At 37.7% G+C, this 138,508-nt stretch overlaps 18 protein-coding genes and 1 long non-coding RNA gene across 48 annotated transcripts; 9 read left to right on the forward strand and 10 right to left on the reverse strand.

Moving 5' to 3' along the window:
- Positions 1–9,671: 9,671 nt before the first annotated feature.
- LOC108170731 (uncharacterized) lies at positions 9,672–12,531 on the forward strand. Its single transcript, XM_029098868.2, has 5 exons — positions 9,672–9,858; positions 10,861–10,966; positions 11,577–11,695; positions 11,808–11,929; positions 12,068–12,531. The coding sequence occupies exons 2-5, from the start codon at positions 10,861–10,863 to the stop codon at positions 12,369–12,371; spliced, it is 651 nt and encodes a 216-aa protein (XP_028954701.2). The 5' UTR covers positions 9,672–9,858; the 3' UTR covers positions 12,372–12,531.
- Positions 12,532–12,751: 220 nt separating this feature from the next.
- On the reverse strand, positions 12,752–15,886 carry LOC103412444 (uncharacterized). Its single transcript, XM_029098867.2, has 2 exons — positions 13,162–15,886; positions 12,752–13,053 (listed from the first exon to the last, which is right to left on the reverse strand). The coding sequence occupies exon 1, from the start codon at positions 15,575–15,577 to the stop codon at positions 13,163–13,165; it is 2,415 nt and encodes an 804-aa protein (XP_028954700.2). The 5' UTR covers positions 15,578–15,886; the 3' UTR covers positions 12,752–13,053; position 13,162.
- A 2,761-nt stretch (positions 15,887–18,647) lies between these two features.
- LOC103446482 (origin of replication complex subunit 3) lies at positions 18,648–26,195 on the forward strand. Of its 6 annotated transcripts, none has more exons than XR_011582562.1 (18): positions 18,648–18,808; positions 19,521–19,619; positions 19,712–20,045; positions 20,135–20,304; positions 20,394–20,524; positions 20,690–20,963; positions 21,050–21,127; positions 21,631–21,686; positions 21,792–21,882; positions 22,163–22,383; positions 22,784–22,853; positions 23,505–23,587; positions 23,678–23,731; positions 24,315–24,390; positions 24,646–24,773; positions 25,110–25,268; positions 25,357–25,533; positions 25,981–26,195. XR_011582562.1 is itself a non-coding variant. In XM_008385609.4 (17 exons), the coding sequence occupies exons 2-17, from the start codon at positions 19,545–19,547 to the stop codon at positions 26,084–26,086; spliced, it is 2,124 nt and encodes a 707-aa protein (XP_008383831.2). In that variant the 5' UTR covers positions 18,648–18,808; positions 19,521–19,544; the 3' UTR covers positions 26,087–26,195. The 6 variants fall into 6 exon arrangements, 4 of the variants coding, with proteins under 4 accessions (XP_008383831.2, XP_070680506.1, XP_017190761.2 ...); XR_011582561.1 differs by having other exon boundaries at positions 25,155–25,268; XM_008385609.4 differs by lacking the exon at positions 25,110–25,268.
- A 1,452-nt stretch (positions 26,196–27,647) lies between these two features.
- On the forward strand, positions 27,648–32,251 carry LOC103446483 (uncharacterized). Of its 20 annotated transcripts, none has more exons than XM_070824410.1 (6): positions 28,339–28,702; positions 28,850–28,941; positions 29,514–29,586; positions 30,409–30,668; positions 30,747–30,854; positions 31,332–32,251. In XM_070824410.1, the coding sequence occupies exons 4-6, from the start codon at positions 30,494–30,496 to the stop codon at positions 32,072–32,074; spliced, it is 1,026 nt and encodes a 341-aa protein (XP_070680511.1). In that variant the 5' UTR covers positions 28,339–28,702; positions 28,850–28,941; positions 29,514–29,586; positions 30,409–30,493; the 3' UTR covers positions 32,075–32,251. The 20 variants fall into 20 exon arrangements, with proteins under 20 accessions (XP_070680515.1, XP_070680510.1, XP_070680517.1 ...); XM_070824413.1 differs by having other exon boundaries at positions 28,344–28,702; positions 29,514–29,581; XM_070824415.1 differs by having other exon boundaries at positions 28,477–28,702; positions 29,514–29,581; positions 30,413–30,668.
- A 432-nt stretch (positions 32,252–32,683) lies between these two features.
- On the forward strand, positions 32,684–35,738 carry LOC103446484 (transcription termination factor MTERF15, mitochondrial-like). 2 transcript variants are annotated; one of them, XM_008385619.4, is made up of 2 exons: positions 32,684–34,122; positions 35,603–35,738. In XM_008385619.4, the coding sequence occupies exon 1, from the start codon at positions 32,916–32,918 to the stop codon at positions 34,101–34,103; it is 1,188 nt and encodes a 395-aa protein (XP_008383841.2). In that variant the 5' UTR covers positions 32,684–32,915; the 3' UTR covers positions 34,104–34,122; positions 35,603–35,738. The 2 variants fall into 2 exon arrangements, with proteins under 2 accessions (XP_008383841.2, XP_070680507.1); XM_070824406.1 differs by lacking the exon at positions 35,603–35,738 and adding an exon at positions 35,198–35,402.
- A 766-nt stretch (positions 35,739–36,504) lies between these two features.
- On the forward strand, positions 36,505–38,260 carry LOC103446485 (transcription termination factor MTEF1, chloroplastic-like). The gene is made up of 2 exons (XM_008385620.4): positions 36,505–37,556; positions 37,847–38,260. The coding sequence occupies exons 1-2, from the start codon at positions 36,932–36,934 to the stop codon at positions 37,894–37,896; spliced, it is 675 nt and encodes a 224-aa protein (XP_008383842.1). The 5' UTR covers positions 36,505–36,931; the 3' UTR covers positions 37,897–38,260.
- Positions 38,261–39,109: 849 nt separating this feature from the next.
- On the reverse strand, positions 39,110–41,223 carry LOC103446486 ((+)-borneol dehydrogenase 2). The gene is made up of 2 exons (XM_008385621.4): positions 40,847–41,223; positions 39,110–40,064 (listed from the first exon to the last, which is right to left on the reverse strand). The coding sequence occupies exons 1-2, from the start codon at positions 40,882–40,884 to the stop codon at positions 39,266–39,268; spliced, it is 837 nt and encodes a 278-aa protein (XP_008383843.3). The 5' UTR covers positions 40,885–41,223; the 3' UTR covers positions 39,110–39,265.
- Positions 41,224–42,386: 1,163 nt separating this feature from the next.
- Positions 42,387–44,297, reverse strand: LOC114819149 ((+)-borneol dehydrogenase 2-like). The gene is made up of 2 exons (XM_008385622.4): positions 44,145–44,297; positions 42,387–43,341 (listed from the first exon to the last, which is right to left on the reverse strand). Exons 1-2 carry the CDS (start codon positions 44,180–44,182, stop codon positions 42,543–42,545), a joined length of 837 nt encoding a protein of 278 aa, XP_008383844.2. The 5' UTR covers positions 44,183–44,297; the 3' UTR covers positions 42,387–42,542.
- A 6,048-nt stretch (positions 44,298–50,345) lies between these two features.
- Positions 50,346–59,962, forward strand: LOC103446490 (uncharacterized). The gene is made up of 14 exons (XM_008385630.4): positions 50,346–50,931; positions 51,218–51,307; positions 52,461–52,523; positions 53,150–53,236; positions 53,339–53,491; positions 53,595–53,746; positions 53,961–54,195; positions 54,318–54,428; positions 54,748–55,806; positions 55,922–56,173; positions 56,535–56,720; positions 56,815–57,969; positions 58,415–58,753; positions 59,254–59,962. The coding sequence occupies exons 1-14, from the start codon at positions 50,530–50,532 to the stop codon at positions 59,539–59,541; spliced, it is 4,572 nt and encodes a 1,523-aa protein (XP_008383852.3). The 5' UTR covers positions 50,346–50,529; the 3' UTR covers positions 59,542–59,962.
- A 958-nt stretch (positions 59,963–60,920) lies between these two features.
- On the reverse strand, positions 60,921–68,362 carry LOC103446489 (putative disease resistance RPP13-like protein 1). 4 transcript variants are annotated; one of them, XM_070824401.1, is made up of 8 exons: positions 68,141–68,276; positions 67,462–67,542; positions 64,848–66,376; positions 62,424–64,606; positions 62,262–62,323; positions 61,897–62,045; positions 61,642–61,721; positions 60,921–61,557 (listed from the first exon to the last, which is right to left on the reverse strand). In XM_070824401.1, exons 3-4 carry the CDS (start codon positions 66,270–66,272, stop codon positions 64,592–64,594), a joined length of 1,440 nt encoding a protein of 479 aa, XP_070680502.1. In that variant the 5' UTR covers positions 66,273–66,376; positions 67,462–67,542; positions 68,141–68,276; the 3' UTR covers positions 60,921–61,557; positions 61,642–61,721; positions 61,897–62,045; positions 62,262–62,323; positions 62,424–64,591. The 4 variants fall into 4 exon arrangements, with proteins under 4 accessions (XP_070680502.1, XP_008383851.1, XP_070680501.1 ...); XM_008385629.4 differs by lacking the exon at positions 67,462–67,542 and having other exon boundaries at positions 68,141–68,362; XM_070824400.1 differs by lacking the exons at positions 60,921–61,557; positions 61,642–61,721; positions 61,897–62,045; positions 62,262–62,323 and having other exon boundaries at positions 64,527–66,376.
- On the reverse strand, positions 62,449–64,445 carry LOC103446566 (putative disease resistance protein RGA1). The gene is made up of 4 exons (XM_008385697.1): positions 64,361–64,445; positions 63,542–64,291; positions 63,235–63,479; positions 62,449–62,901 (listed from the first exon to the last, which is right to left on the reverse strand). The coding sequence occupies exons 1-4, from the start codon at positions 64,443–64,445 to the stop codon at positions 62,449–62,451; spliced, it is 1,533 nt and encodes a 510-aa protein (XP_008383919.1).
- A 1,995-nt stretch (positions 68,363–70,357) lies between the features above and the next one.
- Positions 70,358–73,401, reverse strand: LOC103446487 (eukaryotic peptide chain release factor subunit 1-3-like). 2 transcript variants are annotated; one of them, XM_029105121.2, is made up of 4 exons: positions 73,262–73,401; positions 71,046–72,576; positions 70,820–70,963; positions 70,358–70,733 (listed from the first exon to the last, which is right to left on the reverse strand). In XM_029105121.2, the coding sequence occupies exon 2, from the start codon at positions 72,525–72,527 to the stop codon at positions 71,178–71,180; it is 1,350 nt and encodes a 449-aa protein (XP_028960954.1). In that variant the 5' UTR covers positions 72,528–72,576; positions 73,262–73,401; the 3' UTR covers positions 70,358–70,733; positions 70,820–70,963; positions 71,046–71,177. The 2 variants fall into 2 exon arrangements, with proteins under 2 accessions (XP_028960954.1, XP_028960953.1); XM_029105120.2 differs by having other exon boundaries at positions 71,046–72,581; positions 73,262–73,379.
- A 6,070-nt stretch (positions 73,402–79,471) lies between these two features.
- On the reverse strand, positions 79,472–80,859 carry LOC114825759 (putative disease resistance RPP13-like protein 1). Its single transcript, XM_070825077.1, has 3 exons — positions 80,657–80,859; positions 80,177–80,372; positions 79,472–80,119 (listed from the first exon to the last, which is right to left on the reverse strand). The coding sequence occupies exons 1-3, from the start codon at positions 80,857–80,859 to the stop codon at positions 79,472–79,474; spliced, it is 1,047 nt and encodes a 348-aa protein (XP_070681178.1).
- Positions 80,860–83,397: 2,538 nt separating this feature from the next.
- Positions 83,398–86,412, forward strand: LOC103409553 (uncharacterized). The gene is made up of 7 exons (XR_003774695.2): positions 83,398–83,516; positions 84,684–84,763; positions 84,906–84,959; positions 85,360–85,506; positions 85,574–85,794; positions 85,888–85,983; positions 86,095–86,412. It is a non-coding gene; the product is annotated as an uncharacterized lncRNA (long non-coding RNA).
- A 9,608-nt stretch (positions 86,413–96,020) lies between these two features.
- On the reverse strand, positions 96,021–99,653 carry LOC103428226 (U-box domain-containing protein 43-like). Its single transcript, XM_029105122.2, has 3 exons — positions 98,615–99,653; positions 98,220–98,520; positions 96,021–97,726 (listed from the first exon to the last, which is right to left on the reverse strand). Exons 1-3 carry the CDS (start codon positions 99,356–99,358, stop codon positions 96,273–96,275), a joined length of 2,499 nt encoding a protein of 832 aa, XP_028960955.1. The 5' UTR covers positions 99,359–99,653; the 3' UTR covers positions 96,021–96,272.
- A 14,843-nt stretch (positions 99,654–114,496) lies between these two features.
- LOC114825957 (CSC1-like protein At3g54510) lies at positions 114,497–120,881 on the forward strand. Its single transcript, XM_029105123.2, has 10 exons — positions 114,497–114,953; positions 115,791–115,928; positions 116,005–116,068; positions 116,219–116,431; positions 116,828–117,022; positions 117,541–117,839; positions 118,282–118,561; positions 118,767–119,045; positions 119,784–120,017; positions 120,247–120,881. Exons 1-10 carry the CDS (start codon positions 114,637–114,639, stop codon positions 120,406–120,408), a joined length of 2,181 nt encoding a protein of 726 aa, XP_028960956.1. The 5' UTR covers positions 114,497–114,636; the 3' UTR covers positions 120,409–120,881.
- A 769-nt stretch (positions 120,882–121,650) lies between these two features.
- On the forward strand, positions 121,651–122,484 carry LOC139197506 (uncharacterized). Its single transcript, XM_070825078.1, has one exon. It carries the CDS (start codon positions 121,651–121,653, stop codon positions 122,482–122,484), a length of 834 nt encoding a protein of 277 aa, XP_070681179.1.
- Positions 122,485–127,237: 4,753 nt separating this feature from the next.
- On the reverse strand, positions 127,238–128,599 carry LOC114825958 (proline-rich protein 4-like). The gene is made up of 2 exons (XM_029105124.2): positions 128,368–128,599; positions 127,238–127,944 (listed from the first exon to the last, which is right to left on the reverse strand). The coding sequence occupies exons 1-2, from the start codon at positions 128,498–128,500 to the stop codon at positions 127,466–127,468; spliced, it is 612 nt and encodes a 203-aa protein (XP_028960957.1). The 5' UTR covers positions 128,501–128,599; the 3' UTR covers positions 127,238–127,465.
- Positions 128,600–131,876: 3,277 nt separating this feature from the next.
- LOC114825959 (shewanella-like protein phosphatase 2) lies at positions 131,877–133,486 on the reverse strand. Its single transcript, XM_029105125.2, has one exon. It carries the CDS (start codon positions 133,292–133,294, stop codon positions 132,023–132,025), a length of 1,272 nt encoding a protein of 423 aa, XP_028960958.1. The 5' UTR covers positions 133,295–133,486; the 3' UTR covers positions 131,877–132,022.
- Positions 133,487–138,508: the final 5,022 nt, after the last annotated feature.

Below are 138,508 nucleotides of genomic sequence, written 5' to 3' on the forward strand. Positions count from 1 at the left end.
AGCGGATAACACCGATTATTTATCCATAACCGTTTATACTCATACATGCATAATCGTTTACACGTTGGGTAATTGCATAAAAGATTATACCCATACCCATAACCGTTTATAAATGGTTAACCATACTCATAACCGTGTACCCATTTACTTATAACCGTGTACCCATTTACCCATAACCGTTTACCTATTTAACCATAATCATTTACCCGTTTACCCGTTTTGAACCCGTTTATCATTTTTTTTATCCTTTTTTCACCTATCTACATGTTTTTTTTAACAACTTGAAAATTACAAAAAAAAATAATTTTAGTTTTCTGACAATTAAACACCGTTATAGGTACATTTTAGTATGCATTTCTCTATTTTAATCATTTAGGTCATCATACAATTCTAATAATTGAAATAATAGTTTACGAATTATATTTTTCTACTACACCCAAGCAAGTCTTTAATTATAATCCATATGATTACAAAGTAAAGCTTCTAAAAACAAACATTTTTCTACACTAATACCAATACTTTCTGTTAATCGCAAGATAGATCATAAGCTTCAAGTCAGCTCTTTGATCTTTCCCCTTGTTGGCTTCTTGTGCTTCAAACTTTTTGTATACGAAAAGTTTAGCAACAAATACAAAAACGCGTTATAACCGTTAAAAATATTATAAATTTTACATATATTAAATTAAATGGGTAAATGGATACCCGTTATAACTGCGGGTAATACCCATAACCAATGGATACCCGTTATAACCGCGGGTCAGGGCCGGTCCAGAGATTTTTGAGGTCCGGGGCGAAGCCAAAAAATGTACCCTCACTTTATATAAGAAAATTATTTGTTTTCACATGTAAGACAACAATAAAATTATACTTAGAAAAACACTTCAAACTTAATAATTTATAAACACGGAAAAACTAATTTATTTTGTATCGTGAGAAGGAAAAAAAAATCTGGGTTTGCAAGTAGATAGATATGAGTTTTGTTTTCTATCTGAACTTTTAAAGTGTTTTTGTATAAATCGTGAGGTGTTTTTTCTTATTTACTAACCTTGTCAATATGGGACTAAAAAAATAATTATGTTTTTTAGTCTTTAATTGATATGTATAAGTAATAAATGGGTATTAAATTAAACTTTTTTATGACGCGTCATATGATTTGCAAATTTGGTCTAAAAATTTGGTCAACGCATGACTCTTTGTTGAATATTAGACTTGAATTTGAACAAATGTTTAAAAATAACAACCCCGCATAGCTACTAGCTACTAATTAAAATTAAATTAACGAAACAAAATTCATAAAAATTGAAAATAATAAACATGCACTTAGCATTTCGAACTTAGGAGCTCTCGTTAATTTTAAACAACAAAAACCATTGATTCTAATTAAACTTCTTGATCATTTAGTCAAATTTTATATATTTATACTCTTATGATGAAAATAAATTTGTAAAAATTAAAAAAATAAATAAGCACACATGGTGTTTTGAACCTAAGACCTCCTCATTATTTTCAAACAACAAAACCACCAATGCTAGTTCAATTTCTTTGCTATTGAACCAAATTTTATAAATTTATATTCTTATGAAAACATATATAAATATGTCGCCCTAATAATTTTGGTGCCCCCAATTATTTTGGGCCCTGGACGGTCGCCCTGCCAGCACTGGGACTGGGCCGGCCCTGCCGCGGGTAATACCCATAACCGCCTATTTAAATTTCACGGATAAATAGTTATACTCATAACCGTTTGTTCATCTAAACGATTATCCATAATCGTAACCATGAACTTTAAATAGGTGGGTAACCGCGGTTACCCAAATCCATGGGTATTTTTCCCATCCCTAATGGTTGATCTGCTTGGTCGAGCTGGCTGCCTTATTGATGCCAAAAATTTGATAGAGGTCATGCCAATGCAACCTGATCTGTTATATGGGGGTCTTTGCTTGCTGCTTGTAAAGTTCATCGTAACATTACCTTAGGGTAGTATGTGGCCGAGAAGCTCTTAGATATTGAACCTAGGAACTCTGGACCATATGTTCTTCTCTCAAACATGTATGACGAGCTTGGGAGATGGGCTGATGTTATACGAGTAAGGAAGCTGGTGAGGCAACGGGGAGTTGTCAAGCTGCCAGGTTGCAGTTGGATTGAAATACAAGGTCATGTGCATGTTTTCCTGGTGAAAGATAAAAGGCATCCTCAAAGGAAAGAAATACATTATGTTTTGAAGTTGCTTCTTGAACAGATGAGTCGATGTGGATATGTCGAAGATGCTTGTGATCTCGAGTCAGATGAAGAACATGGTGAATCCCAACTAACCTCATTGTACCACATCGATATGTTGGAAGATGCAGCAGTCGGGTGATTTTCCTCGATAAAATTAGGTAAATACTCATCTTCATTCTTGGAAACGAAAAAGAAAAGAAAAGAAAGCTCACAGAGTAATGTCATACTTTTTTGTTATCACGCCTATGTTTCTTCTTTTCGATTTATGGTGGACGATCATGCATTGGGTGCAAAAGAGAGAATCTCTTAGTTTTGGGGCAGATTATAGTGAGCTTCTTTAGTAATGGACCCATTAAATGATGATTCAGATTTCTCCTTGGATGTAAGTAGTGATTTTGATTCACCTGAAATGTCGTCGTTCATATCACGGTTTATATGCAGAGGGCAAGATGCAACTGAGGTAAAGTCTAAATCTCCTACACAGGCATACAGCCTTCCCTGGTTTTGCATTTTCAGATTTCAGAAGGCATACAAGTTATCTGTCGCCTGACTTATGGGATAAATTGCCATTCTAAGTTTCATACCAACCGAAGGCTGTCCATAAGAATGGAAGGCGATCCCCATCCCTTTACCGAACTAAGGCCTAGTTTGGTACTAAGGTGATTCTGAAAAAAATGGGTATCAAAAAAAGTTGAGAGCATTTTTGTGTTTGGTAAACATTCAACTTCAACTTTTTTTCACAGTTTTGGGTGAAAAAAAAGCCAAAAACACATAGCTGCAAAACCCAGCTTTGAAAAACCGGCTTTTTTTTATATATGTTTTACATAAAAGTTTACCAAATACTATAACATTGTTTTTTTTTTCAAAAACATTTTTACAAAAAAATTTACCAAACACTCTGCTGCTTTATTTCACAGCTATTTATTTTTATATTATTGGATAAGTAAATAATATGCCAGGTCATCATTGTACATGTGCAGAACATGTGCACATATAGAGTAGTATAAATAGTTACTTTCCTCTTGTATTTGGTAAGGTCGGTGTATAACAAAAACAGTTACAAAAATATATTGAGAGATTCTTCAGTTTCTTCTTCTTCTTCAAGCTTTCTTAGTCTGCATATTTCTTGATTTCTATGAAGTACTTCCTTGTAGTTAAGATGGTATCGAGAGCCGGTCTTGCTTGCGCAATGGGTCTGGTTTCTGGGTTTCGCTGCTTCGGTTGGTGATAAGGTGATATTGTTTCACAAATTCTCAAGAATTTTTCTTAGATCTGGAATTTTTTTTTAATTGAAGGCCGATGCCAATTTGTTGTGAATTTTGGGTTTTCTTGCTATAAGTGAATTGATTGAAGGCCGATGCCGAGTGATGAAGTTTGTTTGTGATTCTTGAAATTGTATTGTGATTGGTTGCTCTTGATTCTGTGTTCGAAGTTAATTTTGTACATCTTTCATCTGGGTTCTTTCCACCGACTCAAATTTGATCTGGGTTTTTCTGGGTTCTTCCATTATCTTGGTGTTTGTTACATTTGTTGATATTACAGTGAATTTGTTCTTCCAATCATGGTGAATCAAGTGAAAATTGAAGGTTTGCTGGGTATGCTTACGATCAAACTGAATGATGATAATTTTCTTAAATGGAGTTTTCAGTTTGGCTCTGTTTTGCGTGGATATGATCTTCTTGATCATTTCACAGGTGATTCTGTATGTCCTCCCAAGTTTGTTCTCACTCCTGAATTAGGAGTTACTACTGAGGTTAATGATGCGTATAAGGACTGGGTTAAGATGGATATGGCGTTGTTAAGCTTGTTGATTGCTACCCTTAGTGATGATGCAATTGAGCATGTGGTCGGCTGTAAGACGTCTCATGAGGCCTGGATTGCCTTACATGATCGATATATGTCTATTTCTAAAGCTAGTGTCAATCATCTAAAAGCTGAACTACATATTATGCAAAAAGGGGGGGATACTATTGATAAGTATCTGCTAAGGTTGAAAGCACTAAAAGATCAATTACAGGCTGCTGGAGAGAAAGTGTCTGATAATGATCTTATTATTACTGCACTCACAGGTCTACCTTCTGATTATGATACCATTAGAACTGTTATTTTTGCCCGAGAGTCACCCATTACTCTTAAGGAATTTCGCGCTCAATTAATTGGTGTAGAGAAGAGTATTGAAGCCAGAATGAATTCTTTGGTTCAGGGGATGTCTGCTATGTTTGTGAATGCTAATTCTTCTAATAATCATACTGGGGGATCTTCAGGTTCTTCGACTAATCCTTCACCACCTCAATTTTCTCCAAATATTGGCTATAGCTCAACTGGTAATTCTTCTTCTCAGCCAAGTTATCCTTCTGGTAATCAATTTCAGTCGAATAGTTTTTCAGGCTTGAATCAGAATGGCAGCATGTTTGGTATGAATACCTATAGACCTCGAGGTAATGGAGGTTATAAACCAAGGTTCAATAATTCCAGATCTGGTCCAAATTGGCAATCATGGTCGGGCAATACTTCTAACAGGTTTGATCTTGTCCCTGAGTGTCAAATATGCTCTCGCAAAGGTCATGTTGCTGTTACCTGTCGATTTAGAAATGATGGTGGACAGTCTGTACAAGAGTGTCAAATTTGTGGCAAGAGGGGTCATATTGCATTAAACTGTCGGCATAGAGGCAATTATGCGTATCAAGGCGCTCAACCTCCTCCTTCCTTATCTGCTAACTATGCATATCAAGGTTTTCCTGTGTCTTCTCAAGCTAATATGGGAGTGGTTTCTTCTCAGTCTCAGTTTTTGAATAACAATCAACCTCCTCAATATGTGCATAACAGTCAGTCTCCTTCGTTTGTGCACTACAATCAGTCTACACAGTTTACCTCTCCCTCTATGTCATCTCCACCTGGTTTTCCAACTATGAATGCACAATCTTCTGCTGCCACTGCAAATGGAGATTCCTGGATTCTTGATACTGGTGCTTCTCACCACATGACACCCGATTTGACAGTACTTGCTCAATCTACCCCTTATGCAGGATCCGAGAAGATAATAGTGGGGAATGGTGAAGGTTTGAAAGTTCAAAATATTGGTCATGGCACTGTGCAAACTCCTTTTCATGTTTTACATCTTAAGAACATTTTACATGTGCCAATGTTGACTGTGAATCTGTTGTCTGTTAAAAAGTTGTGCAAAGACAATCATAGTTGGTTTATCTGTGATGATATTCAGTTTTTTGTGCAGGACAAGGCAACTGGGGCGATCCTCCACCACGGAAAGAGTAGCAATCATGAGCTGTTTCGAGTCCCTGTGCATATTTTTCCCAATTTACTGGATCAAGGTGCGGGTTCTGCTTATTTGGGACAGTGTGTGACATCTTCCTTGTGGCATCAACGTTGTGGTCATCCTTCTAATGACATATTGAAAACTATGCTCAGAGAATCAAATATAGTTGTTACTTCTGATGAAAATGTCAAACTTTGTTCTCATTGTCTTGATGGGAAAATGAGTAGACTTCCTTTTTCTGATAGGATTGATAGAGTAGATATTCCCTTTTACAAAGTCCACAGTGATGTATGGGGCCCTTCTCCAGTTGTTTCAGTTGAAGGGTTTCGATATTATGTGTCTTTTATAGATGAAGCTACTCGATTTGTATGGATTTTTCCTATCATGAATAAATCAGAAGTTTTTGGTTCCTTTGTCAAATTATGTGCATATATTGAGAATCAATTTCATACTAGAGTTAAAGTGTTACAATCTGATGGTGGTGGAGAATTTCTTAGTCATGCTTTCAAAGAATTTTTGGCAACACATGGTATATTACATTTTATCTCTTGTCCTTACACACCTCAGCAAAATGGATTAGCTGAGCGGAAGCATCGACATCTTATTGAAACAGCTATTACATTGCTATTTGTGGCCAAGTTACCTCACAAGTTTTGGTCTTATGCAGTCAATCATGCTGCCTTTTTTATTAATAGGATGCCATGTAAGGGTCTTAATATGCTCTCACCTTTTGGGAAGTTGTTTGGCAAGAAACCAGACATAGCTAATCTCAAAGTTTTTGGTTCTGCCATCTATCCTTATCTTCGGCCCTACAATACTCATAAGTTGCAGCCTCGATCAACCCAATGTGTGTTTTTGGGATATTCACCAGGTTATAAGGGTGCTATCTGCTACAGTATATCCAATGGGAAAGTTCTTATTTCTCGTCATGTCATTCATGATGAAACTATATTTCCTTATAGACATGTTGCTTCAACTGCTACAGATGCTACTTCTTCCCTGTCTTCTGGTCACAGTAGTAATACAAGTCCTATTATTGTAAAGTTACCTTCTTTCATGGATCATTCTTCTAGTCTTGATTCCAGCAATGCTTCTCCACGGGTTTCAGTCACTCCATCACTTGGTTCTACATCCCAGCATCATGTTTCTTCGAGCTCTTTGGAAAATGTACAGGACTCTACTACGCATGCTACTTTTTCCAGCCTTATGTTGCCTGTCCAAGTTGAGTTACCTCCTCTCCATTCTTCTAGTTCTCCTCGCACAGGTAATACATCTATTTCACAAGGAATTCAAACACGGTTACGAACTGGTACCATAACCAGAAAAGACTACTCCGCCTTAACAGCTATATTCCCAGAAGTGCAGTCTTTGACTCTTGAGGATGATGATCACTTCTCAGGGGGTTTCACCTTTGTTGCTGATATTCTGGATGTTTCAGAACCGTCTACTTTCAAACACGCATCTCAAATCCCACAGTGGCAAGTGGCGATGCAAGAAGAGTTTGATGCTCTTCAAACTCAAGGTACCTGGGTTCTTGTTCCTGCTCCTTGTGATAAAAATGTTATAGGCAGTAAATGGGTATACAAAGTTAAAAGGAATAGTGATGGTTCCATATCTCGATATAAGGCTAGGCTTGTTGCTCAAGGTTTTAGCCAAGAAAAGGGTCTCGATTATACCGAGACTTTCAGTCCTGTTGTTCGCCATACTACTGTCCGGTTGATTTTATCTTTAGCAGCTATACATCAGTGGGATCTTCGTCAATTAGACATCAAGAATGCTTTTCTTCATGGTGAGTTACAAGAGGAGGTTTATATGAAACAACCTCAAGGTTTTGTTAATTCTCAGTTTCCCACACATGTTTGTAAACTGGTCAAATCTTTATATGGCTTGAAACAAGCTCCTCGAGCCTGGAATGAGAAGTTTACTAGTTTTCTGCAAGCCATTGGTTTTGAAGCTTCTCTATCCGATTCAAGTTTGTTTGTGAAGACCGATGGGGTTCATGTGGTTATTTTACTCCTTTATGTCGATGACATCATACTCACAGGTTCTAGTACTTCATTGATTCAGTCTGTGATTACTACTCTCAGTGAGGTTTTTGATCTTAAGGACATGGGCAGATTAGCTTATTTTCTTGGTCTTCAGGTCATATATAAGCCGAATGGAGATTTGTTCGTTAGTCAAGCCAAGTATGTCAAAGATCTTCTCCATAAAGCTGGGATGGATGATTGTAAGTCGTGTTCAACTCCTTGCAAACCACATAATCAAATCTTGACTACTGCAGGTAACTTGCTTCCTGATCCTACCTTATATCGGAGTTTAGTTGGAGCCTTACAGTACTTGACCTTTACTCGTCCCGATATCGCCTTTGCTGTCAATACTGTTTGTCAATATATGAATGCCCCTACTGATGTACATTTTGGAATGGTGAAAAGAATTCTGAGATTTCTCCAGGGCATAATTCATTGTGGTTTGACATACACTTCTGGAAGTTCTATGCAGTTAAAAGCCTACAGTGACTCTGATTGGGCTGCCGATTTGAATACTAGGCGTTCCATCACTGGTTATGTTGTTTATTTAGGAGATAATCCGATTTCGTGGCAGTCCAAGAAACAATCTTCTGTTTCTCGGAGTTCCACCGAGGCTGAATATCGTGCTTTGGCTCATACTACTGCTGACATTGCTTGGATCAGATTAATCCTTAAGGATTTACATGAATATTTGTTTTCTCCTCCAGTGATCTATTGTGATAACCAATCTGCAATTGCTTTGAGTTTAAATCCAGTTCAACACTCTCGAATCAAGCACTTGGAAACGGATTTTCACTTTGTCCGTGAACGAGTTCACAAAGGTGACTTATCTGTTGAATATGTGTGTACTAAAGCTCAGATTGCCGATGTGCTCACCAAAGGTCTTCATGGTCTCGATTTTCTTCGTCACTGTTTCAATCTTAAGCTTGGTTATCCAAGCTAAGATTGAGGGGGGGGTATTGGATAAGTAAATAATATGCCAGGTCATCATTGTACATGTGCAGAACATGTGCACATATAGAGTAGTATAAATAGTTACTTTCCTCTTGTATTTGGTAAGGTCGGTGTATAACAAAAACAGTTACAAAAATATATTGAGAGATTCTTCAGTTTCTTCTTCTTCTTCAAGCTTTCTTAGTCTGCATATTTCTTGATTTCTATGAAGTACTTCCTTGTAGTTAAGATATATCACAACAAAAACAATTTTTTTTAAAGCACATCAATACCAAACCAACCTCAAGAAACATGGCTTCCATGTCAGTATCGACCCATGGAGACTGATAAAGTTGAGCAAAGAGAGAGCATTGACAGCAGCAGAGAAAGGATTTGAACCACTACCGTTACAGACCAAATGTGGACCACCGATGATGAGCACACATAATAAAAGCGCGGCCACTGCAGGATCAGGCTTAACACCTCTGATATCCAAAGGGTGGATGCCATGGTCACCCGGCGGAAAGTTTTGAAGCCCAAGAAGGCGGCTTTCTGGCTCACCAACCATGTTCTTTGGCTTTGTGCCCTCACCAAAGAACAAGTAGAGAGAAAAAAAAAAGTACAAGTGGAGATAATTTTGACTTGAAATTGACAGAGGCGTAATTTTACATTCATGGAAATGCATGTTAATGTTATTCATGTTGTTCTACATCCAACTAATACTGCATAATAGATGTGGGTGAGGCCAATCGACCAGGGCCGTTCCATAAAGTAGTATAAAATATTGCTTTGTCAAAAACATAATTACTGAGATTGCCTAACATTTGGCATCATCGCCGAGCTCCTCTGTGTGAACAATTATATTTGGCTTCAATGGAATATATAGAAAACTAACTCTAATCAAGAGTGTTCTTTCATAATTAATTGTAATAACGTAACGTGAATATTAAGAACAAAAGTAACATTTTCATACCAAATTATGCAAGAGATTTTTCAGTGTGCCAGAAATACGGCTTGATACACAAGCTGTCATATTACAAGTGGTTTGATACTTGAAAAAAAAAAATTTAATGAATTATACTATGACACTTGTTTATCAGATCATGTTTCCGGCACATTGAAACATTTCTCCTTGGTTTGGAAGCAAACTTGGATGCACCAATAACAGCTGGCAGCCTGGCACCAATAAATAGCCCATCATAAGCCCATAAAAGGCCGAATTACACCATTACAGAAATGAGAAATCTTCTCCAACTCGTCAGAGTCGGAACTCAGAAACTCAGAAGAGGGTGAGCGAGAGAGGAAGAGGAAAGATAACAAAGAGAGTTGAACGGTGCTGTTTCGCAAGCCATCTTCTTCCACGAGCCGAAAAAGCTTCGTCCCAAAACCTGCAACTTTCTCCGGGTGAGTTTCATCCTCCTTTTCCCATCTCCTTGGTTTTTTTCATTTTTTTTTCGTTTGGATTTTTCTGTTGCATTTGCATATTCTAATTTTTGGGGGTTTTCGGATACTATGCACGTAGTAATTCAATTCTCATGTGATGTAAATGCCCGTTTGAACCCTTTGAGTTGTTTCAAGATTAATCTTAATTTTAATAATTAATCAAGTTTAGAATTGAAGTTGTCATTGAGTTGTTATTTTAGTTGCTTGGATTAGGAAATATTTCTACAAGCCTTTGGAAAATTAAAGTTTTATCTCAATGGAATTTTGAATGGAATGTTGAATTTCTGTTACTTTGTGTGCTAGCTTGGTATGTGGATTGATCATATGAATTTTGACGAAGTTGTATGGGAGTATGGCAATGAGAGTGCACCGTGTTTCACTCCAACAGAGTGGCGTTTGTTCCTTTGTGGTTGAGTATACGGAATTTATCCCTTCGGAATGATGGATTTAAGTATCTGTGACGGCGGATACATTTGGAGGGAAAGGAGGGTCCGATTGTAGTTGAGGATATGAAAATGGATATTTGAAGTGTTTCACCAAGTTTTGTAAATTTAGGAATCAAAGGAAAAACTAAAATTACAGGACACACTAAAAGTGTTAATAGAGGCCATATTCCCATAACATAATCCACCGCCTAAGTCATGTCCTAGGTTTCGGGCGGGACATAAATGTATTGCTTGAACCGGTAGTTTTCTGGAGCTTTTGGTGAATATACTATGTTCTTATTAGCTTTGTGCTAGAGGCTATGCAATTTGCCCTGGTTTTTTCTGGAGGTCTCAGGAAGATAGTCATGGTCGTTACTTCTTGTGGATTTTATGGTCTTGCATCTTATCATTAAAACACATTCCTTTTCTAATTTTTCTTTACTTTTTCCGTTAAAGTTAGTGTTCAAAAGCTCGACGTTACATCAGTCTTTGCTCTAATTGTAATTCTAATTTTGGTGTTTGCTTTATGCTGTAACAGATGGAGGGAAGTTTTGCTCATGAGCTCTACGCAGAAAGTTTAAGCCTATCAAAAATACAATTGGATGGTGAACCCAGTGCAAACAGTTTAGAAAGTGATCGACAAGGTATTTTAATCGTTTGAAGCACTCTTTTTTCCGTATAACATGGTCCACCTATGATATTCGTTGATGTCATCATATAGTCAGCCGTAGATAAGTAAATGCATAGGTTTTAACTGGTGAATGCATTTAATTTCAGAAAAATCAAATTGTGTAATAAAATTGTGTAATTGGACCCGTAAGTTCCTTCATTCTTTGTTGATTCCTAGGTTGTCAAGGATACCTAATGAGCTGCATTAAATCTTTGTTTTCCTTGGAGCTTATCATACAATGGAGTGTTTTCGTATTAATGCACGTAAAATTTGAATTCAACGTGTGATGTAGTAAATGTGAAACAAAATACTCCAATTAATCAAAACACAGTCATCCATATGCACTCCGATGAGTGAGTATGCTGTCCGATATCACTGGAGTGAGAAAGGTAATCTTTAAAGGATAAATGGTCTAAATTGTCACACTTGTAGTATGTAAATGAAGCTCTTATTTGCCTTTGAGTATTGCTTTTTCAAGGTTTCTGCTTTTGTATTAGTTTTATATCTTCTTGCCCACCACGTAATTCTTCTAGCATATGGCTGTTCTCTGTAGTAAGATTCCTGGGTTTAATGTTTTCTTGCAGACCATGATAGGGTTGAATCGTGTGATGAAGATGGATCTTGGTATGCTTCTGACGATGAATTGCATGAACAATCTGCTTTGGGCCGGGAATGGCAGCGGAGACATAACCAATACCATACGGTTGTTGACAGTTCGGACATACTTTTGTCATGATCTGGGTTTAGTTAGTTGTTTTACATGCATAACTTAGGTAGTTCTCTAATATTTGCCTTATTTATTGATAAATATGTAGACTGGTTACCGTGATGGGGTAATAGCGGGAAAAGAAGCTTCTTCACAAGAGGGATTTAATATTGGCTTTAAGAAATCGGTCCTTGTTGGGTACAACTGGGGTCTTGTCAGAGGTGTTACTAGGTAATATAAAGAAGCAAATATTTTTTTGTTGTAGTAATTTCTCACTTTCGTAAATTTTTGTACTGTTCGGAGTTTCTATATATCTTACTTTAGTTTTGTTTTCTTCTCTATCCATTCTGGCGTATCTTCCATCCACAGTGCGCTGGCTTGCCTTCCAGATGGTTTAAAGGAGAAGTTGATTGAAACAGAAGAACAACGAAATGGATTTCAAAGATTGTTTGAATCAGTGCATTCTATGTCAACGAAAGATGCCCTCGGGTATTTGTACGATGATATGATAGCCAAAAAAGATAGAGAACATAGTGAAATTTCTGATACTACCGGTTCTCTTGAAGTTGGCTCGCCAGAGAAAATAGCACATGTTAGTGGCCTAGGCAATCACTTTGCAGAACTCCAGTCACTTCTTGTCAAGTGTCCTGCAGTTAACGTACATATACCGTAGACGAGATTATTGTTTTAATTTTGTGAGTATTTATTTGACATTTGTGAATTTAAGTTCCGAGAGTTATTTGCTAGAGTTCCATATCATAGGAATCTTAAATTTTGAGAAGTGTTTCCAATTGGATTCATTCTGTTTATATATGATCTTGCGGGAAATCTAATTATACTTGTTTTCTTTTGCTACGATGCGATAGTAAGACCTTCTGGATATAAGCAAATTATGAACAACTGAAAGTTATTGTAGCATGCATGAGCAATTTTTCTTTTCCGCGATACAAGTGATACTGGGAGAATCGGGAATTGAATACCGGAACTCGAGAGTGGAGCTAAACGCTCCTAACTGCTTGAGCGACAAGTCAGTTGACACTGGACATGCATATAAAGCAAACAACCATATATATTGTTGTGGAGGCCAGTGCCTCGTGCAACAGTAGAGGATGAAATGGTAGCAAATCACACCATAAAACATTGAACTGTCATTACATATATTGTTAATCAAAGTACACTAGCATGGAGCTGTAGGAGAACCACTCTCGAATCGTCACTGCATGAAGCTGTCTCCTTCCTCTCCAGAAATTCTGAAAGGATCCGAGAAACGGTGAGTTGTGTTCTGCTGGAACTGTAGTTCTCCTATATTCTTGTGCCTTTGCTTCAGTAGCTTATAGATGTTGCAGTCTTTTCACCTGCACAACAATATGAGAATGGTTCCCTTTGTTATTTGATGTACGCGCTCATGAACAGATATTAGAATTAATTATCTGAAGGCTTGGAGATAGTGATTATATATTCACCTCAGTAACTATCATCAGCTACAAGCTTGCATAGGTCTTGCGTGACTGAAGCCTGTTGATGTTTTCCCACTTTGGGCGCTGGCTTGACCGTTTCGAAGGCTGCAACAAGCAGTGCCACCTTCTTCTTCCTTGCAGGAGCAAGTTTTGTGACAGCTTGCTGGAGTGCGTAGTCAAGCATCCATTCATCTGTATTTTTCTTGTTGTCGACAATCTGATGCCTGAGGTCAACCTTTTCTGGTTCGGGGTCAGGAACCAAAGGCAGGTAATTCGGTTCTCTTGGATTGAACTTCCTTTGCTCCTCCCCATCCATGTTGAGTTTCTTGCATTTGATTCTTTTCCAGTAGTTGTAGGTGTTGGGAAGTTCTTGGTCGAAGTTGCTTGCTGCATCAGAAAATTTTCTCTTCATCCCAGGGCTAATGCTATTATTGGCCGTGTTGAAATTTTTTGTGGCTTCTGGCTCTGAATTGTTTTCCACTTCCATGTTATCAGGTTCTCCTGTGTTGTTACCGAAGATATCTGATTTTTTCAGCCTTAAATCGCTTTGATCCTCAGATTCATTGGAACTTGAAATCTTCATGTACTTCCCTTTGGACAGGTTACCATCTTCAGCAATGTCATTTTGCTGGTAAGGCTCAGTCTTCTTGCCATTATCATAATTGTCAACCTTGACAGCATCTTCATCTGTCTCCACACTGGTGTAGTTGCTTTCAACATCTCCAAGGTGAGAGCCGATCTCATGATCCTCTGCTTCAAAACATTCATTTTGTTGTTGAATTTCCTCATCAGTTCCTGTTAGTTTCTCAGTTGGCTCCTCTGCTGAAGATATTTCTATGCAATCTGTATCCGATAGTTCACTGCCTCCTTTGAATGCATCGTCAGTGTAAGAAAGTTGGTCGTAACTCCATCTTTCATACTCATTCCCAGACTCTTGAATCTCAAAATTCTGTTTAATGACATCCTGTTCACTTACGTCACCATCATTCTTCAATAATACATAATAATCCGGAATCATATTATCGCTGTTACCTTTCATTGCGTCGGAGTTGAACAGCGATTCTTCTTGCTTATCAGTGTCTTGAATTTTTGTTGAACACCCGGCATTTGGAACAGATTCATAATCACCAAGCACTGTAGTGGCAAATTGCCCTTCCTCCCACTCCATGTCAATACTTTCAGAACTGGAATAATCCATTTCAGTGCTTGAAAGGTCTTCAGAGTCGCTCTCTTTCAAGCAGCTTCCAGTGGAATTGTCTTCTTGATCTGACAGTGCTCCGTAGTCTTCATCTGCATCTTCTTTTTGGTCTTCTTCAGGAAATTCTTCGAAGCTTTCTGCCTCAGATTCACTCTCCGAATGCGGTGATCTATCCGACGGGTTCTCCACAACTAGGTTGTTGGCATAATTTTCTGTTTCTGCTTCATCACTTGCATCATTTGGAAACGCAGGACCCTCGTAAACTTCTTGTTCTCCTACAAAATCAACTCCTGCTTTCCTTCCAATTGCCTCGGTGCCATCTTCCTCGTTTGTAGCATAGAATTCAACAAAGAAATCCAAAGCAGCTTCTTTCTCTGCAATTTTTTCATCCTCATCAAACAACATTTTCTGCAAATGAATTTCTTTTATTCCATCATTACATCGCTTTGCTCCGCGTGGACTCAGAGCTTGCAATTTCATCATCTTCTGGGTCTTCAACGAACGTCTTCTTGCAGACAAGAAACTCTTCAATGGGGGCACAGGCGAACGATGATGGCCATTAAGAGAACAGTACGTATACGGGCAAACCTTCATGATTGAAGTTCCCTCAGCTTCGGTTCCCCCAGGACTAATCGTCAGATAGTCAGGAAACTTTGCATCCTTCAGTGTTGAAGAACAAGTTGCTCTCTGAACATTCGCATCTGCACAAAGAGCAACCCTGGAAGTTTTTTTCGCCGAAGCTCTTACCGGCTTAAAACTAGGGGACTTCATTAAAGTTCTCACAAGCTGCAAACCAGATGTCCTTGCTAAACTTCTTTCAGGTTTACTAGAAGCAGAGCCAAGCTTTGAACTGCCTGAATTTTTTCGGTTCTGGTCCTTCCTTGCATGAGAACAGCTGGTGGGCTTCATGTAGTTTGGCGAGCCATAAGTTGTCTTGGTCAGAGGCTGCTTCTGAGGGGAAGCCGCAGTGTTTGGAACATTGAGAGGCTGCGGTGGCGGCCTTCCTGGCTGAGATAAGTTCTTCCTCAAAGGTGATGATCTCAAGCTCTCAACATCTGAAAGCTTGATTGATCTAGCTTTCTTCATCTTCTTCTTCTTCAAATCAGCTCCTCTGTGTTTCCCATCTTGGAACTGAGAAGACGTCTTCAGGCTCGAAAACCGCTTCTCGAATTTATCATGATCAGCTTGGATTCCAAGCTTGTTTGGCACCTTTCTTTGGACCATATTGAAAGGAAAACCAGAAGCAAAGACAATTCAAAGGTCATAGAGGAAAGCGATTCCCTCTTGTCCCATGCTTTGTTTTTGCATGGGGAGATTGCATTGGGAAGGCAGGAAAGGGATTCTTGGAAGCCAAAGAAGCAGAGATTCCATGGGAGTTCTTAGCTTTGGTTTCCTGCTTGTTCGGCAGATGATAGGTGTTTCGAATAAGCCTGAGACAAGAGTCTGATGCTGACATGCACTGACAGTTGCGTTTTGGGTCCCCTTTTTTTCTGGCTTTTTAATTTTTATGAATTATCTTCTTCTTTAAAAAAAATAAATAAATAAAAATAAATAAATTGAATTATGAAGTTTGTGACATGAGAAGTCTACATATGGCACTCACTTGTTTGTTATTTCTTAATAAGGTATTATAGGAGTATAGGTTAGACAAGAATCATATCTTTTGCTTTTCTGACCTAAATACCCTCCATTCTTGTTTGTTATTTCTTAATAAGGTATCAACAGTCGAGATTAAGGCATAAAAAACACATCTATTTATTTATTTTCAACTCTTGATATTAGATTCAGGACTGAGGACCATATATTCATGGGAACTTTAACGAAAAGCTTCCGATACTGTTTACTTTAACGAAAAATCACATTTTTACACTAAAAATCAATCATGGTACTATTCACTTTACCATTTATTTTGTCATTATCGTTAAAATTCAAAGTTTTCAAATCATTTTCATTAGTTTTCCTTATATTCATTGATCACCCGTGATTAGGAGAACATTTATAATACTAGACATGCTATATACGTACTACTATATGTTCAATAAAATTGGAGATAGGCCATTTACTACTACGGTCTAGTAGTATTCATCTTCATTTGTAAGTGAGAAGTTTTAAGTTCGATTCTCGTCAAAAACGTATTTAAACTACATTATTGCTAACTATTGTGAAGCTTAACCTATTCCTCAACCTCTTAGTGCAGATAATGTTGTTTATTAAAAAAATATTAAATTGAAGAGAGGATTAGTTGAACTAATTAGTAGGCTCGAATATTTGTTGTACCTTTCCAATTATATAATGAGGTAGAAAAGCCACCTACCAATTAAACAAATCAATGTTTCTCTTAAATGGTATGTGAAGCGTAATAGTGTCGATGTTGTGATACAAGAAAAATATTTGTTAACTTGAAAGTGATGGATTATCCTGATGGTTAAAATTATTTTGTTTTAACGCACTCGTTCTCGGTTCAAACCCTTTCTTCTTCTCCTTAGACCAAATTAAAATAGTTACATCGCTTGCTTGTATTAACGAAGAGAAAGACATTTGAGAAAATAATGGGAAAAATAAAAAATGAAAGGTGGAAAAGGGTATCATGGTAATTTCACAAGGAGCACAATTTTCTCGTATTTTGTTTTAACACACTCGTTCTCGGTTCAAACGCTTTCTTCTTGTCCTTAGACCAAATTAAAATAGTTACATCGCTTGCTTGTATTAACGAAGAGAAAGACATTCGAGTGAATAATGGGAAAAATAAAAATGAAAAGTGGAAAAGGGTATCGTGGTAATTTCACAAAGAGCACAATTTTCTTGATTTTGTTTTAACGCACTTGTTATCGGTTCAAACCCTTTCTTCTTCTCCTTAGACCAAATTAAAATAGTTACATCGCTTGCTTGTATTAACGAAGACAAAGACATTCTAGAAAATAATGGGAAAAATAAAAAATGAAAGGTGGAACAGGGTATCATGGTAATTTCACAAGGAGCACAATTTTCTCGTATTTTGTTTTGGATGGTCAGTTTGCGAAAAGATAATGGACACTGCCAAGTGCCAACTGGTCGGTGTTAATGGACTGCTCGTGGGCTCTACTAGGAGCCTAAAATTGCCCATTTACAAACAGACGCTCCTCCGTCTGAATTCCCAATGAGAAAAGCATTCTGACATCAAGAATGTGAAATGGGCGCACTTTAGTGGGCATTTAATATTTTTTGTTGATTTTTCTTTTTTTTTTAACAATTTTTTTTTGTCAAATAATATATCTTATTAGATTAATGGATTAGAACATACGTCGTCATAGAAGGGTTCAACAACTTTTCACTCATGTTTCATAAAAAGTTTAGGGGAGGGTAGACTACTTCTCTTTCGTCTCTCGTCTCAGTGTGTAAATTCTAAATTGGAATCAATATTTTTGGTTTATGTTAGTGGATTTCATTTCCGTTTTCAATTGTAGTTATAGGTTTGCGTCCTAGCTTCCATTGATAGTTTTTGGGCATTATTTTAACTTGACGTCTTAAACAAATGAGGTTTAGTTATATTATCAGACCCAAACTACAAAATTCCTTCTGCATTCTTATTCAAAGGAAAAGATTTTTATTCTCTTCCGAGCTGAAATTTAGGCGGCCAATTTGTAATTGCACTTTACTTGATTTGGTATTTTGTAATCGTATGAATGTAACGTATAATTTTCAGTTTTCATTGTATAACTGACAATCCAAAAAGACGTTATATGTATTTCTTGCAAAATTCAAGTTAACTACATATGATATGACATCGCTACTTTCTGTTAATAGCTGTTGCTTTTTTCTAAGGCATTCCTCTCAATCCCACATTCCTACCTACCATGTTACCTTCTATATTTGTGTGTTTCCAATTTTCAAACAGATTAATCATAGTGCGGAGGAAAAAAAAAAGGAAAATTCTTGGGGCCATCTTTTGCTTTCGAAACCATTGAAGGCTTAAACCGTAGGTTTTAATGCCCAAATTCCTAGATAACTTAAATCCGTAACTCTAAGCTTTACAGTCTAGGAGTGGGCAAATGGGTAAAGGAACCGCGGGTCGGGATCAGCATTTTAGGTTCGGAGCATGTACGGACCGGTTCTAAATATTTTAAAGAATAAACAAAACAGGACGGGATGAGCCGAATCCATATACTTAGAAAAACGAAACTCCAGACCAACTCGTTTCTAATTATAATGAACAACCGAGATTAAATGATAACCTATCATCCAATCTCAACTAGGGGTGGAATAAAATACCGAAAATTACCCTTACATGAATTATTAGGGTTTTGGTCTCCTAATTGGTATCACAAGAGTTTGAGAAACATTACGACGACGCCGTTTTGTCCTTTGATGCAAAATAGTGTTCTGACGAGTTTTAGTAAAAGCAAACACAGAGTTTAAGGCCTTCACAAGCTCTGCTCTCTCTCCCTTCCTCAACCGCCAGCCTCTCTGATTCTCCAGGTGAGCTTCCTCCTTCTCTTCTCTTTTCTTCTTTCCCCTTTTCTGTTGGAATTTTCTGTTTGCTGTCCCTGATTTCATTTGGGGTATTTTGGATTTTAACCGCGATGAATGATGTAAAAGCAAAAATGCTAAATTTTGAGCACTCAATCTCCTTCATTTATTAGTAGAAAACCAGCATTAACTCAAATTACGTAATCAATTTATCAACTTGCTGCTTCTCATTTTTCTGTGAATTGGGTAATCAGTTTAGACTGCGTTTTGACTTTCATTGAAGTGGCAATCCTTGTGCATTTGGACCATCGCGTCCTCCAGTCTCCAGGCAAAGAATCAGAATGTTATCATGTATAGGGTGGTTGGGGGATGTACCTTGGGTGGAACTCACGAGCAGTGAAATTAACCACTTATTTGTTGATTTCTACATCCCGTCGTTTTAGTAATCCTAAGTCGTTCATGTGAAAATCTGTGGGCTTACTGTCAGTTCTCCGTTTCATTTGTCTTGGTTAGTTTTCATGCATCAGTGATTGCAATTTTCATGTCAAGATTGATTAACTTCTCTTTCCTGATTCAATTTACCAAAGATGATGTCTTTCATATAGATAGCATGGAAATTTGGTATTTTCTTGACATGGGTCATTCTTGAATGATTCAGAATTTTTTTCCTCCGACACCACTAGCTTTTAAAATGAAACCCTAAATTTGGCTAATCGTGTAGACAGTAGAAGAGAAAAGAGCATCAATGGCGGCTTCATCTGCAAGTGCGGGTGATTCACCGCCTCCATCAAGTCCCAATGCCGCCCAAAACAACCTCCAGGTCCCTTGCGTTCCTTTGCCATTGCGTTTATTTATGCTTTTTTTTTAATTTCTTTTTTCTTACGAATTTTGTCTAATTTTCTAATCGAGCAGCATTTCTTCATCCTTCACAAAGCATCTGAAAAATCAACTTCGATTGGGAAACCCCGAAAGAGGCTTGACCTGTGCCCAACAAAGCTTAAGGAAGGCGACGAGGGCTGCTTGAGAATGGAAGCTTTTCAGTTAGTTTGGTCAGGAATCGAATCCTCCATCAAGGATGTTCTGAGGAATATGAATGCTCATGTTTTCAACCAGATACACAGCTGGGTATGCGATTCCTTCGGTGCTATCAAGCCAATTGCTCCCTTCTCTTCTCCTCTCGGCCCGTTTCCGATTGTTACCCACGCTACTTGTAGCGCACAGCTCTTCACTGCACTCCTTCTCACCAGTATGTTTTTGTTCTGCATCTCTTCCCTTTTATTTATCCTAATTCCAGTTTGAGTTGACTGAGTTGATCGATTGAGTCATTACTGGCAGAGAATATGGAGTCTGTTGACGATTTCTCGACATTTCAAGAGCTTGGCCTCTGCCTGAAATCTCATGGATGCCATGTCGCTAGCCTTTCCTCCCTCGACTTTTCACCAAAAAATGGGATTGCTGGTTCTATTTCAAGTTTATTGAGACAGTTTTTGATACGGTCTTTCGATGTAAGTATTTACCTTTCTTTGTGCCTTCAATTTATTCAATTATACAACAAGTAGATCCTTATTCAATTTATTTTATTTTATTTACTCAGGCAGCTGATATGTCCATATTGGCATCATGGTACAGCCAGCATGGAAATTATGGTTCTCCGGTGGTTGTCATTATAGACGACATGGAAAGATGTTCTATTCCTGTCTTGTCTGATTTCATTCTTATGTTGAGGTATTCTAGTCCTGTCTGATTTCATTCTTATGTTGAGGTATTCTAGCCCCAACCCCTGCTTTTTGCATATACAATAAATAACACAGAGACTCTCCCTCCATCTCTCTCTGTGAGGACAAGATTTTGCTTACCTGGCCTTGTAACTTGCTCCACTGTTTGTATCAGTGAATGGGTTGTCAAGATCCCAGTCATTTTAATAATGGGAGTTGCAACAACATTGGATGCCCCAAGCAACATACTTCCTTCAAATGTGCTGAAGAAGTTGTGCCCTTGCAAGTTCACGCTGGGATCACCGGCTGAGAGGATGGATGCAGTTGTTGAGGCTGCTCTTGTGAGGCAGTGTTCTAGTTTCGCTGTTGGTCACAAGGTGGCTGTCTTTCTGCGAAACTACTTCTTAAATCAGGACGGTACATTGACATCTTTTCTTAGGGCTTTGAAGGTCGGTAATTAAGTTGTTACATTTCCTCTCATGTTCTTTTGTCATCATGACTAAGGCCGCTGCTGATGTCAAAAAGTATTTTTCAGATAGCCTGTGTCCAACATTTCTCCTCGGAGCCTTTAAGACTCATACTTGGTGGGTTGCTTGTTAAAGAAGACACCAAGGTTAGCATCTATGGAGTATCACTTTCCTCTGTGTCTACCATTAACAATGTTATACATTGATAGATAGCATTCAAGCAAGGTGCATAACTGATACCCATTTTTTATTTATATTCCTTTTCTGCCATCTCTTATTTAGATTTCTCATTTAATAGACAAAAGAGAAGGATTTTGCTTTTTGTACTCTACTGAACTGTAACAAAGTGGTCAATCGGTAATAGATCCCGTCATAATCCTGTTTTGGATTTGGATTCTGGAAGGAGACACAGAACATTTGGTTTATGTGTAGATGTAGTTATATGCAATCAGATATGCACATGTTGGAATATTCATGAAAGCAACAATAACCAACTTGGTGATTATTGCTCCCTGCTTGCATTCTTTATGATTTTTTTTTATATTTATTTTAATACTATGCATTCATGATAAGTTTCTCCTACCTCCCCCAACCCAATGCCAAACAATGTTTTGCATATTTTTACTAAGATGTAATTTGGCCATTGAAGGGATCTCAGAATGAGAAAGTGATCAAGTGTGCTTCCCAAGTTTTATGTCATGGAAGGTAATCATAAGACTCAAAAATATTTATACATTTTTAGTAAGGATGAGTTCAAAATCTGAATAAAAACGAGAATATGCTGACAGCTGTTGCAAATTCTGTCACCAGGGATCAAATGGCTGAACAAACTGATATCAATATAGCTCATGGTTTAACAGAGTTGAAGAGATTGCAGATGCTCTGGAGCACTGTTGTTCTGGTGACTCCTTTTTCGTATTATATTTCTTACAGATATTAATTATTAGTGCTTCAACATTCCTAAGCTTAACATTTTCCGACTTGTGAGCTTAAATGCATATTTTGATATGTTTTCACGGGTTTTGATACCTGAACCTGAATTTTTGTAGCTAATGTCTGATGAGTGAAAGAACACAGTTTAGTGTTTATTTCTTCTTTTTATTTTCTTAGGGCCTTGTACATTTCTTGTTTCATATCATCAAATTGGCTTTTCTGTATTTTGACACACAAGTGTTTTGCAGTGCTTATATGAAGCTGGGAAGTGCGACAAAGTTCAATTGCTAGATTTATTTTGCGAGGCGCTTGATCCAGATGTTTACAACTCATTCGCTTCTGATAATGATAATCGCACTGGATTGGGAAAAAAATTTGTTACATCTTTGTCAAATGATCACTGTATGCTTGAACAACATTTGAGCTCCCGAAAGGGACGCCTTATTTGTCAGGTAGTTCGCAAAGTGAGGTTAGTAATGTGGGCTAAAAAATTCAAATTTACTGAAGTAGGTCTCACATTGCACGCATGGTTTAGTTCTTATGTTTACTTTGCCTGAAATTGCTGAGAAGCATAGGTTTTTTAATTATTTTATTTATTAATTAATATTTATGCTTTTCTGTTTTATTCTTATTTAAGCACCATGCTAATTAGACTCAAATTAGATGAGTATCACTTTATCTGTTCCATGTTTTGCTAGATGTCATTCCAATTTTTAATTTTTTTATATTTTTTTATATATTACATATATATGTCATTTATGTTCATCATTATACTGAAATTGGAAGTTTTTTCATATCAGTTAAGTTTCATTTTTTTCTTCGTCGGTAGTCTCTATTTTCTGAACTGTCTAAACTTTGGAATTGACCAGGGATCTTCCTGCAGCATTGCTCTGTCAGTTGCTCAAAAGTTGGGAAGTTCTCACTGTCAATGTTCTTGAGGTATGACATGAGTTTCTTTGTCTTCTTAGTAGCTTTTAATAGATTTGTGTATTGTGATGCTGTGCCTTTTGGAGAAAAGAAGACTAGTTTTCTGAACTGAAATTGTCACATAACTCAGCACTTGTGTTTTGTGATCTCATTCTGCATGCTTTGTTATGGCCTTTCCTTCTTCCTCTTCTTCTTTTAACTCTTGAATATCATAGTAGTGAATATATGCACAGAAGATAATGTGGAATTCATCTCTTTGTTTGCACATAACTCAAGGCAATCTCGATCTACTTTTGTTTATTAGTCAAATACTAATCAAACAATTGAATGTCCACAAAAAATAATTTGGAATTTTGACACACATCTTCTTATTTATCTTTTCCTTAACTTTATGTTGTGCCTGAACAATTATGAAATCTGTTAATGGGAAAATATATTCCTTAACAGCTTTAAAAGTACTCAATGGTCTATGTGTGCCTTAGAGATGCTAAACATGTAAAGTACTCTGAGTTTCTTACAAATGCTATGCTTTGTTGTAATTTTATCATCATAGTCTCCTTACCTCACGAGTCTCACCTAGCTATTACTATTACATGCTTCAAGCAGTGACGGTAGTAGATTACTAAGTTAATTGAGTGACCATCAGTTATGTGCTTGAAATAGATTCATGACATGATAAAGGAACTGCAGTCCTTATTGAAATTTGAGGAAGAAAGTTGCAAACCAGATTTGACTGACATATCCAAGTATTATCTCTCTCCCACTTCCGTTCCTTTTAAACTAGCATGTGAACTGCCCTATCTTATTTTTATTTTAAACCTCTATTCACGTGACAGGAGGCATATATCTCACAGTGGAAAAGCTGCTATATTAATTGATTGCATGGTTAGGTAATTCTTATTACTTTGCAATTGTCTTTTTCTAAAACTTATTACCCTAAGCCCTAATGAACTGACCTAATTAATTTTGAATCGGAATTGGAGTAGGAATGGGCAAATGGTACTGAATTACTAATACTCCAGAATCAGAATGAAAACCAGTTTGATTACTAGAATGCGGTGAGAGCTGTTGGGTTAATGTGAATGGGTAAACTTGAAATTTTAGAAAGAATGTGTAAAAATAATAAATTTTGATTCCTTGTGTTTCCAGGAATAAAAATATTTCACCCCAAAGAGTCCGATTCTTCAAAATCACGAGTTATTCCTTATTCTGTGTGGGCCTCACTTATATTTTGATTCCAGATGCGAATTATTAAACATGAAGTATTGAGCCTATTGACTTCTCTCTTCGCAGTGATAAGGTTTAGGCAAACACATATGACTCCTTTGTGTAACATCATAATAAATCAACTGAAATGTGCTTTCTTAATACCTGTTATCTGGATTGGTTTTATACCTTACTATCTGGTTATTGAAAAGCATTCTGGGCTAATATCGTCCCTTTTATTTTATTTTTTTAATGTCTTCATGACAGGTATTTCATGATGCCAATTGAGTGCATGCATCTTCATGAGATTTTCTGCTTTAGAAATGTTGAAAAACTTCAATCGGTAAGCATCGCAATGGCTGCTCTGATTAATATACCTATAGCTGCAACTTGTTACTTGTGATGAAATTCGTATAGGATTTGCATAGTATCATATTTTCAGATATTGTTATGATTTAAGCTTTGAAATTCTTGGAAGTTTGATATGTAATGTTTTGACAGGTTATTTAGCTGATTAGCATGCCTGCCACTTATGAAACTTTTTAAACCTAATTTTGGAACTCTGTAAATTCATTTCTTAACTTCTTACTTATTTCAGGCTTTAATTGGCGACTCGAGGAAGAGGATTCAAGTGGATCTTTTGGAGTTCCATAAAATCCTAAGATGCAGTTGCTGCAGTAAGATTGGCAACATTCCATTGTCTCCCATGCCTGATACCTCAATTGTGTGAGTATAACCGTAGCCTGTCATGTTAAAATTGTTTGAAAAACTATGAGAAACATTGATGCAAGCTATGGAAGCCATAGCTCAAGTTTGCACTGTACTTATTGAAAGTGATGCTAATTTTCAGATTCGTTATATTTATATCCAACTACTTTGTAGTCTAGACATGTAGGGTCACTTTGTGATCATTATCAGAGGCAAAATAAAATTTTCTACTGGTTTCATATTATTATGCATATTTGGTAAATCTTGATTTTTTTTTCTCTCTTTTGTCTGGGACTGAAATTTTTTTTTTTAGGGAATTTTCTTTTCTGACAATGAATAACTTATTATCTCTAGGTAATAATTTTTTTGCATTGCCCTTTGGTGTTGGATGACCAATAGGTCAAATCGTACATTACGAGTAAGGGAATACAAGACAAATGTTTGAATCATAAGATCTGTGGCTGATAAGTGTACATGTGTGGCGTTTTTAAATCATGGTGACTCAATTCGAGAGTAAGCGGGAATATACCGATATGACTTAAAACACTGGACATGTGTTTCTTTAACTTGGTTGTTATTAGATGTTCATTTTATCTTGTAGGTATACCCTGGCTCAGGAGCATGGGGATCTTATCAACCTTCATGACTGGTTCCAGTCTTTCAAGACAATTGCTATTCCGCCCAAGAGGAAAGCGAAATGCAAGTTAAAGCAGTCCCCACTACCCAAAAAAAGAAAGGAAAGCAATGACTCTGAAAACAAGAGTGAAGCATCTATTCAGTATCCTTTTAGATTTTCATTCTTCCGAGTGCAGATTATCTTCATTTGTAGTGAGTTGATGCAGTCTCGTTTGGCTTATATATAGATGAATTATGCATTCAACGGCCTGACTTTAGACTAAGAAGCGACCTAATCAAAGATGTTTATGGTGCTAGACATAATCTTACTGTTTATGTTGACCCTTTTTTACAGCTATGGAAGGATAAAAATACTAGTCACGAAACCAAATCCCAACTTCTCTCGATTATCGTTTTCTGACCTTGTCAAGTGTTGCGAGATGCAACAGTTCCCAGTGGTTGTCGATCATATATCTGCTTTGTTTTTATAGCTGCATAGCATAGCATGCATTACTTCTTCCTGCATCAAGGATTACGTTCTGTTGTGTTTTTTCCCCATATTGAATGACTGCCAAAAATTGAGTTGGATCCTTAACCTTGCATTTCACAGAGCACGATTTTGCAGGGCAATTACAGAACTACAGATTACAGGCCTCATTCGGATGCCCAGCAAAAAACGTCGTGACTGTGTGCAGAGAGTGGCCTTTGGTCTCTGACAAGTTGTACAAGTTCAGTTGGCTCTTAATTTCCCCCTTCACTTGCATCGCCTTGGAAGTACTGTGTTTTAAACTAGTTATAAATAAATAAGATTCAGTGAGTTTAACATTTGACCCAGAAAAAAAAAAACTAACGAAAAGTTCAATTTTTTTTTTAGTTTTAATGAAAAATGACAAGTGCATGTGTAAGTGAATGGTACCGGAAAATATAAAAATGTGGTTTTTGGTTAAAAAGTGAACAGTACGGGAGTGTTTTGTTAAAACTCCCAAAAAAAAAAAACTTAAATAATTTCAGATTTAAGAAGTTGAGATAAAACCACATTTGTTGGGGTTCACATGTTCGGTTTCAAAGGATGGTAGAAAACTTAAAATCATGCATTTTGCCTTGAAGTTGCTTGGATCAGACAAATATAATCAAGGGTAAAATGGGATTAAATTGTTGGCGGTTTCATTATCAGAAATCAAGGGTAAAATGGGGAAAAAAACCATGATGATGATGATTCATTATCACAAATATTGTTAGTGGTTTCATTATCAGAAATCATGATGACTCTCCTCTTGTAGTTGCGGGTACAAAACAACTAATAACTTGAACGCTCTCATGGCTCAAGCTTTGGCTCTCAAAATGGGCATCCTTCAAGATAAGGATCCTAAGGATTCTCAAATTCTATCCGGTTCATCATGCGGTTATAAATTATTAGATATTGTTTGTGTTTAATTTTAAATAAAATAATTTAAAATAATTTCTGATCGCACGATGTACGATGAGCGAATAGAATGTAAGAATCTTTAGGACTAGGATACTCCAAAGAGGTTCCGATGGAATCCAAACCCTACCATTCATACTAAATGTGATAGCTATTAGCTTTTAGAAATTTATTATAGAGGGTGATTCGAAAATTCTTATTTATTGTTTTCTTACCTTGGCAAATTAGAATTATTTGTATAGACATTTTAAATTGAGCAAGTGATTTCTCTTGTTTGACTCTTCTTGCTTGAGTTGCCCTAGGGGCTTTGCCTTTTAATCTTGGGAGTTTTAACGAAACATTTTCAATAATGTTTACTTTTAACGAAAAACCAGATTTTACCTTTCCTGGTACTATTCACTTATACATTTATTTGTCATTTTTTATTAAAATTAAAGTTTTTTTGAACTTTTCGTTAGTTTTTCTTTTAATCTTTACTTTCTTACAAAACATATTCTAAAATGCATAAGTTTTCAAGTTTGAGTAGTCTAGATAAGTGGCTGAAAATAAATAAAAAACTAAAAGCTAATTTTAAATACTAAATTAAAATTAGCTTTTAGCTTTTTATTTATCTTCATTCACTTATCTAGACTACTCAAACTTGAAACAAAACAATTAAATTTTGTAGATCACATTTAAATTATTTCTCAAATTTCAAAATAAAAAAAAGTAAAGGGGGTAATAAGGGATTGGACTGCCAATATTCCAGATGAAAGGGTGACGTGGCATAAGAAACGATGCATTAATCAAAGTTTGTAATTTAACCTGTATTTTGTTTTGTTTCTACAAAGGAAAAAAAAAAAAAAGGGTAGAGTGACCAAGTCAGAGAGAGTTAGTTGCTTAAATTTTTTGAAGCCCTAACCTAATGGCTACTATTGTAAATGGACGAACCCAATGAGCGAACGAGGTCTGCCTTTCTTTTCTTTTCTTTTGCTTCAAATGATAGAATGATAGATACTAGTCTTCTCTCTTGTCTCTCGTCTCTCGTCTCTCTTCTCTATGCGTAAATTCTAAATTGGAATCGATATTTTTGGTTTATGTTGGTGAATTTCATTTCTATTTTCAATTGGAGTTATAGGTTTGTGTCCCAGCTTCCATGGATAATTTTTGGGAATTATTTTAACTTGACGTCTTAAACAAATGAGGTTTAGTTATGTTATCAGACCCAGACTGCAAAATTCCTTCTGCATTCTTATTCAAAGGAAAAGATTTTTATTCTCTTCCGAGCTGAAATTTGGGCGGGCAATTTGTAATTACACTTTAACTTGATTTGGTATTTTGTAATCGTATGAATGTAACAGATAATTTTCAATTTTCATTGCATAATTGACAATCCAAGAAGACGCTCTACGTAATTCTTGCAAAATTCAAGTTAACTACATATGATATGAGGTGGCTATTTTCTGCCAATAGCTGTTGCATTTTTCTAGGGCCTTCCTCCCAATCCCACATTCCCACCTGCCATGTTACCTTGTATATTTGTGTGCTTCCAATTTTCAAACAGATGAATCATATTGTAGAGGAAAAACAAAAGGAAAATTCTAGAGGCCATCTTTTGCCTTAGACACCATAATTGTGTGCTTCCAATTTTCAAACAGTCACTCCACCTCTCCACCATCCGTCCCTCGACTCCCTCGACCCCAACTCTCAATCGTCTTCTCCTCCTCGACGACAGTGCTCACCAGCCTCACCTCACAGAAATCACCCAGCCCATCACCGCCGTCGCGACCAACACAACGGCACCACACATAAACCCATCCTCCTCGACCACATCCCAGAGAACCCAGGTCCCAGAACCACGACGGCTCGATTCTCTCCTCTTCGACAACACCGCCGCCGTCGCGACCACCATCATCCCTCTAAAATTTAGGTAGTTTTGAATTAGGCTTTTGTTATTAATATGAATTTCTGGTGTGGGGATTTTAGGGGTTTTAAATTATTATTTGTAGATTGATGATTGATGATTGATCTGTTGCCACCATTTAGGGTTTTCTTAAAATTTGAATTGCATTTGTAGATTGATGATTGATCTGTTGCCACCATTAATGTATTTCTGAAACTTTGGGAAAATACATGAACACAAACTAAGCTCAGCAGAGAGATCTTCAGGTTTTCTCGGCAAAGCCCTTTTCTTTATTATTCGATTAGTCTACATGGCCCTTGTGTTGTTTCAAAAAGCACCCAACTACAAGTGATTATTAGACAGTGTGTCAACAGACTCAACACCATTGCATCTGACATATTTTTTACCCCATTTATAGCTTTCGCCGGTACTTATGAAATTTGATGCTGCTTGGCACAGTGGCACGTTGGAGTTTGCCTTTAGACCTTGAGTCTAATCTGCAGCTATATTGGACTTTGCCCGTAATAACAACAACAACAACAAAGCCTTTGCCCGTAATAAAAGAAAAAAAAAAAAAAAGCCAAGTTTTCATAGTTAACTTGACCCCATTTCATCACCCTTGGGGTAAATTCTAGGTGTGAGAGAAAATGATTGTAGTGATTTTTCATATTCTGTTTATATAAATACATGTTATGGAATTGCTTCACTCATGATTGTACCTGACCTGTGACTTCAGTATATGAAAATCGGATTGCTGTGTTTTACATCAACTTATACTGTTTCTCCAACGTTTTTTTTCCCATGTATTAATATTGGATTCCTTCATTTTGATTATTAGGCAAAGATCCCTGATATTGAGAAGTGCTTAGTCGTTGTTGCCACTTTGCAAGCCAAGAAGGGTTACTGGTGAGGTTCGTTTTTTGTGATTCTCCAGCCTTTGTAGTATGTGTAATACTATACTTGTTCTATCTCTATTTGTATTTGATGGACCTGTTTAGCAGCTTGATTTTCCCTAGTGATGTCCCATTTGCGAAGCATGTTTTCTTGTAACACATTAGCAACATTGAGTATGACGCAAGTCCGGTACTTATAGCTCTTGGATATTTTGTATGTTGATTTGATCTTTAGATGTCTCGGATGTCATTTTGAATGTCTCAGATTTAATGTATCGAACGATGTTGGACGATGTAACGTTGTTATTTTGGATGTAATGTTAATCTATAGACTTGGATGTTGGACTTTGTAATGTTTGGATGTGTTGTGCAAACTATAAAATCTGTACTGTGAGTGAATCTGTGCAGCTGTGCTGCAGTAAAAATTTAGTTTTTTTTTTCCCAAAAAAAAAAAGGACCCGTGGACCTGGCCCAGACTGGCCTATTTCAAACGGGCCGGATTAGGTCCGGTTCCTGTATTAAAATATGTTATACCCACCCCGGCCCGGCCCGTTTCTTTTAAACCCGGGTCCGGTCCGGTCCCTTCAAAATTGGGCCCGGCCCGGCCCGTGCCCAGCCCTACTCACGAGCAGTGAAATTAACCACTTATTTGTTGATTTCTACATCCCGTCGTTTTAGTAATTCTAAGTCGTTCACATGAAAATCTGTAGGCTTACTGTCAGTTCTCTGTTTCATTTGTCGTGGTTAGTATTCATGCATCAGTGATTGCAATTTTCATGTCAAGATTGATTAACTTCTCTTTCGTGATTCAATTTACCTAAAATGATGTCTTTCATACAGATAGCATGGAAATTTGGTATTTTCTTGACATAGGTCATTCTTGGATGATTCAGAATTTTTTCCTCCGACACCACTAGCTTTTAAAATGAAACCAAAAACAACTGCTGTGTCAAGAGCTCAGAGATCCAAACCTTTTCAGGGGGATGGACCTAATTGGGTTCTTATTGCTGGTGGTGCCTTGTTAAGTACATTGTCAATTCGTCTTGGTTACAAGCTGAAGCAAGCACTTGACACAAAGCCCCAGGAGAATGCTAGTAATGGTTCGAATATTTCTAATTGTGTATAGCTTTTTCCTTACAGTGGCTCCTTGTACCTTTTAACATTGTTGTCAATTTCAGGAAGTGGAAAATCCTCTGACCAAAGAAAGTCTGCAGGTTGCCGTGTGCACTCAAACGTTTATTCCTTTACACAACAAAATGATGGTGGTTGCTTTAATTGCATGTCAGGTATGGAGTAGTAAATTGTTGGCTTTAGAATTTCTGAGGTTTAAACAAGTAGTTTCTGTTCAGGATTCAAAATTAGTTTTGTTCCAGTGGTTGATTACACCTTCATTTGCATGGTTCTCCTTTGGGTGTGAAAGCTTGTCTGATATATTGTGAGATACAACCATATTGAAAAAGAAGAGAATGAGAAACTCAGTGTTCAGTTTTTAATGCTACACTTTAATCTAACTGGGCTTTGTTAAGAATAACAACAATTGGACTCTTTCCGAAGAGTGAGGCTGAAGAACTGTATGGAAAGTTTTGTTGTCAAACAGCAATCTGTATTTGGATTGATGCTAGTTGAGTTTCATTTGAATTGCGTTATGTTTGTTGCAATTTATTTGCAGTTCTCCCATATTGCTTGATGAGCAATAGCGTGATATATTATTTGACAGCCCATTATAATCTGGGTGTTTCATATATGCAATGGGTTTGAAATAGGAACTGAGGGCATGATGGAGATGAAGTGCCTGCCCAATGACCAAACGCTGACTGAATCCAATGGTGCCCTGCCTTTAGTCATGGTTCCAGCCCCTGGATTTAACAAGGAGAATGGCATTGTCTGGGCATCTTCTCCGGATCGCCTTGAGTTGCCTCCAAAGCCATTTCTCCACTATTCAAACTCCTCAGATTCTCCGTGTGTTTCAGAATCTGGGTCTGACATCTTCAGTAAGCGGGAAGTCATACAAAAACTGAGGCAACAACTGAAGAGAAGAGATGACATGATATTAGAGATGCAGGATCAGATTGTAGAGCTGCAGAGTTCACTGAATGCACAGCTGGCACATTCTACCAATCTACAGTCACAACTTGATTCAGCAAACAGGGACTTTTTTGATTCGGAGAGAGAAATCCAAAGGCTGAGGAAGGCAATCGCTGATCACTGTGTTGGACATGTGAGCCCCATTGACAGATCACCCCAGGTCACTATTTGGCAACATGAAGAAAGAAATGGTCATGTGAATGGATTTCCTGATGGGGAAAGCAACTTTGATGCAACCGAAAGGGGAAGAGGGGATGGAGAGAGGGTTGAGATGCTCAAGAGGGAAGTAGGAGAATTGAAGGAGGTGATAGAAGGAAAGGAATACTTGCTACAAAGCTACAAGGAGCAAAAAGCAGAGTTCTCACTGAAAATCAAAGAGTTGCAGCAGAGACTGGATTCTCAACTCCCCAATATTTTGTAGGAAACTTTTTGTTTTTGTCTATTCTTTTGCTTGTTCTGCTTGTTTTTGTGTATTCTTTTGCTTATTCTGCTTGCTTTTGTGTATTCTTTTGCTTGTACGCATCAGCCCTACTTTTGTCTTCAAAGTAGGGCACTCGCTTACGACGGTACCTCTCTATTCACAACACACTTTTCCTTTCGTGAGAGCCTTCTCCCACGCAACTTTTTGTTGAACCAAGAACCGAATCGGCCATTGCCTTTGAAAGAAAACCTTTCAAAACTAGGTTTGTGAAATTGTGTTTATATAGAACCCGTAACATTTTGCTCGACGAATAACTTCGTTGCTCAAAATGCGTGGTTCGTCGTGCAAAATGCATTATAAATGCGCATTAAATGGGAGCGGATAAAGGGTATCTGACGAATATTTTCGTTGCACAAACATTTTGCAGAAAATTTTTTTTCCCGCTTTTTCTTGCGCGACAAACACTTATGGTTGTCGTGCGAAGTATTCTTATGTGACGAATATTTTTGTCGCATAAAGTTTTTTTTTTTCCTCCTATCCTGCCATTTTTACGCAACTAATATATTTTTTTGTCCCGCAAGTGCGACGACGAGAAGAAGTACAAAGGGATGCATTTGGCTCCCACTTTTGAGGTGCCTTGGATGAGCAGGCACCCAAAAGCTGGCGACTAGTAAGTTCTCAGCTTATTAATAATTGATTTTCTTTTAGTGTAGCCTGAAGTGTAAGGCTTTAAAAGTCCAGTGGGTCAGAAAACAGGAAATGAAAAACATACATCTTACTAGAGAGCCGCCGAGGTTTTGGATTTTCCACCTGAAAGTGATCAGTGCCGGCGCCGTCTAACATGGCAGCCCTCTTCAACCTGAAGGCCGGCAGATTGGGTTGTTCACTATTTTCCAAAGCTAAAAGATTTGTTCTTGGAGATGTAAAACCCCCACACTGTACTCTTCAACGTCTGATACTCCGCAGACACTTAGCCTCAGAAATCTCAGAAACCCAACCCAATTTCACAGTCAATTACCTCATAAACTCATGTGGGTTGTCTCCAAAGGGTGCAATTTCAACATCTAAGCGGGTCAAGTTGCGATCCCAGGAAAGAGCAGACTCGGTCTTGGCCCTTCTCAGAAACCATGGATTCTCTGCAACCCAGATCTCCAAGCTTGTGAGGTCGTGTCCACAGCTTCTCGTAACCAAACCGGAGAAAACCCTTTTGCCAAAGCTTGAGTTTTTCACTTCTCTTGGAGCTTCAAAAGATGACCTCACAAAATTTCTCGCTTGCAATCCTGCTGTTTTGGGTATGAGCTTGCAGGAACGGATAAAACCCACTTGCCATTTCCTTAGGAAACAGCTTTCTGAGAAGAAGCTGGTTGTTTTTTTGAAGAGAGGCGGCCCGCGGATTTTCTTGGAAGGCCATTCGAAGAATGTGGCGCCAAATATTGAGATTTTGAGAGAATCAGGTATGCCCCAATCATGTATTTCACTGTTGCTGGTTCATTATCCTAGCTCTTTGATACGGAAGCCTGAGAATTTTGGCAAAGTTGTGGATGAGGTTAAGCAAATGGGATTTCGTATGGAAAAAACTATATCTGTTGCAGCAATAAAAGCATTGTGCAGTAGTAACAGTAAATCCATATGGAATCGTAATTCTGAAGTTTATAAGAGGTGGGGTTGGTCGGAGAATGATGTTCTCTCTGCTTTCAAGCGGTTCCCACAATGTATGACTACGTCGGAGAAGAAAATAATGCAGGTAATGGAATTTCTAGTGAACAAAATGGAATGGCCGGCAGGAGTGATTAACAAATACCCAATCATAGTGCTTCTCAGTTTGGAGAAGCGAATAATCCCAAGGTGTTCGGTTATTAAAGTTTTGATGGTGAAAGGATTTATAAAGGAAATTGAAAATGTGAGTTTGTTTTCTGTAATGTGCCCTGTGGAGAAATGCTTCTTGGCGAAGTTTGTGGCCAGATATATAGATGAAGTACCTGCATTACTGAGTGTGTATCAAGGCAAAGTTGAAGTCCAGGATGCATGACATTGGTTGGTCAGGAGAGGTGAGATTGTAATAATTTTAGCCTCTCGATTGGTAGAAGCTAACATATCAATATTGCCTTCCTTATACCTAATATGCTGTTGATATTCTATGGAAGTCAATTCAGTTGTCAGTCATGGCCAAAGAGAAATAACATTTGTTCGTCTTCAACTCCACTAACTAATCGCTTTAGTTTTATATACATTCTTATCTGAAAACCAGCTTCAGGTTGACCTGCACTCCGAAGTGCATTGTTGGTTCTTAAATTTGGATTGTCTTCATGATTTCTTTTGTTAGAAAACACAAATTTACATGCTTCTTATGGGGTTCGTTTTACTATGTAGTTTAGTTTACTCTGTTACTAACTACCCTCTAGAAGCTAGCCTTTTTTTTAGTGGCCATGGCCCAGATCAGTATCATTGTGTCATTTTGATTCACTTGTGCTTGTTTCTTAGCACTTGCCTTTTATCAAAAAATAAATTGCAGTGGGTTGTGAGTGTTAATTGGGTTCTTCCGGGGCACAAAATGCCAGCTTTGGTGGGATTTGTTATTAGGAGTCATTTGACTTGTGAATGATAGAACATTATGTAAGCTCCTTAGTTATGTGAAGGAGAATTTGATTCCGGAATCATTGTATTGTTAGCATTTTATTCATGCTGTGAAGTTATGTCTTCTTTACAGCGAGTACCCATCCCAGTGCACCCGAATTGTTTGGTGATAGAATGAAAGTGGTATTTTGTTGCAAGTAATTAAATGGCTATTTAGGTTGAGATATGGTTGCTAGCCATCCTAGGTATAAATGTTGCTCATTTATGGCCTAGTTTCCTATGCCAGACAGATAAGGCGATTTAGAGCTTCTTTCCCTTTCTAGAGTGATGGTGAGGAGCGAGAGTGTAATCAGGGAGATTGGGTGGTGAGAGTATTTGGTAAGTTTCGATCTGGTTGTAGGAAAGGCAGCCTACTCTTCTTACTGTTTATATAGGTCTTACATAGTGCTTGATCTTATTTTTCGTTCTATTGCTTGGTACCCTATGCCTGCCTTGTTTGCAATCAATAAATTGGTACTAAGAGTTATAATCTCTTAATCTCTTCCACAGATTCACCGGTGCAATTCTTCAAAGGTAATAAAAAACCCAAAACAGTCACAAAAAAAGCTCAAATTGCCCAGATGAAACTTTCTTCTTCTTTTATATCTTTAATTCATATTAGTCATGGTAATTGTGGTTGTTTTGATAGAAACTGAGTGGAAAAATTAAAAGAAAAAGAAATTACTGTTTCGCTTGTTTCATATCTGTTGTTGCCTTCATGAGAAAATGTGACACTCCTCCGAAGCAAGGTATGTAATAAATCCATGTTAAAGCTACGAGTCTGATTCAAGAATGTATTGTCGATTTCTACAGCAGATTCTCATATTCGTCAACTATTCCATTGAAATGCTTGTGCTTCACTTCAGTAGTCTGCATATAAATATTAACTCAGCAGTTTTTACTTGTGTTCATTAGTTTGAAGAAGATTTGTTGGCGTCTTGAAATCTTGCTTGCGTACGTTGTTCCGTGGTTTAAAATATGTGAGCTACTGTCGACATGGATTGGTGAACGCATATAACCGCTAACATGTCTTGATGCAAATCTTTTTGTCCGTAAGTTCGGCGGGCGGGGAACTCTTCACCTTGAATTTCCATCGGAGGTCCATCTGTTCTTACTGAGTACTTGTAGCTTGTGCATTTAAGTTTTACATCGGGAGAGTTTTACTGGACGGGCGGTCCTGTTTTGTTAAGTGTTTCTATAGACTGCCTCTTTTAAGCCTGTTTCATTGTAATTTCTTTGTCTTGTGCTGGCTTCAGTTTTTCTCCCACGCGCACATAAGTCGTGTGCATGGCTGCGCCTTGCCCAGACATTAACGCGGGCGATGATACTGCAACTTAATATCAATGCCATGGTAGCGACGTTGATGCTCAATAGAAATTTCTGTGATATGTGTCGATATTTTGTATCAATACGTCAATATAATGTTGTTAAGATGACATTAATATTTGATTATTATATTGTTGTTCACGTCAATCTCACAAGTATGCGGAGATCAAATTACATGGTACAGATACACTAATATATAGCGCCTCATACCATTAAAATGAGAATATATAAAAAAAATATACACATCTTTATTTTATTAACCCAAAATGTTATCGTAACCAAGGTTCTAAAAAACGTTAGGCGTTAGTTGGGCTGCGTGCTGGGGTCTTGCGATTAGGCGGGTGCTTAGGCAGACTAGACAAATTTAAGTAAATATATTATATTTCGTATAAATGTATATGCTTATACTTGAGTATATATAACCTCATCATAAACTATAAAATAGAATGACATATAAGTATTGAAACATAATGAAAACATGGGGAACAAACATATAATATGTGTTCATTTAAGTATTCAACAAGTCTCTTACAATTTATTGAAAAATATAAAATGCAAGATTAAAGTTATCTATTTTCTATCGAAGTAAGTCACGACCTAGGCACTAGGCGGATGCCTAGGCAGTTTAGGCGGGCGCCAGCAGGTCTAGGTGCTTTTTTCTAATTTTCAAAAGCCTAGATATTAATCGGGACGGTAATCAGCCGTTGAGCGCCTAAATGGAAGCTTTTAGAATAGTGACCGTAATCATTGGCACCAGAAGCTGCCGTAGGCCCGTAACGGTTTAGTCACAAAGTTCTCAATGCGAAGCCCATGAAAAGCTCGGCTTTCTCCCGGTAGAAATGCTAAAACCCTCTGAACGGATGAGCCGCCGAGGTTTCAGACTTTCCACCTGAAATTGGACATCGCCGGGAACCTAACATGGTAGGCCTCTTCAAATTGAAGGCCGGCAGATTGGGTTATTCCCTATTTCCCAAAACTAAAAGATATGCTGTTGGGTTTGTGGATCTAAATCCCTCGCATTTTGATTCTTCTCTTCAAAGCCTGATACTCTGCAGACTCCTGGCCTCAGAAATCTCAGAACCCCAACCCAATTTCGCAGCCAATTACCTGGTAAACTCATGTGGGTTGTCTCCGGAAGGTGCAGTTTCAGCATCTAAGCGGGTCAAGTTGCGATCCCCGGAAAGAGCAGACTCCGTCATGGCCCTTCTCAGAAACCGTGGGTTTTCTGCAACCCAGATCTCCAAGCTTGTGAGGTTGTGCCCACAACTTCTCGTAACCAATCCGGAGAAAACCCTTTTGCCAAAGCTTGAGTTTTTCACTTCTCTTGGAGCTTCAAAATATGACCTTGCAAAAATTATCGCTTCCTCTCCTGCTGTTTTGAGTGTGAGCTTGCAGAAACGGATAAAACCCACCTGCCATTTCCTTATGAATCTGCTTCCTAAGAAGAACTTCGTTGTCTTTTTGAAGAACGGCGGCACGCGGATTTTATTAGAAGGCCACTCGAAGAATGTGGCGCCAAATATTGAGATTTTGGGAGAACTAGGTATGCCCCGATCATGTATTTCTCTGTTGTTAGCTCATTTTCCTAGCTCTTTAACACGAAATCCTGAGAATTTCGGCACGGTTGTGGATGAGGTTAAGCAAATGGGCTTTGATATGGAAAAATCAGTGTCTGTCTCTGCAATAAAAGCTTTGTGTAGTAGTAATAGTAAGTCCATATGGAGTCGTAATTGTGAAGCTTATAAGAGGTGGGGTTGGTCGGAGGATGATGTTCTCTCTGCGTTTAAGCGGTTCCCTCAATGTATGACTAAGTCGGAGAAAAAAATAATGCAGGTAATGGAATTCCTAGTGAACAAAATGGGATGGCCGGCAGGAGCGATTAACAAATACCCAATCATTGTGGCTCTCAGTTTGGAAAAGCGAATAATCCCAAGGTGTTCGGTTGTTGAAGTTTTGATCTCGAAAGGATTGATAAAGGAAATTCAAAATGTGAATTTGTATTCTCTGTTGAAACCTGTGGAGAAATCCTTCTTGAAGAGGTTTGTGGCCAGATATACAGATGAAGTACCTCAATTATTGAGTGTGTATCAAGGGAGAGTTAAAGTCGAGGATGTATGATGTTCGTAGGTCAAAAGAGGTTAGATATTGTTGATGTAGTATCGTAGATGCAGCGCTGCTCATTGTCATTGGTAGCAGCTAGCTTTTGGCTCAGTGTATTTTGCTAGAAATGAATTCAATTGGTCGTCATGGATGAAGAAAAATGAAAAATCATTTTTCGTCTTCCCCTTGCACTGTCTAGCTGATTTCGTTATACGAATACTCTCTTATTTGAAACTAACTTGAGATTGACCTGCTCTGCTCTCTGGCTGTGGCGCCTTCAACTATAGGATTGATGGTCCTTGACTTTGTTCATCTTGGAATTGCCTTCGGTAGATATGTTACTTCTATTCGGTTTCAATTTAATCTATTTATAGATATGAAGGAATGAATTTATAGATATGAAGGAATGAAAAAGCTTTTGTCTGATGTTTCAAATTTTAAGCGTGTAAGGTATCGGTGCTTGCCTGTGTCTCTGTCCTTGTTCTGCTCTGCTAATACTTGTTATCCACAAATAGCAAGTCTTGTTTACAGTGACAATGGTTGGGTGGTTCATACCATTCTGCATTGTGACTCCCTTGTGTTAGCCTACTTTGCAAGACCATTAGGATCTCGTTCTGCTCAATATTTCTCGTATCCAAACTGTCTTGTTTGCACTGTTTACCCTATAGGATCTCGTTATGCTCAATATTTCTAGTATTCAAACCGTCTTGTTCGCACTGTTTACCCTATTTGTTTTGAAGGCTCTGCAGTTACGGTGAAGGTGTTTTCTTATTGTTCGGATTTGTTTTGAATGAAAGCTTCAAAATGATTCCGGAAGCCAGTGTTCTCCGAAGGTGAGTTCTTCATACGCTTTGACATTTCCATGGCCTGGCAGATTCCATATAACTTATGATGGAAATGAATGCAACAATCCAGCAATATGCACACGAAATGGTCAACTTGGAAATGTGAAAAAATACTTGTAAGACGCCTGGTAGACAGTTAACTGTAAAGAGAGATGGAAACATATTCGGCATTTCATTATCTGAAGTTGGACTTCTATGAAACAGATAAATGCATCAGGAGGAAACGGAAGTGCGGAAATCATTTTCCACGACAAACGCTCCAAAGATGCCAGAGGAAATAAAGGATCAACCCATTTAACTCTACTCATCATCTAAAGACTCTCAGTGAGTGATTCACACAAGTGAAGCCCCCGTCGATCATGAGATTATCCCCGCTTATATACTTGGACTCGTCACTTGCCAAAAAGAGGACAGCAGTAGCTACACCATCAACTGTCAGTTCCACTCCTTGCAAGTTGGCATTTTTCGATATAAAAGATCGGAAACCTGTCCAGGCATCTTCGGTTCTCGCATCCTCGTGCAGGTGAGCCAAAGCCAAATTCGTCGCAACTGCATAAGGAGAAACGCAGTTAACGCGTATCCCGTGATTCCCAAGCTCAGCTGCAACGTTCTTGGTCAGCCCCACTACAGCATGCTTGGACCCTGTGTATGCATGTGGTCCAATGCCTCCTAGAACACTTGAAACACTGGAAAGAGAAACTATGCTGCCCTTTTTCTGCGGGATCATTGCCCTAGCTGCGTGCTTCATTCCGAGGAACACTCCCTTCACGTTAATATCAAACACTTTCTGAAACTCAGATAGGCCTGCATTGCGGATGTCTGGACAAGGCGAACCTGACACCCCAGCGTTGTTGACTATGATATCCAGCGTGCCATACTTATCGACAGTGAAATCAACTGCGCGGCTAACATCATCCTCTACCGTGACATCACAATGGAGATAACAAATGTTTGGATCTCCGTTGAGGGATTCGCACACTTGTAAGCCGAGGTTGTCCTGCACATCAACTAAACAAACTTTTGCGCCATGTTTGTGGAACAGGCGCACAATGCTTTCTCCAATGCCAGTGGCTCCGCCGGTCACCAATGCCACTTTCCCTACTAACCTGAGGAGAAGGGAAGGAACTGAACATCCATGAGGGAAACCATAAACACATAACGTGACCCAAAAATTGTACATATTTTATTTATTTCTCACACGAAATTAAAATAAAATTTTAGTATTGTGAATTTGTGGCAATATGAGAAAGCCATGTTCAAAAAATTTAGCAACTGGTTTCAGATTCAGATGAATAAAAATTTCGAGATTTCAGTTGACCACAAAACCTTGATCATCTTAAGGGGATTTTCAAGTATGTGATATACACCAGAATGTTCTGTCGTTAAATCTTTAGTCAAGTATCGAATGACCAAGATGTAACGGCCAAAAATCTGGGTGCATAGGATACATGGTATAAATTTCTCATTTGTCTTTTATCATGGTGGGAAAGGAAAAAGAAAAATTGCAAATTAAAAGGAAAAGAAAAAACAAAAAGGGTTCATGAAACTCACAGAAACTGGCTGAAAAGTTACAAACGACATTTAAAAATCCCAGATTAGTTCAACTTCAACATTAACACAATCTGCAAACCCAGAAAATAAAACCCACTAATTTAACTGAAATAACCAACACAACTTACTACTGTACAATCTGAAGGTATTACCAAAAGAGTAAAACGAACTGTAAAAACCACACAGGAAATTTAACACGAATGATTTTCTGCCGTTAGATTCAAAACCCAGATCACAGATTCACATGAACAATAAAAGCAAAGCTATATACAAACCAGAAAACACAGAAATAGGTGGAGAGAAACGTATATGACAAAGAGAGGTAAGAGTTTGTTACCTCTGGAAGCTCGGAAGCGAACCCACTTGTTCAGTCATGGTGGTGGTGGACAAAACCTCACCACTCTTATTTTCTTCCTCTGATGTGTTTCGACTTTCTTTCTCTCTCTGTTTTTCTACTCAACAGTCTAACACACTTTTTCCTCAAGAAGTAGCCCCTTCAACTTTTGTCATGTTTACTTTTTCATGGGTTAACTATTTAGATTCCGCTTATTGTATTTTCAAGTCTTTACGTATGATTTAGAAACTCATAAAACTCCTAATCCATCCACTTGTTGTAATTCATAGCCATTCAATGTGGATGGCCACTCATCCTATCTACAACTCATCTACATCTCATATAGAAGTTCTACAACTCATCCCTCTAAACTTTGTCTAACACTCAAACAAAGAAGCACATGATGAAGATGTCAAGTCAAAGCACATGATGAAGATGTCAAGTCAAAGCACATGATGAAAATGCCAAAGCTCATGTAGATGACACAAAAGCTCATGGGGATGACACAAAAGCATGAGTGTGGTAGATCTTGATTTAGCGTCTTGTCTATTCATTTGCCTATATAAGGAAGGCCAAAGTGTAAGAAGAAATACAACATCAACAACATCAAAGAAAGCAAGAAGATATGAGAGAATAGAGAAAGTTATCTTTGTACTCTTATCATTTCATATAATGAATGAAAGCACCACTGCTACCATAAGGATGTACTCCAGTCACACTGATTGTAGAGGATCCTCGTAAATTTTGTGTCTTGTTTCATTTATTCCATTGCACACACACCGCTGATTTTATAACACGTTATCAGCATAAAAATCTCTCATGTTAGTAGAAAGCACAACGCCACAAATCTGGTGAAGCATTATGTAACGACCCGTCCCCAATTATCACAGTTTTTATAATTTTAAAATATGAATTTATGAAAATGCCCTTCAAGGCAAATGCGTTGATTTTTGTTGACCGTCTTGTTGTGTCACGTAAGATCCGTTTCCTTAGTGTATTCTTATAGTACTCGTCCTTACGAATGCACGGATGTAAACAGAACGTAATTTGAAGTTATAACGAAGAAGTTATAGACAAGCAAAGATAAGGGGGAATTGGTTTGACCATCATCTAGAAGGCTCCAAATTTTGTTGGAGTAATGAGGTTGTGACACGTGTGGCTATGATGGAAAAAAAAAGGAGATAAAAGAGGGGGAGTGCTGGCCAATCGGATCTCGTTATGCTCAATATTTATCGTATCCGAACCGTCTTGTTTGCACTGTTTACCCTATTTGTTTTGAAGGCTCTGGAGTCATATTTACGGTGAAGGTGTTTTCTTATTGCTCGGATTTGTTTTGAATGAAAGCTTCAAAATGATTCCGGAGGCCAGTGTTCTCCGAAGGTGAATTCTTCATACGCTTTGACATTTCCATGGCCTGGCAGATTCTATATAACTTATGATGGAAATGAATGCAACAATCCAGCAATATGCACACGAAATGGTGAACTCGGAAATGTGAAAAAATACTTGTAAGAAGCCAGGTAGACAGTTAACTGTAAAGAGAGATGGAAACATATTCGGCATTTCATTATCTGAAATTGGACTTCTATGAAACAGATAAATGCATCAGGAGGAAACGGAAGTGCGGAAATCATTTTCCACGACAAACGCTCCAAAGATGCCAGCGGAAGTAAAGGATCAACCCATTTAACTCTACTCATCATCTAAAGACTCTCAGTGAGTGATTCCCACAAGTGAAGCCCCCGTCGATCATGAGATTATCCCCGCTTATATACTTGGACTCGTCACTTGCCAAAAATAGCACAGCATTAGCTACATCATCAACTGTCAGTTCCACTCCTTGCAAGTTGGCATTTTTCGATATAAAAGATCGGAAACCTGTCCAGGCATCTTCGGTTCTCGCATCCTCGTGCAGGTGAGCCAAAGCCAAATTCGTCGCAACTGCATAAGGAGAAACGCAGTTAACGCGTATCCCGTGATTCCCAAGCTCAGCTGCAACGTTCTTGGTCAGCCCCACTACAGCATGCTTGGACCCTGTGTATGCATGTGGTCCAATGCCTCCTAGAACACTTGAAACACTGGAAAGAGAAACTATGCTGCCCTTTTTCTGCGGGATCATTGCCCTAGCTGCGTGCTTCATTCCGAGGAACACTCCCTTCACGTTAATATCAAACACTTTCTGAAACTCAGATAAGTCTGCATTGCGGATGTCTGGACAAGGCGAACCTGACACCCCAGCGTTGTTGACCATGATATCCAGCGTGCCATATTTATCGACAGTGAAATCAACTGCACGGCTAACATCATCCTCTACTGTGACATCGCAATGGAGATAACAAATGTTTGGATCTCCATTGAGGGATTCGCACACTTGTAAGCCGAGGTTGTCCTGCACATCAACTAGACAAACTTTTGCGCCATGTTTGTGGAACAGGCGCACAATGCTTTCTCCAATGCCAGTGGCTCCGCCGGTCACCAGTGCCACTTTCCCTACTAACCTGAGGAGAAGGGAAAGAACTGAGCATCCATTAGGGAAACCTATCCACATAACATGGCCTTAAAATTGTACATATTTTATTTATTTCTCACACGAAATTAAGATAAAATTTTAGTATTGTGAATTTGTGACAATATGAGAATGCTATGTTCAAAAAATTTAGCAACAGGTTTCAGATTCAGATGAATAAAAATTTCGAGATTTCAGTTGAACAAGAAACCTTGATCATTTTCAGGGAATTTTCAAGTATATTATATACACCAGAATGTTCGGTCGTTAAATCTTTAGTCGGGTATCCGATGACCAAGATCTAACGGCAAAAACCCGGGTGTATAAATCGTTTGGATATGCTTTTAAAATGATTGAAAGTTCTTTTAGAGAAAATATTTTTTAGTTTGAAAAGCAAAGTGCAAAAAACACCGGTCATGTCATTCTTCCAGGAAGCATTTAAATGTTTTTTCCAAATTTACTTACATTTTTATTACGATTTGTTCCAAAAACATTTTTATCAAAAATGCTTTTAGTCATTTTAGAAACACATCCGAGCTCTAATTTACTACTACATAATCTGAAGGTATGCCAAGAGTGAAGCAAACTGTAAACACCACAAAGGGAAACTAACACAAATGATTTTCCGCCGTTAGATTCAAACCTCAGATCACAGATTCACATGAACAATATAAGCAAAGCTGTATTTGCAGTTGCAGATTTAACACCCAGAAAAAAGCAATGAACAACAAAGCAGAAAACGCAGAAGTGGGTGGTGAGAAACGTATAGGAGAATGAGAGGTAAGAATTTGTTACCTCTGGAAGTTTGGAAGCGAACCCGCTTGTTCAGTCATGGTGGTGGACAAAGCCTCACCTCTCTCTTTTTCTCTGAATATATTCCTCTCTCTCCTCTCTGCTTTTCTACCTACTACACTTTCCTAAACCTTTGTCAAGTTTACTTTTTCTTGGGGTGATTCCCATTATATTAAAAAAAGAGGAGATTAGTTGTGGAATCTTTTCCACATCACTATTCAAATCATTTATTTTGTAAGTCTTAATTTATAGATTATTTTTGCAAAAAATTAATTCAATTCGAAATTATTTGTCTATTTAATTACGATGAAATTTCAATGTTTTTCTTATAACAAATGTTTGTTAATTTATTTGAACTCAATTTGATGCCTCAAATATTTCCAACTTTGGCTAATATTTTATAAGCATGAATTATGAGGTTCAACTTGAAAAAGAGACGATTCGTATCGTTAAAATTCGATATATGGGCCTCACAATTAATTCTTATTTATAAAAAATGGGAATCTCTCCCTTAAGACCAACTCGAATGGTAGGTTAAAAGCCAAATTTCCCCATTTATTCCCCCCCCAAACACCACCCAACCTATGCTAAAACATTGGGCTAAAAGCCAAATGTCAAAGCTGGGCCAAATACCCCCCATGCGAGTGGACTCGCTGGCACTTGGGCTAGTCTCGGCCCGCCCACTCTCCAACACGCCCCACGCGGTTGGCTTGCAAGGCTTTCCCGACAGGGGTGGGCCCCACTATCAGATGTGTGTCGGCCAACATCATCATCCCAACGGCTATAATTTTAATCCAAGGGCTAGGTTTTAAGGACCGTTGGTTGATCCAATGGTTCAGATTCAAATTTAATTTTTTTAGAATATGTTATTTTAAAATACATTGAATCAAACGGTTGAGATTGAATATAATTAAATCTAACGGTAAAAAAAAGATCTAACGACCCAAATTTAAATCCAACGGCTAAAATAATTAAAAATATATATTTAACTCAAAATTCACCCAAAAACTCTATCAATACCTATCTATTTGTTCAAACATCCACACAAAACTTAATTTTCTCCCACAATTCTTCCAATTTATCTTTCTACCATTTCTTTCCATTTCCAAATTGTTCAACATGGCAAGAGAGCATATTAGAGGTCGTAATTGGACATGTGAGGAAGATGTTACTTTATGCTTGGCATGAGTTTGAAAGATTGGTGAATTGAACGGTTGGTGAATTGAAAGTTAGCCCAGGGATGAAAGATTGGTGAAAGTTAAAGGCTTGTTTTGTGAAAAATTTAGTAATTTTTCAATATTTATCAGAATTTAAATATTTTTAGATTTAAATTTTCATAAAATTAATTTAATATGGTCTACATATTTATTTAAAAAAAAATTAATTTAAGAAAAAAATAGGGGTAAATTACATAGTAGCCCCTCAGGTTTGAGGTCTATTGCAATCTTATACAACATCTTTAAAACATTTCACTTTCATACCTCAAGTACTATTTTATTTCAATTTCATACAACCGTTACATTTTCCATCCATGGATCTGTTAAATGCTGATGTGGCTGCCACATGTATGCCATGTGGCTGCCAAATGTCTGCCACGTGGCAAATAAAATAATTTTTTAATTTTTTTTTTTAAAACTTGTTATCCACTTTTTTTTTTTTTCTTTCTTCTTCTTCTCTTTCTCTTTCTTCTCTTTCTTCTTCTTCTCTTTCTCTTTCTTCTTCTTCGGGGTTCGGACCCTTCTTTTTTTTTTTTTTTTTCTTCTTCTTCTTCTTCTGGGTTCGAACCCCTTTTTTTCTCTTTCTTCTTCTTCTTCTCTTTCTCTTTCTTCTTCTTCTGGGTTCGGACCCCTTTTTTTTTTTTTTTTTTTTTCTTCTTCCTCTTCCTCCTCATCCTCCTCTTTCTTCTTCTTCTTCTCTTTCTCTTTCTTCTTCTTCTGGGTTCAGACCCCTTTTTCTTTTTTTTTTCTCTTTCTTCTTCTTCTCTTTCTCTTTCTTCTTCTTCTTCTCTTTCTCTTTCTTCTTCTTCTGGGTTCGGACCCCTTTCTTCTTCTTCTTCTTCTTCTTCTTCTTCTTCTTCTTCTTCTTCTTCCTCCTCCTCCTCCTCCTCCTCTTTCTTCTTCTTCTTCTCTTTCTCTTTCTTCTTCTTCTAGGTTCGGACCCCCCTTTTTTTTTTTCTTCTTCTTCTTCTTCCTCCTCCTCCTCCTCCTTCTTCTTCTTCTCTTTCTCTTTCTTCTTCTTCTGGGTTCGGACCCCTTTTTCTTTTTTTCTTTTTTTTTCTTCCAATTTCAGGTTTTAAAAAAAAATTAAAAATTATTTTATTTGCCACGTGGTTGACATTTGGCTGCCACGTCAGCATTTAACAGATCCATGGATGAAAAATGTAACGGTTGTATGAAATTGAAATAAAATAGTGCTTGAGGTATGAAAGTGAAATGTTTTAAAGATGTTGTATAAAATTGCAATAGACCTCAAACCTGAGGGATTACTATGTAATTTACCCAAAAATAGCCTAAGTTCATTCTTTAATAATTCCGGGCTAAAATTTTAAGCTAGAATAATTGGAGCAGAAAAGCTGTTTTTGGGCTAAAAGCTAAATTTTCCGAGCTAAAAAATTTGGTTTTTAGCCCAATCATTGGAGTTGGTCTAAAGCCTCTTATAACTATTTAAAAATAATTCTACATCAGAGTAGAAGGACATATGATTGAGATTTAAAAAATTTCACCCAAATCAACGTGGGTTTGTTTGGGAGCAATACTTCACATGAAAGTCGATTTTTCATAGCTGAAGCATGAAATAAAATTATTTTGAAACTTTAAATCTCATTTCCAAGACCTTTGATTTAGAGATATGTGCATTTCTAATTTCACGTTCTTGATGTTGTATGGTGGGTTCCTATAAATTTTTCTCATCGATCCACTGTATTATTGAGAGTTTAGAACATTACTATGTGGTAGAATGTTTACAAAAATGAAGCACCGTGACAAAATCAAAGCCTTTATCCACAATATAATCACTTTTCAACGATCTTTTGGGAAATCTGAATTTGTGTCAAGTGCTTATCTTTTTATAGTGCTTAAGACAAATTTCAAGAATTTAAGCAACTATACGTGTTGAAACCGGTTGGGATTGGTATCTCCAGACTCCAATGGTTGTTTATGATCATCCTCTCTTCAAATGAAGAACCAATTAGTTTAGGGTTTAGAGTAGGCGGAGCGAAAGACGACAGGAGCATGTGTATCATCTTTTTTAGTGGTTGCATGATGAAGGTGGACCAGGACAATCGATCACTAGTAGGCAACTGCATTAGGCAAGTGGAGCCGTCAGCTCCAGTGCAGTCAGCATTGGAAAGAGATGGTCGAGGAGGAGAGGTGATGGAAGAAGACTGTTCCGAAACAGTCAGGGGATTAATATGGTTGCCAGCAAGGGTAGCTGATATTTTCAACTGTGATGCCCCGACATGACGATGAGAGATTATTCAATGTATCTAAAATAGAGAGCGATACACTATATGATATTATATTTCTTGACGAAGTTAATGAATTAGGTTTATTCGACATGTCCTATCATCAAAATATACAAGTTTAAGAGACAAATGATCTTGTGTTGGCAAACCACACAGCCCTCAACACTTAGTGGGTTTTGATGAGATGCGATGTGATTGGGGGATGGAAAAAAGTGATATTAGATATACATGAATTTGAAATGATTATGTCAAAAGAAGGAAGGGGAAGTCATAACTAGGGCCCTTTCCTAGGCAAGTGTTGGAACAAAATTCAGCATCATCGTGAATAGTTGAATTGTGCGAATTGATCACCTACAAACAAGAACAAGCATCCAGTTTCCAAAAAATAAAAAAAATAAAAAAAAAAAATCAAGAACAAGCATCTACAATTGATTTAAGGCTATCTCCAACCGAGGGATCAGCCATCTGGTTCTGCAAGATATTAATATTTTAATAAACAGTACAATGTCATATTTGCCTCCGTCTCCAACCGAGGCCCAAAGGGCCATAGGGCCAAACATAATTTATTATTTAAATTTCAAAACAACAACTTAAATTTAAAAACAACAACTTAAATTTGAAACAGAATGAAGTGAGATAGTATGCAAGGGTGAAAATTATGTGAGAAATTGTGTAGGAATGACTTAGGTATTTATAGGGAAAAAAGGTTTAAATTCATAACAAAAAAATAAATAATAATAATGTAAGGCAACGGCTAGCTGCAGTCAGCTAACCATTGTATTCAAAATTTTAAACTATTTGTATCGGTTATAACTGACACGATTGCAAACTATTCGTGTCGGTTATAACCGACACGATTCCGCCGAGTCAAATTGATTCCTGCGATGCCATTTATATTCAAATTACTATTCGTGTCGGTACCGACATGATTTCAATAATAAAAAATTATTCCTGTTGGTTATATCCGACAGGAAATCCGACAATTTTACACCAAATTCTGGCCAGCCCTCTGGCCTTTTGGCCCTTATAGATTCTGTAGGGCCCACGAGCCCTCTGGCCTAGCCCTTTGTTAAAGATGATTTTCGATCCTTTGGCCCTCCAGACCCTTCGGTTGGAGATGGCCTAAGATACCGATATGAGACTAGTTAAAGCTCGCCGATAGTCAAGTTAGTATAACATTTTCAAACTCAAGGCTAGAGAGCAGATTATGCCTTCTGGAACCGTTATACTAGTTGCGGGAGAGTTTTTTTTATTTTATATATATATATAGAATTCATATTAAACCTGGAGGATCCTAAAATATATCTAGCATAAGATATTCAAATATAAGATCCAGCACATGTGGATAGAAATACAACTAATCGTAGTATTGACATATTTATGTTCAGTTCCATTTCAACATTCACCTCTTTTTGTTAAATTCATTCTTCCCTTCGTACGAGTTTGCTGCTAAGAGTCCCTCTAGTCGATAAGTTTAGGTGTAAAGATAAATTTACAAACTTGATTGGATTTTTCAAACTAAGGTAGTTTAGACTATCTCTTAAGTAGGATGCCACGTAATAAAATTTGAATCCAGATAACAACCGTCATGCTAATTTTATGTGGATTTACATATCTATTGTGGAGCAAAAAATAATCAAGGAAATTATGGAGCGCGACGTGGATTTATGGGTAAAAAGATAAAGTTACTATCAAGGCACATCGGAATTCCTATGCGCAAGAAATAGATAATAACGACTCAATCAAGGTCAAAAGTGATCAAAATAAGTATTTATTCAAAATCTATATCATCAATCCTCATCAAATCCTCTCTACAAGGTAACTCCTATTTACTCTTTTCAAATTAGGATTAATTACCAAAATTAATTGGTTAATTTTCTAATTGATTGCAAGATATTCTTTTGACATAATATATTGCAATTAGAGCAAAAAAACACCATAAGTGGCTGAACTTTTTCTCCATATTGTTTTGATATTATTTTCCTAATTGATTGCCACACCCCTATAAATAGCCACAATTTCTCTAAAAAACCGAAGTTAAACTCCCTTATAAAATTTTCCAAATTTCTCCAAACACTTTTATCTCAAATTCTAACTTTATCATCGGAGATTCTTCAGCCAAAACTCCCCCATTCATCGTAGGCGCGTGAGGCTCTTAACCTTGACCTAAGGTTTTGATTGTTTTACAAGTGCATTTTCGTCTGAGAAGAAGACGGAAATTTACATCCACATCTATTGTGCTGCCAAATTTGAGATATGAGAAAACTTGATGTAGAATTATTATTTTTAAATGTTTTGTTGTGTGAGTCATAATAATGCACTAATCATAAATTAGGAAAGTTAGTTTTTATTTATCTGTTTTGAAGAGTGGGTCTTATAAATATTAATTGAATAAGAAAAAACGTATCAGTTGGAGCAAAATAAAATTTAAAATTGCAACATAGTCTTCAAATTTATATTTGACACCTTTTTTGGAGATACTAAGAGAGATTAAATGTAATATAAATGTAGGAACTAAGGAATTCTAATCTTGTGTAACTAAAATGGCTTATGCTCTCTCTGTGACATCTCTAATATCGTGACACTCATTGAGAAATTAAATTTAGAACATAAAGGAATTATCTTCAGATCTCTTTCTCCGAATCCATTAAATTTAAGAATCTAAACTATTGAAATTTGATGCAACGATTACGAATGACAGCCAACTTTAAAAATGATAATAATTTCAATGGTTCGGATTTCTATTAACGATCCCTTTTCATTTAGAACCTCCCTTCTGACCGATGAGAGCTCTCTCCAACACAAAGAGCCAAAATTCAAAAACCCCGAATTTTTAAGCCCTAATTTTCCCAAAAAGGTCACCTATTTTTAAAACCTCAAATCCCAAAACCCTAATTTGGGTTACAGATCAGTGAGCGAGTGGCAATGACGAAGGTGTATGGAACAGGGCCGTACGATTTCAAGCGCCACCATGTCGCCGAGTACCCGCTCGAGTACCCGGTCGAGGCCAAGCCCGGTTCGGCGCTTCCTAGCTCGATAACGCTGTCGGAGATTCAGCGGGACCGGCTCACGATGATTGCCGCCGATAATTGGTCCAAAACCCTAGACGCCTCGAAGCCCAAGAAGCCCTTCGAACCGGAGCTAGTGAAGGTGATTTATCGGACGGAGTTGTCAGTTGAAGAGGGTCAGAGAAGGGCCGTCCCGTCACAGAGGGTGATGATTCTGGAGGTCAGTCAGTACTTGGAGAACTATCTGTGGCCAAATTTTGACCCCGAAACCGCGACCTTCGAGCACGTTATGTCCATGATTCTCATTGTCAATGAGAAGGTACTGTGTTTTGGAATTGTAATTTGATGTTTCTGTACTGAGATTAGGGTATCTCTGGTTGCTAAGAAACTGTTGGCTAGAAAACTACTCCAAGTAGTTATTTTTCGGGTTAGATAGTGGAACGATTCTTTCATTTTTCGGGTAGTTGGTCCCCAAAAGTTGGTCCTGAACTTTGAAATTATTGATATGTAGCATTTATAAACAGGTTTAATGGTTATGCATTTCTTGGTAATATTGCAACTAACAATTATGATTGAACTTGTGTATCTCAACTTTGGAATTGCAGTTTCGAGAGAATGTGGCAGCTTGGGCGTGCTTTTATGACCGGAAAGATGTGTTCAAAGGATTCCTTGAGAGGGTTCTTCGGCTTAAATCGGTTTGTGCTCGTTTTATCTGATTGCCATATTTCCTCATGCATGAATAATGGTCAAGAGGATTGTTCCCTCATGTATGAATAATGGTGAAAAGGATTCTACTGTAATCCTAATTTCATTATCAAGAAAATCAGTATTAGTGACGTGTATTTGGTGGTATGAAACTTAAGTGACAATCATAGTTTGTGCATTATAGTATTGGTATATTAATACAGTTGGAGTGGTTTGTGTGATTCCTTCTTCATGATGATGAAACATTATCAAGGACAATATATCCTCGAGAGGAAATACCAAAACAAACTATCATTTACCTACACCAGGAATACTACAAAACGCTTTGAAGACATATTAAGAAATAACATCATGCATTTGAAAATATAACAGAAAATGAGCTCTCCTTAAACTCTGAATCTCTGATGACACTGATCCCCCAAAGGGAGGCGCACATGCGAACCCATTCCAACAATTAAGCCACCTTCTCACCCAATAGTGCTTTTGGATTTCGGCTTGTGCTGGCATGTTCGCATAGTAGTGTCCCACTTTCTGTTCTCCTGTCTATTTTTCATATAATTTTGGTCCCAAAACTTGTTCCTGGTGAGTTTTGAAAAGTGGAATGGAGAAGTTTACAAAATCTCTATTGTTTTTCTAATCAATACTCTGGTGATTCTCTCCATAAGTTTATCGTGTTCATGCATAGCAGTCACACCTTGTTTGGTTTTTATATGTTGACCTTTGGTAAGCTTACATGCTGGTGCACAATTCATATATTCTGTATATGATTACAGACATGGTTGCCATGCTCATTGCATTTTAACCAATTGTGGTCCACTTCGTAGCTGTTTCGTTTCGTGCTTGCTTTGAGATATACACAGGTAGCTTACTTAAAATATAAACAGTGGCAAATTTGCATGATTTATGATGAACCATCTGGTCATCGAGCATTCAAAAACTGATAGATGCTAATATTTGACTCAAGGTCAACAGAGTTGCTTTATGGCCATAAATATAATGTATGTATGCTTGATTTTTTATTTTTATTTTTTTTGTGTGTTTTTTAGTAGAGGAGGGGAGGTTACTAAGGAGATACATTTAATTTGAATGACTTCTTCAGGTGTTTTATGTTTCAGACTTATATTGATGCTTTTATGTTTGCAGGGAAGAGAGTTAAGCATAGCTGAGAAGACAAATTATTTAGTGTTCATGATTAATGCCTTTCAGGTATGGTAGCATCCTAATGTTTGGTTTTATACTTTATCTGATATGTCTAGTTCTAGAAAGATTTGTGGGCGGGCTACTTCCCATAGAGGGGTTTATTAGTTTTTACATCCATAAGCATCAGTGTATTTGTCCTTTCTTTAGTTTGTTAGTCTGGACGGTCTGTTTCATAAGTCCAGAAAACATTCATAATTTGCTTTTGTCAACTGTAGGTTGCTGTTCTTGTCTGCTTGTTTTATATTTTCAAATTGTTTGTCATAAAATTATCTTAGCATAAAAATTTATTTAAGTTCTAGTTTTGGCTTCATCAATGCTGACACATATTATCTTTTTTACATAAAGAGATAAGATACCTTTTGTGCACATCATCTATTGTTAATAGTATATGATTTGACCTTAGTAGAAGTTTAGCTCGCACACATGGTTCAGTTATCTTGACACAGCATCAGTTTTGTATATCGGTCATATGTGTAATGAGATTAATCGCTGAATGTAGTTATAAACATACAATTAAGTCTTGATGCCCTTATTTCATTTAAGGATATGAATATTGTAGTGAAGTACTCAATTGATTTGGGTGATGCAGCAAAGTACTTAATATTATACAATACTGATTTTTTTTGTGACAGAGTTTGGAAGATGAGATCGTGAGCGATACTGTCCTTAGGTTAGCAAGTTTGCAATCTTGGCACAGTCTGTCGTACGGTCGTTTTCAGGTAACACATATGTTGTCTATTTTGAAAATATGTTTCTGTTATCATCTGAATTTTTATGTGACCTGTATTTTATGGTGCTTGATTTTCTTTTTTCATTTGCAGATGGAACTTTGTTTTAATCCTGATTTGATCAGGAAATGGAAAAGGATGATAAAGAGGGAGGCCAAAGACGCTGCAAAACGCGGAGAGCCATTTGACCCTTCAACTACACTTGAAGTTCAGTTCTTGAGAAACCTCATTGAAGAGTTCCTTGAGGTTGTATGTCACACTAATAAATTCTGAGTAGTGCTTTGTGGTCTTTGATTGTCAATACCGAGGAATTAATGAAACTTTTAATTTGATTTTCGTGCTGTTCTAGATACTTGATTCCAAGGTTTTAGCCCCTGATCCTAGTATGAATGAAGATTATCACCTTGCTGATGCTATGCGTGTCGATGATGCTTGTGTTTTGTACTGTGAGAGGTTTATGGAATTTCTTATTGACCTCTTGAGCCAACTACCAACAAGGAGGTATATTTTGCAAATATGTTCATTTCCTTTCCCCTCTCTGTTTGATGCTCAATTTTTGAACAGATAATCAGTTTTATCCTATTGCCATTATATGTTTGGATCATGAGAGTTAGAGCTCTCAGTCCTTCATGCCCTATAGTTTTTCTTCTCTATTTATTATGTTGTTTCTATCTTGTTGTGATTGTACATTGTTTCTATCTTGTTGTGATTGTAGGTACTTGAGGCCACTTGTTTCTGATGTGGCTGTAGTTGCCAAATGCCACTTGAGTGCTCTGTATAGACACGAGAAGGGGAAACTCTTTGCACAGTTGGTCGACTTGCTGCAGTTTTATGAAGGATTTGAGATTAATGATCATGTTGGGACACAACTGACAGATGATGAGGTGCTTCAATCTCATTACGAACGCGTGCAATCTTTCCAGCTACTTGCATTTAAAAAGGTTCCTAAGGTCTGTATATAATCAGTGATATAAAGAGACTCTGGTTTAAAGGAGTTGCTGCATTCTTTTCTGTGTTTTCCTCTATAGATTGGTGCTAGCGTTCTGAATATTTCTCCCCTTTGTGCTTGTAGTTGCAAGAGCTTGCTTTGGCTAACATTGGTTCGATTGACAAGCGCAATGATCTCTCAAAGAAATTGTCTGTTCTTTCTCCTGGTGACTTGAAGAATTTGGTTTGTTCAAAGGTATGTATGACATTGATAGGCATGTTAGTTAAGATTCCGTAGTTTGAAATTTTTTCCCTGGATTGGTATTTATTTCTGCTAGTGAGTACTCAAGTGAAGATTGCCTGTCCATGCCTTTTCTGTTTTGAGGACATACATGTTGCAATCTGTATTTTCCTTTGTCTCCGAGTTAGCTAATTACTTGCTTTAGGAATGTCAGCTTTCCAATTTACTTTTCTCCATTTTCTCTCTTTTCTTTTCGGGTATGTGCTGAGTCATGAACTCATCACTATGGATATTGTAAACTTCTGTTTTACTGATATATTTTTCTGTTTTGCAGCTGAAGCTGGTTTCAAAGGATGATCCATGGTCTGAAAGGGTTGATTTCCTTATTGAAGTCATGGTTTCCTTTTTCGAAAAGCAACAGTCTCAAAAGGAAAAAATAAATGCCCTTCCACTGTACCCAAATGAACTCATCATGTGGGATGAAAGCCTTGTGCCAAGCATCAATTACTCTGGAGAAGGTTGTCTGGCCCTTCCAAAACTGAACTTGCAATTTTTAACATTACATGATTATCTCCTCAGAAATTTCAATCTCTTTCGTCTCGAATCAACATATGAGATTCGTGAGGATATTCAGGAAGTTGTTCCGCATCTGCATGCGTACATTAATAATGAAGGAGAAACTGCTTTTCGTGGTTGGTCAAGGATGGCAGTGCCAATCAAAGATTTTAAGATCAGTGAGGTAAAACAGCCAAATATTGGAGAAGTCAAGCCAGCTGCTGTGACAGCACAAATTACTTTTAGCATTTCTAGTTATAGAGGACAGATGAGATCAGAATGGAATGCTCTTAAAGAGCATGATGTCCTTTTTTTACTTTCTATTCGTCCTTCCTTTGAGCCTCTAAGTGCAGAAGAGGATGGCAAGGCGAGCGTGCCCCAGAGGCTTGGTCTTCAGTATGTACGGGGTTGTGAAGTCATTGAGATTCGTGATGAAGAGGGAACTCTAATGAACGATTTTACTGGAAGGATTAAACGGGATGAGTGGAAGCCTCCAAAAGGAGAACTGAGAACTGTGACCGTTGCTTTAGATACAGCACAATACCACATGGATGTCAGCAACATTGCTGCAAAAGGCGCAGAAGATGTTTATGGGACATTCAATATATTGATGAGGAGAAAGCCCAAGGAAAATAACTTTAAAGCAATTTTGGAATCCATTAGAGATCTTATGAATGAATATTGTATTGTTCCGGACTGGTTGCACAACATTTTTCTGGGGTATGGTAATCCTTCTGCTGCACAATGGACTAATATGCCGGATCTTTTGGAAACTGTGGATTTTAAAGATACTTTCCTTGATGCAGACCATTTGAAAGAATGTTTTCCAGATGATCAGGTTTGCCTATATACTGTCTTTATTTCTGATGTCTCTGGAACTTTTTGTTTGTCTCTCTGTTCTCCTTGAGGGTTATCTGACTAAAGACTTTCTTGTTTACATGTTCACTATTTAGGTTTGTTTTATTAGTCCAGATGGCACAGAAAACTTGAATCCAAGGCCTCCTTTTCGAATAACACTTCCCAAGACAATGAGAAGCAACACCAATGCTCTTCCAGGGAATAAGAAATCTACTAATGATGTCCCCATGGATAATTCCGATAGTGAGAAAGAAAAAATTGTTGTTGAAGCATACACACCTCCTGACCCAGGTCCGTATCCCCAAGATCAGCCAAGGAAGAACTCTGTTAAATTTACACCCACTCAGGTAGTTATTCCTTTTTTTACCTTGTGCAGCTATATATTATGATCATGTACAGTCTGTTTTCTTTTATTGCAATATACCAACTTGTAAAATTGACGTAAAATCCTTGGATGAATAAGAAACCAATAATAAGAAACTATATTATTAAGGTATAGGTAATTAAGCTCTTTTACAGTTTCAATGATTCTGTTCAAATCACATGGTAACACTATATACGATATAGGAATTTGTAGGTTGTTCTACTTTTAGATATTTTTCACATCTTTTAGTTACTCGTGAAGTTAAAGTAACAAACTTTTAATTAGGAAGCAATCTTTGTGCCATTTAGTCTTTGTATTAATAATTTCTAATCATCCTTGTGTAGGTCGGAGCAATCATCTCAGGTATTCAGCCAGGACTAACAATGGTCGTGGGTCCACCTGGTACAGGAAAAACTGATACCGCTGTCCAAATTCTGAATGTTCTTTATCATAATTGTCCGTCTCAGAGAACATTGATAATTACTCATTCAAACCAGGCTCTAAATGACCTTTTTGAGAAGATTATGCAGGTTCATATTTCTATCTTTTAGGGTGTTAATTCCTGCCTATAGCTATTTTCTATGTTGTCACAATTTTTTAATATTTCCTTGTTTGCTGTTTTAGAGGGATGTGCCTGCACGCTATCTTCTTCGACTTGGGCAAGGAGAGCAAGAGCTAGCAACTGATCTGGACTTCAGCCGACAAGGCCGTGTCAATGCCATGCTTGTGCGGCGCTTAGAGTTGCTAAGTGAAGTGGAGAGGCTGGCTAGATCACTCCAGTTGCCTGAGGATGTAGGTTATACATGTGAAACTGCTGGGTACTTTTGGTTGCTTCATGTTTACTCGCATTGGGAGCAATTCCTTGCTGCTTGTAAGGAGAATAAAGATAAAACGTCATTTGTTAAAGATCGTTTTCCCTTCAAGGAGTTCTTCTCCAACACACCGAAACCAGTCTTTACTGGTGAGTCATTTGAGAAAGATATGCGGGCAGCCAAGGGTTGCTTTCGTCATCTGAAGACCATGTTTCAAGAGCTTGAAGAGTGTAGGGCGTTTGAGTTACTGAAGTCTACTGCTGATCGAGCAAATTACCTGATGACCAAGCAGGCAAAGATAGTTGCCATGACATGCACTCATGCAGCTCTAAAGAGAAAGGATTTCCTTGAGTTAGGTTTCAAGTATGACAACTTGCTCATGGAAGAAAGTGCTCAAATTTTGGAGATTGAAACTTTCATACCAATGTTGCTCCAGAGGCAGGAAGATGGTTATGCTCGGCTTAAACGCTGCATCCTGATTGGTGATCATCACCAGTTGCCTCCTGTTGTTAAGAATATAGCATTCCAAAAATACAGCCACATGGATCAGAGTCTCTTTACTAGGTTTGTCCGATTGGGCATTCCTTATATTGAACTTAATGCCCAGGGTAGAGCCAGGCCAAGTATAGCCAAACTGTACAACTGGAGATACAGAGATCTGGGTGACCTTCCATATGTAAAGGAGGGTGCCATATTTCATAGAGCAAATTCTGGATTTTCCTATGAATACCAGTTGGTGGATGTGCCAGATTACAATGGCAGAGGTGAGTCTACACCTTCACCTTATTTCTTCCAAAATGTGGGGGAAGCAGAATACATTGTCAGTGTCTATATTTATATGCGTCTACTTGGGTACCCGGCAAGCAAAATCTCCATATTGACCACTTACAATGGCCAGAAGCTTTTAATCCGCGATGTTATCAACAGACGTTGTGCTCCATATGACTTCATAGGCCCTCCCAGCAAGGTAAGAATAAGATCACCACTTTCACTATGCAATTTGCAGATGTCATTGACCTTTAAAATGCGTTAGAATGCGAATGTATCAAATTGAACATCAGGCACACTAATGAAATACAAACGTAGTAGATGTTAAAGAAATAAGAATCGAACAGTCCATTTGTGAAATCTAAAGGTCTGTCAGCAAGTTGGTGTCTCTGTAGGCTAGTTTAGTTCTCATTGATCCCTTGGAACAAATGGCCAGGGACCTGTAAAGTGTCTTATATGGTATTGTTAAGGCATTTTGGGCTTTCTGACAGTTCTCTGTCAGAAATAAGTTTCATTCATCCTTACCCATTAGCTCTGCTAACTTTGCAATTTTACGCTGTGTGATGGCTTTAGTAAACTACTGTTTCTGTTGACCTTTGTGATCTCATTTGTAAAATAATGTTTTAATTGTGCACTGTTATCAGGTTACAACAGTTGATAAATTTCAAGGTCAGCAAAATGATTTTATACTGCTCTCTCTTGTGCGTACTCGCATTGTGGGTCACCTTCGTGATGTTAGGAGATTGATTGTTGCAATGTCTCGTGCCCGACTGGGTCTTTACGTGTTTTGCCGTCGTTCTTTGTTTGAACAATGCTATGAACTTCAGCCTACATTTCAACGTCTACTTCAGAGACCTGATCACCTTGCCCTTAATTTGAATGAGATTACATCAAACACTGAGCGTCACGTTGAAGAAACTGGTCCTATTCATCTTGTCAGCAGTGTTGATGAGATGATTGGTATCTACCAGCAGCTTTATGAGGTATGCTTTCCTGTGGTGCATTCAATTTTCCTTTTTCGTCATATTTTGATTTGAGGAGCAGATGGTGAGCGGGTAAATATTAAAAATATTTTGATTGGTCGAGTGCCCTTTGGACCTGCGTAAGTGTATCATCCATATTTATGAATTTCAATCCCATGCAATTAAAATCAACTTATAAGTTGGTCTCCTAATATGAATTGCAATCTCAAGGTTTCTAAGCCTTCACTTTCGTATGTATTCATTATTTAAACATCGTCGGGGTCATCTCCCTATATCTGATGCCCTTAAAATTAACTACCCCCCAAATTTTAAAATATATTATTTATACGTTTCTAAGCCTTCACTTATGTCTGTATTTGCTAAATTTCAACAAATTTGACTTTCCATCACCGTGCCATTTTTTATTTGTGTTCAGTAGAGTGAAAGGTGCATGCGATTTAACTCAAAATTTAATAATTGACTGGAATTTTGTTGGTTCTTTTTTTTTTTTTTTTTTTCAGGTAAAGTTTCATCAGTACATGCCTTATTCAGGTCAGGTAGGTGAACTCCTTCCGATTGATACAGATGTGCACCATCCCATGGATACAGATATGCCTGTAACTTCCGAAGGGGCACCAGACGATAATGCCCAGCATGGAAGCAATATGGAAGAAGACACTAAAGGTGGTGTCGTTGGCAATGGGCAGAACACAGAATCATTATTCAAGAACCATTCAAATGGGGAGACAGATGCTAAAGCTAGCGTGCCACCCGAAAGCAATTCTGATGAAACAGAATTGGAAGAGTAGTGCTTAACAGTGGTCCCATTTGGATTTTATATTGGTGTAATCTTCAAATCTGCTAATATACTCGAGTCAAGCGCAGTCCTTTCGTTGTATGAATGCCACTCATGAACGCCGCAATACACCTCAGATTATGCTGCTCTGGTAGCTAGTGAGCCTGCAAGTGATGACTACATCAACAGCCACACTTGCGCCGTGTGAGGATGTTTGGTGGTGCTTGTCGGAGTTTTTCTGTAGAGTCCCAAATGTACGCAGAAACCATAGGAACTCTACATGTTTTTGGCTGACTGTTTCTGAAGTAGGTGAAATCCTTCTGTAGCATTGACACAACTGTATCTTAGTCGATCTTTACGATATATTAGCATGCAAATGAATTAAGATGTAATGTTGTGGGATGGACGTCATTAGTGGCTTAGACACTTGATTACAGGTTGCGTTTTAGTTTCTTGATTGCTCGTTGCATTTTCCGGCAGCTATTTCCGATCATCCCATTGCCATATGTTCGTTATAGTCAAGAAATTCATGATGCTACAACTTGGACCACAAACCAAACACAGGATCATAAGCCGAAGCACAAACGAAAAATATAGAAACACCATATTTAACATGGTATTTAGGCATTACCAGTGCATCTTTCTTGGTGTTCAAACAAAATGTGGTTTGGCTTTGGTAAACAGAAAGATTACTAGATATCTCGGGCATAATGTCCTCACCGAGTACTCTACTAAAAGCCAAAACCATACCAATACCCCAAACAAAAAAACTGATGAAGAGGCAACTGACATAACACTAATATACATAGAGGCTACCAAGCAAATTTTCACAAACCATAACAAAAGAATCCTTGTATACTCTTGATTCTTCATGTGTAGCGGAGAGTGTACAAACATTGCTTCAAAAACAACCATTTGGTGAGGAATTTGGTCATTTAAATACTCTCCGACTTAAGCCGTAAACCAGCTGTAGTAGTCTCATCATCCATCTCATGAAGAACTTCATTAGACAGTGACAACATGATTACACTATGTGCTCGGTCTAAATCGTCTTCTTTTTCTTTATCAAACCAATCTTTTGGCAAGGCTTCCAAACCCTGTAGCACCTTAAGCAACCCTTGTTGAACTAGCACATTTTGAATCTTCACACACCAAAGGCTTAAAAATCATTCCTTCCATTGAATTTTTCAATATCATATTTCACTGACATATTTAAAAGTTTCATAGACATACTAGTGCAAAGCCCCAAGTCGAAACCTAGAGCTCTGATACCACTTGTCGTGCGGAAGCGTTAAATATAAAACTAATGAACTAATACAAAAAAATACGACAAAACAAACAATTCAAAATAACACGAGGATTTATACTGGTTCGGTATAAGCCCACATCCAGTTCGGAGACGGTAAGGAAATTCCACTAATAATAAAAAAGAGATTACAAATAGAGTTTTAACTCTCAAACCCCGAATTTTACACACTCGACTCAATAGCTCTCACTCAAACAAAGAACAAATGGAGAAAGATAAATACATACCAATTCTCTTCCCCTAAAAGCCACAAAGCTAAAACCAAATGTACTAACACCAATATCTTTGAGTGAGTAATTGCCTAAAAAACCACAAGAACAACTTTCTTTCTCCTCTAAAGGTGTCGGCCCGGACTCAATTTCCCTCACCAATCGAAACCAAAAAGCATCGCATGCCTTGTATACTTGCTGCTGCAAATACCCTAGCCACTCACGTAAATTATCTTCTCTCCTTTGGCCTCCCCTACGAACTTATTCTCTTTAGAAGCACTTTTCACAACCGTTCATGGATCAAGACTGGCTGTACAAGCTTGGCTTCACTCAAGTGAAAGAAGACCAGACTGAACCCACCAAAAAATATTAGCTTGATCAACTCTATATCCCATAGCAATCTTCCAAAATCCAGTTTTATGCTGTCGCTAAATTCTTCACACAAACTCAGCACCCTCACATTGCCAAGCGCATTCGAAATACTCCATTGATCTTCAGTAGTCCGCATGGCGAACTGCAATAAAATAGGGATGCCTGAAGTCTTGATATGGTAGTGAGGAAAAATACTACTACCTTCACAGTGTGGGACTTCTTTTACCTTCACATTAGTGAAAGACGAGAAGATCCATTGCTTAACCGCTTTTTCATCCTTGTACAACCGACCAGCACCTTTTATATCTGCAAACAACATACACGAACGTTTACTACATATACAATACACGAAATCCAGGGGGAAAAGAGAGAAACAGAAGGGTGCCAAAAAGTAGGATTAAAGTTTTTCAAATCATAAAATGTTACAAGGTATAATTGACCATATAATCGACCATGGCATTGACGTAAAGCTTGGACTTACTCGAATGTGCAAGACGTGAACACAGAGATTGCAGGAAAGAATAATGATGGAACGGGTTGGAACTAGACAAGAAAGTGCAAACTCTGTGGGATGCGTGATATTTACGGAGCATGTTAGATTGCATATGTACACTTCACCTCAGTTTGATCCTGCATCAAGGAAAAAGGCCCCTTCAGGTTTTCTATTGAGATCCAGATACAGATATAAACAGGAATAGGCATATGCTGATGCAACTCAATCATATTTAGGCATATGCTGATGCAACTCAATCGTATTTTCTTCTAACAAACAAGTAGTTGAGAACCTTGTAACCTTGTAAATCCAACAGAGCACTTGTCATTTTATTTGGTAAAGAATAAAATTACCGGGTGCATCTGGTGTAATTTGTACTCCAATTGTTTGAGCGTTATGATGTCCTCCTAGCTCCCTATAATAAGACACAATCATAACTAAAGTTAGAAACATGTGATACAAATGTGTTGAAAGCAAATAAGGTTTTGATTTTTCTCGAAATATGGACTACGTACCTGGAGGGATCAAGGATGCACGCTGTCATTGTTCTAATGGCAAGTCCCCAATATCTATGTAGGGGATGTGAGCTATTATGGCCCAGTCTTTTGCATTACCTGGTTTATATCTCTTTCTTAGCACTGGACAGTGATCGTATATGCGGAGTTGTGTAAGTGAAAGGGCTAAATCCTCTGGAAAATATTCTAACTTTGGGCAATCACGGATTTCAAGAGATTCAAGAGAGGTGAGGAATCGATAGCCCTGACTTGATGGGTGCCTCAGATTTGGGAAGTCTGAAATGTTGAGTATTATGAGAGATTTTGGGAGCAGCATCTCTTCTCCCTCTGGAGGAAAAGAGGACAGACGAAGATCTACACCACTGAGCCACAACTCCTTAAGAGAGGTGAGTCTGTTCAATGTCAACCCCCAATGGGAGAGGGGCTTACAATTGTAAGGCTTCCAAATTGTAAGATGAGTAAGGTTTGAGGAAAGACCCTGTTCGAGAATGGGTGTCAAACCGTTGCAGTAAGCAATTGACAATTTCTCGAGAGAGTTGAGGTTCATGCCATGTGGAAGGGTGTCCAATTTCGAGCAAGTGGCCATAGCAATGTAAAAAAGGTTGGCGGCTCTTGTTGGAAACCCTCCGCTGGGGAAGGAAACAAGACTTCCACAATTTCAAAGATAGAAAAACCGAAGACTGGTCAGGTGGCATAGGCCCTTGGGTAGGGATTTAAGGTTTTCACAATCATAGATATCAATGAATTCGAAACAAGTGTTATCCCACAATAAGCTATCGCTTATTGACTCCAGTTGGTAGCAATTACTCACTTCAAGGTGTTTAAGAGCTGGTAAAGATAACTGTCCTTTGGATGAAAAGGAAGTTATTGATGGACAGTCCACTATCGCCATAGTTTCAAGACAAGATGCCTCCTCTTTCCTCCGACAATGGGAAGAAGATAACGAAGACCCCTCTATCTCCTCTTCCTCCTCTTTCAAGACAAGATGACTCTGACATTTATACATGTAAAGTGTTTGAAGTGATGCCAACTGATGCAACTGTTGAAGTTTGGAGTCTGTTGAAATACACAAATTGCGAAGGGAAATCAGATATGGCACTCGACTTCTGGGTCATTACATTCAGCAATGGTCAACTTCTCAACCTTCCTTAATCCTGTCATGAATCCCTTAGTTTGAAATCTGAACTCTGGAACATATGCAAGAGTAATAGCCTTGAGCTGTTCCAAGTCAACCCTAATTCCACACACTACTCCTTTACACTCCTGAACACGTAACGTAGAAAGTTGTTTGTAGCCTGCAATTGAAGCCACCAATTTGTCACACTGAATAATCTCAAGCTTTTCTATTGAACCAATGTTTTCAGGTAAGCTACCCTCCAATTTGAGACACCTATTGATGGAGAGCCTTTTCAAGCTAGAAAACACTTCAATTCCTTGATCTCCTTGGCAAGGAAACCAGTCCTTCCATCGTTGCATATCCTCAAACTCAAGAGTCTCCAACCGTGGAAACGAAAAGCTACCATTTCCATAAAACTCATGTCCCACACTTTCCACTCCTGGCATTCCACTTACATAAAGTTCCTTGAGAAAAAGCAATTGCCCAAGTGGTGGCAAGAATCCACAATTCTTACAATTCTCTAACCTTACAAGCACCGTGTTAGAGAATAAGGGATCACCAACCCATGTTGAAAATTTCATACCACCATAACCCTTGATGGTGAGCTCCTCTAGATTTCCATGTGGCTGTGACATGTCAAGCACACCTTCGTCGTTCTCCTTTTTGTCACTCCATTCCAGGTGCAATGCATTAAGCCCTTCCTTGCTAATTAAGTCTGTTTTCCTTGCATCCTCAACATCGATCACATTTTCTAATCTTGAGAGGCGCAATGTTCCTCAAAGAAGCAACATGGGCCCAATCTCCCTCACACTTGACTCACCACCCTTTCCCACAACAAAATTAGTCAATGTTTGCAGATTAGTCAATTGACTTAGCTGTGGAGGCATTCCTTGCAAAGCCGGCATGTTTAAATAGCTGAGATGACGTAGATTAGTCAAATTCTTCATGTAAGCTGTAAAGCTTGATTGTTGATTCCAGAAAGCTCACTATTAATGTGTGAGAAAGATCAAGGTACTTCATATAGTTCAACTACCCAATATTATTCGGCAACTCAGTTATTTGATAGCTGTACAAAGAGAGCACCCGCAGGTATTTCAGAATTGGCAATAAATGAAGAATAACCTGGCTAGTCAAATAATTATGCGGATCATCTGAAAGTGGAAGCGGTAGGAAAGTACGCAAACGTTTGACTTCAGAAAATGCCTCAAGCTTGTCAAATTTGAATTTAGAAATTGCCTCAAACTTTTTAATCCCATCATAGTTACCAGAAGTGTAAGAAATATGGCAAGTTTTAGAAGAACACGTACCATTTGGTTTATCCTCGAGTCTAAAACATAACTCTCCTGCAGCCACCTTGCCAAATCGCCAACAAGGTCATGCATTATATATAGTGAATTGGCTTTGCTCGACCTTTGAAATAATGACCGAGATAACAGCTCCGCAAAATTGTCACCTCCTATATCTTCCATTTCTTTTCTTTCTTCTGGTAGCTGAAGCAAACCCTCTGCCATCCATAGGAGGATTAATTGCTTCTCCGCAAAATCATAGTCATTTGGAAGAATTGAGCAATAGGCAAAGCACCTCTTCAAATTTGAAGGGAGATAGTGATGGCTCAATTTTAATACCGGGAGTATTTCACTCTTATTTGATGTACTCCATAGTTTGTTGTTCAAAACTTCTCCCCATTCAACAATTTCTTTGCAACGTAAAAGACCACCAAGGGTCCTTGCAGCCAAGGGCAGACCGCCACACCTTGCAACAATTTTGTCTCGAAGTAACACAAAATTTGGCTGCAGAGCATTGTTGTTGTCGAATGCATGTTGCTCAAATACTTTCCAACAATCATCATTAGATAAACACTGCAAATTATGAACTTTAGTAGCACCCATTGTTCTTGCAACTTTAGCTTCACGTGTTGTCACAAGAATCTTACTTCCACGTGCTCCAGCACGAAAGGGGGACTGTAATTTCATCCACATATCATAGTCACATGTGCTCCAAACATCATCCAGAATAAGTAAAAACTTTTTACTTTCTAATACCTTACTGAGGCTTTCTTGGACGTTATTGAGTTCCTCAAAATGGCAGGGTTGAGATGTGATGGATTCAAGAATGGTTTTTGTTACCCTTACAAGATTGAAGTCGTCAGACACAGAGATCCATACCTTAGGATTAAACTGTATCATCGTATCGTTGGTTTCCTTGACCAAAACTTGAGCAAATGTTGTCTTCCTGACACCAGGCATGCCAACAATGGCAACTACATCATAATTGACAGTAGCAGGCTCATCTCTGGACAACAGTTCAATAATCTTTGCTTTGTCATCATCTCTTCCAACAACGGGTACTCCACTTAACACAGATGAACTCGGGGGCCTTCTCCATGCCTTGTTTGTAGTTGTTGTTCCAATGTATATTAAACCGAGCTCATCTTTTTGTTTAGATATTTCTTGTAACCGTTGAGTAATCTCCTTTATTTCAGAGTTCATACTAAATTGCAACAATTTAACTTTAGGAATGAGGCTTCGTACCTTACTTATGCCAGCCCGTTGTTTCTCCTTTAGCTTGCGTCGCAACATCTCAGTGGAAATCTTGTCGAGTATGTCCTCCACATCATAAGCCAAGTTTTTTAGATCATCCAGCCATAATTTGACTGCCTCACTGATTAGTTGCTTCTCTTCCGCATCATTCAGCACCTCTGCAATTGCATACAATATTTTCCTCCATTCCATCAGCTTTTTGTCGATTCCTCCTAGGCAGGCAAAGTTGAGGAAGTCGCGAGAGGCCAACTTTTCGAGCAGAACATGAAGGAATGCAGCTAGAAAGATATCTCCAACTGCCATAGTTGGATTTGTCCATAAGAAAGCAAACACAGTTTGTAAAAGTGAAGAGAATACAGAATCAGACAATCAAAAGAAGTGAAGCGTTCTCAAGAGAAAGCTTGAAATAACAACATTGAGCACTGAAAATTGCACAGTACAACTTATGACGGCCATGTTCATTGCAAGTTTCATTACTTAAATCATTTGAAAGAATATCGTTGCCCTTTTTTATTATGTTTCGGGCTTTAGTTGTTCCCTGTCCCTGTCAGGTAATATAACAAGCTGAATAAGCCACCGCATCTATGCAATTGACTTTGTATAAACAAAAGTATAGACAGCAGATAAACAGACCAGACTTGCACAGAAGACTTTGCATAAACAAATCAAAGACAGCAGACAAGGAAGCTGTGTCGAATTTGTATATAATAACTTGATCTGTTTTCGGTTACAGCGTTTAATGACTTAATCAAAACTGTACGTAATCAACATTTCGATCAAAGAACACACTCACCTTGCTTTTCCTTTTAGGTAACTGTTAGGACTTATATATCAGTCAGCATTGAAAGGGTCAAAGAACACACTTACCTTCCATTTCCATCACCATTTAGGCTATCCTTTGACTATTCGATTTACTCATACTTCCAGCTAGTTTCGATCTATTACTATAGCATTTTTTTAAACTAGTGTATCTGAGTCTTTGACTCGACTAATCACTAGGCCCCCCCTGACCCTATAACATTTGGGAAGCGAAAAACTCTAGCATTTTGCTAGGCGGGTATAGTGGGAAAGAGTCGAACCCTAGAGCACTTGGGAGCAAACCAAGGACCTGATCGCTAGACCAACAACTGTTAGGTTTCTCTTACTACAGCATTTCTTGCTGATTATTCAAGGAAATTGAAAACCAAACCTATCTCATTTCTCTATCATTACCCCTCACCCTTCAATTCCATCACCAATTAGGCTATATCATTTGGAGGATCCAAATAACATTTCTCTGTAATGTTCTAATAACAAATTATGTCAACAGAAACAATTGGCATTTTTTTATCAGTCATTAGAAACAATTGGCATCTTACTAACTATTCTTTCAATTTCGTACCTTCGAAATACCTTCCAAAGTACTACAGACAGTTGGGTATACCCAGAGACGAAGCTAGAAATTTCTTCTAATGGGGGCAACCTGAAAAACACTAAGTAGACCTTATTATAGTATGGTTTATAACCAAATGATAATGGGGATGATTTCAAATGACGATGTTCACAATTGTAATGTTACAAAAATTTCAGTAGTAGTGGAAAGTGACAAATTGAGGTAGAGGGGGGGTTTTCAGTTTGAATGACAGAAAAAGACCACTTTTGCTCATATTATATTTGATATAGAGTAAACGTAGTATGAAGGTATGCTTGATATTAGACACATATACTTTCTTCAAGGATAACGCATGTATATCTATAATTGCAGGATGCAGCTTAACCAACGAATTACTTGAGTGGGGGCATCTGCCCCCAGTGGGCCTTCATTGAATCCGTCCATGGTTATACCAAGTGTCACAATACAAGTGGTTAAATACTTAAAGAAAAAAAATTCCAACCATTTGTAGTATAACAATTGGTGTTCCGGGCATACTGAAAATTTCTTTTACAGGAGAGCAGTTAAGTGATGACATGTTCTGTTGGCGCCACACAGACTTAAAGTAGAAAGAAAACAAAAATCATAACTATTTTGAAAGAAAAATTAAAAATCAATGTAAAAATGAATAAAATGTCAAAGCCCCGACCTTACAGAGTTACTCGGCGACACCATTTCGCGGTTGTCAATCAACCTCTCCAAGATTTGGTAGTGAGTACCAATCGAGTTTCCCGCACCATTTCGGTTTCGATACGACCTCACGCACGAGGTGGGCGCGGGCAGATGCGTTGTATCAGGAGGAAAGCCTGAAGAGAGAATAGTATTGTGTCGACGGGGGTTTGCCCCGTTGGTGGGGGTTCAGAATTTTCTTTCTTTTTTGTTTGTTTACGGATAATCATTCTAGTGTCTTCAGCTGAGAGCAACTTAGGAGGATTGGGTTAAACATCATGTGGCATTTTGTATCTAATACTGAGTTGTAATGTGCAAATTTATTTTTAATAGTAACGTATAATGCTATTTTTACCATATCCTATTAAGGAAAACTAATGAAAATGGCTTGAAAACTTTGAGTTTTAATGATAAGGACAAAATAAAGAGTAAAGTGAACAGTACCAGGATTAACTTTTTAGTGTAAAAATGTGGTTTTTCGTTAAAGTGAACAGTACCAGGTGCTTTTCGTTAAAGCTCCCTATTATTATTCCATAAACTTATACCACCTTATGTAGTTATGTGGTGGTTGAGTTGGACATGCCATCTCACTTAATTACAGTGTACTTGGATTTCCATATAAATTTTATTAATTTTAATTAGTTTTTGTTTGGAAACAGATATTAGATTGAATTAAAACACTTCAATTTTCATATTCTTGCATTCCTTGTTCAGTCGTCCTCAAATACTCTTTTCATCATCCCAATCTCCTCCTCCCTCCTTAAAGTTCCTCTAATTGTCTTGTGCTTCTTCATCCTCCTTCCTCCTCTTTTCCAAAACAAATAGAAAGAACATTAAAAAAACAAAAACAAAAGGCCAATTGCGAAAGGAAAAAAAAAGCATAATTAATTTCAATAATTTGCAAGCAACTGCAGCATAAATATGAGGATTTTTCAAGAACAGTGACCCCGGCCATAACCCTCAATCTGATAGAAAACTTGTTCCTTTTGACTCCATCAAATTTGTAAAGGTGCATATAAAGCCATTGTTCAATGAAACGATTAGCTAACCCTTATTTTATGACAATAAAAAGGAAAACAAATACGATCAGTTAGAAACCAAATAAAATTTGACAAAAAAATGGAGATTGCAGGAGGTTGAAGAGGAAGGAGGGAGAGGATTGGGGTGAGGGAGAAAGGAGATGGAGTGGAAAACGATTCGTCAGGCCTAATCAATTCTAATTAGGGTGTTTTAATTATTATTTTTTTTAAAAGAATAAGTGTGTTAATTATAGTAATAATAGAACTAAAACTAAAGATGTGGCATGTCCAAGTAAGTTGCCACATAAGGTGGTATAGAAATTATGGTATAATAATATGGCAAGAATAGCATTACTCGTAATGTATGATTGAATCTAGACGCTAGGTGACAGTGAACTTGTTTCATATAAGTTCTTCTCCTTTTAGTCGCGAGTTTTAAAGGGCATACCAAGTTAAAATCACCCAATTTCTTACCTATTTACAACATTGCCATTCTCCCTCACCAAAGCACGAATGCGTTGAGCAAATGAGTACTCACATAAATTACTGTAACAAACAAAACACAATGAAAATTTGCAAAAGGAGTCCAAGAAAACGTACATAACAAGAAACTAAATGAAGCAATGTAATTCCAATCTGAATTCATATAATACACAAATGTGTTAAGCTGAGCCCGACAGAGCTTTAAAAACTACGGAAAACGAAGTAGATGATTTCAAATTACGATCGGTTAACACATCGAATGTCGAAAGTTTTGAGCTAACTTGAATGCAGAAAATTGCTCTCCGTGCCAATCCGTCAACACCAAGCCTAGCATGATCACTATAAATAGAGGTCATGAGGAGAGGGTTAGAGCATCAGTTCTAAACAGCCTCAAGCCGAAATTCCTAAGTGGAATTTCTCCCTGACACCCTTCACATATATCTCTCCCTAAAGTTCAGTTCTACAAGGAGAAGGCGAGTGAGAACTACATCGGTTTGATCCCCGTGCTAGGGCACATGTTACAGTCCTACAAATGGTGGCACTCGTGCTAGCGAACAAAGAAGGCTCGTACTAACGAGATGGTAGTCCAGGATTCGTTAATTCCTCTAGTATAACCCTATAGAAATTCCATATTATATGCTTGAATTTCTAACATCCTATGTCAAGCTCCTTGAGAACAAGTCAAAAGAGAAAGGTAACTGGAAAGATAATACCATAGAATTTCATAACAAGTAGACAGAATAGTATTTGTTCAAGAATATAAATGTTTAGCTCGGCTCGATCTCAATGATGAGCCAGAATGGAACTTAATAACATAAATCCACTTAAACCCTAACTTAAGTTGAAAGAAAACCATCACCAATACTAAATAACAAAAAGCACTACTGATATCACCACAATCCTTCATCTGCTTATATATCTTCACAAGGTCTTGACTGTTGATCATCCAAAGGAATCTCTTCTTAGCACAATATCCTCATTCAGAATGATAGATCAGTCTCTCCAGCCCGTTTGTAATCCAGAAATGATCGCCACATCAAGCCTTTCAGGATCAGATAACAATGTAGTGTCCTTCAAGAAATAAAAGATGATTAAGCGGCCAGTGGTTACAAAAGATATAGTGTTGTATATGATATGGAGGGGGAATAAATATAAACCTTGGTCAGGGCTGAGAATTTTTTGGAGCACTTCTCCGGAGCAGCAGTTGTAACTTTGGTGCAGGCTTTTTCACCCCCACCTCTTTGTGACCCAGATGTAATAACCACAGTAAGCCTTTCGGAATCAGATGATAATGCAATGTCCTTCAAGATACATAACATGATAAGAGGACCAGTCGTTACAAAAGACTTAATAATATGATGTAGAGAAAGAAAAATTCCAAACCTTGGTCGAGCCTGAAATTGTTTTGGAGCACCGCTCAGGAGCAGCAGCAGCCGCCACTGCCCCATGCGCGCTGGTGCAGGCTTTTTCACCCCTGCTTTCCTGCACCAGCATTGGGGAAAAGTTCAGTAATTCCTATTCTGAATCATAAGCAGCCTCTTCAACATCGTAAACTTCTCCATCCTCATCAACTTCATCATCACCAAACTCGTCGAACGACCTTATATCAAGCTGGTAGCGGAGAAGCCCTCCAATACCCCCAAAACCTCGACAGAATTGTGACCCCTCTTGTGATTTGTTGGTGACAAACTCAAGAGCACAACCAAAACGCTTGTACTCATCAGCAAACCATTCCAACAGTGACATCTTCTCCTGAATCTTTAGCTCTCCTTGGCTGGCAGGATCTTGAAAGTTGCTCATATTTTTTTCCTGCTCCTTGTCGAAATGTTTCACAACAATCTCATCAGTCTTTGAATTCTTTAACACATACCTATCGATCTCCAGATTTTCCCACACAATAAGTGTCTTAATTGCTCCCATCTCCAAAGCCTTTAGCGTGTCCTCTACGCCAACAACATACTTTCCTGTATCCTCATTAACCTCTTTAAAGTATTTTCCTAATAAGATCTGCTCCTGTATAAATTTCACATTGGACAGAAATTCGGCCGACAACTTAATAGCCTGATTGAATCCATCCTCTCCTCCATAAGAAATATCCACCACTTTCAGTATTTTCGCCTGCAGACGGGGATCAAACTTACCCGACTCACTAAGCTTAGTTTTGAAATCAGCTGATCCAGCCAGTATTAATCCTTTAACATTGGGCTGGTTAGTGGCTGGATTAATAAACAAACTTTTGGCAAGCTCTGCTGTCTTGATAACATGGTTGTCGCGTGCTTCCTCTCCAAGGCGAGCAAATCGAAGAGCTGATTGCCCACCTCTTCCGTGTTTCTTTGGCAGGTCAATGCGATACTTCTGAAGAACCTCCCTTACGTTACCACTCAATGTCCCGAAAAGAGTCCCCTTACCATCCATGATAATGAAACCAAATTTTTCACCACATTCTAAGAGTTCATTCAGAGCTTCGGTATGGAACTTGTTGTCACAGAGGTAAAGAGACACATTGATCGGCTTCAAAGGCTCGAAATCAAACGTGACCTTCTTTTCATTGCCATCTTCGGTAGCAATAGTTCCTGTAAACAGAGCAAGGCCATTTGGAGGAACCTTGTTATAGAGCTTGAGCCGCTGCTGAGCGGATGTAATTGCACCTTGAACAGACTGACGATTCACCCTACTTTTGATATTCGAAGCTGATCCTAATTCATCGCTAAGCATCTTCGTAACTCGAGGTATTTTATCACGGGGAGGAATGATGAGAGAAATCATACTGGTGCCATTGCCCCTTGCAGCTTCAAGTCCCTTGATCAGTTTCTTAATTCTCCATAGCTCAATGTTCTTATCAGGAGTCTCATGAGCATCGGCCATTATGAAGATGGATCGAGTACGAAAACAGTTGAAGCGAACAATTAACAGCCTGACCTACAACAAAACATTACACACACACAATTAGCACGACGACTTCAAGATCGAACTGAATTTATCAGAAGAAGATAAAGCCACCAAAATTCCAAAAACAAAAATTGAAAAAGTAAAAAACTCAAATACAAAACCCGAACGGGAAGCCAAGCAATTAAAATTGGAAGGGGAGGAATAAGCATTAAGCGAGCAGCATATAATTATATACATGAGATTATTAGATGGTATTCATAATCCATTCCTACAAACTTATGGATGATATCCAGCCACAAAATTAGGTTATACTGATCCAACCAAAGATTAAAACAATTATAGCCATGAATCTTGATTGCAAATAAATTCCTGATCACATCTACTCCACCCATTCTCGAAATTTATTGCATACAAAGCCGGCCTTGATGGCAATCGAAACACTATGTGAACATGTTGTACACGATGCTTACTGTTTAATATCTGTTATATGCTATGCATGTCGACTCTACTGCATATATTTTACTTTCGACAATGTTATTTGTTAGGAACAATATTAGAAAGTAAGAAATTAGACTGCTGAAAGAAAAAAAAAAAAACCCTAATCAATAATTCGCATAATCTGAAGAAGAAGAAGAAAATCTTAAACAGAAGGACAAAATACAAGAAAATATGAGTAAAAAGAAGAAGAAATTCGAAGAAAGCAAACTGACCGGACGGATACTGATACTAAACGGCGGCGGAGCAGGGAAGAGAGGTCGGACAGAGAGACTCAGAGCAGTGATGATAAATACCCAACAACCCTCTCTTTATCTTGAATTTATACGTATGCTAGTTACGCTAGCCAGGAGGTGTCACACTCTTTCCTTTTCCTACTCGGAATCCAATTACTTGGTCGTCAAGTCACGGCTTCCCCACGCGGTTGGTCTCCAACAAAAAAATAATAATAAAATAAGTCCACGCGGTTAGTTTTCATGCGTGATCCCATGGGTTTTTGGGCCGAAACTGGATGGGCTTTAAAGCCTCGGGCCAGTCAAATAAACCCATTTCCAACGAGCTGACTTTTTGTTTATAGGGTGTAATATCCACACACCATTTTTTACTTCTCCCACACCTTTTTGGTTTTCGACCGTCGGATCGGATGAATTGAAGAAGATCAACGAACAGAAATTAACAAGGGGTGTGTGAGAAGTAAAAAGGGATGTGTAGATAGCACACCCCTTTGTTTATTTATTTTAAATCAATCTAAACAATTTTTTAGTTAATTCTAAATTTTTCATTAATTTTTTTGGGCTACTCAAGACAAGTGGGTCCTATTCTTCCAACGCGAGAGTTCTAACGGATTATTTGACGGAGTTGGACGGTTTCGGGGGTTAAATGCAGTATATATGTAAGCATTTAGTCTATTTTTAAATTTGAGTTTCAGATAGTAAATGAGATCAAGTTTGAATTTTAGAGAATATAGATGTAATTTAGCCTTTAGGGTATCCAATCATATGCTCTCTTTTAAAATCAAATTTTAGCTAAAAAATTAAAATTTATTTTGGATGTAGAAGTTCCCTATAAAAATTGTAAGGCCATCGTGCCCTTGAATCTAGGGAATAATAATTGTTTTAATTTTTTTTTTGGTTCAAATTGATACTTTTTAAGAAAATGAAAAACCTTAAATTATTTTATGAATATCGATAATCATTTGATTTGTACCAATATTCAAGGACTATTGAAGTGAAAATACTTGATTCATAAAAGTTTTGACATACTCTACTTGAGTGTACGACGGTTAAAAAACAAGAGTAACTTTAAGTCACACCTCCTACACACCTTGAAGCCGTGACATTTGTAGACACCAAAATTTCACAAGTGTGAATCGGGAGTTCAATTATACAAAAGAAAAATCAAATTATTCTACAAAGAGATAAAGTGGACCTAAAGCATTATCTCTTGTTGTGTACAATTGTAACTAATTTGTGAAGAAAGCTCCAATGTGCACACAATTGGGGTACGAAGCTTCAAGTGGGTTGCTCATACAACTTCTGATTAAAAGCACCGAGAGAAAGAAAACCAATAAGAAATTCCAAAGCTCTGCCAAATTGCATTGCAGTTTCCAACTTTACTTTCTTCAACTTCCTCCAGCCACACCACAAATTCAAAAAGCACTTTCTAGATTCTTTATCATAGTTGTGAAAATTTATCAAGCCCCACTCACACGAGCTGGTTCCTTACCACCAAAACAAAATTACCGCATACCACATAAAATAATCTTGTGATGTCTGTTTGATCAAAATCAAGTTTCTACATCCATTGATCACAGTCTTTTCAAACATTTTTAGAGATTGCATTAGAGGATTAATTCTTGTAAAGAATTTACCCCATAAATCGCAACCCTATTCACTTGTTAGATGTAAAATTTATTATTTCGTACATGTATTTTACATTTTTTTTTTCCAAGAATTTGCGTGCTTTGCAGTAGGTAAGGATTTGGAAACAAATTTAAAAAAAATTAACCAAGATTTTCTCAAACCCGTACAAGATAGAAAAAAACTAATTAAGAATGGGATAAAAACAGTATTAGTGGTAATATGAACAGCCAACATAAAACTACCCTTTAATTAAGACAAAACCTAATTAATAATTCACGCCAATTGAGGGGAAATCAAGATGTTGTTCCAGCAGCTCATCAACATCTTGGCAGCTCTGTACCGAATCTGGAACGTCGTTGCAATCATCAAACAATGCCGACAAGTAATTAGTAACAGAATCATCGTCGGACCCATAAAAAACACCCTCCGCCGCGAAATCAATGCTGTCGGCCAAGAAGATATCGATATCATCAGCAGCGGCAGCACTAACTGGATCGATCACCGTGGAAGAAGTAGAAGTAGATTGTTCTGAAGCCTCCGGCAAAAACTCCTCGATATAAAACATCACGTCATCCTCAAAACCCTCGAAACCCTTGCTTGGTTTCGACTTCTTGAACGATGTTCGGTGATGCAGCTTCGTGGAGCTTTTGGGTCGACGCGGTTTCTGTTCGTCGCGCTCTCTGTTGGACGCCGACTTCACCATTGTCGTCGGATCTTCACTCTTCCTTCTACCTACGTACGCACACAAATCACGAAACACGAAGAAGTCTGAACTCTCAACAAACAGAACGAGTTGCCAAGTTTTGCAAAAGTAAACAAAATAGATGGATCGTGTAGGTATATATAGGGATTACTAAATATTTTTTTAGGTTTTTTTAGATATTTCTATGTAATTTGAAAGAGAGTTTCTAATTTGTCTACATTTTTTCTTTTTATTAGTTTCCTAAATTTGTTAGGAAAGTGTACTCATGTCGTTTTTAAGGAAAGTGCTCCAATGTCCTTATGTCGTTTGACGGATATGACGTCGCTGAACTCTATTACTCCAACAAATATGGTATTAGAGCATGTACTCTAGTTAATTAGTAGCATACATGGTTTTAGTAAAGGAAATTTTTTGAAATGTCATATGAAGTGTGTGTGTGTATATATATATATTTTAATTTGTCATGTAAGTTAAAAGTTTAAGCGATTTGTCCCATCAAGATTCGAAAATCATTACTTTGTTATCTCATAATTATTCTGTTAAGTTTTTCATCTAAAATAAGTCATGTGCAAGTTTTTAAAGAACATGATTGGCCATGTTGAATTTTCAAAGCTTGCAATTAGTTAAACTTCATGTTAGTGAGCCTAATATATTTTTTTAGTAGTTCACCATAAGTATAGGAAACGAACGTAACATATTTTTTTTCGTACCAAAAGATAAACAGAGAACTTATTAAAAAGAAGTCAAAAGTTGGAACCAAATTCTCGTCTATAGAAATAATAAATAAATAAATGAATAAACTCGTGAAAAATGAGATCAAAAGTCCAAAATAAATTTCATTTAGGTGAAAACTTAACGGTGACACGCCCCAACTTTGATATCCCCAAATATTAGGGTAGGCACGTGCTGGCCAACACCCGAGGGTGACGAAGCCATTTTAAACACGCATAACTAAAAATACGTAATTAGAATGAATTAAACTAAAATAGAATCGTGTTCAGAGCATACAACTAATTGAAATTAAGAATGATTATAAGAAGGTACAAATGGAGGAATAAGACCTACGCAGAGGACGCTTGTAGATGCCTAAGAAGAAATGTCTTGACGTCGGGATCGTGTGCCTTGACTCTAACTCATGAGGGGGGCGCAAAAACAGAAAAGGTGAGTGGACCAAAGTTTATAATAATACTAATAATAGGAAACCATTTTATTTATGAACATACTAACCTCCTGTTTTGAAAACACATATATAGTACTACATGGTAAGTTTTCTGAAAACCCTAGCATGCCATGAAATCGTTCGTAAAACCATGCTCAATAATGGTGCAATCATTGCCCGAAGACAAATCCATAAATCTCATCAATACTGTACTCTCTAGGGGCATCATAGTTGCCCGAAGGTAGTACCTGTCCATCACCCGAAGGTGAAGCTGAATAAAAGAGCATACATACACACCGACACTAACTGTGGCTAGTGAAGTTGTTCAACACCGTTTTCGGCGGTGAAGCTAGGGGTGTGTGTATATATATATCTCACTGCTCCTCCACTGTGTCCTATGGCCATAGATGTCATACCCGTGTTGTGTGTATGTGCTATGTGATAACCCACTAGACAAGCACCAAAAACATTTCTAAAAATGTTATTTAGTATAGTACCAAACTCAAAGGCTGAAAACTCCATCTCATAAATCATGATAATTCACATATTCATAAATCCGTAAAATAAAGCATAATCGAAAGCCATAAAATTGTATATACGAGAATCCAATAATTCATAGCCTTTAATAAAATCTAAATTGGATAAATCATAGATATTTCGTAAACCATTAATATAGTAGTTCGTAAAGCATAATATAAAACATATTCAAATCAAGAAATGTGAAATGCAAGCTAGGCTAATTTTATAAAAATATGTAGTTTAGAAGGGTTCCACTCACAAGTATTCCATCGCCCGTAAGCCGCTTGAACTAGCGAGAATGGTATCACTCCCAACCGATGTACCTAACCACAATTTGGGACCTTTTAGTAAAACTCTACTAAAACATTAGAATTTGAGAAAACGGACGGCAGATTTGGATTTGGCAAGTCGAAAAACCTAAGGAGGGATCTCGGGTTCCCTCCACGGGCCACCGCACGAGCCGCCACTAGGCGGCGGCCTGGAAGGCCACGCGCCTCCGCACGTGGCGGCTGGTAGCTCCGACTCTTTGGAAAATTCAACAATTCTAAAAATTCCTAAATTTTACAAGAATGAAGATCTCAATGAGAGGAACAACTTTTATACCTGGGTCGAAGTCCAATTCGGCCGGAAAGTGGCCTGAAAATCACCACGAATTGTCGGAACCCTATAAATGGGTGGTTGTCGATTCGTTCCCTCCGATGCTCCACCCCCCCTAAACTTGTTTGGGGTTTGTTCCTGGCTTCAAGGGAAGTCGACCCATGGTAATGGTCGACGGTGTTACTTGCAGAAATGGCCGATCGCCACCGTGCACCCACGAAACCCATCGACGGGTTTTTCACGACACCAAGACCAAATTCCATCGAGTTTGGGGTGGGAATTACATGAGGGATGCCGAGGTGATGTTTACAAGTGATGGCTGGTCATGAAAGGCTGGGGAAAGCGTGGTGAAAGTGTCAAAAAAGTCGCAGGAACACTGGGTCACGATTGAGAAACGGGTTAGGGGATCCGATATATCACTTTCCTTTCCTTTCCCCTCCTTGCTCTCTCTCATGATTGGTCAGTACCTTTCCCCCTTTCTTCCCGATTGGGCAGCACCCCCCCATCATTTCTCTCATTTTCCCTTCCTCTCCTTCGTCCATCTCTCTCTTTTCCCTCTTTTCTCCTCCCATCCTTCCATCCTGGCAACACACGTGGCACCATCTCATTGCTCCAGCAAAGTTTGGAGCCTTCTAGATTTATGGTCAAATGACCATTTTACCCTCAACTTCGTTCATTAATAACTCCTTTGTTAGAGAACAAAGGATCTCCAATCCATGTTGAAAACTCCAAGCCACGATAACCCTTGATTGTGAGTTCTTTCAGATTTCCATGGGGTTTTAACATGTCAAGCACAACAGATTCATTCTCTCTTGTGTCACTCCATTCAAGTTGCAGTGTTTCAAGCCTATCCTTGCTAATTAAGTTTGTTTTCCTTGCATCCTCATCATATAACACATTTTCGAATCATGAGAGGCGCAACGTCCCCTTAAGATGCAATAGGGGTCCTATCTCTCTTATACTTGACTCACTATCCCTTCCCACAACAAAACTAGGCAAGGTTTGCAGATTAGTCACTCAGTTGCGGAGGCATTCCTCTCAATAAAGGTACATTTGAATTCTTGAGATGACGTAAATTGGTTAAATTCCTCATCTTCGCAGGTAGTGCCCTTAGTTGAGAACAATCGTCTATTATCAATGTCTGCAAGTTGTAAAGTGTGCTTGTGGATATAGGAAGACTCACTATTAATGTGTGAGAAAGATCAAGGTACTTCAGATGATTCGACTTAGCAATAGAATTCGACAAAGCAGTTATCTGATAGCCACAAAAAGAGAGCATCTGCAAGTATTTCAAATCTGGCAATAAATGATGAGTAACCTTGCTACTCAGATAATTATGCGGATTATGTGAGAGTGAAAATGGTAGGAAAGTACGCAAATGTTTGACTTCAGAAATTGCCACAAACTTTTGAACTCCATTATAATGACCAGAAACATAAGAAAAGTGAAGAGTTTTTGAAGAACATCTACCATCTGGTTTATCATCCAATCTGAAACATAACTCTCCTGCAGCCCACCGTGCCAAATCAACAACAAGGTCATGCATTACAAACACTAAATTGTCTTTGCTTGACTTTTGAAATAACTATCGAGATAATAGTTCCCCAAAATAGTCAGCTCCTGTATCTTCCATATCTTTCCTTTCTTTTGGTTGCTTAAGCAACCCTTCTGCCATCCACATAAGGATCAATTGTGTTTCCCCAAATTTGTACCCGTTTGGCAATATTGAGCAATAAGCAAAGCGCCTCTTCAAACTTGAAGGGAGATAGTAATAGCTCAGTTTTAGTACTGGGAGAATGTCACTCTCTTCATCTGATAAACTCCATGACTCATTGTTCAATATTTCTTCCCATTCTTTATACTCTTTAGAACCTAAAAGACCACCAAGGGACCTTGCAGCTAAGGGCAGTCCACTGCACCTTGCAACAACTTTGTCTTGAAGCAACCCAAAATTTGGCAGTATATCCTTGAATGCATGTTGCCCAAATATTTTCCAGCAATTGTCATGGGATATACACTGCAAATCATATACTTCAGTGGCTCCCATTGTTCTTGCAACTTTAGCATCACGCGTTGTCACAATTATCTTACTTCCAGGTGCTCCAGAACGAAAGGGGAGCTGCAATCTTTCCCAGAGTTCATAGTCAAATGTGTTCCGAACATCATCCAGAATAAGTAAAAACTTTTTACCAGCTAATTCCTTACTCAAGCTCTCTTGGGTGCTGTTGAATTCCTCAAAATGACAGGGTCGGGATGTGACGGATTCAAGAATGCCCCTTGTTACTCATACAAGATTAATTTCATCAGATACATATTCCCATATCTTTGGATTGAACTGATCCATGGCACCACTGTTTCCATCGAGTACAAGTTGAGCAAGTGTTGTTTTTCCAACTCCAGGAATGCCAACAATGGCAACTACCTCAAACTTCACAGGACGTTCATCTCTGGATAGCAATTCAATAATCCTTGCTTTATCATTGTCTCTTCCAACAACGGGTATTCCACTTGATTCATATGAACTTGATGGCCTTTTCCAGTCTTATTAGTACTTGCCGTCCCAACATATTTTAAACCGAGCATATCTTTTTGTTCAGATATTGCTTGTAATCTATGACTGATGTCCTCAATTCCAGAGTGGATGAGGCTTCGTACCTTACTTGTGCCAGCACCATTTTGCTCATTTCCCTTGCGTTGTAGTATGTCAGTGGAAAAGTTGTCCAATATGTCCTCCAGATCATAAGCCAAGTCTCTAAGATCATCCAGTCACAGCTCTACTGCCTTGCTCGTTAGTTGCTTCTCCTCTGCGTCATTCAACACCGCTGCAATTTCATACAGTGATCCCCTCCATTTCGCAAGCCTCTTGCTAACGCCGCCATGTAGGCTTCCAAAGTAGCTGCGGATCTCCCGAGGCTCCAACCTGTCGATAAGCAGCTGAAGGAGTGCAGCGAGAAGGATCTCTCCCACTACCATAGTTTCTGTGCTCGAAAAAAATGAATCAAGGTTGTGAAAGTATTCTAACAGAATAGGGACCCAAAGCAATCAAAACAAGTAAAAAGCTGTTCTGTGAATGGTTCAGCAATATGAGGACTAACTTTTGCATACATAGTCAAACTAGTTAGGCAGAGCACATGGTGGACTTGTTCCAGTTTTCATCAGCACTTGATCTACCTTATTAAAACATAAAATTATATATAATTATATGCAACTTGTAATGTAATAAAAGATTATTAAAGATATCACATGCAACGTCACAATTTTCTCCCAAATCAAGATATCACAAACATAAAATATAATCTTAAACACATCAGAGTAGATAAGGAGAAATGATAAACACACATCATTTTTAGCCTTCAACACATATACATATTTAATCATGGTTGTTGTTTCCGTTTGACTTATTCAATTGCAAAAAATATAGGCGTGCAAAGTGTGAAAATCACCTTTCTTTTTCTTTATTTTTTTTTACGAAACAAATTTATTGCATAAAACAATAAAATTACTTTACAAGAAAAATCATAGAAGCAAAGAGAAGATGGATATGGAGGGAATTACTTTTCAACCTCCAATGGAAATGCCAAAGAGTGTGAAGCAATACATTTACTTCCCATGCACAAGTACCTATTCAAACCCTGTAATCAACTTTTGTCTTCGAGGCATATCAAACACCTTCCCTACAATTTTTAGTGTCGAAATAGTAGCGAAACCATAGGCCCATAGCTAAAAAACCTACTTTCTTATGATTATGAGGTTCATTTGAGTATGAAATCCAATCCTGGAAATACAACATCCCACTTTTTCTCTCTTGGAGATTCCCCAAAATTTTCCTTCTTAAATCTCACTTGTCGGAAACAGGACCCGGGCTAATTTAGTAATATGACTCACTTATAAATAACTCATTTTCTTGACTCATTGCACATGCATCACTTGTGACATTCTCCTAGTTCTTTCTATAGGAGAAGGGGGTTTGCGTCAAGACACTATGAGATATGAGCTAATGACTAAGAGCATCTCTAAACAATATGCAAAATATCTTGGAATGAGTATTTTCATTTTCAATGGTAGGAAAGTCTTGTGAAACACTCATTTTAATTGAAAAATGTAAAAATGTAAATTTTTTTTCACCTTCAGGAGATGGACCCCTCTACATGAGAGAAAAGTACACGGAATCTCAAATTTTCATTTCTCCATTAAATTTACATATTCCAAAAATGCAAAATAAGATATAAATGTAACCTTTACATCTCAAATTTACATCTCTATATTGAAAATGCTAGAAGAATGCCACTATACTGTAGACTAGTGGCAAAGACTTCTGCTAGTTTGATAATCATTTCGTTGTCGGTAATATTTTAGAGAACAAGGAAATATAGAGAGAAACGAAAGAGATGGGGAGGAGAAATCAAAATGTATTTTTGTTCCCATTCGAGTGCCTATTTATAAGTTTAGGATTTACATAAAAAATGTCTTGACTAATTACATATTACATATTACTTTAGTCTAAAGAAAGCATTGCAATTGGCACTGTTCCTTACTGTTCATTGTACCTAAATTTCACTTTATTTACGGACATGCCATTGCTTTAAGGTTTCGGCTGGGTTTTTTTTTTTAGGTTTAGTTGGATGGGCTTTTGCGGCTTTGGGCTGTGGCTGGGTTAGTTTAAGTCGGTTTTGTATGTGGTTAGGTGTTTCGGATGAATCCCCGACAGAGGGCAGGCCTAGCCTGCAGCGATGCCAGAGAGAAGAGAGAGAAGAGAGGAGAGAGGAGGCGTCGTGCGTGAAAGAAGAGCCGAGAGGGAAGGTCTTGGAAGGAAAAATTGGAGGAGAGAGGGAGAGGTAGGATGAGCAAAGCAAGAGGTAGGGCTGCCCGAAAGTTTGGTTTTGCTTTTTCTCAGTAAGGTGTGCGCAGAGACACGGCGAGGCAGGAAGGGACGGCTAAGCCTAGGGTTGGTTTCAGAGTTTTGGTTCCAGCTGGAAGCCATCTCGGGTTGGTTTCAGAGTTTTGTGTTGCAGAAGCATTGATCCCGTGGAGGCCGAAGAAGCTCAGGTTTTTTTACCCAAATAGTCCCAAACTTTCACTCACTCGCATTCGTATTTTCTTGATTTCAGTTTCTGGGTATTTGTTTTTGCTGCTTGGCCGATCTAGGTTTTCTGTATAATCGATTTGTTTTGGGTTTAAATTGTTGATTAGTGATTGTTGCGTGTTTCACGGAAGGCACTGCTCAATGGAATTAGCCCCTCAAAACCGAAGTATTCTGCCTATGTATTATGTTATTTCAAGTTTTGTGAACTTATATTTTTTTTATTCACTTGAATTAGCATATTTCATTCCCTTAAAATTAATTGTAAGGCTGCACTCAAAATGGGTTAAATGTTGAGCTGTGACTCTCTAATACTTTTACATGAATGAGCTCTGACTCTCTGATGTTTGTTTATAAGTTTTTAGGTTAATTTTACATTGTAATTGTTTGCCCCTAATTTGAATGATTAATTGTTGAACTTTTCTTTCCTCCAAATCTTCATGTTTTCATATCGACAAGCCAAAAGAAATCGAAGATGCAAAACTGGTAATTGAAGCTTTAAGAAGTAAAGGTGTTTCTGCAATTGGTGTTGTAGGCTTCTGTTGGGGCGGTGAGTTCATTTTCCTGCTCTCCATAATGTCTTATCTATTTCCTGGTTTATTAGTATAATTCCAGTTTAATAATATCTCATATGAGGAAGTCCTTATTTTCCTGCTCAATTCATTATGGCATAGGTTTTCATATAACCTTGAATTATGTATGCTGTTTCTAGGCAATGCCCGTGCGATGTTATCAAAATATTATATGTAAAATATGTTGGGTGGCAATCCATTGGCAGTATATCACAAAAATAATAACTGAACGTGTTTCAGTTGCCTTATGCATATATGATCTTTCACCCCTCATATGCAACTGAGACCTATTAACCCTTATGGGGCAGGGTATATATGTGTTCTTTTTTGAAATTAATACCATGATTTATTAGGTACATGGTAAAAAATTGTTCTCCCCCTGTCGTGAAGACAATTGTATGTGGGATTTGTAATCACACTTGAAACATCATTGAAAAATTAATATCCCCATTATGTTTCGATGAGACCGAATCTGTGCGTCTTGAGTTCTCAAGAAAAAAGATTAACTGAAAAATTAAAATAGTCCGCATTTATATCCATATCGAAATTCCAAAGAATGTGTGTTGTATTATTGTCATAGCTTTCTGATTAAGTAGATATCAGAGAGTAAGTACGAGATAATTTGAATAATTAGAGGAAGTTAAAGACATCTTTGCAAGTAAGCAAAAATTTGACCATGAGATAATTGGGTTTTAACAAAGAGTTGAGAGAGAGAGAGAAAGAGGAATGGTATCATATTTGAGGATTAGTCTCTCCTTTTTGTTTTTGTTTGTGGTTTATAAATTATGGTTCTTGGGGATTTAGGGTTTTCTCACTCCTTTATTTCAGAAATTGCACTGTATTACTCCGATCGGAGCTGTTCTGGTTTTGAAAAAATCGGCCTAATTTTGATTTTTGCTTTCGCCTCTCTGGTAATTACTCTGAACCCACAAAAGATTTGAAATTTCTGGTAATTTTTCTCATTGTTTTTGACAATTTGTATAAATTCATGCCATTGTATTGTGAATTAGTAGAAAATTGGGATTTCAGGCAAATGACGAGATGGGTATGTGGCTAAGACAATAAAAATCCATGCTTTCATCTGTTTGTTTGTTTGATTAGATATAGTTTTTGTCCTTTCCAAACCCCCTTTGTCAATTGTGTAGGAATGGTTTGATTTTGCTTGGGTTTCTTGAGGGTTCAACAACATCAGGTACTTTTTGACCCAATCAACCACCAAGAACAGGTATGCTCTTTTCAAAATTTTCAAATTGATACACTCAGAATTGTATTCATATAATTTAATTCTTAATTTTTTAAAATCCTAAATATTTCGTGTATATTAGATTCTCCAATATTTCTTCTTATTAGCGTTTGATTTTTTTCAGGTATGTTGCCTGTTCGCATGCTTCCTTTGTTTCAGAAGGGAGTTGACTCAATTGGTAAGCCATTTGTTTCGATCTTTTTTCTCTATGATTTGTCCTTGAAAAATTATATTATTCTCTCAAATGGTAATACTAGAACTGGTATTCCTTGCATCCCAAAGTACCAACCCGACATTTTTAAGTTTTCAGTATTATTTGCTTAGGGAGTATATTGTTGGGAAATCGTATTTATGGGGAATGAGAGTTTGTAGTTCTTAGAGAGCATATGTGTGGGATGAAGGAAGAAATTAGGAACAGATTGACCAATTCTGTAAGGATGGTTTAAGGGTTTAACTGAGATATGGGGGCGGATATTGGAAATGAGAAATGAGTAGTTAGGTAGGAATTAATTTGATTGCATCAGAATTTGTGATTTGGGATTGTTGATTTGTGTTTTTTCTGTTATTGTGTTAACAAGTCAAAGAAAATGTCATGGCTGGATTTGGCGGTGAACAAGGTAGTGGAGGTTAGCAACAAGAACAATGTCACCTGCACCGTCATGAACTACGCTGACTCCGTCGTCCAGCTTGCCGGCCAAGCCGCTAAACAGTTCTAGGACCGAATGGTAATTTCACAATTTCCATCATCTTTCACATTTTCCACCTTTTTTTCTCATTTGCATTTGTTTACAGGGAGTTCGGAGCTTTAGGAGTGTGAAGAAGAGTATACAGAGATTGGAGGAAGCAGCTGTGTCTTGCGGGGCACCCGAAAAACTTGAGATACTGAGAAGTTGGGTCCTGCTACTTAAAGAGGTGGACAGGCTGAAGCTTTCTCAGGGTTCCGGCGACGTTTCCTACAATTCCTGCGATGGCCAACCTCGAGGTTGGTCTCAAGCAACTCCTCATAACCTCAGGTATATTCTACACTTAATGTATGTGAAAATGTGCCTCAAATTTGTGATTTTCAGTTCAAACCCTGACTGCTACGTTTTTCGGCGAGTTTATAGAGAGTTGGCGAGCTCAGTTTTGGCCAAATTCTATCAAATTAGGCAATAATTGGCCACTCGCTCCTAACCTCATACCGTGTGTTACGCAGAGGCAAGGTATTGTAATCTATCTCTCCTCTCTTCCTCTCCTTCTCTATCTAGCCCTCTCTCCAGGATCAATTCAATGTTGTAAAAATCTCCTGACTTTGGTTTTATGTTGAATTTTAGTGTTTGCAGGCCCTCTATCACTCTCTCAACAAAAGCGCCTTTTCCGTGTTCGACACTCACACAGGCAAGCAGCCACTCTTCTGCTCATGTTTCTGGTTTGGTTTCTTTTATTTTTATGGTTCTCTGCTTGGAAAACCGAAGCATATGAGTTCGATTGAGAAATCCATTTGTTATATTATATGCTTGCATTTTAGATATCCGTAGATTATTGTTTTTTCTGGGGTTTTATGTTTTTTTGTATGAGTTTAGTTATCGAATGGATCATGGATGAATCAAGATTCTTACTTTGTCAAGTAATATTAATAATTTTTCTCCAAACTCTCTTAGTGTTCACTAGGGCTTTCCTCCCAAGTGTTTCTAAAAGAGGATACAGGTTATGGAGTTTCTTGCCATGGTACTGAGGAGGGGTGATGATGAAAATTTAATGGAACTTACAAGATAGGTGTATAGTGACCAATAGTTCATCACCCTGAAATTTGTTTCATTTCATTTAGGCAAGATATTCTCATACAATACCTTTCAATTCATTTGAAACACAAACTGTCAAAAAGATGATACGTGTGATGTATTATATACACGTTGCCTCTTGATAATTATGAGGAGACAGACAGATTAGTCAGATAATATACACCATGAGTAGTGAAAGGGAGAGGAAGAGAGGTCTGGTTATATACACAAAGCTTTAGCTCCACACATAAACTCACTCTCACTTAATTCTTTGGGACTTATTCAACCTGAGATACCAATTTATTTTAGCTAAAAATAAAAAGCTTCTCTTCTTTTCTTTCATTTATGCAGCGGCTTTGCCATGGATGAGTTGATATGCTCAAAGTAGCTTCCCCTTCACCTTATTACAGAATAAATAAATCTTCTTTAAGAAGTATATATGTCGTTGCAAATGACACAATGCTCTGATATTAATCTAGCCATGACTCTATTCAGACTACTTATGGTCACTATTGATCTTACTTTTTTATTTGGTCACTGGCAAAAAAACCTCTACAGTCATCTATGTCTTGGCATTTGTTTAAAATGCATGGTTGGATTCATATGTGTGTATGAATGTGTGATTTTTTTTTTCTTATCAAAGCGGTAGAAAAGGGAGGTCATTTTTTTTGTGCCCTCGAAAAATTTGTTTTGAAGGACAGCAAATTTATCCTCTTCTCTGTGTGTTCGTTCAGGGAGTCTAATTGTTTTAGAAGAGGACAAATTTACCCTCTTCTCTGTGTGTTTGTACAGGGAGATGATTTGTTTTAAAAGAAGACAAATTTTTCCTCTTCTCTGTGTTTGTGCAAAGGCTTAAATGACATGCGTTATTTCTTTGTGCATGATCAATGACCGGCTACGGAATATAATATCAGTGGCTCCCAAGCTTACTTGAAAGGGATTGGCATTTTAATTAGCTTGGATCTAATTTGAAAATTACGTTTTATACACCAATATTCCAAATATTTTGCAATTTATTTCATTTCTGTTAGGCAAGCGAACACCGATGTACAGAGGTGATTACTCAAGTGCCAGAATATACCAGGCATTTTCTTAGGCAACTTGAAACTGTGCAGGTAAATGCAGAGTTCAATGCCTTTATAAAGCATATTCTTAGCTTTTAATGCATTTTCAATCTGGTCTTTAATTTGTTTCAATTAGGCTCATGAAGTTTGATTACACTCTTCATTTTCAATTGTACCATTTAGGCTCATAAAGTGGTTCAAAGACCTCCAAGAGCCTGATTCACCTATTTTATACTTTTCATGTAAAACTTCTTTAAAAAAGCTAAAACATCTTTCATTGTAAATAAATTTAACGGTTATGGTAAGCTTCCATACAGTATGTTGTATGTTTCGGGATATCTCTGCATCTTAATTCATGCTCTCAGGTTGCTGAAAGTTTGTAATTTTACTTGCTACTTGATTATAAAAATGTAAAACAAAATCTGTACGTGATTTACAACTTTGTATTTGATTTTAGACGTTTTTCCAGTGTAAGGCATATGTTGCACATGCATGTAAATGGTACAAATTGTTTTCGTTTTGGACAATAAGCTTTTGAGTTTTACAACCCTTGCAAGGGGATTGTGACTCCAACAAATTTAGTGTTGGGGGATACAGTTTGATTCTCCTTAATACATAATATAACAAAGGAAAAATGTGTGAACTGCATGTTGCTTCTGTTTCATATGGAAACAGGACTTCTGCATATTTTTGGCTTTGAACATTTGTGCTTGGAAAATTATCTACTTGAACAAGTAGTGTTCAATGTTTTTTTATCAATTGCTGAAATAGGTGCCTGCCCTGCAGGACACATATTTTGCCATCAGTTTCTTCTGTTTCTTATGGAAATAGAACTTTTTTGGCAACCATGTCTTTGTGATCAAGAACGTTAGGTTTCTTCCTATTAATTGTGCAATGTCTTTACATGTTAGCTCAGTTGAATGTATATAAAAGCCAAGCTGCTTATGTTATCGACCTCATTCACTCATGTGTCCCTCTGTTTATTCATGATTGTGTTGAATTTATTCAGGTTAAATGTGTCTTATTCATGCAGTTACGGTTGAAACAGTGGTTCCTGCCGCAACGCGCGGGCTTATTTTCTAGTTGACTCTAAAGTGAACAACCTCATAATCTCTACTAATTAATAAAACCTTTTTTGTCAACCAAAAGAGGGTGAAAAGACAAATTAGTCTTCTTTCACACAAAAAAATGATGGGCAATAATGTAATTTCACAAGTTCAAATTTTACTATTTTTTATTAAGTATCACCTACAGGTGATGTTAAAATACTTCCAATATTCATAAAAAAATAAAAATATAAAAAAACCCAAAAACAAAAACATTCCACTCCCCCACGTTCTCTCTCTCTTCCTCTATCATTCTCATTTTCTAAAAAAATGTGTTTATACACACAAAGTGTGTAGGAAAATGCTAATAAATATTAATTACAACAATTATTTTTTTATTTTTTTCAGAAGAAAACTGATATTCAAAGAGAAAAAAAAAACATTTTAAAATCAGGACTCCCTAAAATCAATTTCAGATTTCAATTTTCATTTTCACATTTTCTCTCTTTCTCTACGCAAAGTATCAATCACTCTTCCGTCCCAAAATCCAATATATGGGATCTCTCGACTTGGATAAAATGTCGCTCGACTCTTGCACTGCGGATTCAGTGTCGAGAATTATCACTGAAAAAATGTAAAAAAAAAATAAAAAATCACTTGTAATCTCATTGCTTCCTGACGAAGAAATAATGCTGTTGAGTTTGGATTTATATATCATTCCTTCGGAAACATGCAAGCTTAACCAATAGCTTTTTAAGATAGTCGGATCCAATAATTTGGTTTGGTTTGTAGTTTTTTGCGGATTTGGAAAAAGAATAGCAGGTAGTTATGTTGGAATTTAGGATTATTTTGTTATTTGAATTTGAGTTTTGCGCAATGGTCATCGTCCTTTCCGTTTTCAATCAATGTGGGTTCAACATCCATCTTTTCGAGAAACTGTAACTCATTGCTGGAGAAATACAGTTGTCTATGGCTGTCCTATGTTTATCATTCTGCAAAAATTGAAAGCTCTAAAAACCTGCTTGCGCCAATGGAATTTTTCGGTTTTTGGTGATGTTCATAATAGAGTGGCTAATGCTCGGCATAATCTTTCTATGATTCAACAAAGAATTTCAACTGAGGGTATACATAATGATCTTTTCGAGGAGGAGATTGTCGCCAAGACTACAGTAATGGAGTCTCTTCAAATGCAAGAGGCATTTTGGAAAGATAGAGCTCGTGTTAAGTGGTTAACTAAAGGGGATAGAAATTCTTCTTTCTTTCATGCATATGCTCGTATTAAATCATCCAGCTCTCATATCAGTTGTATTCTTGATGGAAACAATCTTCTTACCGACCCGCTGGCTATTGAGAACCATATTGTTAATTTCTATCAGACTTTGTTCGGCTCTTCTTTCAACCCTTCAGGTATTGATGAGGTTTGTGAGGTCATCCAGCCGATGGTCACAGACTCTGAAAATGATCTCTTATCTGCATTACCTACTGATGAGGAAATTAAAGAGGCAGTTTTCTCATTAAGTGCTTCCAGTGCGCCAGGGCCAGATGGTTTTCCAGATTTTTTCTATCATCACTGTTGGGATATTGTCAGCTTTGATGTTATTCAATTTGTGAAGCAATTCTTTCAATCAAATTGGCTATACCCCAATACCAATAGTAACTTCTTAGTTTTGATACCGAAGGTGGAAGACGCTATTTCCATGACTCATTTTAGACCTATTGCTTTGGCAAACTTTCTCTTTAAGATTATTCCCAAAATTTTGGCAGTTCGCCTTTCTCATGTTGTTCAACGCATTATTTCTCCACATCAAGCTGCTTTCATACCTGGCCGACGTATCACAGATTGTATTGGCCTAGTTTCAGAATGTTTCAATGTGCTTGACAAAAAAACTCGTGGTGGCAATATGGGAGTCAAAGTTGATATAGCTAAGGCTTTTGATACTTTAGATTGGTCATTTCTATTGCGGGTGCTTACTAACTTTGGGTTCTCCACTTGTTTTATAGACTGGGTTTCTACCATCTTAAGATCTGCTAAATTGTCCATCCTAATCAATGGTTCCCCGCATGGTTTTTTCTCTTGTTCCCGAGGAGTGCGCCAAGGGGATCCTCTCTCTCCGTTACTTTTCTGTCTAGCTGAGGAGGCTTTATCAAGGGGCCTGAGTCGTCTTCAACTTGATGGGCTTACTAAGCCAACTTTTGCTCCAAGAGGTTGTATCTCTCATTCTCACGTTCTCTATGCAGATGACTTATTCATTTTCTGTAGAAGTGATGGTGTCACCCTGCGTAACTTGCAAGGTTTCTTCAATAGATATAGTAGAGCCTCTGGTCAATTTATCAATAAGGCAAAAAGTACTTTCTACTTGGGCTCTACCTCAAGGCATCGCAAAGCTGTGGTTGAGAGTTACTTGGGTTTCAAAGAAGGCAAAGCACCTTTTGTCTACCTTGGAGTTCCAATCTTTTGTGGCAAGCCTAAAAGGAGTCATCTTCAAGCCTTGGCAGATAAAGCTAAAGCTAAGTTAACTGGTTGGAAGGGGAAACTTTTATCTATGGCAGGAAGAGTTCAACTCACTCAATCAGTTTTTCAAAGTATGCTCTTGCATAGCTTTTCTGTTTATAAGTGGCCTTCTTCCTTGCTAAGGTCTCTTTCACGATGTGCTCGCAATTTTATATGGTCTGGTGACGTAACCTCCAAGAAGTTGGTTACCGTTTCTTGGCATCAGATATGTGCTCCGAAGAATGAAGGTGGTTTGGGTTTGCGTGATCTTGGCTCTCTTAACATTACAGCTCTCTTAAAGCTTGGATGGCTTATTATTACTACTGATTCCCCTTGGAGTATTTATATTCGGAAACGTTTCAAGCTACATGGTCGCCTATACTCTTGTAGTTATAAGCGATCTTCTATATGGCCTGGTATTAAATCCATTCTTCATATCTTGTTTCAGAATTGCCGTTGGGTGATTGGCAATGGTTCTACTACTTCCCTTTGGGTTGATAAATGGTTGGATAAGCCTATTGTGGACGTCGTTGGTGCAACATAGATTGCCCCTTCTCTTTCTCGTACTAAGGTCTCAAATATTATTCGTATGGGACAATGGGTTATTCCTTCTATTTTTTCTTCTACCTTCCCAGACCTAACTAAAGAGATTTTAGAAATGCCTCTTCCAATTGATGAGGATAAGGACGTTTTAATTTGGGAAGCTTCTACTTCTGGTGGTTTTTCGTTTTCCGATGGCTATGAAATTGTTCGTCATCGGTTTCCTGTCAAGAGTTGGGCTTCCATTATCTGGCGTCCTTTCATCCCACCTCGTTACTCTATTTTAGTTTGGAAGATTCTATTCAACAAGCTCCCAACGGAGGATCAACTTCAGCGCCGAGGCATCTCGCTGGCTCCAATATGCCAACTATGTCACAAGAATTCTGAATCCATTGACCACTTATTTTCTAGCTGTGACTTTGCACAATGTGCTTGGCGTTGGCTAGCTACCCAATTTGGCACTATTATTCCACCTACGGGCTCCATCTCTGATCTATGGCTTGATTTTCTGTCAAAGCGGTTTTCTCCACATCTTCGCAATGTCTGGCTAGCTTCAGGGTTTTTCTTACTCATGGCTATTTGGAAGATGCGTAATAAAGTGAAGTTTGAAGGCAAACCTCCCTCCTTCTCACGTCTCTGCCGCTCCACCTCGGCCTGGATTAGGCAGGTTGAAGCTCTCACCCCTGGCCATGTACGAGGCATTTTGGACCGGCAACTTTTAGTCTCTCTTGGAATATCGCCTAACCCCTGTAAAGCTCCTTCTATTGTCCCTGTTCTTTGGCACCCCCTTCCTTTTTCTTGGGTCAAAGTGAATACTGATGGCCTTGCTAAAGGTAATCCGGGTCCTGCGGCATGTGGCGGGGTTTTTCGAGATTCTGCGGGTTATTTTCTTGGTGGTTTCTCCCTAAGCTTGGGCCATCGTACTTCTTTCTATGCGGAGCTCCATGCTGTCGAATTGGCTCACGCGCGGGGCTGGCAAAATTTATGGCTTGAAAGCGACTCTTCGAGTGTAATATCATGTTTTGCTTCTGGATCTTTCTCTCCCCCTTGGTCGCTCCAGACACGCTGGAACAATTGTACTCTCCATTTGCAGAACATGGTTTTTCGTTGCTCTCATATTTTTCGAGAAGGGAATGTTGTTGCTGACAAATTAGCCAATTTAGGGCTTCTTTCATCTTCACTTGTCTGGCATTCCACTCCCCCAATTGAGATCCTCCCTCCTCTGCACTCAGATTTCTTGGGCATGCCAACCTACAGGTTTGTCTCCTCTTCTTGATGTGTCTTCTCCTTTCTTTTCCTAACCTTTTTGGATTCCCTTTTGTTTTGCAGTTTGTTTTGCAGCTTATTACCTTTTAAGGTTTATAGAGGGGTTTGGGCTTATGTCCGCCTAGTCTTTTCCTTGTATTTTCTTTTCCAAGAGGGGTACGGTCTATGTCCCCCCCTCTTTTTCCGGCATTTCCTTTCTCAAAAGGGGTAAGGTGCATGTCCCCCCCTTTTTCTTTTGTATTTCTTTTCTCTTGTTCTATGAGGGGTTAGGTTTATGTCCCCCCTTGTCTAGGTGTAACTTCTTTTTTCTTATCAATAAAATTCCCTCGTACCGCCGAGGTTCTCCAAAAAAAAAAAAAAAAAAAAAAAAAAAATCTTCTTGAACCCACTGCTGCATTCTCTATCTTTTGCATCCACCGCCGCTGAACCTGCTGTTGTTCACCGCTGTGCTTGTTTCGATTCCCTTCCTAACGATTTGATCACCGGCACCGTGATCAGACGAATTCATCACCATCCACCCATGTTGCCGTTGCAATCAGGAACTCACCTGATCCGTCGCCGTCCTTGCTGCACCGCTTCTGTCCTGCATCACTGCAATCAGTTCTCGCCACTGAACACCCGTATGCCTGCTGCTCTCACCCGTACCAGATCCTCTTGCACCACTATACCCGCGGTGTGCACACCTCCGTTGAATCCACTGCACTCTCAATTGTATTGTTTGTTCCGGAGAAAACCGTTGCCCAGAAAGAAAGATTGAAGGGAAGGAGAAAAGAAAACCGATGAAAAGAATAGAAGCAAAGGAAGTGAAAAAAAAATGAAAAAAATATTTGGTTGTTTGCTGTTTGAGGTTTTGGCCCACACCGGTAGAGAGGAAAAATGGGTTGTGGGCTGCTTGCTGCCCAATTGTGGGCTATTATGATTTGTTTGAAGGCCATTGGTTGGGCCTTGTTGATTGAAGTCTGGATTGTTCGTTTACTTGCCCGCTTGCCTTGTCGTGTCCGCCTAACAGAGCTTGTCTTGTCTTATCCGCCTAACAAAGCTTGCATTCGCATCTGCTTGTTGGCAAACTCATGACGTGTACCGCCATGAGTTTGACGGGGGTGTTGGAATTTAGGATTATTTTGTTATTTGAATTTAGGCTTAGCCCATTAGTATTAGGGTTTCGTTTTCTTGCTTATTAGGGTTATATTAGTTCTCTATATATATGGTGCTTTGTAGCTTGTAGAATAACAATCTATTCACAATGTAGTCTCTTAGGATTTTGTAGCTGGTATTCTAGTTTGTTTAATAATATTCTTATTATTTTGTTAGTCTTATTCGTTGCGCACTCTGATATTCAACTAGTTAAACATGTGATAACTGACGTTAGATTGTTTCTTCACAATGATTTGGCTAAGCGCAAAAGAAACAGTTTCCCCACAAATTTATACATGAAAAGGTAATAGAAAATATCACCCCATGTTACTACCAACAGAAAATGTTCCGTACTATATTTTGAAGAGAATATAGCAGGTAGGCAATAATCTGATAAGTAGTGTTATGTTCTTGCTTCTCCCTAGGCCTCATAACTAGTGGCAAATGTAGGAATTGCGAGGAGGGCAAAAAATAAAAGAGCAAAATTTGATATGTTTGGTAATAAAATTTTGTTAGTTTTGTTCGTTGCGCACTTTGATATTGAATTTTGGTTTTGATAAATTGGAATTGGTGTAATAGGAATCCTTATGTGATGATGTGCGGGATTATACTCTCTTGTGGGATGATTTTAGTTGTATTGAAGGATTGTTGTTGTATTTGTTTAATTTGTAGTCATTAAATTTAATTGATGCAGATCAATACCTGTTGTTTACATTTGAGCATATGAAGCTAGAGATCAAGCTAGAAGTGCCTCGTTTATTCGAAATACCGCTGCATATCAAGAAGGTAAAATCAGTCTTTCCTACACACAAAATAACCGAAAATCTGCTGAGTATGCTAACAATATAACTTTACTGCCACTAATTTCTAGAAAGGCATAGCATAGGATCATAGATTCATATTACCTCTTCGAAACGTAGGAATTGAATTGGAAATAATGTCCTGCCTGTCATAGTCATACCACACAGTTTTATCAAACTTCAGAAACACCAAACCACTTTCTTCAACAAAAACCTCAAATTTCTATACTTCCATTGCCAAACCAAGAAAGCTCAAAATTTTTAACACTTCAAAATGACAAAACTAAAGAAGCTCAAATTTTTTTACACTTCAAAATTATCAAACTAAACAATCTACAATTTTGATATTTAACATATGAAGTTCTCAAATGGTCAATCATCAATCAAGTCAAAGACAAGCGAGAGCAGAGTTAAATGGGCAAAAACGAGCTAACTCGTGTTTCGGTGTTGGTCGTAGTCGACGACCATCTCAACGAACAAGAGATTCATGGGCAACGTTGAAGCGGTAGTTCTGGCATGTTTTTTGACCGACTAGAGGGACGGCTTCTCGCTTCTGGCTTCTTTTTTGGCAAAAGTAAGGGCGGTTGCCCCTCCTTGTGCCTCTATAGCTTTGCCTTTGCTCATAACGACAACATTTTAGCATACTCCAATATCTTAACTCATGCTAAAACATGAAAGCAATCAATTAACAATAATATATTTGTCCCATGTCTATAGAACTAGCTAGTATTATAAACTAGTCATACTATTCTGTATAATTTTATATGGATAGGGAAAATGGGTTTAGCATTGAACTAGAAGGCATTCATACATTGTGAGGAAGGGATTTAGAATGTTTAATGCATTTTGTTACTTGGATAGCATGATAGGCTTCAAAGTAAGATTTGGTAGAAAGTAGGGATGGGATCAAAAGGGTATGGGTTTTATTTTCTACTAGAACCCATTACACCCATCTCTTAATGGGCTGGATATGTACATATCCATAGGCCCCAACACACAGGACCGGCCTTGGGAGAGAATTTCCATCAGGAGATGAAGGCATGACTGCTCGCATTCTGACATTCATTTCATGTTATAATTTTGGGTATGTATGGCTCATAGAAACAGAATTCAACATAATGAGCACCACAGGAAGATGTATACCAATTAAAAAGTATTTGATCGATTTTTCTTGAGTATCTACAAGCATTTAGCACTGACATATATTCGACCATTAAAATAGATCTAACGTCTTTAACTGAGTGACCAATGACTGTTGAATCGAATTCAACGGTCAAATTTGTGTCACCACTGATTGTCTGTAGATACTTGAGAAAAATTGATGTATGATGACTATGTATAAGTAAAATCACAAGCACAACATTCCCTACATCAACATGGCACTATTGCCTTAAAAGTAACTAGATTGAGCTTGCAATAGCTCTAGTTGCGCCAGTAATTTTGCGGTGGTTGATTTCAATCTGGAGTCACCATGCTGGGCTAGATCAATCAGCACTACCTGAGCAGACTCCCCGTATGTCACTCGGTGTTCCTCAACTCCCAATATCTTCTCCAATATCCATAGTGCTTTCTCTCGAGCCTTGATGCTCCCGGATTCGAGGACTTTTATGATGGGCGGAATTCCTGACTTTTTGGCTATGTAATTGCTTCCGTTTTCCCAAATGTCGTCGTGCAAGAGGGTTGCAAGGACGCTCAGTGCGGCTTCATCTGCTTCCCTCTCCTTACCTTCCAATATTTGGATTATAGGAGGGATAGCACCTGTCTTGACCAAACAAAATGTGCTTTTCACAAAGCATTTTCCATCATGAACTTCACAAACAGCATCTTGAGAAGGAGGAACGCACAACCACCTTGATTTCCTCGACTTCATTAGAGATGATGAATTCTGCGAAAATTGAGCTAGTGACGTTGCAGCCCTGCATTTGGCAACAGGTGATCCACTCGAGAGTAGCTTTACAAGCAAAGGAATTACACCTTGTTCTGCTGAATACAGTTGTAGTTTCTTATCAGAAGGACTTGTGAACCGAATTAATAGACCTGTAATGCTTTCTGCTAACCAGCATGTCTCCTCTGTTGCAATTTCGGATCTTGGATTCATTATGGACACCATTATCGGTACCAAATTCTCTCTCTTTAATAAATCCGTCACTTTCTTGTCACTAATGGGAAGATGGCTAAGTATGCCAACTGCAGCAGCTTTTTCACTGTCAGATGTTGATGTTGAGATGATATTGATGATTCTTCTGATATAGGTTTCTCCTAGTTGGTCTGTCAACTCTTCCGTTAAATCTTTTGAAAGAGTGTAAAACAAATTCAAGGCACTGCTCCTGATTTGAATGTTAGTTTCCATCAGGAAGGGTAGGAGAAGCTGAACGGCGCCATTTTCTTTCATCCTTCTTCTAACTTTTTCTGCTCTGGAATGAGAGGCAATGCTATTAAGTGCTTGTAATAGGTGATTTTGAATTACCGGACTGGTGAGATTTAAAAGTGAGAGCATCTGCTGAGCCACATCTGAGTTCACAAGAATAGATTCCGATTGAGCAATCCTTGCAAGAATTGCTGATGCAGGCTCCCGAAGAGTCATCAGTACTGATGTCACAGAAAAAAGGAGCTGAAGCAGGGATCCTACGATGCCTGAACTGATCAACCGCTGGATATTTTCTGTCAGGTTTGACAGATTTTGCAAGGCACTTAAAGCAGATAATTTGGCTTCGAGCTTGCCTACACTAAATATTCTGACAAGAGGTTCAATCGCACCATTTTCCCCGAGGGAAGCTCTACTTTGATCTGTGAGCTCCATCCTTGAGAGTGCTGTTGCCATCAGGATCTTACTCATGTCCGAACCTGCAAAGACATGATATGGATAGTTTGTTAAGTGCCCCGGAATTTGCAGGATGATGGAGATTAAACCTTACCAACAAGAAAATGGAGGTTAAAAGACCATGATCTCTGTAATGTTCATTGACAAAACAAAGTTGATCTATACAAAGACACACTTATGTGCTGAATGCCTCAGCTGTATCACTGTAAGATGTATTACAAGGAAACTGTATCCTACTAAATTTGCCGGTTCAGCTTGAACGTTAAGACCATAAACATAAGGTCAAATCCAAATTAGAAGTGAACTGTGATTATCGTTTGGCTAATACCCTGATTGAAATTAAGCATACGAAAAACAAAACAAAAAAACTAATTTCCCTCAGCTATAAACCACAGATTCAAGCAAATTACACAAATGATCAGTTTTTCAGGGCTACAGTTTTAGACTCTACTGCCCTGTGGTTAGATAATCGCCAAAACAAAGGAGCTGTAAAAGTGAGAGGAAGTTTTGCATCACCTTCTTGTAGGTACTGCACTAGAGGCGTAAAGTAACCGGCCTCTGCCATATGAAGCGCATTCTGAGTATTGCTAGATAATGCATTCAACAACTGCCCTGCGTTATGTGAAGCGACATGATCATCCCCATTTAACAAGGCAACCAACATAACTATACACCCTTGAATCCGCCCAAGCCGGCGCCTGACTGACTGAAGATCCGAGAGATACAGCAACAACCCCACAGCTTCTTTCCTTTCTGCTTCATCTCGTACCAATGATTTCACGATCGCAGATAAAAAACCAACATCCGCCATTTTCTCCTGCACACTACTTTATAAAGTGAGATAACAAATTCACATGGGAATCATAAATTTAAAATCAAGATTGATATGAACACAAAAAGAAGAAAATTACCTTATTATCAGCATTATCTGAAGCAAGGCTTCTTAACAATCGAATAATACATAGCCGATTATCTGAATTACTCGAACTCAACCGATTCAACAGAATCGGAATAACACCTTCATTAGTAATCCATTCATCTCCAACCCTTTTGTCTTCAATCAAATCATTCAATTCCAAAAGTGCAAATTTAAGCTGTTCATCATCACCATACTTAATTTGCAAAGAAACATCATCAATACCGAAAGAAACCCTTTTCTCCTCCTGTATTTCCTCTTCCACTTCCACTTCCATTTCCAACTCACTAACAAGACCAGAACCATAACTAGTGCTCGCAAACGAACTCACATCGAACCGCGTACTTATCAAATCCTTGTGTAAGCCCCCAATCTTGTCCTTCAAATCTGTGGACACTTCTAGACTTGCCAAGAGGACTAACCCTAATGTTCTCCCAAGAGCATGAACTACATCCTCAACTTGTCTAACAAATGATTTTGTCTCTTGGGTTTTCAGCAAAGCCTTGGCTCTCTTGAGCTCTGACCCAAGAGACTCAACAGCTTTTCTCACTGGTTGGTGATTAAAAAACTTGGTATTCTCCATTATTCCATCAAGAATTGGAGCTAATTTCCCAACCAAGATTACAAATTCAGTCACTACTTCTCTTTGGGTTTCTGAGTTTTGAGCCAAAGAACTCACCTCAATAACCAATGCTTTAATCTCCATCACAAGTTCTCTAAAACCTCTCTTCTCCTCCATATTCTTCCTTTCTCCCCACTGCAAAGAAACAGAGCAAATTAACAAAGATACACCCAAGAGAGAGATTTGTGACGCTACATACGGTTCGAATGGTTGAAATATATTAAGGAATGGAAACACAGAGAAGATACAAGGAAAATAATAAGAAATGAAGTATTGAAATCGATTTTAAAAAGACTTGAAATGTTGATTTCTTGGCCATATTGACTGGGGAAATAGTGAATGACAAGAAGGCTTGGAAGTTTGCGTTTGGATGTGTGTGAAGAGGTATCAAAAGGGTCAGCGTCAGTGCTTTGACTTGGCTGCTAATTAGTTATTAATGGAATGATAATATCTCCCCCTTCTAGTTGTTGTTCATGCACCATTGAAAGAAAATGGTGGAATGCAGGAGAAGCAGTCAAACGTTGGCAATTAATTCTCCGCCTGTTTTTGGTTCTCTCATTCTTTTTCCATTTGATTGCTTTGTTGGTTTTGTTATACTATTATTGTATTCTTTACAAAAAAAATAATTATATAATATATATGTATATATATATAATATATTGTACGAAATATGTCATTGAGGTTTATGTTTGCATCAAACTGCCGGAGCTTTATAAACTTTAATGTGGCTTTGAATGTGTAAAGGGGACTTTGTGAGGTTTCGTGGGTCAACTGCTACATGTGGGCCTGGTTTTCAGAGTAGTTTACCGGAAAGAATCCAAATATCTGGTTGGTAAATATTCTATGGGAACTTGGGAACTTGTGAACTTGTTACTATGAGTTTTGACAAATTGCTTTGATTCTCATTTCTTTCACTTTAGCAATTGAGAAAAAGATTCTCAAAAAATCACCTCATATTTTTATACAATATTTTATACTATTGGTATAGAAATTGACTTTATATTGTTAAGTGGCAGATAATCTATGAAAATTCATTTTAAAATCTCTCTTAGTAATTTGAAAAATACTAAGAGCATTTCTAAAGGAGATATCAAATATAATATGTCAAAATTTTATTTGATGACTAATGTGGCAAATTGAATACAAAGTTAAATATTTTCTTTTCCAATGAATAAGTTAAATATTTATTTTGTTATTATATTGAGCCGTTAGGCAAAATAAAAAATAAAAAAATAGTTACATTAACTATTAAAAAATAGTTAAAATTGATTTTAGTTTTTATTCTATTGTTAAATTAAATATTTTTTACTCCTTTGTTTTCTGTTAAAAAAGACAGCTAGAAAGTAAAAAGTCGAATGACTCAGCTGTCACATCATATATGGCATTTCCATTGGAGAACACCTTAATAACTTTTTGTCCTATTTAGTATATTTGACATCTCCTTTGTTGGTGGTGACTCTTTCAAAATGTGATTCTCCAGAGACTCTACTATCTGATGTTTTTGACATAATATTTTATAATGTTGGCATAAGAATTGATCATAAACTATAAGGTGACATAAAATCTAGGAGAGTCTCCTCAGTACTTTCCTTGTAATTTTACTACTTTGAACTATTTTGAGTTGGGAAAAGTGGAAAACTCGGTCTATTCTCTCTCCTACTTTGATTTGGGTGTTTAGTTTTCATAATTGCATGGACTTTAAATTGTTTACATAGCATTCCCATGTGCCACTTGTTATGTGATGCCACTTGTGAATGTGATGATTTTTTGTTTTTGACAAGTGGATATTTTATAAAGAAATGCTAAGAAGATTCTTATTTTTTAAAGAGTGGACTCTTCGTCCCTTGATGTTTTTAACATAATTCTCATGCTAGCATTATAAAATAGATAACTTTAACGAAAAGTTTCCGATATTTTCACTTTAATGAAAAGTCACATTTTTATATTAAAAAGTTAATCCTGGTATTATTCACTTTACCCTTTATTTTTTTTTATCGTTAAAACTCAAAGTTTTCAAGTCATTTTCATTAGTTTTCCTTATAAAATATTGTGTTAAAAACATAAGATACAAAGAATCCATAAAGATTCTCACTTTAATAGAATGTCCTTAACATTTCTCGATTTTATATTTATTCTTTAAGAAATCTCAACCGTACTAATGAGAGTTTTATTGAATCAAGAAAAAAAAATACTTGAGTAGTGTTGACTATGGTGAGCAAGCTGTTGATTGACCACCATGCCCATTAACAAGTTATATATTTTATACAATATTAATATATGAGGAGGATGATTTGAATTAGACTGTAACACAGGAGTCGAGGACGTTGCATTGACCAACGTACCTAGCTATTGCATATACTTGTATGTGATTATGCTGAATTTATGTTCAAAAAGGGGAAAGCGGACTACTGGGAAAATATATAGGAACCTTAACCTACGTCAAAAGAAGGACATTATACTATGAATCCACCATTTCTAGAAGGCTGGCTCACTTTCTCTGACTTCTAAATGTTTCAGGGAATGAAGTCGTTACTCATTCCGGACCATCTGGACCATCAACCCCCTCATCTTTTACAGAGGATTCGTTTGGCGTGCGGGTCCTCTTCGAACCTTTCTCAAATCTGAAACAACGGGGAAAACCTCGGGAAATCGAGGGGAAGCAGAGCCTATGGTCACATGAGCTTTCGAGAGCCCGGTCTGGATCTAAACGATTTTTTATCTATGAGTTTTGTCCAGAGATAATAACCAATATAATAGAATTGCCACATGGTATTATTCTAGTGGTTGGGTTTGTTAATATAGTTAGAAGAGTATTATTGTATAGCTATCATCATTTCCTTCAGTTAGGTTGTATACATTTTCTCTAATCAATCAATACAATCTCTCTTGTTTCTCTCTACCAATTCCTTCTCTTCCTCTATACCAATTCTTCATCTTTTGAAATGTAGTTAATAAGAGAAAGACATACCCACCGACCAGTTCTGAGCGGCAACATCAATCAAACAAAATAGGCTCAAGAGAAGAGCCGGTTTTCATCAGAACGTGTTACAATAATACGTATATGAGTCTTGTCCAGTCCTACCACTCTATTGTCCATTTCTAATACACGTGATTGACTAATAAATTCTCTTTTCCAGTTTTGTTGTACTTTGTTTTTAATGGAAGAAAACAATCTTTTTTTATTCTTTTTTATAAAAGAATGGTAATGAATTTGGTGAGTCGAACTACGCATAAGACTTGGTCATTGGATTACAATAGTAGTCTTACTCTCTAAATCAGCACAATACTATTAGAAAGAACCAAGACCCCAAGAATAGTCAGTAATTACAAAGAAAACTACTTTTCCCCGTTCATAATGATTAAAATGAGCTAACCCCCCGATAGAATAACCATGTCCCCTATCTAAGTTGAAATCTCCCTACTCATTAATGAAAAACTATACATGCACTAAAGCATACGCACAAGATAACAAGCAAGTAGCATAATTCTAGAGAGTAAGGAGTTATTCTCGAGGTTTGACAAATTGTTTCTTATGGCAGTCGCTCAATTTCTAGAAGATCTACTTTTAAAAGACTCAATACATATTCTAGATACTATTGTGATTTGATTTTGAGTGCTTTACTTTCGAACTTACTTGAATTTCAAATTGTTTGTAGAGCATCCGCGTGTATCACTCAAATATGACAAATTTCGTATTGGACTTTCTTCGCATTATTATTGTGTGAAATGTGAAGGTTTGAATGGAAAGTATGAAGGTTTGGATTACACCAAGGAGTAAGGTAAGGGATTAGAATTCAAACAGATTCCGTGTTCAATTTATTTCAATACTAAATGGAGTCCCCACACTAGTCTGGACTAAATTTTCCAATTAGTTACTTCCATGCATACATGTCCCAAATACTATTTATATCGATGACTTTATAGGCTTGAGGTTTCTTTAAGGGCTATCGGGACTTGATTCTGAATAAAATGGGACCATGTATTTGTTATGTGTATATATATATGTATAAAATATGGCACTTGGCGTGCAACACTTCATGGGCTATATACAAGCATGCAACACTAACGTGGTGGTTAGTTTGCTACTTTGGTGGTGAATGAATTGACACGTGTATTTGTTGTACTTATTGGTTCTTCACGAAATGGAGAATATGAGTGTTCTAGTGTTTTGTATTAGTTTTTGCTAGATAGCCTTTTGGGTTTCTCCAAAGACTTGAACTTGCTTCTTTTTCTGTAGCTTACATTTTTAAGAATGAGTCTAGTATTTATAGGTAAGTGATTGAGTATTTGTATCCTCAATCTGAATCCATAATTTGTGGGAGTGAGTTTTTATTTAGTTTAATTCAAGCTAATTGATTTAATTTAGTTTTTTATTAAATCGAAATATTTGGTTTAAGGAATTAACCCATGATTGAAAATTTTGGAGCAAGGTTGATATGCCCTCTTCTTAGACTTGATGTGCTTTGTTTACGGAGCTCTCAAATATTGGCAAGTGTTACTTCTAATAGCCCACTTTGCTTGATGAGTCAGGTGCCACATGTGTTGTGTAGGATCCATGATTTTTTCTTTCTTCAAGAACATCGATATTTTTACATTAAGGAGAGGGAGAGTTTGGCTAAACCACACAATGGGCAGCCTAATTTGGTATCGAATTCGTCATCTACGATATTCGAACCTAAGACCTCTCACTTTCAAATGAATAAAAATATCACCAGATCGTAATACTGAGTGTCTTATATGATCCATGATTTGGAGCAGTGAGCTCAAATTTTATTGACCATCGCAATTCCGATGTCAACACTCATGTTATCAACCTTTTCTTTTACAAAGTCTCAAATAATCTCCTTTAATTATGAGATCCATCAAATAATTTTATTTTTCTCAAATAATTTTATTTGAGGGACACCTTTACAGGAAACACCTCATATTGTTTTTTTTCAATAATCTAAGCCATTTATTTTTTTAAATCTTTCCTCGATTGACATTGTAACATCCCACATCGCCCAGGGGAGCGATCCTTAAATGTGTATTCTCATCCCTACCTAGCACGAGGCCTTTTGGGAGCTCACTGGCTTCGGGTTCCATCGGAACTCCGAAGTTAAGCGAGAAGGGGGCTAGAGCACTCCCAGGATGGGTGACCCACTGGGAAGTTGCTCGTGAGTTCCCAGAAACAAAACCGTGAGGGCGTGGTCGGGGCCCAAAGCGGACAATATCGTGCTACGGTGGTGGAGCGGGCCCGGGAAGTGATCCGCCCTGGGCCGGGATGTGACAGACATGCCCCAATCTAGATATTCAAATGACACATGGATGACATGTGCTGGTCGGCATCCAAGGTTGACAAAGGCCATGAGTGTGTGAAACTGTGGGATATAACGGAATAAGCAATTCAAAAACTATGCAAGCAGTAACATTCACAAAGCAAATGCAACACATAACAAAACATAAGTAACTGTAATCCCATTCAAATACAAAAGAAATAGAGCATTCAACTTTCACAAATCTGAATAAAGATGTGTAAATATGTTCAGAGCATACCACTACACGGAAGTGCTAGAGAAAGTAAGACATCAAGTAACAAATGATCATAAAAGGAAGCCATACTCAAGAGCAAGGATGCAAGTCACTGGTAGGGATGCTCGGGTCGTACTCCTCGTCACTATGTCCTGAAGGGACGCAAAACAAAAAAGGTGAATGGACCATAATTTATATTAATACTAATAATACAAAAACCAATTTATTTCTGAACATACTAACCCTTTTTTTTTAAAACATATATAATACTACATAATAGGTTTTTCAGAAAACCTAGCATGTCATGAAATCATTCGTAAAACAAGTATGAGTAAAACCATACTCAATAACGATGCAATCATCGCCCAAAGGCAAATCCAGGCGAATCCATGAATCTCATCAATACTGTACTCTCTAGGGTATCATAGTTGCCCAAAGGCAGTACATGTCCATCACCCGAAGGTGAAGCTGTACGACACTAGGTCCAGTGAAGAAACATGGTAGGCCCCATCACCCGAAGGTGAAGCTGCACGACTCCAGGTTATGCCTTAGAAGAAAATATATACATCACACACCGACACTAGCCGTGGCTAGTAAAGCTGTCATACACTGCTTTCGGCAGTGAAGCTAGGGGTATAATATAAATATCTCACTACTCCTCAACTGTGTCCTATGGCCATAGACATCTAATACCCATGTTGTGTGGATGTGATGTATGATGACCCACTAGATAAGTACCGAAAACATACCTTAAAAATCTCATATCAAATCACCGGAGCTCAAAAGCTCAAACCTCGTCTCATAAATCCGTAAGTCATATCCGTAAATCCATGGAATCTCATATTCATAAACCCGTAAAATAAATCATATTCAAAATCCGTAGAAATTCATGTACATTATTCCAATAATTCATAATCTTTAGTAAAATGTAAATTCGATAAATTATAAATATTTTGTAAAAGCAATTTAAAGAAATCATAAATTCTCCATAAAACATATTATAAAACATGCTCAAATCATGAAATATGAAATCCATGCTAGGCTAATATTTTATAAAAATATGTGATTTTAGAAAGGACCTCGGATTCCCCCACGAGTGGCCTTTAGGGCCACCACCATGTGGCTGTTTTGCACCCCCTCAGGGTATAGCGACAAGGCGTACGACCCGAGCATCGAGGCGTTTCCCTACTAGTGACTTGCATCTCTCCTCTTGAGTATGGCTTCCTTTTATGATCATTTGTTACTTGATGTCTAACTTTCTCTAGCACTTCCGTGTAATGGTATGCTCTGAACATATTTACACATCTTTATTCAGATTTGTGAGCGTTGAATGCTCTATTTCTTTTGTGTTTAAATGGGATTACAGTTACTTCTATTTTGTTATGTGTTTCATCTGCCTTGTGAATGTTACTGGTTGCATCATTATATCCCCATAGTTTCACATATTCATGGCTTTCGTCACCCTTGGGTGTCGGCCAACACGTGCCATCCAAGTGTCATTTGAATATCTGGGTTGAGGCGTGTCATCAGTAATTTTGTTTATAAAAATTCACCCAAATTGAGAAACCATTTGGATTCAATTGTAATTATCTTGGTGGAAGCACCGCATTGCAAGCATCATCTATGAAAGAAGATTTGCCTTATCTCCGGCTGAGTCGTTTCTAGGGTCATCAAGCTATTAAACATAAAAAAAAAAGTAACTCTTTCTAAGACCCATGTTGTATCTATGGACTTCCTAACATTATTGCCAACCACCATGTCACGCCCCGATCCCAATATACGTTCCAGATCGACACGTGACGTCACAAATACTCGTATCTCTAACATACCCCGCCTCCGAGAAATGGCAAAACACAACTTAAAATCCAACTGTGCAATAATTCTTTGTAGACTTTATGACTGCATCTAACATCCTTGTTAGACTGCCTACGAACCCTAAATAGGGATCAAGCCATTTGTAGTTCATTATTTCACTACACTCAAATATTCATCACATAAATCGTTATGTCCCAACAATATACCACAATGCATATCATGCAATATTTCAAAGAACAAACGACTAAGCACAAACATATTCTCTAGCCATATTTATCAACAAGTCTAATCATAACAATAACAATGATATCCAACATAACAATCCCACATGACGATTAACATTTACACTTCATCCATCACATAAATCATCATGTTTCCCACATAAAATCACAATTCATAGCGTGTAACATATTAAAGAATTAACAATGCACAATATTATTCTAGAAACATTGATCAACTAAAATAATCATAATAACAACACTCATATCCAGTGTCTTTCCACAATCCCGTCAATTAATCAATTCATGAATGAAAGATGCATGATCTTAGCATTTAATTACGTTAATCAAACAATGCGATAACATATCATTTCACGAATTTAACCAAGGAACTTTATATAATTCCCTACTTGGATTATGAATAATAACATCGTAATTCTAATTTTTATTCACGAGATCTATTGTGGGTAATTCTCATTCACTCGAATCTAGGATTCGAAGATAACCTTATAGAAATGAACAAGAGCAAGGATTCCAGACCACTCAGCGGAATCCAACAACATGGGGTTCCAGACCACTCAACAGAACCAAAATATCAAGCGGTTTCTTGTAATCTACCCAGACCTGTCACATGTAAAATCAATGCCTATATTATGGGAATGGTACACTGGGCAAATCAGGCACTCAGATAAGCTGCAAGGCTCGGGTGAGTGACAATAATACAAGTATGTGATATTCAATAAAAACATACCATTGATCACAATCTATAAACATTAAGTATATAATCATGCTTTATGAAATCATAATCAAGTCGCTAAAAACTCTGAAGGAGTCACCTAGATATCTAACGTTTTTTTCTAATTCAAACCATAAGATTCCCAAAAACCATCGTTCATATGTGTATTAAAAACTAGGGCTATAGGGACGTAGTTAAGCCGAAACCTACATAAGTAACCAAACAGGAAGTGGCCCCCATAACGGATTAACCAATCAGAGCCACCCTTGAGTAACCATGTAGGTAATGACCCCTTATCGTGGATTAACTGAGCAGAGTCACTCCTATGAATATGTTAGGCAGTGATCACCCATCGTGGATTAACCAAGCATGATCATCCCTAAGTATGTATGGCCATAAAGATCGTCCATCGCGGATTAACCAAGCAGGGTCAAGATAACCAAGTAGGTAGTGACCCCCATCGTGGATTAACTAACCAGAGTCACACCTACTAAACTGTTAGGCAGTGATCACCCATCGTAGATTAACCAAGCATGATCACTCCTAAGTATACATGGCCATAAGGATCGCCCATCGCGGATTAACCAAGCGCGATCCATAAATAATATGGTCTCCCATCGTGGATTAATCAAGCAGGACCATCCATGTACCACTGCTACATGGTGCAGACTCGGTGTCACCTAACCCCGTGACATTAGGGTAACGGTCCCCTACTAGCCCTCACATTTCTCAACATTTCAAATATATATTTATAACACAATTCATAAACATTTCAATATGCACTTCAAATCACGTTTTCAAAAATATTTCCAATTCATGAGTCAAATCATATTTAATAAAAATAAATCGATGGTCAATTATAAAATCACATTTTAACAGAAAACACATTTATAAAACCAAGTCATATCCACAAAGGATACTACTACAAGAAAACAGGGTAATAACCATATCACATATATTAAAGGCACTCACCAAGATAAGTCTGCAAAGCCTCACTGAGTCTCTAGTAATACTAATTTTAGTAATTTAAATGGTTCAAGACTTATTGAACAAAAGTCAACTCTCAGTCAATGGTGGGGTCCACACCCAAGTAATTTAATTTGAAAGATCCACACATCGTATTTCAGCTACACAATTTCCTAGGGTCCACATTATGCTTCTAGACCAACATACTAAAATTTAATTACGATCCATTGGTCGGATCTCCGCCAATCACGAATTCAAGTGGCGGTCAACGTTTTATTTTATGAACTTATAAATCTAATTCGGGAAGATCCGTACGTCGGATTCCCGAGCCATAAGTTCCTATTATCCTCAAATATTACGTACTATAACATATTAAATTTTGGTGACGATCCAACGGTCTGATCAACGATTCATATAATGTCTAAGTGGCGGTCTCCATTAAATCTATAGCCATACAACGAGATTTAGTCAAACAGACTTCACATATGGAATTGGGGTATCAAATTTAGTTTAGGAAGGTCAGGGGTTACTTCGTCCCACGCGCCGCTGCACACGGTTGACTCGTTGAAATATTCAACTAATTCCAAAAATTTCCAAATTTTATAGGCATGTAGATCTCAATTTAGTTTAGGAAACGCCTGAAATCGCCCACGAACCGTCGGAACCCTAGAATTAGGTGTGCTTTGATTTGAACTCCATACTTGCTTCGACGTCTCCAAGGTTGTTTGGGCTTTGTTCTTGGGTTCAAGGAGAGTCTAATGGTGGTGGTAATTGAATGAAATCGTTTCACAAATGGTGAATCTTGGCAAGGTTTCCCGCAGGGCACCCATGGTGGGCATTTCACCAAACTACACCCAAATTTCCTTTGACTTTAGGTGAAAATGATAGAGGGAAGATTATGGACTAGTTTGCGGGTGTTGGATGGGTAAATTTTGCCTAAAAAATGGCAGAAATTGGCAGGAATTAGAATCGGGTCAAAATCGGTTTTCTGCGTGGGAATGGGTAGACGGAAAGAGAAGGTTCTTCCCCCTCCTTTTTTGATGGGTAGACACAAAAGCACACACCTCATTGGGCGTTTTCCCTCAAAGTGAAAGTTTAAATAATTTCTAAAATCTATAGTTTAGTAACACAACTTCATACGTCCGTAACTATATCGTTATAATCTGAACTCGCATACGACTTTCGCTTATGCATTCGTGGTTTTGAGATCTATTTGAAAACACTAGTTGTAACTTCGAAAGGTCGACGAATGCTAAAGAATGATTATGAAACTTCAAACTCGATAACCAATCAATTAATATTCATAAAATCAACAGAATTAAAATTAACTATTAAAGATAACGTAATCGCAAAATACGAGTTAAACTACAAGATATGTAAAGAATATTGAAATTTTGGGAATGAGATTTCACACACCATGTCATGGTTCGTAAATTTAACCCAATTGTTTTTTGAAGACACGCAAGACGCGCTACTGTTACCTCCTCCAAACCCAATGCCTATATTGTATTGAAATATGGCACAATGATTTACGACGTGAGTCGAGGAAGCACGATTCTCCCCCTTAAATAAAAACATTGATCAATTTGCTTTATTTCAAATCAAAGAGTACAATGGACTCTCCCGTAAAATATAACTACAACTAGACCTGACATTTGTGTCATGTTTTCTGTGTTCGTGTCGTTTTCGTATCATATCTGATATTTTAACGGGTCGTGTTGTATAACACCCGTTAAAATATACAGGTAAAATGACCTGATTCGAAATCGACCCGATAATATTAACTGGTAATATGACCCGACCCGTTATCCGTTAAGGAAAATATATTCTAAACCAATAAATAATCAAATGAAAAACATAATACTAAACAAATATATACATACCATATTGTCACATCCAAAACATAAAAACACAATTTTCTTTTAAGTATTTTTTCGCTTACCTAAATTGATCAAATGGTAAAATTGGAAAATATTGGAATAGAGAAGGGGTTTTTTTCTTCCAAAAAAGTTCCAATAATATAAGTGAAATAGAATCCAACGGTACAGATTTACTCTCATTTATCTTACGACTGTTATTGAAGTAAAGTCTTTAATAGTTTTTTAATTAATATAGAATTGTAAAAAATATAGAAAAAATATATAAACGCTCGTAATGACAAGCTTTACAACTTTCATGAAGAGCTTAACTTCGAAATTCGCACTATAATCATATAAATCATAGATCAAAATTTAACCGTTGATTGTTGTTTACATTTAAGCTTCATTTTTCTTGTTTTTTCAAATTTTGTTTTTTGAAAACATGATCTATTAGAGGATGCAGGATGATAAACGGTTTGGATCATTGATATTATATTAAGAGTTTTACGGTTAGTGAAAATATTGCTTAATGCTTATAAAGTTTCTACAAACTATATGACATCGACTTATATTTCAATTAACCGTAAATATCGAAACGTGAAATTAAAGATATGAACCGTTCATCTTCTTACATCCGCCAAATGATCATGTTTTCAAAAAATAAAAATAAAAAAATAAAATTCAGTAAGAAGAATAAAGCGTAAATGACAATTGACGATTAAATATAAATTTAAGGTTTATAGATTATAGTGTTGGATTTCGAAGCTAACCCTTTCATGAAAGTTGTAAAACTTGTCACTATGAGTGATTGTATATATATATATTTTTTTTTTGTTTTACATTTTTTACACTTCTAGAATAATTATTATTAATTTTATTAATTTTTCCCTCAAATAAAAACATTATTCATGAGGGTTTGGAGGATTTTAAAAATCTAAATAATAATGTAAGTGTAACCATTATCTACTTGTGGAGGAATAATGATAAATCACAAGTGTTTATATATTCTTTCACATTTTTCATACTTGTATGTATGTCTTCTTAGATCTTGCTTATACAAATACTATACTAGTTTATTTTAATTTTGGACAACAACATGTTAAGTAAAATTTATCCTAGTAATGATAATAAGGAACTTTCATAATAAAAATAAATAATGACTAAAACTTTTTTTTAACTTATATAGAATAATAATACAAAACTATATATTTAATATAGAATATATTGTATATATTAATATGGCTATTGTATTTTATAATAAATTTTTTAGTAATTAAACTTTAAAATTATCAAAATAATTGTTTTCTTAACAGGTCGAAACAAGTTATCCACGTGTATACCCGTTATTAACGGGTCACCCGATAATGACCCAATTAGTTATCGTGTTAACCCTAAACTCATTATTTTCGTGTCATGTCAGAAACTGCCAAGTCTAAGAATAATACTTTTTCAAGTACTTAATGTAATCCACGTAACACAGTACAAGTACACATGTATTTCTCATAAATTATATAACACGATACATATACATGTATATTGATCTGTATTTCCTCATAATTTTTGTAACCCAATACAGATTTCTGTGTACTTAACATGTTAAAGCATCTCCAATGAAGATGTTAAATTTAGGGTAAATTACATAGTAGCCCCTCAGGTTTGAGGTCTATTACAACTTCATACAACATCTTTAAAACATTTCACTTTCATACCTCACGTTTTATTTTATTTCAAAATAATACATCCGTTACATTTTCCATCCATTGATCCGTTAAGTGCTGACGTGGCTACCACATTTGTGCCACGTGGCTGCCAAATGTATGCCACGTGGCAAAAAAAAAAATTTTTTAATTTTTTTTTAAAACCTAAATCTTCTAAATTAAAAAAATAAAAAATAAAAAACAAAACCCTAACACCCCATCGCCCCACCCCTGCAACCCACAAACAACCCTTCATCGCTTCTCTCTCCACGGCCGACTCCCTCGCAAACCCCCCCACGCCATCGCAAACTCGTCGGCAACCCATAAACCGCAATTTGAAACCCTCCACCCCTGCAAACAAACCCAGAAACCTTCCCCTCGACCTACTTCCCTATCATCCCATCACCACCGCAGCCCTTCCCCATCACCATCGCAGCCCCCAGGCAGCGTGACGAACACCGACGATCCTCTCCGGCGACGCTGCTGCAAGAAGAAATTAATGATAAAAAATACACTCTTTCTCGCACGAGGGAGATCTCATCGATGGCTGCCATTGTTGCGCCATTCAAAAACTCCAAACCGGCGAACCCAAGGCCGCATCTCTCGTCCCCTCTAGGTCACAGCCTCCAACCCACCGAGACACAGTCTCCACCGCCAGCAGCGTTGATTTGTCGACTGAAGATAGCAATGACGCCATTTCGACGCATCGTCTTCCTCGATTACTATGCCTCCCTTAGTCGCGCTTCAAGCGCTCATTGTTTTCTGGTTAGATCGATGACCTGCAATCATCCTGCACACACCGTCGCCCTCATTGTCGATGTCAGAGCAAACCCCAACAAGCTAAAATTAACGTATTGTGGTTTGGGTCGCCATCAACTCTGCTTTCTTCCTCATTTCGAAGCACCCACCGCCACTGTAATCCCAGATCCTACACAACCCAACAACCCTTTCTGGCTCTCTCTCACCCCAACATCCCCAGTTGCAAATTCCTTTTCCTGTTGAATAAAGTCCCAATTTGAAGGAGCTAATAGAATATCAAAGAACAAACGGCAAGACTCGTAAGGAATTTAATTGGGGTGGGTTGGGCTGAAGAAGTCCGAAAAGATGTAGGGGGTGGTGGTGGGTGCATCGAAGTGAGGGAGGGAGGAATTGAGGGGAACAGAAAGTTGCGAAGGGGGAGAAAGTGAAATGTTTTCTCAGTTTTTTTAATTTTTTTAAAAAAAAAACCTGAGCCCCTGCATTTTGCAGTTTTTTATTTTTATTTTAGAAGATTCAGATTTTTTTAAAAAAAATTAAAATTTTTTTTGCCACGTGGCACATATTTGGCAGCCACATGGCACAAATGTGGCAGCCATGTCAGCACTTAACGGATTAATGGATGGAAAATGTAACGGATGTACTATATTGAAATAAAATAGTAGGTGAGGTATGAAAGTGAAATGTTTTAAAGATGTTGTATGAGATTGTAATAAACCTCAAACCTGAGGGGCTATTGTGTAATTTACCCTTAAATTTAGATTGTCAAATTTCAATTAAGAGCTGACATGGCATTTTGAATGCAGATGCTAAATTTTCATTTTTCCAAATGATGAGTCAAATTATTTTTTTATTATATATTCTAGGTCCTATTGCTATAAAAATTGTAAAAAAATTGTGCAAATTGGTCTGGGTACATCATGTGATTGGTGGATGTGAGAGCCATTTATTAAATAATTTAATTGGAAAGGATTTGACGTTGCTGTCAAAAGAAACGCCTGGGATGGGAGACGGCAAATTCACATCAGATAAAACACATCGGTTGGAAAAAATTTGTTGTTTTTTATTCTATTTAACATTCTTGACATCTCTTTTGGAAATCGTCTTAAGCTATAAGGTTAAACACTCACAGTGTCCTTAGCATGTATACACCCAAAGTGTCCGATGGGTATAACAATGGACTATTAATTTGCGTGATACTCTCCCGTACACAGACAAGTTGATTAACAACATGCTAAGGCTAAAACACACAATGTCCTTAGCATAAGTACCCAAGGGTCTGGACGAAATAGACTCACATGGATATAATACTACACTATTTATAAGGACTAAGGCCATAATATAATCAATGTATCTCAAATTGCATTTATGTTTTAGGATTCATTTTTATTTGGCACCATATTTGTTCTTTTCTTTTCTTTTTGTTGAAACTTTTATTCTTCATTTAGAGGTCTCTTGCAAAATTGGGTTGATGAAGATTTTATTTTTTGTAATTTTTTCGAATCAATAATATGAGATAATGTTATTTTCCCAAAAAGAAAATAGTAGTTTACAAAATTTTATTTTACAAGGTTCAAACTTGAACCCCTCAAAAGCAGCAAACAAACTCGATCGGTCGCATATGCAACATATATACGTCCAATCAGTTATATGCGTCATCTTTCACATGAAACTCCGCCACGTACCCACCAGACCTGCCAACTTCTTCACCTCTCTCTCTCTCTCTCTCATTTGCATGCACATCAACCCCCTCTCTCTCCTCCCTCAGAGTTCTTCTCACTCTTCTTCCAACCTCCAACCTCCAACCAAATCAATCTATAACTAGGATAGAGAGATCATGAACCCTGAAAGCCTGATAGCTTCAGCGGCCATAAACATAGGGTTGGCTTTTTTCATCCTCACCCTCTTCTCCGTCCTCAAGAAACAGCCCTCAAAGGCCCCTATTTACTATCCTCGCCGCCTCTCTGAATCCCACCGCCAGAGCCACCGCCACATTCCCGACTTCGATGATAATTACGCCTCGTCGTCCGTCGGTTTCCGCCGCTTCCTCCCTTCTGTTACATGGATTTCCCGCGCGTTTCGCGTCTCCGAGGATGAAATCCTGCAATCAAATGGCCTCGACGCACTTATCATCATTAGGCTCTTCAAACTCGGGTTCGTTATTTCTATACAGAATTGGAGTTTATAGCAGATTTTGTTTTCCATTAATAACATCTACATCGTTTTATTTTTATGCCTATGACATATTTACTGATTTGTCCACTTAATATAAGTTGGCTAGAAGGATGTGGTCTTCTCTACACTCAAATTCGGATTCTTTTAATTTAGATTAACTTAGTGTAGCACAGATAATAATTAAATACATAAGTGAAAGTTCCGCTTCATCTTGAATTCTTAATCTTCGTTTTATTCTTACTAACGTTTTCTGCTTCTGTAAGATATATACAACAACAACAAAGCCTTTTCCCACTAACGTTTTCTGTTGATATATGTGAGAATAAAAAAATGCATTATTTTATAAAATATGCTGCGAAACCCAAGTTATTGAAAGAAAAGTTGATGCATGAGTGCAAATGGTGGATTGCGATCAGAGCGTTCCTCTTCAACCAAATGCATTTCGCGTTCAAACTTCGCACTCCTTTTAGTGAATATTAGTTTAGAACATCGCTTGTTCTCAAAGAAAAAGTTTAAGGCATTAGTTAATGAGGAGAAAAGGCAGATTTTTATACTGACCAATATAGTTCTCGTTCTGTATATAGTACCAGTACATAGAACTATATTGGTGTGTACAAAATAGAGTTTGGAGAAATCAAACCCATGATAATTTTAGATTGCTTGGGTTCGTTATTTCAGTTATTTCTTTGGCGTCTTTGAGTAAAGCATTTGTTGTATAGTTACAAATTTTAAGAATTTTTTTATGGCTACAGTTATACTTATATGAAATGTGAACACTGTAATTAACTATATCTTGATATATTTGCTTCTTTGTAGTATCAAATTCTTTGTGGTATGCTCCCTTGTTGGATTGGCGGTACTTGTTCCAGTAAATTATAATGGCGGTCTTACAGCTATGAGCAACCATACCTTAGATTCTTTCTCAATATCTAACATTAGTCCGGGTTCCAACTGGTGAGACTGTCTTAGTTTTGCAGTTGATTGGATTCTGTCACAGTTACTTTCGTTACCAAGTTTTCAACTTCCACAGGCTTTGGGTGCACTTTTCATGTCTATGGTTTATATCTCTGTATGGCGTATACCTATTGTACAAGGTGAATGTTACACTCTCACAATCCATATATTCAAGAATTAGTTAGTCTAAGAATAAGAAGCTATTTGAATTAATAATGTTTGCTTCTTGGACCCTTAACACTAAGATGAGTTTACGTAACAGGTGACTTCCTGCATCGTTTCTTCTTCAGGAATATAAGGAGATTTCGGCTAAAAGGATTCAGCAACTTCTGAACATTAGGCATCAGCCTAATCAGTTTACTGTTCTGGTTCGGGAAATTCCTTTCTGCAGCGAACACAAGTCTCGTGGGTGTTGTGTTAATAAGTTCTTCTCTAAGCATTACCCGTATGCGTATCATTCTTATCAGATTTTGTATGATGGAAAAGAATTTAAGGGGTTGATGGTAAGGCTTGAACATTTTCATCACATTAGCTCCCTGCTTCAGTTTATTATGCTTTAATCCCTTGCACTCTGTTCTTTATATTTAGAACGTGAGATTAGATATTAGAGAATTAACTTCCTGATAATTGTATGTGTTTATGCCTTCCTCTGATAATATGAGATATCATGGGATTGTTTGCGACGAGGGTTAATGGTTAAACACATAGTAATAAGGACAATGGTCATATTCTTGATGAGGGTTAATGGTTCTGTGTTTTTATGGTAAATTGTTGAGTGTTAAAATGTGGAACTATGATTTATTGTTAACGTTTATAGTTCTTATGGTTGATTATCCTTCTTTTAGTCTTACTGTATCATATATCTGATTGTCCTCTAATCAAGATAAAATAATGTGTAGAACCAGGCAAAATCCATTGAAAAAAAGATAGAAGACTTGAGAAAGCGGTCTGTGGTCAAGAAACATAACAAAACCCCTTTGCTCTTGAATCCATCCCATGAAGATTCAGAGAAAATATCAGTGTATGAGGAAAATCTTGAAGAACTTCATCACAAGATACACCAATTACAGTGTGAAGATATGCTCCACGAAAAGGTGATTATCAGTGACAGTAGCCTTAATAACACATCGTATAAAATTGTTTGGGAACATGTATGTTCTCTAGTTATTCATTTGTATATCTATCAGATGCACATGCCAAATCATTTTTATTATTTTAGTAGACTACCGGCTATTAGGAATATGTTCCTTTTGCTCTCTCTCCTCTCTCCTCTCTCCTCTCTCCACCACACACACCTTACACAAAGAATTTATAACCATCCTGTCACACTCCTAGTTGTTTTCCGCTTCAAAACAAAACAAAAATAAATAAATGCACAAGTCATCAGCCTATTGTTATTCCACTAAAAAAGGCCTAATGTTATAGATTTTCTTTTCTGTAGTTCTTTCCATACCCATAGCTTACTTTCCCTTCATTATAGACAGTCCAGAACCATCTTCTCCCCTACTTTTGCATAATTGTATACATTTAATTTCTAACTTATCAAATAAGTTAGCAAACTAGACTCGATAAGTAAGTACAATAACCATCCTGAGTTCTTTTATATTTGTAGGAATTGCCGGTTGCTTTTGTTACATTTAAGTCTCGGTTGGGTGCCGCCCTAGCTGCCCACTCTCAGCAGCACTCAAATCCGCTTCTTTGGATCACTGACTATGCTCCAGAACCCAGGAATGTATCATGGAGAAATTTGGCAATCCCAGTCAGAGTTTTACCGCTCTGCAATTTTGGAGTTATTGTTGCAGCCTCCCTTCTTACAATTTTCTTTGCCATCCCAGTCACTGCTGTCCAAGGAATTGCCAAATTTGAGAAATTAAAGAAATGGTTTCCTCCTGCCATGGCTTTACAGTTGATGTAAGATTTTCTTGTCGTTCTTTTTGCTTGAAAATCATGAGTGCTTGTTGAATCTTTGACTTATGGAATATAGGCCTTAATTAATGCAGCAATCTGACTATCAATTCATAACTTTTGGAACATTAAATTAAACATTTAAATCACTAGTATAAAGATTCGAAAGAAAAATAGTTTCATCGATTTCATGTAGAAGCCAATACATGCTATGTTTAACAGTTGGAAGTTTGTTGTTGGTTAACAGAAAATATTCTCTTGAGCTAGCCTTGTTATAGAAGTAGTCCAGCCGTCCAATGAAGCAAAAAGTTGTCCTTAGAATTTTCATATTTAGTGAATTGAATATTCAAGGTTCTGAATTCAGAGCTTCTCTAAGCAAACTTTGTACTGCTTTTGTTATAGCTAGTGTTTATGATTTTGACACCTTAGATAATGTTGATATGTACAGACCAGGGTTAAGCTCTGTCATAACCGGATATCTTCCGAGTGCCGTTCTGAAATTGTTTATCTACATTGTTCCATTTGCGATGCTTGGAATGGCTAAACTATCAGGATGTATCTCAAAGAGCAGGGAGGAGATAAAAGCGTGCAACATGGTTTTTTATTTCCTAGTTGGAAACGTCTTCTTTTGGAGCTTGTTATCTGGCTCTTTATTAGATGAAATTGGTGAATCTTTTACTCACCCAAAAGATTTCCCCAGTCGCCTTGCTAGAGCTGTCTCTGCTCAAGTGAGTTGTTCTTAAACTTTTGTAATATTCAGTTTACGTATCGTTTTATTTCACTCTCTTCATAATTTTCAAAGCTATTTCAATGTTGCTTTTTTCTTAACCTTGTATAAATTTTAAATAGTTGTGGATTCTCAGATAATTTTTTGCATTGTGTTGCATAATTCTTTTTTCTTTATTGACTTCAACTTTATTTTTTATGTTTCAGGCAGATTTCTTTATGACATATATTTTGACAGATGGGCTATCGGGGTTTTCGTTGGAGATCCTTCAACCTGGATTGCTTTGCTGGGATGCTATAAGGTCCTGTACATATGGCCGTGGAAAAGAGAAAACTCCTTATCTTTATTCGTTACCTTACTTCAGAATCATTCCTTTGGTCTCGCTGTCTGTGCTGATCGGTACAGTATATGCAGTTGTGGCACCACTTCTGCTCCCATTTTTGATTGGTTACTTCTTGCTCGGCTATGCTGTGTTCATAAATCAGGTTAACTTCCCCAATTTTGCATACAGTATCAAAGTCCTTGTTATCGTTCCTATGAATACGTCTGTTCATGTAAATTCACTGCTCCTACATTATTTTGGTTCATTTTTGTAGGTGTGCTTTTTCATTTCTTCTCCCACTTAACATTTGTAATCTAAACAAAATTACGGAGAAACAACGAGACCAAGATTTTCATCTTCTTTTAAAAAAGTGGTTGCGAATATACTTATATTTATTTTTATGTAATTTGAGGTCGAATCTATGTAAAAGCTACATTTATCCACTGCTCAATATAGGGTGTCAAATACTTATCATTCTAGAAACATTTTGCATTTAGATGCAGCCTAAGGTTCAGGTGTCAGAATTTTTATTGTCTTCAACCTTTTCAATGCTTTCATTTACTAGCTGTTGAAACTGTTATTTGTCATAGCTTTTAGAAAGCTACCAGCAGCACAAGTTGTTAGGGAATGTGCCGCAATACCTTATCAACCTTACCGTAGACATTCTCTGGAAACTGAGACGATAAGGGGAACATGGGTCAAAACAGGCAGTCTATGTAGTGCCTTTGGGTTGGGGTCCACCCCGGAGGTTAGACCGCTTGTGTTCAATTATAAGTACTATATATTATTTGCACCTCTGACTTTAAAGACTTAATTGCTGAAACTTATTTTGTACTGAAGTTGAGCATTTTGTGCACTTTGATATCAATTACAAGTGTTATAGACTTCTGATATGTTGCAGATTGAAGATGTTTATGAGACTATTTATGAGACATGTGGACAGTATTGGCCTTACATCCATCATTATATTCTCGTTGCAATAATTCTCATGCAAATCACTATGATTGGTCTTTTCGGACTGAAATCAAAACCAGCCGCATCCATTTCCACAATTCCACTTCTGGTGCTGACGTTGATGTTTAATGTGTACTGCAAGATGCGTTTTCTTCCTGCATTCCGCCTTTTATCCATTCAGGTATATTTCTGAAATTATTTTTGTATATTTACTGAATTGTGATGGAAACAACACTTACATATTGCAGCTTGTTTGTTGAATCAATCTGTTAACTTGCTTTGAATAAAGCCATCTTTAAGTATTTCCTGGGGTGCATTTTTTTCCATTAACTAAGAACAATTGATTTTTTCATTTTAGTCTTGATTTTGTCCAAATTTTGAACTTACATTGGATTGACACTTCCTTTCAGAATGCCAAGGAATTTGATGAATTAGATGAGAAGTGCAATCAGGTGGAATTTAACTATGAGAATGCTAGCACTGCTTATTGCCCCCCTTGTTTACGTCCCTTGAATTGCATGGAACCAGAGTCAAGCCACACGCCGCCTTTAGCTACTTCATCATCTTTTTAAACTCGTGCTCCCCCAATACTCGTTTTTTTCGATGTGGAAAATCAGGTGTAACTGCTTTTTACGTGTTTCATCACCAAAGTTAGAAGCTTCTCGCAGTGCAAGGCCTAGAGACAGAAATACATATAGTTAGGTGGAAATATATACTCATCCTATTTTGATAACATCGAATCGTCCGTAGCAGAGTAGCACCATTTATGATGTGATCAAGTTAATTACTTGTTATAGTTGAATAACCTATATATACCTTGAGTTACAAGTTAAGGCAATAAAAGATATTAGTAGATCGGGTCAAGCTAGTATTGTTCGGCTGAAGAAGCATCGTCTGTTTGATGGTTCACTTGATGCACTGTTTTTCTTTTACATGAAGAAATTTGTAAAGAAGAATCCTAGAAACATACTTCGACATTTTTATGTACATGACCATTTATTCGTTTTCTCAAACACAAGAATGGATATCGTATGTGTTGTAGTTAGCCTGTGAGAAATCACACATCCTGGAAAGGTATATTTGTATATATTATTTGACTGGCGAGCATGAAAATGTGAGTTGGTGGTCCGTTTAGTACATTAAAGTTATAACTTTTGACTTATACGATCAACTTCGAAGTTAGGTCCCTTTCAGTAGAGTACTAACTATTGAACTGTGTCAACTAAAAGCAGCCATGAGTATTGGATGGCTAGTGAAGTTAGGCTAGTCAACTTTCTTTATGTAAATTAGGCAAGTTAGGTAAGTTAGGCAAGTTAGGCAAGTTAGGCAAAGTTAGGTCATATGTCTTCTTTCTTTCCCTATATATATGTTCATCTTGTAATGAGAAATAATCATCTAATATATCAAGAAATTAACTCTATTTTGGCATGGTATCAGAGCCATTCTGATCCAAACAGAGTTTCTATTCTGATTCACTTACTGGCACTACTGCCATCTACCCAATAAGACCTGCTATTCTGCAGGTCTTCTACTTTCATACCAACCCAATCTTACTCTTTTTTCATTTGGCCATATCTACCAACATTATTACCCATATCCAGCTTGTTGACCATACATATTCCGCTGCATCTTTTCCCATATTCTTCCCATTTGCAGTATCTCTGCAAAACCCAGAAATCTTTCCACAAAAAAAAATATACTACCCAATACCCCATAAGCCATACCCATTGGAAAAATATACTACCCAATACCCCATAAGCCATACCCGTTGGAATCACCCAACAAATTTACCCATAACCTCTGAGGCAGTAATAATGGGTGACTCCAAGACCACTGTTTCAGCTACTGTTACTCAAAGTGATATGTCTCTACATATCACCACAGACAAGTTGGATGGGTCCAACTATTCCTCATGGTCCCAAAGTGTCCGCATCTACGTCACTGGCAGAGGTAAATGGTCTTATGTCAGTGGAACAAAAATGGCACCAGCAGAAGCTGATGCATTGTATGCTATATGGGAGGAAGAGAATGCCATGGTTCAATCTTGGTTACTCAACTCCATGACCAGAGATGTACGGGCCATTTTTCTCCGACTCTCTACTGCAAAAGATGTTTGGGATGCAGTTACCCAAACTTACTCAATTGAAAAAGATGCATCAAAGTTATACGAACTTCGCCGTCAAGCACTGGCGACTCGCCAGAATGGAGAACCTTTATCTGCATATTATGGTAAACTTCAGCAAATATGGCAAGAAATTGATTTCTTGCGTCCTGGAAAATTGAAGTGCGCTGCTGATATTGCTACCCGAGAGACAGAAATTTCGGAAGAAAGATTGTATGATTTTCTGGCTGGTCTTGATCCTCATTTAGATCATGTTCGCAGTCAAGTTTTGACTCAAACAACTATGCCTTCTGTTCGTGCTGCTTATGCTTTTGTGAATGCTGAAGCAAGTAGACAAACCATTATGTTGGTTGGCCCACAAGTGGAAGGATCCGCCATGGTAGCTGCTCCGTCTCGATTTCCCCGTGGAGTCTTCAATTCTCGATTAGGTGGATCCAAAACTACTGATACAAGGAAGTGTACTTATTGTGACAAGGATAAGCATACTAGAGACACTTGCTTCAAGCTGCATGGATATCCTGATTAGTGGGTTCAAAAGAAGGAAAATCAAAAGAAATGCATTGGTGGATCACAAGCACACCTGACACCAACGCCTTCCATACCTCGGGTGGATCAATCTGCTCACTTAGTTTCTCCAACTACTGCTTCTACTTCCTTAGTCGATGCAGGTAACTTTGGTTTTGCCTTGAACACTACAATTGTTCCTCCCAATAAACCTTGGATCATTGATTCAGGGGCTTCTGACCACATGACCAATAACTCTACATGGTTTGTTTCTCACACTACTCCACCTTTAAATACCGTTAAAGTTGCTAATGGTATTTCTACTCCAGTGCTTGGAGCAGGCTCCATCTCATTAACACCAGGCTTATCTCTCTCATCTGTTTTACATGTTCCTAAACTTTCTCACAATTTGCTTACCATTGGTAAACTTACAAATCAACTAAACTGTCTTGCCATCTTTTCTCCTACCCATTGTTGGTTTCAGGATATTCGAACGAAAACATTGATTGGTCATGGTAGAGAGAGGGAGGTCTATACTACTTGGACTTACCACCAGATTGTGAGAAGACAAGTTACAGTTGTCAAGTGGAGGCCAAACAATTTGAAGCTTCTGAAAAAATTTGGTTATGGCACAAAAGATTGGGACACCCTTCCTTTCAGTACCTGCAATATCTATTCCCTTCTTTATTTTCTAAAGTCAAAGTTTCTGATTTCCATTGTGAAACTTGCATTCTTTTTAAAAATCATCGTGTCTCATTTCCTTTAAGTTCCCATAAAAGTAATGTTCCTTTCTCTCTTATTCATTCTGATGTTTGGGGACCATTTCATATTCCTACTTATACTGGTGCTAAATACTTTGTTTCTTTAATTGATGACTGCACTCGAGTTTCTTGGGTATACTTACTAAAAAATAAGAGTGAGGTTATGTCTATTTTTCCAATCTTTCATCAAATGATTCAAACCCAATTTCATGTTAAAATTCAAGTCGTTCGATCTGATAATGGGAAAGAATATTTGAATTATGGACTTGGAACATTTTTTCAACAACACGGTATCATTCATCAAACATCTTGTCCACATACTCCTCAACAGAACGGTATAGCAGAACGTAAAAATCGTCATCTCTTGGATGTGGCTCGCTCTTTATGTTCTGCTATGCACGTTCCTAAACGTTTTTGGGGCGATGCCATTCACACAGCTGTTTTTCTTATCAATCGCATGCCATCACGTGTTCTCCAATTTCAAACACCTATCCAAACCCTTTCCTAATATCATTCTCTTCCTTCACTCCTTCATATTCCTCCAAAAGTGTTTGGTTGTGTCTGCTACGTTCACGTCCCCATGCAAAATCGGGATAAGTTGGATCCTAGAGCCATCAAATGTGTGTTTATTGTCTATTCTGCTACTCAGAAAGGGTATCGATGTTACTATCCTCCCACTGGGAAATTTTTTGTCTTTATGGATGTTACCTTTCGGGAACACGAGGCATTTTTTTCAAAAAAAGATTTGGCCACTTCTCTTCAGGGGGAGATATGGAGTAAGGAGGAAGAGAAGTTGCCGCTTGACATTGGTGATGAACACTTGTCTGATGTCGGTGATGGTGCAAATTTGCCTAATGATGAGGCACAAGGTGAAAAAATATTGAAGGTGTATGAGAGGACAAGAAAAAAGGGAGATAAAGAAAAAAGGGATGATGAGATAGACCACCCACAGACAGATCCCCACATTGACCAACTCTCTGACCAATCAGCTGCTACTCGTACGAATTATCCTGAGGTAACCACTCATTCTCCCTATCTTCAGCCTACTATATTTGATGAGTCCAATCATGAGATTTCATTAAGTGATGGTCCAAATGATTCAAATGAACCACATCGTGAGTCTCAGGGTTCTCGTTATCCTATTCGAGAAAATCGAGGGATAGCCCCTGTTCGTTATGGTCATTCTTCTACAAAGGGTATTCAATATCCTATATCTAATTTTGTTTCATCTCATCGCTTGTCAGACTCTTATATATCTTTTGCAAACCAATTGTCATCAGTCTCAGTTCCTAATAAGTTACAGGATGCTCTTAAAGATCCAAAATGGAAAAAGGCTATGATTGAAGAGATGGAAGCGCTTCGAAAAAAACTCCACTTGGGAACTGGTTGCACTTCTTGAAGGCAAGAAACCTGTTGGGTGTAGATGGGTGTTCACAGTGAAGCATAAAGCTGATGGTTCAGTGGAGAGGTACAAGGCTAGACTGGTAGCCAAAGGTTATACTCAAACCTATGGCATTGATTATCAGGAGACTTTTGCTCCGGTAGCAAAGATCAACACTATTAGGGTTCTTATGTCATTGGCAGCAAATCTAGGGTGGCCTCTACGACAGTTTGATGTAAAAAATGCATTTTTACATGGAGACTTGGATGAAGAGGTATACATGGATCTTCCTCCAGGATTCACTACCGTTTGCGATATTGGCAAAGTATGCAGGTTAAGAAAGTCCTTGTATGGATTGAAACAATCACCAAGGGCATGGTTTGGCAGGTTCGCTCAATCAATGAAAAGTTATGGGTTCAAGCAAACTCAAGCTGACCATACCTTATTTCTTAAGCATGATAGAGGTAAACTTACAGCCTTAATTGTTTATGTGGATGATATGGTGGTTACAGGTAATGATGTCGAGGAAATTCAAAAACTTCAAAAGTATCTAGCCAAGGAATTTGAAATGAAGGACTTGGGTACTTTGAAATATTTCTTGGGTATTGAAGTTGCAAGATCAAAGCATGGCATTTTTCTTTCTCAAAAGAAATATGTTATAGACTTATTAACTGAGACTGGGATGTTAGCTTGTAAACCTGCAGACACACCAATTGAGCAAAACCATAGATTGGGAGACTATCATGATCAAGTTCCAGCTAACAAGGAAAGGTACCAAAGATTAGTTGGGAGGTTGATTTATTTGTCTCATACACGACCTGACATAGCCTATGCTGTAAGTGTAGTGAGTCAATTTATGCACAGGCCAAGTGAAGCCCACATGGATGTTGTACAACGCATTCTCAGGTATTTGAAGTCTGCCCCTGGAAAATGCTTGATGTTTTCCAATCACAAACATCAAGAAGTTGAAGGGTACACTGATGCAGATTGGGCTGGGTCAGTAACTGATCGCAGATCGACTTCTGGATACTTTACATTTGTTGGAGGAAATCTAGTTACTTGGCGCAGTAAGAAGCAACATGTAGTGGCTAGATCCAGTGCCGAAGCTGAATTTAGAGGTATGGCACATGGTGTGCAAGAATTGTTATGGCTCAGGACTTTGTTGAGAGAATTAGGTTTTAATTCTGCAAAGCCATCAAAACTTTATTGTGATAACAAAGCTGCCATTAGCATTGCTCATAATCCAGTTCAACATGATCGTACTAAACATGTTGAAGTGGATAGGCACTTTATCAAGGAAAGGTTGGTTGATGGTACCATTAACTTGCCTTATGTGAAGAGTGATGACCAGCTAGCAGATATTTTAACAAAGGCAGTGTCAAGTAGGATTTTCCATCTTTCACTCAGCAAGTTGGGCATTCGAGATATTTACGCACCAACTTGAGGGGGAGTGTCAACTAAAAGCAGCCATGAGTATTGGATGGCTAGTGAAGTTAGGCTAGTCAACTTTCTTTATGTAAATTAGGCAAGTTAGGTAAGTTAGGCAAGTTAGGCAAGTTAGGCAAAATTAGGTCCTATGTCTTCTTTCTTTCCCTATATATATGTTCATCTTGTAATGAGAAATAATCATCTAATATATCAAGAAATTAACTCTATTTTGGCAAACTGCATTGATAACTCTAAGATTTCAAAGTGTTGCTCCCAAAGGTTTGGTTAAGGGCAAGTGCTTGTCTGGGAGAAAAATCGGTGGTATGACTACCAGTCTACCACCAGTTGAGGATGTAAAGTAGCATATGACTGTCTATTATAGACTACTTAGTTGAGAAGTTGAGAAGTTGAGAAGTTGAGAAATAATATCGTCCAAGAAAAAAGTTGTGAAATAATAATGTAAGGGGGACAATCTTGACAAGTTTAGTTAAAAAATGTAACATGGCCCTACAATGTCCTACCAAGGGGGAATAATATCGTGATGAACATATGGCTGAAAAGGATTGAACAGCTGGAAATGCGTAAAATCAGCAACAAGCCCATGCATTGCAGACATGGGTAGCAGTTCATCTTACATGTGAAGCCTAACGGCTACATATGTTTTACGCCACCCAATTTGTCATAGGTTACGGGTATTAAGCACACATCAGGAAAGAATGAACCTTGCATGTGCTTATAAGTAATTAGGTTATTCCGGTTCATTGTACTAGACGTTCAAGCTTGCAACCTTGTTCTCAAGGTGACTCAAATGCGCTTGAGCGTGTGCACCAAACATTTTAGCATGCGACAGAATTCTAATTATTCAGGGGTAGGAAAACACTACATTGGAAAATTAATAAAAAATATTACAAGAATTTTCCATTCCTACTTGTACCGATGTCTTTTGCAAGAAAATTTAACACATGTCATGATAAGATGCAAGTTTTAGGATAGCATGGGCTGCTGATCCGTCTCTCTGAATCTCGCACAAAAAGAACTAGTAGTTCAGATTTATTTCATTATTAAAAAAAGGTTCTTTGCTTGCTTGCAAAAATTGAGCAAGTTCTTAGCTTCTTTTGCCACTCACCATATGAGTATTAATTCAGGAAATATCAATTTGCTGCTTATCTCATTCATAAGGGTTGAAGTCACCATATGCGTATTAATTCAGGAAATATCAATGTGCTGCTGATCTCATTCAGATTTTATTTTATAAATGCAAAGCTTGTATTACAAGGTAGCTGCATAACAGCAAAACTAAACAAGTACAATAACACAACACAAAATCTCAAGATAATAAAGTTACAATCCATGTAGGACTTTATTATATACTCATAAATACCTTTCTACGCTAATCATCACTTATTTGGAAGGGGAAACGAGCTAATCTAGCTTTAGGGAACAATAGAAGGAAATGGCTTCCCAAGGAATGGATGTGGAGGAAATGGCGGCTTCTTGAATGTTGGAATCGGCTTCTTGAAAACAGGATGGGGAAACGGCTTCTTGTAAACTGGAATTGGTGGAGGAAGTGGCTTCTTGTAAACAGGAATAGGTGGTAGAATTGGCTTCTTGAATTTTGGAAGTGGAGGAAGAAATGGCTTCTTCAGAAATGGCTTTACTTCCACAACCGGAACCGGCGGATAATCAGGCTTCTTAAAGGGAGGAATCTTGAAGACCGGAACTGGTGGCGGGAGTGGCTTCTTGTAGATTGGGATGTGGGGTGGCAATGGCTTCTTGAAAAAGGGCTCTGGTGGAAATGGCTTCTTTACAATGGGAATCTTAGGGAGAGGTGGCTTCTTGAAGAATGGCTTGTGTGGAAGCACTTTAAATTTCTCTTCTTCATTGACTTCTGCGGCTTCTGCTTTTTGCAACTCTTCATTATGGACATAGTATAGACACAGAGACATGCATAAGATTATTACGTATGAGGAAAAAAACAAATATATGATTAACTAATAACGAAGACTACATCAAAATGATTATTAAAAAACTACTACTTAATCACACATTAGACTAATGGAAAAGGGAACTAACATTAGTTTTGAAATTGTTTTTTGCTATATATATTTACTCATGTATAGGGAGATTTAACTGGCGGTTCACTCAGCAATGTATTCCAAATGTTTTGAACCATGTAGTATTTACTATTTATGTCTTCTCTAAAAAATTAACGTTGCTGAAAACCATGCAAATACAAAACCATTTAACCATTAAATTAAATTCTTGTCATTTTAATGTTTCTTTGAAATACTTGGTTTTTCTTAAAGGAAACTCTCTATATATGTATATAGATTACCTGAAAAAGCTTTGGCTGCTGCTTGTTCTCTAGCTACCTCAATGGTCTCTCCATTGGTATAGCAGAAGCTTGCAGCAAAGAAGCAGAACCAGAGACCCAGAAGAGCCCCTTGGAAAGCAACAGAAATCTGCATTGAGAATTAAGCCCTTTCTAATGCTACCGCTGGATATACTAACAGTGCAAAAGTGCTTAATCCAAACGTATCGTTTGGTTTTGGTGCTTTTTATCAGCTCCTCGGGCCTTGTTATATATAGCATGTTTGATGAGCTGCCTGGGAGGCTTAGGCCTTGTTCATTAATTGAGGGTTTGACATTAATATTGGAAAACGGTGTTAGGACTGTAGAATGATGCAACGTTCCAGCAGTGAGTATTCAAGTGTTACTCAACATGTCATGATACTAGTTAAAAAAATAATATATTTTTCCGTGTCCCTCTACTTATTTTAAAACATTTAGAATATCCGTTTAAATACTGAGAACTTAAAAAAATTTCTCCATACTCACCGGCTTTGCAGCTCAATGATTATTATTATTATTGAATGGGATTCTACATCCCTAACTGTTACCAGTACTATTTAGCTGTTTTGCTTTTCCAATTTTGTCAACCGGAATTAATGCTGAGAGAGACTAATTTGAGGCCTTTTCAGATCAACTCTGTTGAAATATAACATGGCCGGTATGCTACTATCAACCTAACATTTTCTTTTATCAACGCTAGAGGATTGATTTAAACTTGAGAGTTGGGACATATTCTACTTTCTAACACTAAGAAGAAAAATATCCTAACACAATTTTTTTTAATGAAATGATGAAAATGGATTAGGCAAGTCTAACTACACATAAGATTTGGTTGTCGGACTACAACGATAGCCTTATCCTCTAAACTCGCACAAGACGGTTAGAAAGAACCAAGATCCCAAAATTAGCTATCAACTACAAAGTAAGTTACTTCCCTTGAATTACTTATTCCTCAGCCCAACATATTAGCTTATCAACTCCCTGAACAATATAATATAATAAGGCATATTTGATATTTGGGATTGAATTACAATACATAACCCATTATATTTAAGGCATATTGAAGGTTTAGGGTCTAGAGTATAAGAAGAAAATTTATACCTTCAATACTATATGCAATGATCACTCATTAAGAAAACTTATACTTTCAATCCTCTTACAAATTGGTAGGATCCAGGTCCTATTTTATCCCCTCAAAATGAGACCTATCCCTTGCATATAGCGGTTTTGTACCTATATACAAGGTATATTTACCTTGACCTTCGATATACCTTTCATTTTGTAGGGATTAAAAGAGGACCAAGCAAGAGAAACTAACCCCTTCGGATCCTACCATTTTGTTGGAGGATGGAAACGTATAAATTTTCTTAATCAATAATCCATCTTTTATGTTTAAGTTGAACACAAAATTTTCATTTCTTTACTTCAACACACTTTGAACTTGAATAATATGAGTTATCTATTTCAATCAATCCTACAAACCAAACGATGTCTAAATTTTTTTTCTAAACATAACCTGTGATACATGATCCCATAAAAATAAATATATTTTGGTTCAGTCATTTGTTCGTATAATCTCAGTAAAAGGCTTTACTGCAAGTTGGTCCCATTTTGGCATTTGGATGTCAAAGTTTACAAACCAAAGCATAACTAGTGATGCTTCGAGGGAAAAAGGTTAGTGATGCATTAAATTTAATTATTATTTTTCCATGTTGGAAGAGGTCCCATGCATATTCCTATACGTTCCATCCCCTTGTTTAGAAACTGGGAAATGATAACTAGGAACCATCTTTTATTTTCTTTCCAATGTCTAGTTTGAGTTTCTGTACTAATACACAAGAATATTTTTGAATGTCTTCGATATTATTTACATTAAAATATCATTAAGGAGTTAGGAGTTAGGAAGTGTAATAAATCTCATAATAGGCTAACCATAATTATTGGTTCAAAATTCGCGTTTGGAGAGAATCGAAACTAAAAATTTTCACTTACAAGTGAAGAGAAATATCACTAGTACTAAGTATAGTAATTTGTTTCAAATTCACTTTCAAGCATATAATTAGTGTTCATCCAAGTATCTAACAAGTCTCTTTCAATTTATTTAAAAGATAAATGGAAAATAGAAAACTGTCTATTTTTTGTTTAACTAAGAATCACGACCTAGGCGGGTTCTTAAACGGGTCTAAGCACATGCCTTTCATTTCTTAAACGCCCAAAGTTTATTGTGGCGGTAGTCAGCCGCCTAGGTAGCGCTAGGCGGGCACTGCTTGTAATGAAAAGTAAATAAGCAAGTGTTTCATACTCATTTTCGATCCCTTAATTCGCGAACCAAATGGGTCCTAAGTATTACTCCTAAATAAAATTCAGCATGAACTAATCACATTGGTTATGTCAAGAATCAAGATCTTAGAATTTGTTTTGACGTTATAGAATACAGCCTGTGCTCTGTTCCTTCCCCATACAACACTTGCAGAACTTCAAACAAACTCTGTTTATTACCTGTTCACAACTCGAAAACAAGAAAACCGTATGCCGATTTACCGGAGCTACCAAATGCAATCTAGAGGTCTAAGCAAGAAAATTGGATGATCAATGGTTCGTTATCAACTTCATTGATCATCTCTAGTCTCCACTAAATGGTTGAATATATCGATCCAATCCATTAAACAAATGTCGCCTCAGGAATTAATGAAGGTAAAGTTACAAGACTTTCCGTGTCCGTGTCCTGCATTCTATCTTTGCCAATCGACACTTTAAGCACTATCTGGGGTTAAATCCCAAACTCATATCTGTTTCAGCTTAAACAGACATCACTAAATTTGAATAAACTCAACTCCAGGTGCTATCGCATTCATTAGTTCTATAACTTTCTTATAATTTTCTAATACCTGGTGAGCAGGAGCTTGCAGGCGAGCTTGAGGTAGAGGCAGTTTTCCAAACAAAGAAGGCTAAGAGTGATAATGGCAGCTGAAGAACTGCAAGGATAAGTGCAATACAGCATGCTCTTGAAAAATTCTTTCTATTTCACGATAACATCTCTGAAGCTTGCTTAGATTGAACTCAAACACAACCATATTTCAAGATAACGTCTATTTTGAAATCAATCATTACGGAAAAACTGTGAACAAAACAAGCTGAAAAGAGCATTCAAGTTTAATGTTTAAACAGAGATAACGATCAGAATCAATATGGAAGCATATCAAGAAAACAATCCTTATCCTCCAGCAGATATGACGAAGTCAGGATACGACTAATCAACAACACATCAAAAAAAGCCTATAGGTCAGATAAAATGACAGCGAAGAAGAATACGCAAGCACAAGCAACGCCAGAAAGTTTAACAAACAGTAGAAACATGGAAAACACTACAAAACTAAACTTTTACACATCTCCACATTTCAGCTAGAGAACAGTTTCGATGAAAGGGATAGTACGAATGTTTCACATTGAAGAAACAAAACAGCTATAGTAACAAATTGAAAAATACCAAAGTTTCAGTACTGATTCAGTTTCCAACTTGAACTATTGATAATTAATTATCTACACTGCCAGAGACAGCTGAATAATAGTTCAACAGAATACAAATTCATATCTGTTTTAAATAGGAATAATCAGGTTTAGGATAAATACTCAAACAGTTAAGCCTTCACTTCAACTTGTTTCGGTCCTTGCGGCAAAAATGCAGGTATCTCATTACGCACAGTAGATTTTTTCTTGTTCTCGTACAGTGGATTTGAAGTCAGTATCCTCAAACCGGAATTCCCTTTGATCTCCAAAACTTCAGGCAAGCCATTTGAACACCCCTTCGACATCCCTACATCAATCCGAATTGCTCTCTCGTTGCAAACACCATTAATCCCAAACTCTTGAATTGTATGACCCATAATCATCCTCTTTGCGCCCGGAATGGTAGCTAAAACATGTTCAAGTGCTGAGCAATCACACTTATCCTCGTATTCATGTGAAAACTTCCTCAGCCAAACCACAGAATTAGCACCACGACAATACTCAGGCGCGATTCTTCCCTTCAACCCATGAATCCACTCCCTCAACTCCTCATTGATCTTCTCCAGACCATATGAAACGTGTTGACCCAAAAGCCCGCCGTGGACGAAAACAGAGTCCCCCACAACCAACACAGCCACATTGTTGGACAAGAACCGCGACGAAATTGGACCCGATGGCCTCAATGCTGCAATTCTAGCCCTAAACCCATGAGCAAACTCTTCCTTCACATTCTTAAACCCTAAGGGCACCCCATCAAAGGGATCCTTCGGCTTTTCCAACCCTTTACAGAGCGATTTCATTCGGTTCCCAATGCAATACCAGTCAGCCCAAACCCTGAAGTCATCCAAACCCTTGCGGGTCACATACCTGAAATCTCCTTCCACATTCATGATCTCGTGGTTGCCGTGCATCGTAATCACCGTGCCGCCACACCTGGCGGCTTCTCGTTTCAATTTCTCGAGATAATAGAGGATTTTAATCTCGTCGCCGCCCCGGTCCAGCACGTCGCCAATCTGGACCACGGTGGTGGACCCTCCGACCCATTTACCAGACTCCGGGTCAACCAATTTAGCAAGCCTTAGCGATTCCTTGGTCTTCTCCAGGTCGCCGTGGAGATCGCCGATCGCGACCAACCGGTCCTGCGGGGGGTAATAGGTTTGGAGTGGTGGGCGCAAGGGCAGGGGATCGTTGGAACTGTGGCAGGCAGTGAGGGCATTTTGGTGATTTTGAGGGGAGACGGGAAGGGGATGATTGGGGGTTTGGGGCAAGAGGAAGAGGCCGCCGCTGACGGAGAAATCGACGAAGGTGTCGACGAAAGAGGAGAGGAGATTGGGAACGTCTTTGCATGACGTGAAGGAAGAGTCCTCTGCTGCTGCTGCTGCTGGTGCGGCGTCTTCTTTCATTTTTCCGCCACTGAGTCTTTTCTTTGCCGGTCCAATTGTAAAGACGGTTAAAGGGAGCTCACCATCGGTGATTTTGTTGTGATTTTAAAATGACTGGAAGGAGAGAAAATACGTTTCTAAAAAGCACATTTAAATGAGCTCTAAAACTTTTTATCATAACTGGATTAGAGCCAAGGGACACAACAAAGCCAGTTGTTACTCGACCACTATTAGGATCACCAACCTAATCAACATCGGTACGAACCTTCAAATCAATCGGTCCATACCGTGTAAGGGACCTAAGGATAATGCTAAGTAGACTAAATTTATAAACTAACTTTGTAAATTAAGTGATGTGTCACTAAATCATACCATTAACTTTAATATCATTTAGTTTACAAAAAGTTAGTCATCCTAACATTACCCATATCGCAACATCCTCTTTATTGCAACAAATGAAATTGTTATTTAGATTTCAAAAATCTTAGTTTACACTCCAAACTTTCTATAATTTAAAAACAAAAACAAAAACAATTTTGAGGAATGTAGGATAAGATTTTTGGAGTAGTAGTAACAGTTCCACAAAACTACTATAATATTATCTTTAGATATCGGATTATTGTAGCGGTTTAATAAGCCATTATGTGGATAAAAGATATCCGACACATCATTCAGTTAGTGTCGGATAACAATGAAATCTTATCGGTTATATCCGACATAAATTCCTAACGGATATTTAGTGTTGGATGCAACAGCCATAAAATTATTATAACCGCCAGTATTTTTGAATTATTTTAAAAAAAATATTTTTAACAGATTTTGACGGTTTTTAAGTTAATGGTGGCGGTTATAACCAACATAAATTGACTATTTTATTATTTTAGTTTCTTATGGTTATTATTTTAGTATTCTAGCGGTTATAACAGACAGAAATTGATTATTTTATTATTTTTACGCCAAAATTTTTTCAATTTGTTGTTCATTGAGATTCCCGTGTGAGAGAAATGTCACAGGCCGATTCCGACATACGTCTAGGATCGACACATGACGTCACTAAGTATTCGTATCTCTAACATACCCCGCCTCCGGGATATGAGCAAACACAACTCATGATCCAACCACGTAGAAATTTTTCATACACTTTATGGCTGCATCTAACCTCCTCGTTAGATTGCCTACGTACCCTACATAGGGATCAAGTCATTCGTAGTTCATCCAAATATTATCCTCAACTTTTATCACAGTACTTTTAAGTGAAAAATCATAGCACTCATCAATCAATTAATAGAACTTGACATGCTTGAAATTTCTAGGTTCAGGGTTACATAACAATCTCACACGACCATTAATATTTCCACTTCATCCATCGCATAAATTATCATGTTTCTCCACATAAAATGTAACATTCCACATCGCCTAGGGGAGTGGATCCTGGAAGCCTTATATGTATCTTCCCATCTTTACCTAGCACGAGGCATTTTGGGAGCTCAATGGCTTCGGGTTCCATCGGAACTTTGAAGTTAAGCAAGTTCGTGTGAGAGCAATCCTAAGATGGGTGACCCATTGAGAAGTTGCTCGTGAGTTCTCAGAAACAAAACCGTGAGGGCTTGGTCAGGGCCTCAAGCGGACAATATCGTGCTACGGTGGTGGAGCGGCCTCGGGAAATGATCCAACCCGGGCGGAGATGTGACATAAAATCACAATACATAGCATGTAACATATTAAAGAATCAACAAAGCACAATATTATTTTCTAGCCACATCGATCAACTAAAACAAACATACTAATAATAATCATATCCAGTGTCGTTCCACAATCCCATCAATTAATCAATTCATGAATCAAAGATGCACGATCTTCTCATTTAATTACATTAATCAATCAATGCAATAACATATCATTTCACGAATTTAACAAAGGAACTCTATATAATTCCATACTTGGATTATGAGTAATAAACATGATAATTCTAATTTGTATTCACAAGATCTATTGTGAGTAATTCTCATTCACTCGAATCTAGGGTTCTAGACTAATTTATGGGAATGAGCGAAAGCAAGGATTCCGGACCACTCAACAGAATCCAACAACATCGGATTCTGGACCACTCAATGGAACCAAAATACCAAACGGTTTCTTGTAATCTACCCATACCTGACATATGTAAAATTAGTGTCTATATCAAGGGAATGGTGCACTGGCAAATCAGAACTCGGTTAAGCTACAAAGCTCGGGTGAGTGACAATAATACAAGTATGTGATATTCAATAAAAAGAAAGGTCATCGATCACAGTTTATAGACCTCAAATATAAGTAAGTATGGAAACAAAGTCAAGTCTCTAACAACTCCGAAGGAGTCACCTAGACATCCAACGACTTTTCCCATTCAAACCACCAAGATTCTCAAAAACCATCGTTCATATGTACACTAAAAACTAAGGCTAGAGGGACGTAGTTCGGCCAAAGCCTACATAAGTAACCAAACAGGAAGTGGCCACCCAAAATGGATTAACCAAGCAGAGACACCCCTGAAAAAGTAACCAAGTAGGCAGTAACCCCCCCAATGCGGATTAACCAAGCAAAGTCACTCCTACAGTTGTCAGTAAGTGATCACCCAATACGGATTAACCAAGTATGATCACTCCTAAGCATACATGGCCATAAAGATCGCCCAACGCGGATTAACCAAGAGCGATCCATATATAGTATGGTCACCCAATGCGGATTAACCAAGCAGAACCACTAGTGACCCCCCAATGCTGATTAACCAAGCAGGGTCAAGATAATCAGGTAGATAGTGACCCCCCAATACGGATTAACCAAGCAGGGCTATAGTCCCTTACTAGCCCTTGATTACAAAACATTTCAATATGCAATTCGAATCACTTTTTCACAAATATTACCAATCCATGAATCAAATCACATTTAATAAAAATAGATCAATGGCCAATTATAAAAGAATCACATTTTAACAGAAAACACATTTATAAAACCATGTCATATCCACAAAGGATATTAATATAAAGAATCGCGTAATCACAATATCACATATATTAAAGTCACTCACCGAAGACAAATCCGTAAAGCTTCACTGAGTCTCTAGTAATACTAATTTTAGTAATTCAAATAGTTCAAGACCTGTTGACCACAAGTTAACAGTGGGGTCTACACCCTAGCAATTTAATCTGAAAGATTCGCACATCACGATTTAGATCAGTAACTTCTTAAGGTCCACATTATGCTCAAAGAACAACATACTAAAATCTCATCGCGATCCGACAGTTGGATCTCCACCAATTGCTAGAATTAGGTGGTGGTTAACAATTAATTTTACTAACTTAGAAATCTAATTCGTGAAGATCTGTACGTTGGATTCCTGATCCGTCAGTTCCTGTTATCCTCAAATATTATATTCTATAGGGTTTGATAACGATCCAACGGTCGGATTGATGATTCATATTTTGATCAAGTAATGTATCATAATGAAACTAACTTCAAACAATCAAAGTACATCATACAGATATCAATTATGGAATCAGGGCATCAAATTGAACTTAGGTAGACATCATCGACCCACTGGCCACGCGCCGCCGTGGGTGGCGGTCGGCCGCCCCGACTTGCCGAAAAATTCAACTATTTTAAAAAAAATCTTCAAATTTTACAGGAAAGTAGAGTTCAATGAGAGGAACAACTTTCATATCTGGGCCGAAGTCCAATTCAGCCGGGAAACACCTCAAAACAACCTCGATCCGTCAGAAACCCTTGAAATTGTGTGCTTCGATTAGTCACATTCTCAACTCCATCGCGCCCATACTTGTTTGTGGTTTGCTCCTGGGTCCAAGAGAAACATTTTGGTGGTGGTAGTCATCGGAACACCTTTCAGAATTGGCGGATCACTGCCGTTCACCCCACGAAGCCCTCAGCTTCAATTCTCGCAAAATATGACCAAATTGATATCAGTTTTTTGATGAAAATGGAAGAGGGAAGGTTGTGGGGTATTTCTCAGGTGTTTAATCAATGTAGTTGGCTAGAATTTGGCCGAGAAAGGAGTCGGAAACCCTTGTTTCCGTCGGGTTGAGAGGAACACCCATTTTCCTTTCTTTCTTTTTTCTCTCTCTTCTTCTTTTCTCTTTTCCCTCCTTGTTCCTCCCTCTGATTGGATCTCCCCTTCCTTTTCTCTCTCGCACTCTCCATTCCTTCCTCTTCCCCATTGCCATCTGGTAGCTTCTCAACTTTTTTTAATTCTTTTTAACAACTAAAACGTCTCTAATTTCTTCGTTTCAGCTCCGATTCGCGAACGGTTTTCACCTACGCACTCTTAGGGTCGAGTTCTACCCAAAATTTTAAATTGTAACCTCGGAAGGTCTACGAATTTTAAATAATTAATTTCTAAACTTTAAACTTCGTCATTAGTTTAATTTAAAATCCAAATTCAAATAAATTAATATAAATTCCCGAAAAGTAATATAAAATCTCAATAATACAAATACGTAGATTATAATAGTGAAATCCAAGAACGGGATTTCACAAGAAACCCTAGCAAGTTAGTATATAAGCTGAGTTATCAACTTCTTTTTTCTCATTGTTGTCATTCCTCATAAGCCGTTTACCCCATCTCTCTCCACTTTCTCTTGCAATTTCTTCCATTCCTCTTGCTTTCAGAAAAAACCTTACTCGCTCGCAATCAAAACCAAAGCTTCCCTTTTTTTGTCAAACCAATCCGTCCAAGCCGAAAGCATCCATCGGTTCTCTCTGGTTTCGTATTGCAGCTCCATATTCTGAAACTTGCAAATCTGAACACAGATCTGCCTTCATTTCTTCGTAGACCCGAGTAGACATAGCATTCGTATCTTGTTTTTCGTGTTCGTGTCATACCCGATATTTTAACGGGTAGTGTCGTGTAACACCTGTTAAAATAAACGGGTAAAATGACCCGACCTGAAATCAACCTGATAATATTAATAGGTAATATGACCCGACCCGTTACCCGTTAAGGAAAATATATTGTAAACCAATAAATAATCAAATGAAAAACATAATACTAAATAAGTATATACATACCATATTGTCACATCCAAAACATAAAAACACTTTTCTTTTAAGTATATTTTCACTTACCTAAAGTATTTAATATTTTTTTAATTAATGTATAAAAAAATATAGAAAAAAATGTAGAAACGCTCGTAATGACAAGCTTTACAACTTTCATGAAGAGCTTAACTTTGTAATTCACCA

Source organism: Malus domestica, chromosome 07 (genome assembly GCF_042453785.1).
Source record: "Malus domestica chromosome 07, GDT2T_hap1".
Classification (NCBI taxonomy): Eukaryota; Viridiplantae; Streptophyta; class Magnoliopsida; order Rosales; family Rosaceae; genus Malus; species Malus domestica.

Excerpts from the sequence above, each read along its gene's own strand:
- LOC103446490 (XM_008385630.4), top strand. The coding sequence starts at position 50,530 with ATGACGAAGGTGTATGGAACAGGGCCGTACGATTTCAAGCGCCACCAT. Across the intron at positions 53,237-53,338 it reads TGTCGTACGGTCGTTTTCAG|ATGGAACTTTGTTTTAATCC; the intron begins GTAACACATATG and ends TTTCATTTGCAG. Across the intron at positions 56,721-56,814 it reads TTTTTGAGAAGATTATGCAG|AGGGATGTGCCTGCACGCTA; the intron begins GTTCATATTTCT and ends TTGCTGTTTTAG.
- LOC114819149 (XM_008385622.4), bottom strand. The coding sequence starts at position 44,182 with ATGACTGAACAAGCGGGTTCGCTTCCAAACTTCCAGAG. Across the intron at positions 43,342-44,144 it reads TCGCTTCCAAACTTCCAGAG|GTTAGTAGGGAAAGTGGCAC; the intron begins GTAACAAATTCT and ends CCTTCTCCTCAG.
- LOC103446566 (XM_008385697.1), bottom strand. The coding sequence starts at position 64,445 with ATGCCGGCTTTGCAAGGAATGCCTCCACAGCTAAGTCAATTGACTAAT. Across the intron at positions 63,480-63,541 it reads GAAGTTGACCATTGCTGAAT|ACTCCAAACTTCAACAGTTG; the intron begins GTAATGACCCAG and ends GTATTTCAACAG. Across the intron at positions 62,902-63,234 it reads CAGCTCTTAAACACCTTGAA|GGTCTTTCCTCAAACCTTAC; the intron begins GTGAGTAATTGC and ends ATTCTCGAACAG.
- LOC103446486 (XM_008385621.4), bottom strand. The coding sequence starts at position 40,884 with ATGACTGAACAAGTGGGTTCGCTTCCGAGCTTCCAGAG. Across the intron at positions 40,065-40,846 it reads TCGCTTCCGAGCTTCCAGAG|GTTAGTAGGGAAAGTGGCAT; the intron begins GTAACAAACTCT and ends CCTTCTCCTCAG.
- LOC139197506 (XM_070825078.1), top strand. The coding sequence starts at position 121,651 with ATGGGTGACTCCAAGACCACTGTTTCAGCTACTGTTACTCAAAGTGAT.
- LOC103446483 (XM_070824414.1), top strand. The coding sequence starts at position 30,494 with ATGAAACCAAAAACAACTGCTGTGTCAAGAGCTCAGAGATCCAAACCT. Across the intron at positions 30,669-30,746 it reads CCAGGAGAATGCTAGTAATG|GAAGTGGAAAATCCTCTGAC; the intron begins GTTCGAATATTT and ends TGTCAATTTCAG. Across the intron at positions 30,855-31,331 it reads TTGCTTTAATTGCATGTCAG|GAACTGAGGGCATGATGGAG; the intron begins GTATGGAGTAGT and ends GGTTTGAAATAG.
- LOC114825958 (XM_029105124.2), bottom strand. The coding sequence starts at position 128,500 with ATGCAGATTTCTGTTGCTTTCCAAGGGGCTCTTCTGGGTCTCTGGTTC. Across the intron at positions 127,945-128,367 it reads AGCAGCCAAAGCTTTTTCAG|AGTTGCAAAAAGCAGAAGCC; the intron begins GTAATCTATATA and ends TCCATAATGAAG.
- LOC103446482 (XM_008385609.4), top strand. The coding sequence starts at position 19,545 with ATGGCGGCTTCATCTGCAAGTGCGGGTGATTCACCGCCTCCATCAAGT. Across the intron at positions 19,620-19,711 it reads CCGCCCAAAACAACCTCCAG|CATTTCTTCATCCTTCACAA; the intron begins GTCCCTTGCGTT and ends CTAATCGAGCAG. Across the intron at positions 20,046-20,134 it reads CACTGCACTCCTTCTCACCA|AGAATATGGAGTCTGTTGAC; the intron begins GTATGTTTTTGT and ends CATTACTGGCAG.
- LOC103446487 (XM_029105121.2), bottom strand. The coding sequence starts at position 72,527 with ATGGCCGATGCTCATGAGACTCCTGATAAGAACATTGAGCTATGGAGA.
- LOC103446485 (XM_008385620.4), top strand. The coding sequence starts at position 36,932 with ATGGTAGGCCTCTTCAAATTGAAGGCCGGCAGATTGGGTTATTCCCTA. Across the intron at positions 37,557-37,846 it reads TGAGATTTTGGGAGAACTAG|GTAATGGAATTCCTAGTGAA; the intron begins GTATGCCCCGAT and ends AAAATAATGCAG.
- LOC103428226 (XM_029105122.2), bottom strand. The coding sequence starts at position 99,358 with ATGGAGGAGAAGAGAGGTTTTAGAGAACTTGTGATGGAGATTAAAGCA. Across the intron at positions 98,521-98,614 it reads CAGATAATGCTGATAATAAG|GAGAAAATGGCGGATGTTGG; the intron begins GTAATTTTCTTC and ends AGTAGTGTGCAG. Across the intron at positions 97,727-98,219 it reads AGTGCAGTACCTACAAGAAG|GTTCGGACATGAGTAAGATC; the intron begins GTGATGCAAAAC and ends ATGTCTTTGCAG.
- LOC108170731 (XM_029098868.2), top strand. The coding sequence starts at position 10,861 with ATGGAGGGAAGTTTTGCTCATGAGCTCTACGCAGAAAGTTTAAGCCTA. Across the intron at positions 10,967-11,576 it reads TTTAGAAAGTGATCGACAAG|ACCATGATAGGGTTGAATCG; the intron begins GTATTTTAATCG and ends GTTTTCTTGCAG. Across the intron at positions 11,930-12,067 it reads CTTGTCAGAGGTGTTACTAG|TGCGCTGGCTTGCCTTCCAG; the intron begins GTAATATAAAGA and ends TTCCATCCACAG.
- LOC103446489 (XM_070824399.1), bottom strand. The coding sequence starts at position 66,272 with ATGGAATGGAGGAAAATATTGTATGCAATTGCAGAGGTGCTGAATGAT.
- LOC114825759 (XM_070825077.1), bottom strand. The coding sequence starts at position 80,859 with ATGGTAGTGGGAGAGATCCTTCTCGCTGCACTCCTTCAGCTGCTTATC. Across the intron at positions 80,373-80,656 it reads ACGAGCAAGGCAGTAGAGCT|AGACAATGATAAAGCAAGGA; the intron begins GTGACTGGATGA and ends CGTTGTTGGAAG. Across the intron at positions 80,120-80,176 it reads TATCTGATGAAATTAATCTT|GAATTCAACAGCACCCAAGA; the intron begins GTATGAGTAACA and ends TGTCATTTTGAG.
- LOC114825957 (XM_029105123.2), top strand. The coding sequence starts at position 114,637 with ATGAACCCTGAAAGCCTGATAGCTTCAGCGGCCATAAACATAGGGTTG. Across the intron at positions 118,562-118,766 it reads CTAGAGCTGTCTCTGCTCAA|GCAGATTTCTTTATGACATA; the intron begins GTGAGTTGTTCT and ends TTTATGTTTCAG. Across the intron at positions 119,046-119,783 it reads ATGCTGTGTTCATAAATCAG|ATTGAAGATGTTTATGAGAC; the intron begins GTTAACTTCCCC and ends GATATGTTGCAG.
- LOC103446484 (XM_008385619.4), top strand. The coding sequence starts at position 32,916 with ATGGCAGCCCTCTTCAACCTGAAGGCCGGCAGATTGGGTTGTTCACTA.
- LOC114825959 (XM_029105125.2), bottom strand. The coding sequence starts at position 133,294 with ATGAAAGAAGACGCCGCACCAGCAGCAGCAGCAGCAGAGGACTCTTCC.
- LOC103412444 (XM_029098867.2), bottom strand. The coding sequence starts at position 15,577 with ATGGTCCAAAGAAAGGTGCCAAACAAGCTTGGAATCCAAGCTGATCAT.